Source organism: Panulirus ornatus, chromosome 30 (assembly GCF_036320965.1).
Source record: "Panulirus ornatus isolate Po-2019 chromosome 30, ASM3632096v1, whole genome shotgun sequence".
Lineage (NCBI taxonomy): Eukaryota > Metazoa > Arthropoda > Malacostraca > Decapoda > Palinuridae > Panulirus > Panulirus ornatus.
Window position 1 is genome coordinate 16,413,647 of NC_092253.1, and position 144,179 is coordinate 16,557,825.

The window sequence follows — 144,179 nt, forward strand, 5'->3', positions numbered from 1 at the left end:
TATTTACGTAAAAACTAAAGTTGATTTGAATCAGGTTTATCCTTGAAATTCAGATTTTGCCCATCTCAGAATAATATTTGTCCTGATCTCTCAGGAAGCAATAATTCTCTTGCCATAAGCCCTTACCTATCAAGCAGTCTATAGCTCTTTCCTAACATTGTTATTTCAGACCTAAATACTTGTGAATTTTATTCAAAGATGTGTATTGTCTGCTAAAGAGACACTGTCCACTCTCATAAATATTTGAAAAGGAAGATACACAGCTAAAGCTTATTGTGGGTACAAGCATTTGATGCTTTCAGGGTGAAATCATTGTACATCTCATCACTAAAACTAGTGTTTCTCGTGGTGCAAGCACCAGCAACCCACCTCAGTATACCTCAGGTTATTGTGAAATTAAAGTTCATTCGTTACTCTACCAGGCTATCTATCTAGCTATCTATTTATGTCTCAGATGCCCCTTACCTTTGGTAACTCCTATCAAGAGAGTGGCCACAACAAGAGTGTTTCCACTTATCCCTGTCCTTACAAGCCTACCTCACAAGCTCACAAATACCATCCCACATACTGTTCCCCAATATGTCTCCCTCCAATCTATTTTCTTATGTTACAGATGGTCTCCTTCTCACACCAACCCCTTTAATCATACTACCATACTCTCTTCTTGTAGTTTCCCCATTCCACATTCTCTCCACATGCCAAAACTACTATACTCTCTCCTTGTAAGATCTCCATCTTATATTCTTTCCCTATGCCTAGACTACCCGAAAAAGTATTGTTTCACCCACTCTACCACTCCACAATTTATTTTCTGCCATACCAAATCTCTCATACATTCTGTTAATTCCATCTAGTCTTACCGCCTACTCCTCTCAAATAACTCATTTCCACCATCTGGATTCTTGACGTGTGTGACTCATCTCAAGTCCATGTTTTGGCTGTATAGTACAGGGTCAGGAGAACTATGCTGTCCCTAAATCCTTTCTTCACTTCTATGCTTACATCTCTGCACTTCATTTTCTATATAGGGACCCAATGACTCTTCCACCTTGTACTACTTTCTCCCTTATCTTTCCTTCCATATCACCAAACTTGCAAAAGATAGCTACAAATACTTGAATTTTGTCACCTCTTCCAATCTTTCCCCCATTATCTATAAGACAGTCTAGTTCTCTCACTATAGAGGGCTTTGCAAAATCTATATTTTCACTCAGTTTCCTTTCAAACACTATTACTTTACTTTTACGTGCATTTACCTGCTATCACCTATGCTTACACACATCATAAAAAACACTTACAACCTTCTGTAACTCCTCTTCACTCAGCAAACAACACAGTATCGTTTGCAAATAGGCTTATCACTAGCTATGTTTATTTCCATCAAGGCATTGATAACATAAAGGCCATCCATCTTTCGCTTTTGTCCCATCCCCTTTGGGGTGAATTTCATCAGTTATGTTTTAGACCAAGTTTGGAGTCTGTTTTGGTCCTCTTGTAACAAGCTGATGCAAGTATCCTCACTTTTCACTACCCTCATGATATCTCCATTATTTGTAAACATACTCAGGTAAGATTCTACACCTTTAGACAAGTCCTTAATATAGATCAAGAAGAGTAATGGTCACATAACTGAACCCTGTGGCATTCTGCTGTTCACCCCAACCCATTTGGAAAAGGTTTTTCTTATTTGTCATTTGTTCCCTCCCACTGAGATAATCCTCTATCCCATGAAGGAGTTTACCCCTTATTCCTTCTTTGTAATTCATCTCCTCAATTAGGCTCATATGTGGTACAGTGTCACATGCTTTCCTATGGTCCAGAGACAGAAAGTCCACCTAGCCTTCCCCTTTGTTTGTGTCTGATCTCCCTCCCTCAAAACTCTGCAAGGGTAGTTATACATGACCTACTTTCCCTGTGTATGTGAGTGTGTGTGTGTGTGTGTGTGTGTGTACACACACAAGAGTAAAGACATGATACGCTAAAGATTTTAAGGTGGGGCACAAGAGTGTAAAACTCTCTCCCAAACACACACACACATCTGGTATTGTTGGAGTTCTTGAAACAAAGCTTACTAAAGAGATGAGATTTCACCTGTTCTGTCCAGAGGGTTACATAAGGATAGAATAGAAACAGGGAAGTACTTGTTAAGAAACAGAGTTGTCAATGATCATAATAAGTTGCAAAATATTAGCAGAGAGACACTGAGATGTTTCAAACACTGGTGACATACATAAGTAATGGCTACCTTGAATGAATTTAATGGTGTACTGCAATTTTCTCTCATTCGTATTTTCATATGAGTAATAACTTTATCATAAAGTGTGAAACACAAACAACCCACAGGAAAAGGGAAGATCTAATTCTATATAGCATTCTGAAATTTTTGATGGGAAAAATAAACAATGAAAGGTTTATAATTGAATTGGAACATTTATTGATGAACAAGAAAACCAACACTCAATACAAATACTGTCATATTGAACCAAATATAAAACTTGAGACATGTGAATCATTCCAAAGCATATCTTCATGGTAGAGCAGACAACAATTCGTCAATTTACTCTCAACCTTTGTTAGCACTAATAACATTTTACATTATGATTAACAGTAAATCACTTGTTGCCATCAAAAATAAACAGTACTAAGTAATCTTGGCTCTTTTATCTCTGATTTCACACTTAATAAGTTATTGCAAATATGTTATTAATTCATCTAAAGGAAGTGTGACAATCTTACCTTTTTTTCCAATGATGTCTTTCTGGCTTCTGACCAAAACTATCTCCATCACCTTTTGTCGTTCTTCCTTTCCCTCACTTTTTCCCTTTTAAAACTAACATAGCTGTTTATAATATGAATAAAGAAATTTTTTCAATTTCCTTTTCTCCTTTAACCCATTCTGAATGACTTCAACATTACTCCTATCCCTAGTGCACCTCTTACTAAGCCTATGCCACCTTATATACTCTCCCTTCATGAAGTATTAAGAGTACTACTGCTTTTGGTAAAAAATAAGCCTTTTGGACCAGATGGCATCCTTCCTCATGTTCTAAATTTATGTCTTAGCTTACATCAAAGCTTCCTCAACTGTATCTCTTTAAATCTATGGACATAACCTTTTTTCTTAAGATTATGCATCGATACAGCCTGACTTTTTCACTGTTTCCAAACCTTTTGAATCTCTCCTCAACTTTAATATCCTTAAGAATCTTGAATCACAGGCTCATCTTTCATCAGTCTTCTCAAAGAGACCCTGAGGAATACTGTGTTATAGCCCTTGATATCTTCAACTTTTAAGAAGGTATGGCATCACAGTGTGATCTCCAGACTTCCCTTTTGGCTTTCCTCCCATTTCCGTTCCCTTATTTCTAGTTTCCTCTCTGACCATCTGATATCCATACCAGGTAACAGATCACTATATCCTTTTCCTATCAACAGTGGTGGCCATAAGAAGTGGTTCTGTCATATTTCCTTAACTCTTCCTTGTTATATCAACCATATCCTTTCTTCATCAACAAAGTCACTTATACCTTGATGATTTAGTGATGCAAGCCTCAACATCTTTCTAATACACTTTATTTTTCCTTGCTCAATGAATGTCTTGTCTCATCATAGCTTCTTTCTTAAACTCATATTTGGACTTGGCAGACACAATTAAAACCCATCAAGATTTTCCCATCTCCTCTGATGATTTCATACTTCCAACACATAACACAGCAAACATGCTGTAACTGTAACATCTTTCCTATCTTGGAGACCTAACACACACATATAGATAAATCTGCCTCTAAAAGACTGGGAGTTCTATTCATATGGAAAAGATTTTAATATACTGATCAGCTCTTATGATTACAAGGGAATGATTTATCCAAGTACAGAGTGATATGATGGACTTCCATGGTGTAGTGCTTAGCATTCCTGACCATGAGGCATTCATGGGGTGCCCAGGGTTGAGCGCATAGGCTCAAATTCTGATTGTGGTAGTCAGTCCACAAGGGATTAGTGAATATATATATATATATATATATATATATATATATATATATATATATATATATATATATATATATATATATATATATTTATTTATTTATTTTGCTTTGTCGCTGTCTCCCACGTTTGCGAGGTAGCGCAAGGAAACAGACGAAAGAAATGGCCCAACCCACCCCCATACACATGTATATACACACACGTCCACACATGCAAATATACATACCTATACATCTCAATGTACGCATATATATACACACACAGACACATACATATATACCCATGCACACAATTCACACTGTCTGCCTTTATTCATTCCCATCGCCACCCTACCACACATGGAATACCATCCCCCTCCCCCCTCGTGTGTGGGGTAGCGCTAGGAAAAGACAACAAAGGCCTCATTCGTTCACACTCAGTCTCTAGCTGTCATGCAATAATGCCCGAAACCACAGCTCCCTTTCCACATCCAGGCCCCACACAGCTTTCCATGGTTTACCCCAGACGCTTCACATGCCCTGATTCAATCCACTGACAGCACGTCAACCCCAGTATACCACATCAATCCAATTCAATCTATTCCTTGCCCGCCTTTCACCCTCCTGCATGTTCAGGCCCCGATCACTCAAAATCTTTTTCACTCCATCTTTCCACCTCCAATTTGGTCTCCCACTTCTCGTTCCCTCCACCTCCGACACATATATCCTCTTGGTCAATCTTTCCTCACTCATTCTCTCCATGTGCCCAAACCATTTCAAAACACCCTCTTCTGCTCTCTCAACCACGCTCTTTTTATTTCCACACATCTCTCTTACCCTTACATCACTTACTCGATCAAACCACCTCACACCACACATTATCCTCAAACATCTCATTTCCAGCACATCCATCCTCCTGCGCACAACTCTATCCATAGCCCACACCTCGCAACCATACAACATTGTTGGAACCACTATTCCTTCAAACACACCCATTTTTGCTTTCAGAGATAATGTTCTCGACTTCCACACATTCTTCAAGGCTCCCAGGATTTTCGCCCCCTCCCCCACCCTATGATTCACTTCTGCTTCCATGGTTCCATCCGCTGCCAGATCCACTCCCAGATATCTAAAACACTTTACTTCCTCCAGTTTTTCTCCATTCAAACTTACCTCCCAATTGACTTGACCCTGAACCCTACTGTACCTAATAACCTTGCTCTTATTCACATTTACTCTTAACTTTCTTCTTTCACACACTTTACCAAACTCAGTCACCAGCTTCTGCAGTTTCTCACATGAAATATATATTTTTTTTTCTCTTTTTTTTTTGCTTTGTCGCTGTCTCCTATGTTTGCAAGGTAGCGCAAGGAAACAGACGAAAGAAATGGCCCAAACCACCCCCATACACATGTATATACATACATCCACACACGCAAATATACATACCTACACAGCTTTCCATGGTTTACCCCAGACGCTTCACATGCCCTGATTCAATCCACTGACAGCACGTCAACCCTGGTATACCACATCGATCCAATTCACTCTATTCCTTGCCCTCCTTTCACCCTCCTGCATGTTCAGGCCCCGATCACACAAAATCTTTTTCACTCCATCTTTCCACCTCCAATTTGGTCTCCCACTTCTCCTCGTTCCCTCCACCTCCGACACATATATCCTCTTGGTCAATCTTTCCTCACTCATTCTCTCCATGTGCCCAAACCATTTCAAAACACCCTCTTCTGCTCTCTCAACCATGCTCTTTTTATTTCCACACATCTCTCTTACCCTTACGTTACTTACTCGATCAAACCACCTCACACCACACATTGTCCTCAAACATCTCATTTCCAGCACATCCATCCTCCTGCGCACAACTCTATCCATAGCCCACGCCTCGCAACCATACAACATTGTTGGAACCACTATTCCTTCAAACACACCCATTTTTGCTTTCCGAGACAATGTTCTCGACATCCACACATTCTTCAAGGCTCCCAGAAATTTCACCCCCTCTCCCAACCTATGATCCACTTCCGCTTCCATGGTTCCATCCGCTGCCAGATCCACTCCCAGATATCTAAAACACTTTACTTCCCCCAGTTTTTCTCCATTCAAACTTACCTCCCAATTGACTTGACCCTCAACCCTACTGTACCTAATAACCTTGCTCTTATTCACATTTACTCTTAACTTTCTTCTTTCACAAACTTTACCAAACTCAGTCACCAGCTTCTGCAGTTTCTCACATGAATCAGCCACCAGCGCTGTATCATCAGCGAACAACAACTGACTCACTTCCCAAGCTCTCTCATCCCCAACAGACTTCATACTTGCCCCTCTTTCCAAAACTCTTGCATTTACCTCCCTAACAACCCCACCATAAACAAATTAAACAACCATGGAGACATCACACACCCCTGCCGCAAACCTACATTCACTGAGAACCAATCACTTTCCTCTCTTCCTACACGTACACATGCCTTACATCCTCGATAAAAACTTTTCACTGCTTCTAACAACTTGCCTCCCACACCATATATTCTTAATACCTTCCACAGAGCATCTCTATCAACTCTATTGTATGCCTTCTCCAGATCCATAAATGCTACATACAAATCCATTTGCTTTTCTAAGTATTTCTCACATACATTCTTCAAAGCAAACACCTGATCCACACATCCTCTACCACTTCTGAAACCACACTGCTCTTCCCCAATCTGATGCTCTGTACATGCCTTCACCCTCTCAATCAATACCCTCCCATATAATTTACCAGGAATACTCAACAAACTTATACCTCTGTAATTTGAGCACTCACTCTTATCCCCTTTGCCTTTGTACAATGGCACTATGCACGCATTCCGCCAATCCTCAGGCACCTCACCATGAGTCATACATACATTAAATAACCTTACCAACCAGTCAATAATACAGTCACCCCCTTTTTTAATTAATTCCACTGCAATACCATCCAAACCTGATCTATGGTGGTAGCATGAGATGTCTAAAGCTTCCATATACAACAATTACACAAGTTCTTCAATTATCCTTCAATCACATCATGGAAAGGATGTTAAAGTAGACTGTTGGGCGCACATTAAATCAGGTTGTATTATTTGCTCCACAGTGACAAGTCTAGTGATCCAGATAGTAATCTACCTGATGATAAAATGATATGAGCAGTGAATTGAGTCTTGTTCACATCAGTTTGTGTAGTGTTCTGGCTATCTCATAGATTTTTTTTTCAATCATTTTATTTACTTTATAAGATGTTCCTTTATTCTGTGAGACTTTTTTCCTATATGCGGGAATTTTTTTTCTGAAGCAAGATGTTTATGCTCCTGCTTTAGAAGATAATGCTATGAACATAAAGGGGACTTCTCTCCTAAATGAACTTTCATAGTCAACAGTAAATGACCCTTTTAACTGAAAAGCTTTTGGAATTATCATTTATTTTTCATAATTACATACCAAGTTCTGTGTAAGAGCTCTGGTGTTACTTAGGACCTCTTTTGGTTTCCTTCCTCACTTTGCTCCCTCATATCTAGCTTCCTCTTTAGCCACTCTATCTCTATGGATGTTGATGGGTCAGCCTCTCTTTTTTTTGCCATCAACAGTTGTGTCCCTCAAGCTTGTCTTGTCTCCTTCACTCTTTTTTTTTTTATCAATAATTCATTTTCCTCTGCAAATAACTAAATGCACTCATTTGCTAACAAGTCAATATTGCATTGCTCCATATCCTTCAAATCTGCTCCTTCTTCCTTTAATACTCAACCTGCATTTTGTCTCAACACAACTTCCTTAGTAATTTAGACATAGAGAGGATGTCTTAATGGAGTAGATGAAAACTAGTTAATTTCCATGCCTCCAAGACCCAGTTTCAGCCCATCTCTTAACTGAAAGTTTTCCTCAACTTTCCTTTCTCCTTTGGTGGAATTGTAATTCCACTGCTTGACATAGTTGAGTTGGAAGCAGTCTGACTTATCATTTCTCACAGGCTAACCTCAAGACTTGACCCTATTCTACAGGTATTATCTTGGATTTTGCTCCTGTGAGCTGGCTGCTTGTGTGCCCCCACCATTAGCTAAAACACACAATACTTGGCAAGCAACTGCATCGCAAGACTGTTGTGTGACCATTGGCAGCTCAAGGGTTTGCCATTTTGATAAGTTTCTTTCCCTAAACCTCGAAGCTTTGGAACTCTCCACCCCTCATGTCTTTCTTAATAACTATGACTTAGCACTATTTAAAAGACAGATTTTTCTATTCCTCATCTCTTCTTTCTTCCTTTCATCATCCTCTCTATATTTCAATTAAGGCCCATGACTGGAGCTTCCTATATAAAAAGAAAAAAGGTATATTCATATGGTTTCTTGTGCTTAACTACTGCACTTCTCTTGGAAAAAGTTTAGCATAGTCAACTTTCATGTGGCCTATTTTCTGCGTGAACTTTCTCGAATTCCTCCTGAAAATGTGAACATTCGTGTGGTTTCTTTCCATTACAATCTTTTGTCTGCATCACTGAAGTTCATGTCTGGGAGAAGCACTCATGACAAAATTAACATTAAAAAGGCTTCTCTCTGTATGGACTCTCACATGTCCAACCAAGTATCTGTAAGAGAAGGTCTTTTGGCAATGTAAACATTCATATGGCTTTTCTCCAGTATGAGTTTTCATGTTCCCATGCAAATTACTGATATGAAAGGTCATCTGACATTTATGAATATCAATATGGCTGAATTCTGATAGGTTTTCTTAAATTTCTAACAACATGAATCTTATCATGGTTTCTGTCCTTTTAGGTTCAACTTGCAGGGCAGAGCAAGATCTATTGTACAACCCTGTGTCCACATCTGTGTCTGCATATATGTTCTTGTCTACACCTTGGGTAAATTTTAAATACAATTTCAGTTTTCAGCCATTGTTTGATTTAGTCATGTAATTTCATATGCCAATGCAACTGATGAGTGCCTCACATCTGACCTATATGTTATGCCTTAAAGAGCCTGTTCAAATTTTCCATGTTTATTTCTCAGCTTCTACTTGATGTATGGCCACACAACTGCACTTAGAGGCACAACAATGAGCATTTCAGCATCCCAAGAAGGGTAAGCCATCCTGACCTACATTTCACACCTCAGAGAAGCTTGTTAAGCTTTAAGTCTGAGTTCAGTTTTTCTGAACCCCTATTTGATGACTGGTCATGTACTTTTGGATGCACATGCATGCTGAATAGTGCTTCACCATACAACCAAAAGTATGCCACCTTGACCACAATATTATACCTCAATAGCTAGATGCTTACATCCTAGTTCTAAGCACCACTCGACATATAGTCATGTAACTTTATATGTTGTTGCCCAATGATGACCAAAATCCCATCAAAAGAAGATTTCCCTAGACTAAACTTCATACCTTAATAACTCTGGTTAAGTTAGATTGCCAGATTCAGTTTTCAGTCATGGTCTCCTCTTTATGCATCTGCATAAGAAGTTACATAATCATATAACTTCATATGCAGATGCATAAAAATGAGCACTAAGTGTCCCAATTAAAGCAGGTTGTCTTGACTTACCTTTTATACCTCTGAGGCAAGCATCATAATCAAAGATAACCTATGTTTGAATATTCATTTGCTGCATGAAGAAATCTTCCTGAAGAATGCCTTTTGGTACTAGGCATTCATATGGTTTCTCTGTAATATGAATAGTCATGTGAAGCACTAAATCAGCCATCTGAGAGAAGGTCTCTGGACAATGTGAACATTCATATAACTTCTCCACTGTATGAACTTTCATGTGGTTTACTAAAGTAGCACTAAGGGAGAATGACTCATGGCAAAGTGAACATTCATATGGCTTCCTCCCAAATGAACTTTCACATGTGACTCTAAATTACTCCTCTGAGAGAATGTCTTTTGGCAATGTGAACATTCATAAGATTTCTCTCTCGTATGAACTTTCATGTGCTTCACTAGACTACCCCTCCGGCAAAATGTCTTTTGGCAATCTGTACATTTAAAAAGCTTCTCTCCAGTATGAACTCCTATGTGCCTAACTAGGTAACATCTTTCTGGGAAGGTTTTATTGCAATATGAGCATCCATATGGCTTCTCTCCTGTATGAACTTTAATGTGTGCTGCTAAATTTCTCTTCCGGGAGAAGGTCTTTTGGCAATGTGAACATTCATATGGCTTCTCTTTTGTATGAACTTTCATGTGCCCATATAGATTACTACTATGAGAGAAGGTCATTTGGCACTGAGAACATTCATATGGCTTCTCTCGTGTATGAACTCTCATGTGGTTTTCTAAATTACTCCTATACATAAAAGCCTTCTGGCAATATGAACACTCATATGGCTTTTCACCATTTTGAACAGTCATGTGATGCACTAAATAACTCCTCCTGGAGAAAGTCTTTTGGCACTGTGGACATTCATATGGTTTCTCTCCTGTATGGACAGTCATATGCTGCACTAAATTACCCTTCTGGGAGAATGTCTTTTGGCAAAGTGAACATTCATATGGCTTCTCTCCTGTATGAACTCTCATATGTGTGACTAAATTATACTTGTGGGAAAATGTCTTCTGGCAATGTGAACATTCATATGGCTTCTCTTCTGTATGAACTTTCATGTGCTTCATTAAATATGGCCTACGGGAAAAGGTTTTTTGGCACTTTGGACATTCATATGGCTCTTCTACTGCATGTATAGTCATGTGGTGCCCTAAAGTACTCATTCTGTATCACTGTGATGATTCACAGGCTTCTTTCCTGTATAGATGATGTGCTTCACTAAGTACTATTTCAAAAGAAAAGCATTTCAGAAATGTAAACATTTAATATGCTTTCTCTCCATATCTACTAAAGTAATGCATAGGGAAGTCTGGTAGTAATATGCATGTTTATATGATTACTCTCTTGCATTAATAGTCATGTATATTACTAAATTATGACTTTATAAGCAAGCCTTTTGACCATATGAACTTTCCTGTAAAAACAATCAAAAGCTTTGCTAAATAGCTCAAAAGACAAAGATTTCTGGCACTGTAAACATTCATATAGCTTTTCTTCTGAAAGAACAGTCATGTATTTCACTTAAGTACTGCTCAATGTGAAGATATTCTGATTACAAACATTCATTGGCTCCTCTCTTGTGTTATTAGTCTTATGCTACAAAAAGGTGCTCCTGATGAAGAAGTCTTTTGGCAATGTGAACATTCATGTGTCTTCTACCCCTTGTATATTTTCAGGAGCAGCAGTAAATGATTCCTCTAGATATTTTGGCATTATAAACATTCATGCTCTTTCTATCCTTCATGCATGAACCTTCCCTGTCCCTTCCAAAAGTATAATGTTGGTTAAGGAAAGGTTGCCTAACTGTGTACATAAAGATAGGAATTTTCATGCTAGAATCCTTTAAAGATGTCTGCTGCATAGTATAACACAGTCTTGTGAAATGCAATACTGCAGTCCAGAGATGTAGCCTGTGATAACCTAAAGTATTCAGTGAAGGAACAGCAGAAACGTACTGTAACTTCTGGCCTTCCCAGAAAGGTTAAGTGAATTGAGCAGATTTTTAAAGTTTACAATCTGTATTCTTTCCAACTTATTCATGCTTCCACTATTCTTATATTTACCATTTCAACAGTCCCTTTAGGTGCCAATTCCAGCAGCCTACTTGCTTTCTTAAGTCTTCTTTTGGTTATTCCACCTATGATTCTAAAATTCGTCAGATAATCCAAAAAACTGGAATGAACTGACCAGAAACAAATTCACCATCGCAATACTTCTATCAAAATGATTCTTTTTTAAATTATGCAATTGCTTTACAAATCTCAGTAAAATAACATACATTTCTGTTTATGCTTTGATCAGTTTGACTGTACAAAACATTATATATGATCCAAACATTAAAATATGTGGCTAATGACTTCAAACATTATCAGTACCATATTTTGACTATTAAATGTAAGCAGTGGCCTTTTTCAGAGAATAATGGCTATTGATAACTTAAGTTTTGTAAGTATTATAAACTGTTTGATGATACTAGATATTAACTATAGTTCTCATTATCAGTGAAACCTTTCCCTCAGACTGTCACTGATGTCCTCTTAATTGCTTCTATTCTTGTTTCTCCAGTAATTCCCATATTTTTCATTCCTACTGCCTGTTTTTATTGTATAGCTCTTCAAATTACTGCAACTGCTATTTTCATTCTTGTAACAGTATGTCAGTCAGGAGAGCTTGGAGGCACATATCAAATCCTTCTGCAAAACAAGACCTGCCAACAACAGGAGTGTAATATTAGCATTAAAGGTAATACATGAGACCCTCAATAAAAAGGGGCTCTTAAAAGGAAGAGAAAACTTTTTACGTGAAACAATGGCATAGTCCGAAGAAGAAATCTTCAACCTTACAAGCAAATGATACAGATAGCTCATACATTTAAAATATGGTGTTATTATAAAAAGCTGAGAACCTTAATATAATATATGAAGTGTCAGTACATATAGGTCAGATCCCAAACATCAAATACTGATGATATATAACCAAGAGGCCATAAAGGTTAAATTGTTAATAGACGTGAAAACCTAAACATTATGGGGTAATAGATATAGAGAGTAGACCTTTAACATCCAGGTTTAAGCAACATTAAGATAAGGCTTTCAATCTTAAGGGTATGATATGTATACAGTAATTGCTCACTTACTCGATGTTTAATTAACTCCAGGTGGTTTAGCCATCCATTATTAATTGTGCCTCTGTACACTTAACTGCCTAACCCCCTCCCTAATCTTACTGTACTTTTACAATAAATCTTCATTCTAATGGGCTAATATGGGAGGAAGGATGGTCCATTAGAAGTCAAATTCCATTGCATCCTGAATTAGCTCAAGGAATGCTAATGAATGAAAATTAATAAGTGTAATGGAAATCTACCTTATTACCTCAAGACTAAAGGTGTTCAGAGAGTACCGAAGAATACTTTGAATCAGAAGTAAATAGCTTTATGATCAGCTGGATCATGTGAATCAAATCCCGGTCAAAGTGAGGCACAGGTTACTTTCCCCACACTTGTTTTCCCACACTTCCCCAATAATTTTCAGCTTTTCAGAAATGCCAAGATGTTTCTTGGACCTCTCCACACATGGTATGGCACTCATCTACCATACTTTAGTACAATATGACAAGACTGCCATAGAAAACACTGTAGTTGCATGAGAGCATGGGCACAGCATTTATTTATGTGATGGGCACAGCATTTATCTGTGTGTTGATCAAGTAGCTGCTTATCTCAGAATGGCATGCATATAACCCAGCAATGTTTTGCTATACCATGAAATTTCTACTTATCTTTGTAGGTGTAAAGGTACAAAAGATCTTATTGCACCATCAAGTTATTGTAAATCAGTGCAAAACTGTATGTGTAAGCAGAGAGAACATTGTCTGTGTAAAGGCACAAAAGATATTATAGCACCAATAAATTACTGTAATTGTATAAAACCATGTGTATGTGTGAAGAAAGAACATTGCATGTTATTAGAACAATGAAAATGGACTCAGTTGATGCATAACATGCTGTCAAACGTCTTCCTGAAGCATAGCATCCTGGAGATATTTCAACAGCTATCAGGCTATCCTGTTATAGCACAAACTCAGTCAGATGGGCCCTTAAGGGTCCATTAAAAGCCAATTTTTGGCACAATAAAGTCTGTCAAAATGGAGGTATGCCATATAAAGCTTGCCAACTACACAGTGGTGCATGTTTGAGCCACAGCTCATTTGAAATCACCACATATGAGTCTACATGAGAAAGACAGATGACAGGAGGCCTGATTGGCCTATGATTGGGTTGTCTGGAAAACAAAAATTTAACCACAAGAAAATGTAATTCAGCTCTGCAGTTTTTTAAGCTATCACCGACTCCCTGCTCCTGCACATTAGCCTTCTTATGTTCCTATTAGCGCTTTTGTTTATAAGTTTATTTCTGGCATTTTTCTCAGAGTACACCCGAATCTACAAAATATTTGTCTAAATGACTTTTGAAGGTATTTATAGTCTTAGCATTCACTGTGTCTGATGGTAACTTATTCCAGTGCTCAACACACCTATAGGAAAAGAAGCTTCTTCCCACATTCATGCTACATCTTTTAGCTTTGAGTTTTATTCCATTTGTCCTGGTAACCATATTTTCTTGCATTTCCAAAAGATGTTCATGTTTAACTTTATTGAACTTGTTCAAAATTTTGAACACTTGGATTAAGTCACCACAAAGCCTACGTTTTTTTAAGGGAGGAGAGATCCAATCATTAAAACCTCTTCATATGCCAGATTTCTAAGGGATGGGATCAATTTTGTTGTGCATCTTTTTACTTGCTCTAATTTTTCCTCATCTTTTTTATAGTTTGAGGACCAAAACTGTGTGGCCTTACTAAAGAATTATAAAGTGTGAGAACTGTTTCTGGTGTCTTTTAATCTATGTTTCTAGCTATGAAACCTAACATATGGTTGCCTTTATTTACTTGCTGCTTGACAATGTTTAGTGTATTTCAGATTGTTGCTAATGACAACTCCAAGGTTCTCAATTTACTTTAGTTAAAGAGCTTCCAAGTAGTTTGTAGTTGTAACACATATTCTTGTCTCCAAAGTGCGTATCTTTACACTTGTCTACATTAATCTTCATTTGCCATCTGTCTGACCACCCTGCCAGTAAGTTAAGATCTCTCTGAATCGTTTTGCAGTCCCATCATTTGCAGCTCTACCTCCTAGTTTAGTAAACAAACTTGGAGATCTTAGATATGAGACTGAGTTCTAGGTCATTAATGTATATTATGAAAAGAAGTGGGCTTAGGAATGAACCCTGTGGTACACCACTTGTTACTTCTAGCCAATCTGAGGCTTTGCTGTTTAATACTACACTCTGCTTTCTTTTGGTAAGCCAGTCTCTTATCCATGTACAGAGTTCTTCACCAATTCCATGTGCTTTTAGTTTATTTAAGTCTCTTGTGGGGTACTTTATTGAAAGCCTCTTGGAAACTGAAATATACTGCATCAGACAGTAATTCTTTGCCGCAATTCTGATAACAGTAAAAAATTTCAGTAAATTCATCAGGCAGGATCTTTTATTTTGGAAACTGTTGGTTGTCTGACATGCTTTTGTGTTCTAGAAACATGAAAATTTGATCTTGTAATATTTCTTCCATCATTTTACCTATCACTGATGTAAGGCTAATTGGGAGGTAGTTCAAGGCATACTTTTTGTCTCTTTTTTCATATATAGAAGTAACATTTGTTAGTTTCTAGTCAGTTGGTACCAGACCATCTGACACAGATATGTTGAATAGTTTTGTTATGGGGCACATCAGCTGTCTCCTGACCACCTTCAAAGATCTTGGAGCTAAGTTACCTGGGCCGCTGGCTCTTTCACTCCATAGCACTGTTTTACCCATACATGATGGGTAACTTGCTAAACTATGATCACTATTTGGCCAAAAAAGGCCTCAAATTTTGTTTCTTTTTCATCATGGAATGAAAGAAATACATGTAAAACTAATGTATATGGAAAAAAGTAAGCTAACATACCATATATGGCCATGGTATAATGAAGTTAACATGTTGATCCTTGGGAATGGTGGACAGATGGAGGAAGGCTGAAAAGGATGTTTTCCTTCTAAAACAAATAATCATAAATGCAGAGATCAAGTACCAAAAGTGAGCCACATTATTTCTTGTGGAAATAGTACAGTGCCAAAGATGATGGTAGATTCCACAGGGGAGTGGTCCATGAAGGATTTTGGGAGTTATGTAAGTTGTTCGATTCCATAACTTCAATCAGTTCACCTCTCAGGTCACTCCTGAAAACTTTGGTAATGTGAAGTTTTACTGATAATGGTTGAGTTTCCAGGATTGCTTTTCATTCGGTGAGGTCATGTAAGTCAATTTCAAGCTCTCAGATACGAGAATAATTAACATCCATGCGAGATGTTTTGCATTTTCTTAAGAAGACAAAGCTTCAAAAATCTAGTCCTGGAGCAGAGTGCATGGGTATACTCTCAATGGCCTGCTCAAATTCCTGTGGTGGGGTGGTAATCTCCACATGTAACAGAGGAGGTTTACTGTTTTGAGAAAAGTCTGTTGGGTCATTTATCTTCAAGGCAATTTTTGGCTCTAATGCTAATTCATAATCTTTTTTTTTTTTATCTTACTCATCTCCAGGCAATCTTCTGAAAAGGTACCCTTTTCTGTTTATAGAGGGGCCAAATATTGTTTTTGGGTCTAGATTTGCATTTTGCAAGAGCAAAAGTATTTTGGGTGACACGTATTTCATATTTCATCAGAGGTTTTTTCTTCCTTTCCTTGTGTCTTAAATGATATTTTCAGTATGATATACATCATTTTCACTTAACTGGTTTTCTTTCCTTTGCTGGGTGAGCTATTTTTTTTTTTTAGAAGATCCATAATTCTTTTCCACATGCTGTATAATGTTCATCTTCCTGGTTCTACCTTAAACCTTTTGTGCTTTCTTCTTGCTGGTATGTGTCTATTGCATGTTGAAATAGCAGAGTGATCATGTCTTTAGCACATTCCTCCTCTGCTTTGGTATTCATCAGAATTTTCCATTGTGTTGCTATTTCTTTAATTTCATCTTCCCATTTCATGTTTCCTATCAAAACTGAAATTGCTGAATACACCTCCATGGTTATGTGTTTTGCCTCAGCAGTTCAGTATCCAAACTTGTGCTTACTTCAATCAGAGTATGATTAGAGTATAGGGTGCTTGAGACTGATGTCACACATTATGTCCACATTATCTGTGAAGGTTAAGGCTAGACTAATATTTCTTCTGCTTGTTTTGTTCTTTCCTGACCGAAGGAGAACCTGTCACACAATTTGAATAGCGCTCTTTCTTGTAGCTGTTCTTCCAAGGTCCTAGTGGTGTTGGTACTTTCAGTAACAATGTTGTTCTCAACCTGTCTCCATTTTATGTGTAGTAAGTTAAAGTTCCCTAAGATGAGTACATTTGGGACTGGGTTTCTGAGGAGTTCTAGCCATGATTCTATGTTCTTTATTTGTTCCATAAGTTCTTATTGTTTTGCATCTGGCAGTCTATAGATTACTGCAATGATTTTCTAGTCCTGTTGCATGTGTACATTGTAATTTAGGATCCAGGCCTCTATTCATATGGTCTTTATTGTGTGATTTCAATGAAAACCACAAATACTGCATATGACCCAAACACCATGCAAATTATAAAGGGTATTTTGTTTGTTCTGAATTATAGTTTCTGTATGTTGGCATATATATATGATGTTACATGACTTGTTTCTGTGTTGTTATGGGGATAAATATGTTCTGTTCTGTTGAACTCAGCAAAGTGCTTTCAGTTCCTCTTTCATTTTGTAGAGGGAGGCCAGTATCATTTCCTCTTCTGAATGTTCTCCCTGCCTATGTTTGGCCTCATGTTTGAGACTAAAAAAGGGCATGTATGGTGATTGGTACAAGGAATGTCTCATTGTCTCCCACATATGGCGTTCCTATTAGTCCTTTAAACTGAGGGTTTACTGTATATCTATCTGTCTATCTATATCTCTTATGCCCATTCCCTCCGGGAACTCCTATCAAGGGGTGGCCACAGCAAAAGAGTTTCCACATATCCCTGTCCCTCACATAAACTGTTCCATGCATTCTTCCTCTGTTTCTCTCCCTCCATTATTCATCCACCCTATTTGCCCATGTTACAGGTGGTCTTCCCCTCAAACCAACCCCCTTAATTGTACTATCATACACTCTCCTTTTAAACTCCCAGCCATGCAGTCTCTCTACATGCCCATACCACCTCAAAGTATTACATTTCACCCTTTCTACCACTCCACAATTCATTCCCTTTGCATTCCTTGCCGTACCACATCTCTCATACACCCTTTCATTTCTTACTTATTTCCATCTAGTCACGTCACATGCTCTCCTCAAATAATCCATTTCCACAGCCTGGATTCTTGACCTCTGTGCCTCATTCTACATCCATGTTTCAGCTGCATAGTTCAGGGTTGAGAGGACTATGCTGTCTCTTAATCCTCTTCTCTTCACTTCCATACTTAAACCTCTACCCTTCATTATTCTGTCATGGGATCTAATGACTCTTCTACCCTGTGCTGCCCTCTCCCTTATCTCTCCTTCCACATCACCACAGTTACCCAAGACAACTCCCAGATACCTCAGTTCCCTCACTTCTTCCAGTCATTTTCCTACATATCCACAACGCAATTTAGTACACTTTCTCCTTTCCTTTTATATGGTTTTCACTCCATTTCATATCAAACACCATTACTTTACTTTTACTTGCATTTACCTTCACTTTCCTCCACTTCCACAAGCTATAATATACACTTACAACCTTCTGCAACTCCCCTTTACTCTTCGCAGACAACACAGTATCATCCGCAAACAGGCTTGCCACTATCCACCATATCTCACCATCATACTCCATCTCTGCATTTCTTTTCTCTAGTTTTCCTTTCATTTCTCTTATCACTCCATCCACATGTACATTAAAAAACCATGGTGACATCACACAGCCCAGCCTCACACCTACATTTACTCCAGAACTTTCGGTCAGCTCTCCGTCCACTCTTACATACGGCTTTGCTCCTCTATAGAAGGCTTTTACACCATCCAACAGTTATTCCCCTATACCATATATCCTTAACACATCCCACAAAGCATTTCACTCAACTCTGTTATATTTTCTCCAGATCCATAAAAGCTGCATGCAACTTCTTACCTTTCGCTAAATGTTTTTGCACGGTAATCTTTATTACAGATTGAGCATCCCAAATCTGAAACTTTTTGAGCAGCAACATGACTCACAAGTGAAAAATTTCACATCTGACCTCACTTACCCATGCTGGGCTCTAATGCTTTGTTGGTGCAAGTTTATTACAAAGCACTGTCACTGCCAGACCTACGTCCATTACTCAGTGTTTTTTGCTTATTCACTGTTTTTTGCTTATTCACTGTTCTCTGTGAATAATGTAAGAAAATGACTGCTTATCAGTATCATATAAACTCAGAGTCAGGAATGAAGATGATTCCAAACAACCACAGACTGTCCATATGGTTGGCTAAAGCTGTGACACCTTAGCTTTCTGATGGTTCAGTGTCACACAAACTTTGTTTCATGCACAAAATTATTGAAAATGTTTTATTACCTTCAGGCTATAAGTTGTATATGAAACATAAATGTATTGTGTGTCTAGACTTGGGTCCCCATCCCCAAGATATCTCATTATCTATTATCCATCATAACAAACGTGGAAAATAGGATTGCGTTGAAAGAAACGAATTAGAACTGAGACATACCTCAACATTTTGATTGTTCAACCGTCTTCCTCAGGAGATACTGATTCCAGCATTTGCCGGGACCATATTCCCCAGCAAGTGATGGTCAGCTGGTTGGATGCCTTGGCATGTCGCTCTCTGATTGGATCGCTTGTCCTGCTGCTTCCACCCGTTCACAGTGATCTCCGCCCCCTGACGTGACCGGCAGATGAACCCAGACCTTGTGTTAACGTTGTTCTTAATCCCTTTCTCTAGGTAAGCTTTCACACTATCACTAAATGGTTGACGCCAAGACAATTACAGGCAAGTGACAAATGGTTCGGTGATGGTGTGAAAGCTTACCTAAAGGAAGGGATATAGAACAACATTAATACAAAGTCAGGGTTCATCCACTGGTCACATCAGGAAGTGGATATCGCTGTGAACGGGTGAAAGCAGCAGCAGAACAAGTGATCCTATTAGAGAGCAACACACCAAGGCATCTGACCAGGTAACTATCACTTGCTGGGGAACACAATCCCACCAAATACTGGAATCAGTACCTCCTGAGGTAGACCGTTGAATGGTCGAAATGTTGAGGTATGTCTCAACTCTAACCCGATTGTTTCCACATCATCATGTTTTCCACATATCTCATTATGTATATGCAAATATCCCAAATTCCGAAACACTTCTGGTCCCAGGCATTTTGGATAAGGGATACTCAACCTGTACAAAAATCTGATCCACACATTCCCTACCTTTCCAAAAACCCCCTTGCTCTTCACTCATTCTGCATTTCAGTCACTTTCATCACTCTGTCAATTAAAATTCTTGCATACATTATTCCTGGTATACTGAACAGACTTATTCCCCTATAATTGTTACATGCATCCTTCACACATTTCCTTTGAATAAAAGAACAATAATAGCTTTCACACAATCCTCAGGCACAACCTTCTGTTTCCATGCTGAATTATGTATAAGATGCATCCACTCTATCACACTTTCTCCTCCATACTTCAGCATTTCAGCTGTGATCCCATCCACTCTGGGTGCCCTTCCTACCTTCAGCCTCATCATTGCCCTTCTTACTTCTCTCTTTGCTATAGACCCTGCACTTGTATCCTCTTCCTTCCATCTTCCATACCCATGCATGTAACAACCGCTGCCTCCCCTTCTTCCACATTCATCAGTTCTTCAAAATACTCTTTCCCACTTCCTTTCACTTCCTCCTTTTGATTCAGCAATTCCTCTTCCTTACTTCTCACATCAATACCTCCACTCTTACAACCACCTTTTCCTTTCTCGTTCCTTCCAGTATAGTTTCTTATTATCCCGAAACTTTTCGCTAAAATTTCTTCCAAAATCTTCATCTACTCTTTCTTTGCTCTCCTCTATCAGCTTCTTAATATTCACTTTACATATTTTTTATTCTTCCCTCCTCTGCAGAACTTCCACAGGTACATTCCTACTGAACAATCTACCATATGCCTTTTTCTTCTCTCCAACAGCTTTTCTAATCTCTTCTGTCCACCATGTATTGCCCATTTCATTCCTGTACCTCACTAACTTGTATCCAACTCCAGATTCTACAACTTTTACTAGTATTTTTTTAAATATTTTAAACACCATTCACACATGATTGCATTCCGACATTCACTGCACTTCCATCTAAGCTTTCAGTCACCTTCCTTTCATACTCCTCCCTGTATTATTTCTGATTCGGTGCATTACACATGACAGCAGGAGACAGTGTGAATAAATGGGGCCTTTTTGTCTGTGCTGCTGTGTGCTACCTCACTGGAGCAGGGGACAGCAATGCTGTTTTCCTGTGTATGTATATGTGCATATGTGGGCATTTATGTGCATATATGTGTATATGAGTGGATGGGCCTTTCTTCGTCTGTTTCCTGGCAATGCTCTGCTGATGCGGGAAATGTATTTATCATAAAGAAAAAGAAAGGAAAAGAAAAGAAAAAGTATATATAAGAGAGAGAGAGGGAGAGAGAGAAAGAGAGTTGTGTGGAAGAGGATGGGTGTGTTGGAAATGAGATGTTTGAGGACAATATGTGGTGTGAGGTGGTTTGATCAAGTAAGTTGTGAAAAGGTAAGAGAGATGTGTGGTAATAAAAAGAGTGTGGTTGAGAGAGCAGAAGAAGGTGTTTTGAAATGGTTTGGTCACATGGAGAGAAAAGATTGACAAAGAGGTTATATGTGTCAGAGGTAGAGGGAACGAGATGTGGGAGACCAAATTGGAGGTGGAAAGATGGAGTGAAAAACATTCTGAGTGATCGGGGCCTGAACACAGAGGAGGGTGAAAGGCGTAAGGAAATAGAGTGAATTGAAACGATGTGGTATGCTGGGTCGATGTGCTGTCAATGGATTGAACCAGGGCATGTAGGGCCTGGATGCGGAAAGGGAGCTGTGGTTTTGGTACATTATACATGACAGCTAGAGACTGAGTGTAAACGAATGTGACCTTTGTTGTCTTTTCCTAGCACTACCTCGCGCACATGCGGGGTGGGTTGTCATTTCATGTATGGCAGGCTGGCGACGGGAATGAATAAGGGCAGACGGTATGAATTATGTACATGTGTATATATGTATATGTCTGTGTGTGTATATATATATGTATACGTTGAGATGTACAGGTATATACATGTGTGTGTGTGGACGTGTATGTATATACATGTGTATGTGGGGGGTTGGGCCATTCTTTCGTCTGTTTCCTTGCACTGCCTCGCTAACGTGGGAGACAGCGACAAAGTATAATAAATAAATAAATAATGTATATATATGTATACGTTGAAATGTATAGGTATGTATATGTGCGTGTGTGGATGTGTATCTATTTATATGTATATGTGGGTGGGTTGGGCCATTCTTTCGTCTGTTTCCTTGTGCTACCTTGCTAACGCGGGAGACAGTGACAAAGTATAATAATAAAAACAAAATAATTATCCCTGGGATAGGGAAGAAAGAATACTTCCCATGTGTTCCTCATGTGTCGTAGAAGGCAACTAAAGGGGATGGGAGCGGGGGGCTAGAAACCCTCCCCTCCTTGTATTTTAACTTTCTAAAAGGAGAAACAGAAGAAGGAGTCACGCGGGGAGTGCTCATCCTCCTCAAAGGCTCAGATTGAGGTGTCTAAATGTGTGTGGACGTAACCAAGATGAGAAAAAAGGAGAGATAGGTAGTATGTTTGAGGAAAGGATCCTGGATGTTTTGGCTCTGAGTGAAACGAAGCTCAAGGGTAAAGGGGAAGAGTGGTTGGGGAATGTCTTGGGAGTAGTCAGGGGTTAGTGAGAGGACAAGAGCAAGGGAAGGAGTAGCGCTACTCCTGAAACAGGAGTGGTGGGAGTATGTGATAAAGTGTAAGAAAGTAAACTCTAGATTGATATAGGTAAAACTGAAAGTGGATGGAGAAAGATGGGTGATTATTGGTGCATATGCACCTGGGCATGAGAAGAAAGATCATGAGAGGCAAGTGTTTTGGGAGCAGCTGAATGAGTGTGTTAGTGGTTTTGATGCACGAGACCAGGTTATAGTGATGGGTAATTTGAATGCAAAGGTGAGTAATGTGGCAGTTGAGGGAATATTCGGTATACATGGGGTGTTCAGTGTTGTAAATGAAAATGGTGAAGAGCTTGTAGATCTAGGTGCTGAAAAAGGACTGGTGATTGGGAATACCTGGTTTAAAAAGAGAGATACACATAAGTATATGTATGTAAGTAGGAGAGAGGCCAGAGAGCGTTATTGGATTATGTGTTAATTGATAGGCGCGCGAAAGAGAGACTTTTGGATGTTAATGTGCTCAGAGGTGCAACTGGAGGGATGTCTGAATCACTATCTTGTGGAGGCGAAGGTGAAGATTTGTAGAGGTTTTCAGAAAAGAAAAGAGAATGTTGGGGTGAAGAGAGTGGTGAGAGTAAGTGAGCTTGGGAAGGAGACTTGTGTAAGAAAGTACCAGGAAAGACTGAGTACAGAATGGAAAAAAGGTGAGAACAAAGGAGGTAAGGGGAGTGGGGGAGGAATGGGATGTATTTAGGGAAGCAGTGATGGCTTGCGCAAAAGATGCTTGTGGCACGAGAAGCGTGGGAGGTGGGCAGATTCGAAAGAGTAGTGAGTGGTGGGATGAAGAAGTAAGATTATTAGTGAAAGAGAAGAGAGAGGCATTTGGACGATTTTTGCAGGGAAATGATGCAAATGAGTGGGAGATGTATAAAAGAAAAAGGCAGGAGGTCAAGAGAAAGGTGCAAGAGGTGAAAAAGAGGGCAAATGAGAGTTGGGGTGGGTGAGAGAGTATCATTAAGTTTTAGGGAGAATAAAAAGATGTTTTGGAAGGAGGTAAATAAAGTGAGTAAGACAAGGGAACAAATGGGAACTTCAGTGAAGGGGGCTAATGGGGAGGTGATAACAAGTAGTGGTGATGTGAGAAGAAGATGGAGTGAGTATTTTGAAGGTTTGTTGAATGTGTTTGATGATAAGAGTGGCAGATATAGGGTGTTTTGGTCGAGGTGGTGTGCAAAGTGAGAGGGTTAGGGAGAATGATTTGGTAAACAGAGAAGTAGTAAAAGCTTTACAGAAGATGAAAGCCGGCAAGGCAGCAGGTTTGGGTGGTATTGCAGTGGAATTTATTAAAAAATGGGGTGACTGTATTGTTGACTGGTTGGTAAGGTTATCTAATGTATGTATGATTCATGGTGAGGTGCCTGAGGATTGGCGGAATGAGTGCATAGTGCCATTGTACAAAGGCAAAGGGGATGAAAGTGAGTGCTCAAATTACAGAGGTATAAGTTTGTTGAGTATTCCAGGTAAATTATATGGGAGGGTATTGATTGAGAGGGTGAAGGCATGTACAGAGCATCAGATTGGGGAAGAGCAGTGTGGTTTCAGAAGTGGTAGAGGATGTGTGGATCAGGTGTTTGCTTTGAAGAATGTATGAGAGAAATACATAGAAAAGCAAATGGATTTGTATGTAGCATTTATGGATCTGGAGAAGGCATATGATAGAGTTGATAGAAATGCTCTGTGGAAGGTATTAAGAATATATGGTGTGGGAGGCAAGTTGTTAGAAGCAGTGAAAAGTTTTTATCGAGGATGTAAGGCATGTGTACGTGTAGGAAGAGAGGAAAGTGATTGGTTCTCAGTGAATGTAGGTTTGAGGCAGGGGAGTGTGATATCTCCATGGTTGTTTAATTTGTTTATGGATGCGGTTGTCAGGGAGGTAAATGCAAGAGTTTTGGAAAGAGGGGCAAGTATGCAGTCTGTTGTGGATGAGAGAGCTTGGGAAGTGAGTCAGTTGTTGTTAGCTGATGATACAGTGCTGGTGGCTGATTCATGTGAGAAACTGCAGAAGCTGGTGACTGAGTTTGGTAAAGTGTGTGAAAAAAGAAAGCTGAGAGTAAATGTGAATAAGAGCAAGGTTATTAGGTACAGTAGGGATGAGGGTCAAGTCAATTGGGAGGTAAGTTTGAATGGAGAAAAACTGGAGGAAGTGAAGTGTTTTAGATATCTGGGAGTGGATTTGGCAGCAGATGGAACCATGGAAGCGGAAGTGAATCATAGGGTGGGGGAGGTAGCGATAATTCTGGGAGCCTTGAAGAATGTGTGGAAGTCGAGAACATTATCTCGGAAAGCAAAAATGGGTAAGTTTGAAGGAATAGTGGCTCCAACAATGTTGTATGGTTGCGAGGCGTGGGCTATGGATAGAGTTGTGCGCAGGAGGGTGGATGTGCTGGAAATGAGATGTTTGAGGATAATATGTGGTGTGAGGTGGTTTGATCAAGTAAGTAATACTAGGGTAAGAGAGATGTGTGGTAATGAAAAGAGTGTGGTTGAGAGAGCAGAAGAGGGTGTTTTGATATGGTTTGGTCACATAAAGAGAATGAATGAGGAAAGATTGACCAAGAGGATGTATGTGTCAGAGGTGGAGGGAATGAGGAGAAGTGGTAGACCAAATTGGAGGTGGAAAGATGAAGTGAAAAAGATTTTGAGCGATCGGGGCCTGAACATTCAGGAGGGTGAAAGGCGTGCAAGGAATAGAGTGAACTGGAACGAGGTGGTATACCGGGGTCGACGTGCTGTCAATGGATTGAACCAGGGCATGTGAAGCATCTGGGGTAAACCATGGAAAGTTCTGTGGGGCCTGGATGTGGAAAGGGAGCTGTGGTTTTGGTGCATTATTACATGACAGCTAGAGACTGAGTGTGAACGAATGGGGCCTTTGTTGTTTTTTCCTAGTGCTACCTCACACACATGAGGGGGGAAGGGGTTGTTATTCCACGTATGGCAAGGTGGCGATGGGAATGAATAAAAGTAGACAGTATGAATTATGTACATGTGTATATATTTATATGTCTGTGTGTGTATATATATATATGTATATATTGAGATGTATAGGTATGTATAATTGCGTGTGTGGACATGTATGTATATGCATGTGTATGTGGGTGGGTTGGGCCATTCTTTCGTCAGTTTCCTTGCGCTACCTTGCTAACATAGGAGACAGCAACAAAAAAAAAAACCTAAGGATAGAGGAAAAAGAATTCTTCCCATGCACTCCCTACATGTCGTAGAAGGCGACTAAAAGGGATGGGAGCAGGGGGGTAGAAACCCTCTCCTCCTTGTATTATAACTTTCTAAAAGGGGAAACAGAAGAAGTTATGCGGGAAGTGCTCATCCTCCTCGAAGGCTCAGATTGGGGTGTCTAAATGTGTGTGTAACCAAGATGAGAAAAAGGGAGAGACAGGTAGTATATTTGAGGAAAGGAACCTGGATGTATTGGCTCTGAGCTAAACAAAGCTCAAGGGTAAAGGGGAAGAGTGGTTTGGGAATGTCTTGGGAGTAAAGTCAGGCGTTGGTGAGAGGACAAGAGCAAAGGAAGGAGTAGCACTACTAAAACAGGAGTTGTGGAAGTATGTGATAGAGTGTCTGGTCATGAGAAGAAAAATCATAAGAGGCAAGTATTTTGGGAGCAGCAGAGTGAGTGGTTAGTAGCGTTGATGCACAAGAGATGGCCAGAGAGGAGCGTTATTGGATTATGTATTAATTGATAGGCACATGAAAGAGAGGCTTTTGGATGTTAATGTGCTGAGGGGGGCAACTGGAGGGATGTCAGATCATTATCTTCTGGAGGCGAAGGTGAAGATATGTAGAGGTTTTCAGAAAAGAAGGGAGAATGTTGGGTAAAGAGAGTGATGAGAGTAAGTGAACTTGGAAAGGATATTTGTGTGAGGAAGTACCTGGAGAGATTGAGTGCAGAATGGAAAAAGGTGAAAGTAAGTGACATAAGGAGACTGGGGGATGAATGGGATGTATTTAAGGATTGAGTGATGGCTTGTACAAAAGATGCCTGTGATATAAGGAAGGTGGAAGGTGGGCAGAGGAAGGTGGAAGGTGGGCAGATCAGAAAGGACATTGAGAGGTGGGATGAAGAAGTAAGATTGTTAACGAAAGAGAAGAGAGAGAGGCTTTTGGACAATTTTTGCAGGGAAATAGTGCAAATGATTGGGAGATGTACAAAAGAAAGAGGCAAGAGGTCAAGAGAAAGGTGCGACAGGTGAAAAATAGGGAAGTTGGGGAGAGAGAGTATCATTAAATTCTAGGGAGAATAAAAAGATGTTTTGGAAGGTGATAATTAAAGTGTGTAAGACAAGAGAACAAATGGGAACATCAGTGAAGGAGGCAAATGGGGAGGTAATAACAAGCAGTGGTGAAGTGAGAGGGAGAAGGAGTGACTATTTTGAAGGTTTGTTGAATGTGTTTCATGATAGAGTGGCAGATATAGGGTGTTTTGGTCAAGGTGGTGTGCAAAGTGAAAGGGTCAGGGAGAATGATTTGGTAAACAGTGAAGAGGTATTGAAAGCTTTGCAGAAGATGAAAGCTGGCAAGGAGGTGGGTTTGGATGGATCTGCTGTGGAATTTATTAAAAAAGGGGGAGACTGAGTTGTTGACTGGTTGGTGAGGATATTCAATGTATGTATGGTTCATGGTGAAGTGGCTAAGGACTGGCGGAATGTATGCATAGTGCCATTGTACAAAGGCAAAGGGGATAAAGGAGAGTGTTCAAAGTACAGAGGTATAAGTCTGTTGAGTATTCCTGGGATATTATATGGGAGGGTATTGATTGAAAGGATGAAGGCATGTACCGAGCATCATATTGGGGAAGAGCAGTGTGGTTTCAGAAGTGGTAGAGAGTGTGTGGATCAGGTGTTTGCTTTGAAGAATGTATTTGAGAAATACTTAGAAAAGCAGATGGATTTGTATGAAGCATTTCTGGACCTGGAGCAGGCATATAATAGAGTTGATAGAGATGCTCTGTGGAAGGTGTTAAGAGTATATGGTGTGGGAGGTAAGTTGCTAGGAGCAGTGAAAAGTTTTTTATCGAGGATGTAAGGCATGTATATGAGTAGGAAGAAAGGAAAGTGATTGGTTCTCAGTGAATGTCGGTTTGTGGCAGGGGTGTGTGATGTCGCCATGGTTGTTTAATTTGTTTATGGATGGGGTTGTTAGGGAGGTAAACACAAGAGTTTTGGAGAAAGGGGCAAGTATGCAGTCTATTGGGGATGAGAAGGTTTGGAAAGTCAGTCAGTTGTTCGTTGATGATACAGCACTGGTGGCAGATTCGGGTGAGAAACAGCAGAAGTTGATGACTGAGTTTGGTAAAGTGTGTGAAAGAAAGCTGCGAGTAAATGTGAATAAGAGCAAGGTTATTAGGTACAGTAGGGTTGAGGGACAAGTCAAATGGAAGCTAAGTTTGAATGGAGAAAAACTGGAGGAAGTGAAGTGTTTTAGATATCTGGGAGTGGATTTGGCAGCGGATGGAACCATGGAAGCAGAAGTGAGTCACAGGGTGGGGAAGGGGGTGAAGGTTCTGGGAGCATTGAAGAATGTGTGGAAGGCGAGAACATTATCTCAGAGAGCAAAAGTGGGTATGTTTGAAAGAAAAGTGGTTCCAACAATGTTATATGGTTGCAAGGCGTGGGCTACAGATAGGGTTGTGCGGAGAAGGGTGGATGTGTTGGAAATGAGATGTTTGAGGATAGTATGTGGTGTGAGGTGGTTTGATTGAGTAAGTGATGAAAGGGTAAGAGAGATATGTGGTAATAAAAACAGTGTGGTTGAGAGAGCAGAAGAGGGTGTATCAAAATGGTTTGGCCACATGAAGAGAATGAGTGAGGAAAGATTGACAAAGAGGATATATGTGTCAGAGGTGGAGGGAACGAGGAGAAGCAGGAGACCAAATTGGAGGTGGAAGGATGGAGTGAAAAAGATTTTGAATGATTTGGGCCTGAACATCCTGGAGGTTGAAAGTCGTGCAAGGAATAGAGTGAACTGGAACGATGTGGTATACCGGGGTGGATGTGCTGTCAATGGATTGAACCAGGGGATGTGAAGTGTCTGGGGTAAACCATGGAAAGTTTTGTGAGGCCTAGATGTGGAAAGGGAGCTATGGTTTCATTGCATTACACATGACAGCTTGTGACTGAGTGTGAATGAATGTGGCCTTTGTTGTCTTTTCCTAGCACTACCTCATGCACATGCGGGGGGAGAGGGGTGCCGTTTCATGTGTGGCAGGGTGGCGACGGGAATAGCTGAGGGCAGCATGTATGAATATTTACATGTATATATATATGTACATGCTTGTGTAGGTATATGTATGTATACACTGAAATGTATAGGTATGTATATGTGCGTGTGTGGGCATGTATGTATATACATGTGTATATGGATGGGTTGGGACATTCTTTCATCTGTTTCCTTGTGCTATCTCTCTGCCATGGGAGACAGCAACAAAGTATAATAAATATATAAATTATCGATTTATTTATTTTGCTTTGTCGCTGTCTCCCGTGTTAGCGAGGAAGTGCAAGGAAAAAGACGAAAGAATGGACCAACCCTCCGACATACACATGTATATACATACATGTCCACACACACAAATATACATACCTATACATCTCAACATATACATATATATACACACACAGACATATACATATATACACATGTACATAATTCATACTGTCTGCCTTTATTCATTCCCATCGCCACCTTGCCTGACATGAAATAACAACCCCCTGCCCCCTCATGTGTGCGAGGTAGCGCTAGGAAAAGACAACAAAGGCCATGTCTGTTCACACTCAGTCTCCAGCTGTCATGTAATAATGCACAGAAACCACAGCTCCCTTTCCACATCCAGGCCCCACAGAACTTTCCATGGTTTATCCCAGACGCTTCACATGCCCTGGTTCAATCTATTGACAGCACGTCGACCCCAGTATACCACATCGTTCCAATTCACTCTATTCCCTGCAAGCCTTTCACCCTCCTGCATGTTTAGGCCCCAATCACTCAAAATCTTTTTCATTTCATCTTTCCACCTCCAATTTGGTCTCCCACTTTTTGTTCCCTCCACCTCTGACACATATATCCTCCTTGTCAATCTTTCCTCACACATTCTCTCCATGTGACCAAACCATTTCAAAACACCCTCTTCTGCTCTCTCAACCACACTCTTTTTATTACCACACATCTCTCTTCTCTATTATTACTTACTCGATCAAACCACCTCACACCACATATTGTCCTCAAACATCTCATTTCCAGCACATCCACCCTCTTGCGCACAACTCTATCCATGGCCCACGCCTCGCAACCATACAACATTGTTGGAACCACTATTCCTTCAAACATACCCATTTTTGCTTTCAGAGATAATGTTCTCGACTTCCACACATTCTTCAAGGCTCCCAGAATTTTCGCCCCCTCCCCCACCCTATGATTCACTTCCACTTCCATGGTTCCATCCGCTGCCAAATCCACTCCCAGATATCTAAAACACTTCACTTCCTCCAGTTTTTCTCCATTTAAACTTACCACCCAATTGGCTTGACCCTCAACCCTACTGTACCTAATAACCTTGCTCTTATTCACATTTACTCTCAAATTTCTTCTTTCACACACTTTACCAAACTCAGTCACCAGCTTCTGCAGTTTCTCACATGAATCAGCCACCAGCGCTGTATCATCAGCGAACAACAACTTACTCACTTCCCAAGCTCTCTCATCCCCAACAGACTGCATACTTGCCCCTCTTTCCAAAACTCTTGCATTTACTTCCCTGACAACTGCATCCATAAACAAATTAAACAACCATGGAGATATCACACTCCCCTGCTGCAAACCTACATTCACTGAGAACCAATCACTTTCCTCTCTTCCTACACGTACACATGCCTTACATCCTCGATAAAAACTTTTCACTGCTTCTAACAACTAGCCTCCCACACCATATATTCTTAATACCTTCCACAGAGCATCTCTGACAACTCTTTCATATGCCTTCTCCAGATAAATAAATGCTACATACAAATCCATTTGCTTTTCTAAGTATTTCTCACATACATTCTTCAAAGCAAACACCTGATCCACACATCCTCTACCACTTCTGAAATCACACTGCTCTTCCCCAGTCTGATGCTCTGTACATGGCTTGACCCTCTCAATCAAAACCCTTCCATGTAATTTCCCAGGAATACTCAACAAACTTATACCTCTGTAATTTGAGCACTCACATTTATCCACTTTGCCTTTGTACATTGGCACTATGCAAGCATTCCGCCAGTCCTCAGGCACCTCAACATGAATCATACATACATTAAATAACCTTACCAACCAGTCAACAATACAGTCACCCCCGTTTTTAATAAATTCCACTGCAATACCATCCAAACCCGTTGCCTTGCCGGCTTTCATCTTCAGCAAAGCTTTTACTACCTCTTCTCTGTTTACCAAATCATTTTCCCTAACTCTCTCACTGTGCACACCACCTCAACCAAAACACCCTATATCTGCCACTCTATCATCAAACACATTCAACAAACCTTCAAAATACTCACTCCATCTCCTTCTCACATCACCTCCCCATTAGCCCTCTTCACTGATGTTCCCATTTGTTCCCTTGTCTTACTCACTTTATTTACCTCCTTCCAAAACATCTTTTTATTCTCCCTAAAATTTAATGATACTCTCTCACCCCAACTCTCATTTGTCCTTTTTTTTCACCTCTTGCACCTTTCTCTTGACCTCCTGCCTCTTTCTTTTATGCATCTCCCACTCATTTGCATTATTTCCCTGCTAAAATTGTCCAAATGCCTCTCTCTTCTCTTTCACTAATAATCTTACTTCTTCATCCCACGACTCTCTACCCTTTCTAATCTGCCCATCTCCCACGCTTCTCATGCCACAAGCATCTTTTGCACAAGCCATCACTGCTTCCCTAAATACATCCCATTCCTCCCCCACTTCCCTTACCTCCTTTGTTCTCACCCTTTTCCATTCTGTACTCAGTCTCTCCTGGTAACTTCCTCACACAAGTCTACTTCCCAAGCTCACTTACTCTCACCACTCTCTTCACCCCAACATTCTCTTTTCTTTTCTGAAAACCTCTACAAATCTTCACCTTCGCCTCCACAAGATAATGATCAGACATCCCTCCAGTTGCACCTCTCAGCACATTAACATCCAAAAGTCTCTCTTTCGCGCTCCTATCAATTAAGACATAGTCCAATAACACTCTCTGGCCATCTCTCCTACTTACATACATTTTTTATTTATTTATTTATTATACTTTGTCGCTGTCTCCCGCGTTTGCGAGGTAGCGCAAGGAAACAGACGAAAGAAATGGCCCAACCCCCCCCCATACACATGTATATACATACGTCCACACACGCAAATATACATACCTACACAGCTTCCATGCCTTGATTCAGTCCACTGACAGCACGTCAACCCCGGTATACCACATCGCTCCAATTCACTCTATTCCTTGCCCTCCTTTCACCCTCCTGCATGTTCAGGCCCCGATCACACAAAATCTTTTTCACTCCATCTTTCCACCTCCAATTTGGTCTCCCTCTTCTCCTTGTTCCCTCCACCTCCGACACATATATCCTCTTGGTCAATCTTTCCTCACTCATCCTCTCCATGTGCCCAAACCACTTCAAAACACCCTCTTCTGCTCTCTCAACCACGCTCTTTTTATTTCCACACATCTCTCTTACCCTTACGTTACTCACTCGATCAAACCACCTCACACCACACATTGTCCTCAAACATCTCATTTCCAGCACATCCATCCTCCTGCGCACAACTCTATCCATAGCCCACGCCTCGCAACCATACAACATTGTTGGAACCACTATTCCTTCAAACATACCCATTTTTGCTTTCCGAGATAATGTTCTCGACTTCCACACATTCTTCAAGGCCCCCAGAATTTTCGCCCCCTCCCCCACCCTATGATCCACTTCCGCTTCCATGGTTCCATCCGCTGCCAGATCCACTCCCAGATAACTAAAACACTTCACTTCCTCCAGTTTTTCTCCATTCAAACTCACCTCCCAATTGACTTGACCCTCAACCCTACTGTACCTAATAACCTTGCTCTTATTCACATTTACTCTTAACTTTCTTCTTCCACACACTTTACCAAACTCAGTCACCAGCTTCTGCAGTTTCTCACATGAATCAGCCACCAGCGCTGTATCATCAGCGAACAACAACTGACTCACTTCCCAAGCTCTCTCATCCCCAACAGACTTCATACTTGCCCCTCTTTCCAAAACTCTTGCATTTACCTCCCTAACAACCCCATCCATAAACAAATTAAACAACCATGGAGACATCACACACCCCTGCCGCAAACCTACATTCACTGAGAACCAATCACTTTCCTCTCTTCCTACACGTACACATGCCTTACATCCTCGATAAAAACTTTTCACTGCTTCTAACAACTTTCCTCCCACACCATATATTCTTAATACCTTCCACAGAGAATCTCTATCAACTCTATCATATGCCTTCTCCAGATCCATAAATGCTACATACAAATCCATTTGCTTTTCTAAGTATTTCTCACATACATTCTTCAAAGCAAACACCTGATCCACACATCCTCTACCACTTCTGAAACCACACTGCTCTTCCCCAATCTGATGCTCTGTACATGCCTTCACCCTCTCAATCAATACCCTCCCATATAATTTACCAGGAATACTCAACAAACTTATACCTCTGTAATTTGAGCACTCACTCTTATCCCCTTTGCCTTTGTACAATGGCACTATGCACGCATTCCGCCAATCCTCAGGCACCTCACCATGAGTCATACATACATTAAATAACCTTACCAACCAGTCAACAATACAGTCACCCCCTTTTTTAATAAATTCCACTGCAATAACATCCAAACCTGCTGCCTTGCCGGCTTTCATCTTCCGCAAAGCTTTCACTACCTCTTCTCTGTTTACCAAATCATTTTCCCTAACCCTCTCACTTTGCACACCACCTCGACCAAAACACCCTATATCTGCTACTCTATCATCAAACACATTCAACAAACATTCAAAATACTCACTCCATCTCCTTCTCACATCACCACTACTTGTTATCACCTCCCCATTTGCGCCCTTCACTGAAGTTCCCATTTGCTCCCTTGTCTTACGCACTTTATTTACCTCCTTCCAGAACATCTTTTTATTCTCCCTAAAATTTAATGATATTCTCTCACCCCAACTCTCATTTGCCCTTTTTTTCACCTCTTGCACCTTTCTCTTGACCTCCTGTCTCTTTAATTTTATACATCTCCCACTCAATTGCATTTTTTCCCTGCAAAAATCGTCCAAATGCCTCTCTCTTCTCTTTCACTAATACTCTTACTTCTTCATCCCACCACTCACTACCCTTTCTAATCAACCCACCTCCCACTCTTCTCATGCCACAAGCATCTTTTGCGCAATCCATCACTGATTCCCTAAATACATCCCATTCCTCCCCCACTCCCCTTACTTCCATTGTTCTCACCTTTTTCCATTCTGTACTCAGTCTCTCCTGGTACTTACATACATATACTTATGTATATCTCTTTTTTCAAACCAGGTATTCCCAATCATCAGTCCTTTTTCAGCACATAAATCTACAAGCTCTTCACCATTTCCATTTACAACACTGAACACCCCATGTATACCAATTATTCCATCAACTGCCACATTTCTCACCTTTGCATTCAAATCACCCATCACTATATCCCGGTCTCGTGCATCGAAACCACTAACACACTCATTCAGCTGCTCCCAAAGCACTTGCCTCTCATGATTTTTCTTCTCATGCCCAGGTGCATATGCACCAATAATCACCCATCTTTCTCCATCCACTTTCAGTTTTACCCATATCAATCTAGAGTTTACTTTCTTACACTCTATCACATACCCCCACCACTCCTGTTTCAGGAGTAGTGCTACTCTTTGCCTTGCTCTTGTCCTCTCACTAACCCCTGACTTTACTCCCAAGACATTCCCAAACCACTCTTCCCCTTTACGCTTGAGCTTCGTTTCACTCAGCCAAAACATCTAGGTTCCTTTCCTCAAACATACTACCTATCTCTCCTTTTTTCTCATCTTGGTTACATCCACACACATTTAGACACCGCAATCTGAGCCTTAGAGGAGGATGAGCACTCCCCACGTGACTCCTTCTGTTTCCCCTTTTAGAAAGTTAAAATACAAGGAGGGGAGGGTTTCTAGCCCCCCGCTCCCGTTCCCTTTAGTCGCCTTCTACGACACGTGAGGAATGCGTGGGATGTATTCTTTCTCCCCTATCCCCAGGGATAAGGGAGATATATATATATTCTTATGAATCCACGGGGAAAATGAAACACGATTCATAGGAACATCTTGATCATGCAAAATTCTGATCCTTTCCAATATACATATACATATATATATATATATATATATATATATATATATATATATATATATATATATATCCCTGGGGATAGGGGATTAAGAATACTTCCCACGTATCCCCTGCGTGTCGTAGAAGGCGACTAAAAGGGGAGGGAGCAGGGGGCTGGAAATCCTCCCCTCTCGTTTTTTTTTTTTTTTTTTTTTCAATTTTCCAAAAGAAGGAACAGAGAATTGGGCCAGGTGAGGGTATTCCCTCAAAGGCCCCAGTCCTCTGTTCTTAACGCTACCTTGCTAATGTGGGAAATGGCGAATAGTTTGAAAGAAAGAATATATATATATATATTTAAAAAGTGAGATATACATAAGTATACTTATGTAAGTAGGAGAGATGGCCAGAGAGCGTTATTGGATTACGTGTTAATTGACAGGCGTGCGAAAGAGAGACTTTTGGATGTTAATGTGCTGAGAGGTGCAACTGGAGGGATGTCTGATCATTATCTTGTGGAGGCTAAGGTGAAGATTTGTATGGGTTTTCAGAAAAGAAGAGTGAATGTTGGGGTGAAGAGGGTGGTGAGAGTAAGTGAGCTTGAGAAGGAGACCTGTGTGAGGAAGTACCAGGAGAGACTGAGTACAGAATGGAAAAAGGTGAGAACAATGGAAGCAAGGGGAGTGGGGGAGGAATGGGATGTATTTAGGGAATCAGTGATGGATTGCGCAAAAGTTGCTTGTGGCATGAGAAGAGTGGGAGGTGGGTTGATTAGAAAGGGTAGTGAGTGGTGGGATGAAGAAGTAAGAGTATAAGTGAAAGAGAAGAGAGAGGCATTTGGATGATTTTTGCAGGGAAAAAATGTAATTGAGTGGGAGATGTATAAAAGAAAGAGACAGGAGGTCAAGAGAAAGGTGCGACAGGTGAAAAATAGGGAAGTTGGGGAGAGAGAGTATCATTAAATTCTAGGGAGAATAAAAAGATGTTTTGGAAGGTGATAATTAAAGTGTGTAAGACAAGAGAACAAATGGGAACATCAGTGAAGGAGGCAAATGGGGAGGTAATAACAAGCAGTGGTGAAGTGAGAGGGAGAAGGAGTGACTATTTTGAAGGTTTGTTGAATGTGTTTCATGATAGAGTGGCAGATATAGGGTGTTTTGGTCAAGGTGGTGTGCAAAGTGAAAGGGTCAGGGAGAATGATTTGGTAAACAGTGAAGAGGTATTGAAAGCTTTGCAGAAGATGAAAGCTGGCAAGGAGGTGGGTTTGGATGGATCTGCTGTGGAATTTATTAAAAAAGGGGGAGACTGAGTTGTTGACTGGTTGGTGAGGATATTCAATGTATGTATGGTTCATGGTGAAGTGGCTAAGGACTGGCGGAATGTATGCATAGTGCCATTGTACAAAGGCAAAGGGGATAAAGGAGAGTGTTCAAAGTACAGAGGTATAAGTCTGTTGAGTATTCCTGGGATATTATATGGGAGGGTATTGATTGAAAGGATGAAGGCATGTACCGAGCATCATATTGGGGAAGAGCAGTGTGGTTTCAGAAGTGGTAGAGAGTGTGTGGATCAGGTGTTTGCTTTGAAGAATGTATTTGAGAAATACTTAGAAAAGCAGATGGATTTGTATGAAGCATTTCTGGACCTGGAGCAGGCATATAATAGAGTTGATAGAGATGCTCTGTGGAAGGTGTTAAGAGTATATGGTGTGGGAGGTAAGTTGCTAGGAGCAGTGAAAAGTTTTTTATCGAGGATGTAAGGCATGTATATGAGTAGGAAGAAAGGAAAGTGATTGGTTCTCAGTGAATGTCGGTTTGTGGCAGGGGTGTGTGATGTCGCCATGGTTGTTTAATTTGTTTATGGATGGGGTTGTTAGGGAGGTAAACACAAGAGTTTTGGAGAAAGGGGCAAGTATGCAGTCTATTGGGGATGAGAAGGTTTGGAAAGTCAGTCAGTTGTTCGTTGATGATACAGCACTGGTGGCAGATTCGGGTGAGAAACAGCAGAAGTTGATGACTGAGTTTGGTAAAGTGTGTGAAAGAAAGCTGCGAGTAAATGTGAATAAGAGCAAGGTTATTAGGTACAGTAGGGTTGAGGGACAAGTCAAATGGAAGCTAAGTTTGAATGGAGAAAAACTGGAGGAAGTGAAGTGTTTTAGATATCTGGGAGTGGATTTGGCAGCGGATGGAACCATGGAAGCAGAAGTGAGTCACAGGGTGGGGAAGGGGGTGAAGGTTCTGGGAGCATTGAAGAATGTGTGGAAGGCGAGAACATTATCTCAGAGAGCAAAAGTGGGTATGTTTGAAAGAAAAGTGGTTCCAACAATGTTATATGGTTGCAAGGCGTGGGCTACAGATAGGGTTGTGCGGAGAAGGGTGGATGTGTTGGAAATGAGATGTTTGAGGATAGTATGTGGTGTGAGGTGGTTTGATTGAGTAAGTGATGAAAGGGTAAGAGAGATATGTGGTAATAAAAACAGTGTGGTTGAGAGAGCAGAAGAGGGTGTATCAAAATGGTTTGGCCACATGAAGAGAATGAGTGAGGAAAGATTGACAAAGAGGATATATGTGTCAGAGGTGGAGGGAACGAGGAGAAGCAGGAGACCAAATTGGAGGTGGAAGGATGGAGTGAAAAAGATTTTGAATGATTTGGGCCTGAACATCCTGGAGGTTGAAAGTCGTGCAAGGAATAGAGTGAACTGGAACGATGTGGTATACCGGGGTGGATGTGCTGTCAATGGATTGAACCAGGGGATGTGAAGTGTCTGGGGTAAACCATGGAAAGTTTTGTGAGGCCTAGATGTGGAAAGGGAGCTATGGTTTCATTGCATTACACATGACAGCTTGTGACTGAGTGTGAATGAATGTGGCCTTTGTTGTCTTTTCCTAGCACTACCTCATGCACATGCGGGGGGAGAGGGGTGCCGTTTCATGTGTGGCAGGGTGGCGACGGGAATAGCTGAGGGCAGCATGTATGAATATTTACATGTATATATATATGTACATGCTTGTGTAGGTATATGTATGTATACACTGAAATGTATAGGTATGTATATGTGCGTGTGTGGGCATGTATGTATATACATGTGTATATGGATGGGTTGGGACATTCTTTCATCTGTTTCCTTGTGCTATCTCTCTGCCATGGGAGACAGCAACAAAGTATAATAAATATATAAATTATCGATTTATTTATTTTGCTTTGTCGCTGTCTCCCGTGTTAGCGAGGAAGTGCAAGGAAAAAGACGAAAGAATGGACCAACCCTCCGACATACACATGTATATACATACATGTCCACACACACAAATATACATACCTATACATCTCAACATATACATATATATACACACACAGACATATACATATATACACATGTACATAATTCATACTGTCTGCCTTTATTCATTCCCATCGCCACCTTGCCTGACATGAAATAACAACCCCCTGCCCCCTCATGTGTGCGAGGTAGCGCTAGGAAAAGACAACAAAGGCCATGTCTGTTCACACTCAGTCTCCAGCTGTCATGTAATAATGCACAGAAACCACAGCTCCCTTTCCACATCCAGGCCCCACAGAACTTTCCATGGTTTATCCCAGACGCTTCACATGCCCTGGTTCAATCTATTGACAGCACGTCGACCCCAGTATACCACATCGTTCCAATTCACTCTATTCCCTGCAAGCCTTTCACCCTCCTGCATGTTTAGGCCCCAATCACTCAAAATCTTTTTCATTTCATCTTTCCACCTCCAATTTGGTCTCCCACTTTTTGTTCCCTCCACCTCTGACACATATATCCTCCTTGTCAATCTTTCCTCACACATTCTCTCCATGTGACCAAACCATTTCAAAACACCCTCTTCTGCTCTCTCAACCACACTCTTTTTATTACCACACATCTCTCTTCTCTATTATTACTTACTCGATCAAACCACCTCACACCACATATTGTCCTCAAACATCTCATTTCCAGCACATCCACCCTCTTGCGCACAACTCTATCCATGGCCCACGCCTCGCAACCATACAACATTGTTGGAACCACTATTCCTTCAAACATACCCATTTTTGCTTTCAGAGATAATGTTCTCGACTTCCACACATTCTTCAAGGCTCCCAGAATTTTCGCCCCCTCCCCCACCCTATGATTCACTTCCACTTCCATGGTTCCATCCGCTGCCAAATCCACTCCCAGATATCTAAAACACTTCACTTCCTCCAGTTTTTCTCCATTTAAACTTACCACCCAATTGGCTTGACCCTCAATCCTACTGTACCTAATAACCTTGCTCTTATTCACATTTACTCTCAAATTTCTTCTTTCACACACTTTACCAAACTCAGTCACCAGCTTCTGCAGTTTCTCACATGAATCAGCCACCAGCGCTGTATCATCAGCGAACAACAACTTACTCACTTCCCAAGCTCTCTCATCCCCAACAGACTGCATACTTGCCCCTCTTTCCAAAACTCTTGCATTTACTTCCCTGACAACTGCATCCATAAACAAATTAAACAACCATGGAGATATCACACTCCCCTGCTGCAAACCTACATTCACTGAGAACCAATCACTTTCCTCTCTTCCTACACGTACACATGCCTTACATCCTCGATAAAAACTTTTCACTGCTTCTAACAACTAGCCTCCCACACCATATATTCTTAATACCTTCCACAGAGCATCTCTGACAACTCTTTCATATGCCTTCTCCAGATAAATAAATGCTACATACAAATCCATTTGCTTTTCTAAGTATTTCTCACATACATTCTTCAAAGCAAACACCTGATCCACACATCCTCTACCACTTCTGAAATCACACTGCTCTTCCCCAGTCTGATGCTCTGTACATGGCTTGACCCTCTCAATCAAAACCCTTCCATGTAATTTCCCAGGAATACTCAACAAACTTATACCTCTGTAATTTGAGCACTCACATTTATCCACTTTGCCTTTGTACATTGGCACTATGCAAGCATTCCGCCAGTCCTCAGGCACCTCAACATGAATCATACATACATTAAATAACCTTACCAACCAGTCAACAATACAGTCACCCCCGTTTTTAATAAATTCCACTGCAATACCATCCAAACCCGTTGCCTTGCCGGCTTTCATCTTCAGCAAAGCTTTTACTACCTCTTCTCTGTTTACCAAATCATTTTCCCTAACTCTCTCACTGTGCACACCACCTCAACCAAAACACCCTATATCTGCCACTCTATCATCAAACACATTCAACAAACCTTCAAAATACTCACTCCATCTCCTTCTCACATCACCTCCCCATTAGCCCTCTTCACTGATGTTCCCATTTGTTCCCTTGTCTTACTCACTTTATTTACCTCCTTCCAAAACATCTTTTTATTCTCCCTAAAATTTAATGATACTCTCTCACCCACCCCAACTCTCATTTGTCCTTTTTTTTCACCTCTTGCACCTTTCTCTTGACCTCCTGCCTCTTTCTTTTATGCATCTCCCACTCATTTGCATTATTTCCCTGCTAAAATTGTCCAAATGCCTCTCTCTTCTCTTTCACTAATAATCTTACTTCTTCATCCCACGACTCTCTACCCTTTCTAATCTGCCCATCTCCCACGCTTCTCATGCCACAAGCATCTTTTGCACAAGCCATCACTGCTTCCCTAAATACATCCCATTCCTCCCCCACTTCCCTTACCTCCTTTGTTCTCACCCTTTTCCATTCTGTACTCAGTCTCTCCTGGTAACTTCCTCACACAAGTCTACTTCCCAAGCTCACTTACTCTCACCACTCTCTTCACCCCAACATTCTCTTTTCTTTTCTGAAAACCTCTACAAATCTTCACCTTTGCCTCCACAAGATAATGATCAGACATCCCTCCAGTTGCACCTCTCAGCACATTAACATCCAAAAGTCTCTCTTTCGCGCTCCTATCAATTAAGACATAGTCCAATAACACTCTCTGGCCATCTCTCCTACTTACATACATTTTTTATTTATTTATTTATTATACTTTGTCGCTGTCTCCCGCGTTTGCGAGGTAGCGCAAGGAAACAGACGAAAGAAATGGCCCAACCCCCCCCCATACACATGTATATACATACGTCCACACACGCAAATATACATACCTACACAGCTTCCATGCCTTGATTCAGTCCACTGACAGCACGTCAACCCCGGTATACCACATCGCTCCAATTCACTCTATTCCTTGCCCTCCTTTCACCCTCCTGCATGTTCAGGCCCCGATCACACAAAATCTTTTTCACTCCATCTTTCCACCTCCAATTTGGTCTCCCTCTTCTCCTTGTTCCCTCCACCTCCGACACATATATCCTCTTGGTCAATCTTTCCTCACTCATCCTCTCCATGTGCCCAAACCACTTCAAAACACCCTCTTCTGCTCTCTCAACCACGCTCTTTTTATTTCCACACATCTCTCTTACCCTTACGTTACTCACTCGATCAAACCACCTCACACCACACATTGTCCTCAAACATCTCATTTCCAGCACATCCATCCTCCTGCGCACAACTCTATCCATAGCCCACGCCTCGCAACCATACAACATTGTTGGAACCACTATTCCTTCAAACATACCCATTTTTGCTTTCCGAGATAATGTTCTCGACTTCCACACATTCTTCAAGGCCCCCAGAATTTTCGCCCCCTCCCCCACCCTATGATCCACTTCCGCTTCCATGGTTCCATCCGCTGCCAGATCCACTCCCAGATAACTAAAACACTTCACTTCCTCCAGTTTTTCTCCATTCAAACTCACCTCCCAATTGACTTGACCCTCAACCCTACTGTACCTAATAACCTTGCTCTTATTCACATTTACTCTTAACTTTCTTCTTCCACACACTTTACCAAACTCAGTCACCAGCTTCTGCAGTTTCTCACATGAATCAGCCACCAGCGCTGTATCATCAGCGAACAACAACTGACTCACTTCCCAAGCTCTCTCATCCCCAACAGACTTCATACTTGCCCCTCTTTCCAAAACTCTTGCATTTACCTCCCTAACAACCCCATCCATAAACAAATTAAACAACCATGGAGACATCACACACCCCTGCCGCAAACCTACATTCACTGAGAACCAATCACTTTCCTCTCTTCCTACACGTACACATGCCTTACATCCTCGATAAAAACTTTTCACTGCTTCTAACAACTTTCCTCCCACACCATATATTCTTAATACCTTCCACAGAGAATCTCTATCAACTCTATCATATGCCTTCTCCAGATCCATAAATGCTACATACAAATCCATTTGCTTTTCTAAGTATTTCTCACATACATTCTTCAAAGCAAACACCTGATCCACACATCCTCTACCACTTCTGAAACCACACTGCTCTTCCCCAATCTGATGCTCTGTACATGCCTTCACCCTCTCAATCAATACCCTCCCATATAATTTACCAGGAATACTCAACAAACTTATACCTCTGTAATTTGAGCACTCACTCTTATCCCCTTTGCCTTTGTACAATGGCACTATGCACGCATTCCGCCAATCCTCAGGCACCTCACCATGAGTCATACATACATTAAATAACCTTACCAACCAGTCAACAATACAGTCACCCCCTTTTTTAATAAATTCCACTGCAATAACATCCAAACCTGCTGCCTTGCCGGCTTTCATCTTCCGCAAAGCTTTCACTACCTCTTCTCTGTTTACCAAATCATTTTCCCTAACCCTCTCACTTTGCACACCACCTCGACCAAAACACCCTATATCTGCTACTCTATCATCAAACACATTCAACAAACATTCAAAATACTCACTCCATCTCCTTCTCACATCACCACTACTTGTTATCACCTCCCCATTTGCGCCCTTCACTGAAGTTCCCATTTGCTCCCTTGTCTTACGCACTTTATTTACCTCCTTCCAGAACATCTTTTTATTCTCCCTAAAATTTAATGATATTCTCTCACCCCAACTCTCATTTGCCCTTTTTTTCACCTCTTGCACCTTTCTCTTGACCTCCTGTCTCTTTAATTTTATACATCTCCCACTCAATTGCATTTTTTCCCTGCAAAAATCGTCCAAATGCCTCTCTCTTCTCTTTCACTAATACTCTTACTTCTTCATCCCACCACTCACTACCCTTTCTAATCAACCCACCTCCCACTCTTCTCATGCCACAAGCATCTTTTGCGCAATCCATCACTGATTCCCTAAATACATCCCATTCCTCCCCCACTCCCCTTACTTCCATTGTTCTCACCTTTTTCCATTCTGTACTCAGTCTCTCCTGGTACTTACATACATATACTTATGTATATCTCTTTTTTCAAACCAGGTATTCCCAATCATCAGTCCTTTTTCAGCACATAAATCTACAAGCTCTTCACCATTTCCATTTACAACACTGAACACCCCATGTATACCAATTATTCCATCAACTGCCACATTTCTCACCTTTGCATTCAAATCACCCATCACTATATCCCGGTCTCGTGCATCGAAACCACTAACACACTCATTCAGCTGCTCCCAAAGCACTTGCCTCTCATGATTTTTCTTCTCATGCCCAGGTGCATATGCACCAATAATCACCCATCTTTCTCCATCCACTTTCAGTTTTACCCATATCAATCTAGAGTTTACTTTCTTACACTCTATCACATACCCCCACCACTCCTGTTTCAGGAGTAGTGCTACTCTTTGCCTTGCTCTTGTCCTCTCACTAACCCCTGACTTTACTCCCAAGACATTCCCAAACCACTCTTCCCCTTTACGCTTGAGCTTCGTTTCACTCAGCCAAAACATCTAGGTTCCTTTCCTCAAACATACTACCTATCTCTCCTTTTTTCTCATCTTGGTTACATCCACACACATTTAGACACCGCAATCTGAGCCTTAGAGGAGGATGAGCACTCCCCACGTGACTCCTTCTGTTTCCCCTTTTAGAAAGTTAAAATACAAGGAGGGGAGGGTTTCTAGCCCCCCGCTCCCGTTCCCTTTAGTCGCCTTCTACGACACGTGAGGAATGCGTGGGATGTATTCTTTCTCCCCTATCCCCAGGGATAAGGGAGATATATATATATTCTTATGAATCCACGGGGAAAATGAAACACGATTCATAGGAACATCTTGATCATGCAAAATTCTGATCCTTTCCAATATACATATACATATATATATATATATATATATATATATATATATATATATATATATATATATATATCCCTGGGGATAGGGGATTAAGAATACTTCCCACGTATCCCCTGCGTGTCGTAGAAGGCGACTAAAAGGGGAGGGAGCAGGGGGCTGGAAATCCTCCCCTCTCGTTTTTTTTTTTTTTTTTTTCAATTTTCCAAAAGAAGGAACAGAGAATTGGGCCAGGTGAGGGTATTCCCTCAAAGGCCCAGTCCTCTGTTCTTAACGCTACCTTGCTAATGTGGGAAATGGCGAATAGTTTGAAAGAAAGAATATATATATATATATTTAAAAAGTGAGATATACATAAGTATACTTATGTAAGTAGGAGAGATGGCCAGAGAGCGTTATTGGATTACGTGTTAATTGACAGGCGTGCGAAAGAGAGACTTTTGGATGTTAATGTGCTGAGAGGTGCAACTGGAGGGATGTCTGATCATTATCTTGTGGAGGCTAAGGTGAAGATTTGTATGGGTTTTCAGAAAAGAAGAGTGAATGTTGGGGTGAAGAGGGTGGTGAGAGTAAGTGAGCTTGAGAAGGAGACCTGTGTGAGGAAGTACCAGGAGAGACTGAGTACAGAATGGAAAAAGGTGAGAACAATGGAAGCAAGGGGAGTGGGGGAGGAATGGGATGTATTTAGGGAATCAGTGATGGATTGCGCAAAAGTTGCTTGTGGCATGAGAAGAGTGGGAGGTGGGTTGATTAGAAAGGGTAGTGAGTGGTGGGATGAAGAAGTAAGAGTATAAGTGAAAGAGAAGAGAGAGGCATTTGGATGATTTTTGCAGGGAAAAAATGTAATTGAGTGGGAGATGTATAAAAGAAAGAGACAGGAGGTCAAGAGAAAGGTGCAAGAGGTGAAAAAAAGGGCAAATGAGAGTTGGGGTGAGAGAGTATCATTAAATTTTAGGGAGAATAAAAAGATGTTCTGGAAGGAGGTAAATAAAGTGCGTAAGACAAAGGAGCAAATGGGAACTTCAGTGAAGGGCGCAAATGGGGAGGTGATAACAAGTAGTGGTGATGTGAGAAGGAGATGGAGTGAGTATTTTGAAGGTTTGTTGAATGTGTTTGATGATAGAGTGGCAGATATAGGGTGTTTTGGTCGAGGTGGTGTGCAAAGTGAGAGGGTTAGGGAAAATGATTTGGTAAACAGAGAAGAGGTAGTGAAAGCTTTGCGGAAGATGAAAGCCGGCAAGGCAGCAGGTTTGGATGGTATTGCAGTGGAATTTATTAAAAAAGGGGGTGACTGTATTGCTGACTGGTTGGTAAGGTTATTCAATGTATGTATGACTCATGGTGAGGTGCCTGAGGATTGGCGGAATGCGCGCATAGTGCCATTGTACAAAGGCAAAGGGGATAAGAGTGAGTGCTCAAATTACAGAGGTATAAGTTAGTTGAGTATTCCTGGTAAATCATATGGGAGGGTATTGATTGAGAGGGTGAAGGCATGTACAGAGCATCAGATTGGGGAAGAGCAGTGTGGTTTCAGAAGTGGTAGAGGATGTGTGGATCAGGTGTTTGCTTTGAAGAATGTATGTGAGAAATACTTAGAAAAGCAAATGGATTTGTATGTAGCATTTATGGATCTGGAGAAGGCATATGATAAGAGTTGATAGAGATGCTCTGTAGAAGGTATTAAGAATATATGGTGTGGGAGGCAAGTTGTTAGAAGCAGTGAAAAGTTTTTATCGAGGATGTAAGGCATGTGTACGTGTAGGAAGAGAGGAAAGTGATTGGTTCTCAGTGAATGTAGGTTTGCGGCAGGGGTGTGTGATGTCTCCATGGTTGTTTAATTTGTTTATGGATGGGGTTGTTAGGGAGGTAAATGCAAGAGTTTTGGAAAGAGGGGCAAGTATGAAGTCTGTTGGGGATGAGAGAGCTTGGGAAGTGAGTCAGTTGTTGTTCGCTGATGATACAGCGCTGGTGGCTGATTCATGTGAGAAACTGCAGAAGCTGGTGACTGAGTTTGGTAAAGTGTGTGGAAGAAGAAAGTTAAGAGTAAATGTGAATAAGAGCAAGGTTATTAGGTACAGTAGGGTTGAGGGTCAAGTCAATTGGGAGGTGAGTTTGAATGGAGAAAAACTGGAGGAAGTGAAGTGTTTTAGTTATCTGGGAGTGGATCTGGCAGCGGATGGAACCATGGAAGCGGAAGTGGATCATAGGGTGGGGGAGGGGGCGAAAATTCTGGGGGCCTTGAAGAATGTGTGGAAGTCGAGAACATTATCTCGGAAAGCAAAAATGGGTATGTTTGAAGGAATAGTGGTTCCAACAATGTTGTATGGTTGCGAGGCGTGGGCTATGGATAGAGTTGTGCGCAGGAGGATGGATGTGCTGGAAATGAGATGTTTGAGGACAATGTGTGGTGTGAGGTGGTTTGATCGAGTGAGTAACGTAAGGGTAAGAGAGATGTGTGGAAATAAAAAGAGCGTGGTTGAGAGAGCAGAAGAGGGTGTTTTGAAGTGGTTTGGGCACATGGAGAGAATGAGTGAGGAAAGATTGACCAAGAGGATATATGTGTCGGAGGTGGAGGGAACGAGGAGAAGAGGGAGACCAAATTGGAGGTGGAAAGATGGAGTGAAAAAGATTTTGTGTGATCGGGGCCTGAGCATGCAGGAGGGTGAAAGGAGGGCAAGGAATAGAGTGAATTGGAGCGATGTGGTATACCGGGGTTGACGTGCTGTCAGTGGATTGAATCAAGGCATGTGAAGCGTCTGGGGTAAACCATGGAAAGCTGTGTAGGTATGTATATTTGCGTGTGTGGACGTATGTATATACATGTGTATGGGGGGGGTTGGGCCATTTCTTTCGTCTGTTTCCTTGCGCTACCTCGCAAACGCGGGAGACAGCGACAAAGTATAAAAAAAAAAAAAATATATATATATATATATATATATATATATATATATATATATATATATATATATATAGGGTGGGGGAGGGGGCGAAAATTCTGGGGGCCTTGAAGAATGTGTGGAAGTCGAGAACTTTATCTCGGAAAGCAAAAATGGGTATGTTTGAAGGAATAGTGGTTCCAACAATGTTGTATGGTTGCGAGGCGTGGGCTATGGATAGAGTTGTGCGCAGGAGGATGGATGTGCTGGAAATGAGATGTTTGAGGACAATGTGTGGTGTGAGGTGGTTTGATCGAGTGAGTAACGTAAGGGTAAGAGAGATGTGTGGAAATAAAAAGAGCGTGGTTGAGAGAGCAGAAGAGTGTGTTTTGAAGTGGTTTGGGCACATGGAGAGAATGAGTGAGGAAAGATTGACCAAGAGGATATATGTGTCAGAGGTGGAGGGAACAAGGAGAAGAGGGAGACCAAATTGGAGGTGGAAAGATGGAGTGAAAAAGATTTTGTGTGATCGGGGCCTGAACATGCAGAAGGGTGAAAGGAGGGCAAGGAATAGAGTGAATTGGAGCGATGTGGTATACCGGGGTTGACGTGCTGTCAGTGGATTGAATCAAGGCATGTGAAGCGTCTGGGGTAAACCATGGAAAGCTGTGTAGGTATGTATATTTGCGTGTGTGGACGTATGTATATACATTGTGTATGGGAGGGGTTGGGCCATTTCTTTCGTCTGTTTCCTTGCGCTACCTCGCAAATGCGGGAGACAGCGACAAAGTATAAAAATATATATATATATATATATATATATATATATATATATATATATATATATATATATGTATATATATATATATATATATATATATATATATATATATATATATATATATATATATATATATATATATATATATTATCCCTGGGGATAGGGGATTAAGAATACTTCCCACGTATTCCCTGCGTGTCGTAGAAGGCGACTAAAAGGGGAGGGAGCGGGAGGCTGGAAATCCTCCCCTCTCGTTTTTTTTAATTTTCCAAAAGAAGGAACAGAGGGGGGCCAGGTGAGGATATTCCACAAAGTCCCAGTCCTCTGTTCTTAACGCTACCTCGCTAACGCGGGAAATGGCGAATAGTTTAAAAGAAAAAGAAAAGATATATATATATATATATATATATATATATATATATATATATATATATATATATATATATATATATACACATTTTTTTTTTTTTTTTTTTAATACTATTCGCCATTTCCCGCATTAGCAAGGTAGCGTTGAGAACAGAGGACTGGGCCTTTGAGGGAATATCCTCACCTGGCCCCCTTCTCTGTTCCCTCTTTTGGAAAATTAAAAAAAAAGCGAGAGGGGAGGATTTCCAGCCACCCGCTCCCTCCCCTTTTAGTCGCCTTCTATGACATGCAGGGAATACATGGGAAGTATTCTTTCTCCCCTATCCCCAGGGAGGATATACATACATATATATTTTTTTTTTTTCTTTTTTTTTATACTTTGTCGCTGTCTCCCGCGTTTGCGAGGTAGCGCAAGGAAACAGACGAAAGAAATGGCCCAACCCACCCCCATACACATGTATATACATACGTCCACACACGCAAATATACATACCTACACAGCTTTCCATGGTTTACCCCAGACGCTTCACATGCCTTGATTCAATCCACTGACAGCACGTCAACCCCGGTATACCACATCGCTCCAATTCACTCTATTCCTTGCCCTCCTTTCACCCTCCTGCATGTTCAGGCCCCGATCACACAAAATCTTTTTCACTCCATCTTTCCACCTCCAATTTGGTCTCCCTCTTCTCCTCGTTCCCTCCACCTCCGACACATATATCCTCTCGGTCAATCTTTCCTCACTCATTCTCTCCATGTGCCCAAACCATTTCAAAACACCCTCTTCTGCTCTCTCAACCACGCTCTTTTTATTTCCACACATCTCTCTTACCCTTACGTTACTTACTCGATCAAACCACCTCACACCACACATTGTCCTCAAACATCTCATTTCCAGCACATCCATCCTCCTGCGCACAACTCTATCCATAGCCCACGCCTCGCAACCATACAACATTGTTGGAACCACTATTCCTTCAAACATACCCATTTTTGCTTTCCGAGATAATGTTCTCGACTTCCACACATTCTTCAAGGCCCCCAGAATTTTCGCCCCCTCCCCCACCCTATGATCCACTTCCGCTTCCATGGTTCCATCCGCTGCCAGATCCACTCCCAGATATCTAAAACACTTCACTTCCTCCAGTTTTTCTCCATTCAAACTCACCTCCCAATTGACTTGACCCTCAACCCTACTGTACCTAATAACCTAGCTCTTATTCACATTTACTCTTAACTTTCTTCTTTCACACACTTTAACAAACTCAGTCACCAGCTTCTGCAGTTTCTCACATGAATCAGCCACCAGCGCTGTATCATCAGCGAACAACAACTGACTCACTTCCCATATATATATATATATATATATATATATATATATATATATATATATATATATATATATATATATATATCTATATATATATATATATATATATATGTGTGTGTGTGTGTGTGTGTGTTTCTCCATTCAAACATACCTCCTAATTTACTAGCCCGTCAACCCTACTGAACCTAAAAACCTTGCTCTTTTTCACATTTACTCTCAGCTTTCTTCTTTCACACTCTTTACCAAACTCAGTCATCAACTTCTGCAGTTTCTCACCTGAATCAGCCACCAGTGCTGTATCATCAGTGAACAACAAGAGACTCACTTCCTAAGCCCTCTCATCCACAACAGCCTGCATACTTGCCCCTCTCTCCAAAACTCTTGCATTCACCTCCCTAACAACCCCATCCATAAACAAACAACCATAGAGACATCACGCACCCCTGCCACAAACCGACATTCACTGGGAACCAATCACTTTCCTCTCTTCCTACTCATACACATGCTTTACATCCTTGGTAAAAAATTTTCACCGCTTCTAGCAACTTACCTTGGGAGGTAAGTATGAAAGGTGAAAAACTGGAAGAAGTGAAGTGTTTTAGATATCTAGGAGTAGATTTGGCAGTGGATGGAACTATGTAAGTGGAAGTGAGTCATAGGGTGGGGGAGGGGGTAAAGGTTCTGGGAGCTTAGAACAATGTGTGGAAGGCGAGAATGTTATCTTGGAGAGCAAAAATGGGTATGTTTGAAGGAATATTGGTTCCAACAATGTCATATGGTTGTGAGGCATGGGTGATAGATACGCTTTTGGGGAGGCAGGAGGATGTGTTGGAAATGAGATGCTTGAGGACAATATGTGGTGTGAGTTGGTTTGATCGAGCAAGTTAAGAAAGAGTAAGAGAGATGCGTGGTAACAAACAGTGTGGTTGAGAGAGCAGAAAGGGGGGTATTGAAATGGCTTGGTCACATGGATAGAATTAGTGAGGAAAGACTAACAAAGAGGATATATGTGTCAGAGGTGGAGGGAACGAGAAGTGGGAGACCAAATTGGAGGTAGAAGGATGGAGTGAAAAGGATTTTGAGCAATTGGGGCCTGAATATACAGGAGGGTAACAGGCGTGCAAGGAGTAGAGTAAATTGGAACGATGTTGTATACCAGGGTCGACGTGCTGTCAATGGATTGAACCAGGGCATGTGAAGCATCTGGGGTAAACCATAGAAAGTTTTGTGGGGCCTGAATGTGGAAAGGGAGCTGTGGTTTTGGTGCATTACACATGACAGCTAGAGACTGAGTATGAAAGAATTTGGCCTTAGTTGTCTTTTCCTAGTGCTATCTCATGCGCATTCGGGGGAGGAGGGTGTCATTTCATGTGTGGCACGGTGGCAGCTGGATGGATGAGGGAAGTATGTATGAATATGTACATGTGTATATGTCTGTGTATGTACATGTATTTATAAATTGAAATGTATAGGTATGTATATGTGCGTGTGTGGGCATTTATGTATATACATGTGTATGTGGGTAAGTTGGGCCATTCTTTCATCTGCCTCCTTGCGCTACCTCACTAACGCAGGAGACAGTGACAAAGTATAATAAATGAAATACAATATGAATATGTGTGGGTGTGTGTGTGTGTGTGTGTGTGTGTGTGTGGATGTAATCAAGATGAGAAGAAAAGAGAGATAAGTAGTATGTTTGAGGAAAGAAACCTGGATGTTCTGGTTATGAGTGAAACAAAGCTCAAGGGTAAAGGGGATGAGTAGTTTAGGAAAGTCTTGGGAGTAAAGTCAGGGGTTGGTGTGAGGACATGGGCTAAGGAAGGAGTAGCACTACTCCTAAAGCAGGAGTTGTGGGAGTATGTGATAGTGTGTAAGAAAGTATATTTTAGATTGATGTGGGTAAAACTGAAAGTGGATTGAGAGAGATGGGTGATTATTGGTGCCTATGCACCTGGTAATGAGAAGAAAGATCATGAGAGGCAAGTGTTTTGGGAGCAGCAGAGTGAGTGTATTAGCAGCTTTGATGCACAAGACAAGGTTATAGTGATATGTGATTAAAATGTGAAGGTGAATAATGAGGCAGTTGAGGGTATAATTGGTGTACATCGGGTGTTCAGTACTGTAAATGGAAATGGTGAAGAGCCTTTGAATTTGTGTGCTGCAAAAAGAATGGTGATTGGGAATACCTGGTTTAAAAAGAGAGATACATAAGTATACATACATATATGAGTAGGAAAGATGGTCAAAGGGTATTATTGGATTACATGTTAACTGATAGGCATGTAAAAGAGAGACTTTTGGATGTTAATGTACTGAGAGGGGCAGATGGAGGGATATCTTATTACTATCTTGTGGAGGTGAAGGTGAAGATTTGTAGACGTTTTCAAAAAAGAAGAGAAAATGTTGGGAGAAGAGAGTGGTGACAGTAAGTGAGCTTGCAAAGGAGACTTAGATGAGGAAGTAACAGGAGAGACTGAGTGTAGAATGGCAAAAGGTGAGAGCAAATGATGTGAGGGGAGTGGGTCAGGAATGGGATGTACTAAGGGAAGCAGTGGTGGCTTGCGCAAAAGAAGCATGTAGCATGAGAATGGTGGGAGGTGGGCAGATTAGAAAAGGTAGAGTGGTGGGAAGAAGTAAGGTTGTTAGTGAAAGAGAAACGAGAAGTGTTTGGACGATTTTTGCAGAGTAGTGCAAATGACTGAGAGATGTATTAAAGAAAGTGGGAGGAAATTAAGAGAAAGGTGCAAGGGATGAAGAAGAGGGCAAATGAGAGTAGGGGTGAGAGAGTATCATTAAATTTTAGGGAGAATAAAAAGATGTCTTGGAAGGGGGTAAAAAGGGTGTGTGAAATATGAGATCAAGTGGGAACATCGGTGAAGGGGGCAAGTGGGGAGGTAATAACAGGTAGTGATAAAGAGAAGGAAATGGAGTAAGTATTTTGAAGGTTTGCTAAATGTGTTAGATGATAGAGTGGCAGATATAAGGTGTTTTGGTTGGGGTGGTGTGCGAAGTGAGAGGGTCAGGGAGAATGGTTTGGTAAACAGAGAATAGGTAATGAAAGCTTTGTGGAAGAAGAAAGTCCATAAGGCAGCGGGTTTGGATGGTATTGCAGTGGAATTTATCAAAAAATGGAGGTGCCTGTGTTGTTGACTGGCTGGTAAGGATATTCAATGTATGTATGGACCATGGTGAAGTGCCTGAGGATTGGTGGATTGCATGCATAGTGCCATTCTACAAAGGCAAAGGGGATAAAGGTGAGTATTCAACCCAAAGAGGCATAAATTTGTTGAGTATTCCTGGGAAATTTTATGGGAGAGTATTATTGAGAGGGTGAAGGCATGTACAGATTGGGGAAGAGCAGTGTGGTTTCAGAAGTGGTAGAGTATATGTGGATCAGGTGTTTGCTTTGAAGAATATGTGTGAGAAATACTTAGAAAAACATGTATTTGTATGTAGCATTTATGGATCTGGGAAGGCATATGACAGGGTTTATAGAGATGCTTTGTAGAAGGTTTTGAGGATATATGGTGTGGGTGGTAAGTTGCCAGAAGCAGTGAAAAGGTTTTACCAAGGCTGTAATGCATGTGTACATGTAGGAAGAGAGGAGAGTGTTTGGTCCCCAGTGATTGTGAGTTGGAGGCAGGTGTATGTGATGTCCCCATGGTTGTAAGGCATGTGTACATGTAGGAAGAGAGGAGAGTGTTTGGTCTCCAGTGATTGTGAGTTTGAGGCAGGTGTACGTGATGTCCCCATGGTTTTTCAATTTGTTAATGGATGAGGTCATTAGGGAGGTGAATGCACGAGTGTAGGAGAGAGGGAAGAAATGCAGTATGTTGGGGATGAAAGGGCCTGGAAAGTGAGTCAGTGTTGTTTGCAGATGATACAGCCCTAGTGGCTGATTCATGTGAGAAACTGCGGAAGCTGGTGACTGAGTTTGGAAAAGTGTGTGAAAGGAGAAAATTGACAGTAAATGTGAATAAGAGCAAGGCTATTAGGTTCAATAGGGTTGAGGGCCAAGTTAAATGGAATGCAAGTTTGAATGGAGAAAAATTGGAGGAGATGAAGTGTTTTAGATATCTGGGAGTGGACTTAGCAGTGGATAGAACCATAGAAGCAGAAGTGAGTCACAGGGTGGGGGAGGAAGCGAAGGTTCTGAGAGCAATGAAGAATGTGTGGAAGGAGAGAACATTATCTTGGAGAGCAAAAATGGGTATGTTTGAAGGAATTGTAGTTTTAAAAATGCTATATGGTTGTGAGGCATGGGCTATAGATAGGGTTGTACAGAGAAAGGTGGATGTGTTGGAAATTAAATGTCTGAGGACAATATGTGGTGTGCGATGGTTTGATTGAGTAAGTAATGAAAGGGTAAGAGAGATGTGTGGAAATCAAAAGAGTCTGGTTGAGAGAGCAGAAGAGGATGTGTTGAAATGGTTTGGACACATGGAGAGAATGAGTGAGGAAAGATTGACAAAGATGATCTATGTGTCAGAGGTGGAGAGAACAAGGTGAGGTAGATCAAATTGGAGGAGGAGGAATGGAGTGAAAACAATTTTGAGCAATCGGGGCCAGAAAATACAAGAGGGAGAGAGGCGTGCAAGGAATAGAGTGAATTAGAATGGTGTGGTATATCGGAGTCGATGTGCTGTCAATGGACTGACTGAACCAGGGCATGTGAAGCATCTGGGGTAAACCATGGAAAGGTCTGTGGGGCCTGGATATGGATAGGGACCTATGCAATTCAAGACCATCCATACATACAACCAGAAAAAAAAAGAGTAATAATAAAATATGAAGTATAGAATCTTAAATAAAAGTTAAAAAGAAATTACACACTCATATAATTAAGCTGGCTAATAAATACGAGATAATCATGATAAAAATGAGTAGGATAAAAGAATGCCGTACAGGTATACAAATTCTACATGCAATGCTGATATGCGACTGACTTACATCCATTTCGAGATCTGACCAGCCGGTCAGAACAGAACTTGGACATATATTGGGGAGGGGAACGTGAAGTTATAAGACAATACTTCAAGAATAGAAAAGCCATATGACCCAGTCAGGTGTAAGCAGTGGTTCACATTAAATGAATCAGTTTATTATTGTGCATAGGTTTTTAAGCTTAATTTTTTTCAGTGACACTTTATAAGTGAAAAGCCAAATGGCCATGCAACAAATAGGGTGATTAGGTGTACTCTTACTGGTTACTCTAATGGACTGTAATCAGCACTGAGACAGAGGCAAGTGGGGCATCACTGAGCATGGTGTATCAGGCTGAGGGTGTTAACTTGTTAACCATTACAACACATGGATAGAAAACACTATTATCTTTAACATTTACCTGTTATACTGATATGAGAAGGCTACATCAGGAGTTTGTTTTCTGGTGAATATAGTATACCAAGTACAGGATAACAGGCTGACTTTTTACTGCTAGTACAGAATTGCACCTCATATTCTGTATATATAATATCTACATATCTGAGTGATGTAAATAGAACAATAACACAATGCCACTGGGCTGTAAATCATATTGTGAAGGAAGGAGGCAGGGTGGCTGTTTAGGAGTTTAAAAGTGGGGGTAGTGATGCTGGAAATGTAATCCTAATCTAATCACCATTCAGTGTTATGCTTCTACACCACTGTTAGAATGGTTAAGTAAGTGATTACTGTATAGACCACAGTAGTGAAAAATACGAATGATATAAAGATATAAGACCACCAACATCAAATGTTCATAGATATACAATTCAAAATATAAACATCAAGTTTTAATGGCATATACACACTAGAATTGTAACACGATGAGTTAACAGCACACAGAGACCATATTCTTTAGTTTCTTCATTAATGTTACACAGAGATCTAAACTTCAACTGGTCCCTGCTACCCATTGACCCTCTACCAGGTGATCCATTTACTTGGTGCTCATGATAGAATAAATCAAATAATGTAGATAAAAAACAAATATTAAAGATACCATGAGAAATAGTAGCCAATTGTTCAGCCAAGTGATATTCTGTCACAGTGATCATTTGCTTGTAAGTGGTGGTGCCATTAAGGCATATATGGTATATTATACAATAAGATGTCCATAAATAAATGAAATAAAGTACATAAAACACACACAAAAAAGGCTCATAAATGTACACCTTGAGACATCTGCGACCAATCCCTCAGAGGAGTGATTGTTCACATGCAAGAAGTAACATCCCCATGTCAGCCAGTCAAGTATACACGAGTTACAGTGGACATATAACCTTCATTCTTATGATGTAATAAAGTGTATAGCCTCACAAGTCTTTATGATCTAATAAAGTGTATAATCTCACAAGTTTACAATATGCTGTGAGTGGAAAGTACCCAAGAAAGGCTTGTCCTTCTGGAAAGAAGAGGAGCAGGAAAAGTATCGGAAGTAGTTAAAAGTTTTGAAAGATTCTGACACTGGACAACATGGTGCTGATATTAGCAGTTCCCTTGACTTGCTTGCTAAGTTGGTAAGAAAGATTTTTGAACAGCAGAGAAAATTAGACACAATGGTCATCTTTAAGTGAAACATAGATCACCTAAATCAGTGGTGAAATTATGGAGAATGGTGAGCAAGCATTCTCTAGATCCAGAGCAACTTCATGCATTGTATTACAAGTATATTTTTTTTCAATACTCACTGTAAGTGTACCTGCATTGTGCTGTGTGCTTCTATACATTTCATTGATTATTTCTATGCAAATTTGGTCAAGAAATTGATCTAAAAATGTAATTCCCCTTCATCCCAATGAATCTGAAGGAAAGATGTAATTCATCAATTAGTACCTCCAATAAGGAGTGTTTTCCAAGAATGTATCCCCAACATTAAGCATGTACCAGATATGTAATGATCACAACCTTAATATAGAAGGATGAGAATGTAAAAATATCAAACCTTTTGCCCTTAAGTAGTGGAGGTTATCATAAGGAGGCTTCCTCTGCAGGTGGCAGGAGTCACATCAAGTGTTATCTACACAAGCTCATTTTGAGCCTCTACCAATATTCTGATAATTGCATGGCTGGTAAGGGTCACCTTGGTCACTCTATACGTGCTTACTTCAGACTACAACTTTCTGGAAGCAATATCGAAGAGCAAATATATAAATAAACATGGAATATGTCAAAATATGTAAATATGTCGGTAACCATGCACACTGGTCTCATTATGAGTTTGAGTCATAAGGGTTACTCCCCCACTGTCCCTCCCACCCTTCAACACCCCTCATTACCTTCTAGGAGCAAATGTGGTTCTTTCTCCAACACTCTTCAATCTCTTTCTACAAAACGTCCCATTACCTTAAGCAAACCTCAACATGAAGTCCTTTTGTATTCAGATCTCACAATCACATCACAATGCCCTAATACCATTGGAGCAACATCAAACATGAATAACTGCATTCCACAAATGGAACAGTGGAAATTTATAAACATATGAATTATGTAAATATATGTAAATGTGTATATAACCATACACACTGATCTCATTATGAGTTTGTCATGAGGGTTACTCCCCCACTGTCCCCACCACCCTCCTCCCTTCCTCCAACACCCATCATCACCTTCTAGGAGCACTTACTTCTACAACACCCTTCAATCTCTTTCTACAAGACATCCCATTACTTTAGGCAAACCTTAAGTATGCAGCTCTCACAATCACATCACAATGCCCTAATACCACAGGAGCAACATCAAACATGCAACACTTCATTCCACAATTGGAATAATGGCCCATCCAGACCAGAATGTTCCACAGGATGGAGTAAACTCAGTCTCAAAGTCCAACCCATTAGACATACGTCCATCACAAACCACACTCCCCAGACAATCACGAGTCACACTCTCTCACTTACACTCTGGACATCAACCATCACTACAACACTACAAACATCGACTTCAATATATCCCAAGGCACTTCAGGCCCACAAGGCAATTATCATAAATAAGACACCAAGCAACCTATTACTCAACTTCCCTGCACTCTGCACATAAATGCACAAGCAACATCACAACACTTTATGACCTGTGGTCCTGTCTAATGGATGTGGCCACCTTCCTGAGTCCTGCAGGGGCCTTTTAAGGAGAGAAGGAACTCCTGGGGCAAGAAGAAAGTAAACATCCTTATAATATGAATATTTTTTGCTTTTTTCATACTTGAACACTGTTTTCAACTTTAGTGAGATAGCGCTGGAACACACAAAGAAAGCCCACATCTGCTCGCATCCATTCTCTCGCTGTCATGTGTAATGCATCAAAACCACAGCTCCCTACCAACAACCAGACCCCACAGACCTTTCCATGGTTTACCCCAGATACTTCACTTGCCCTGACTCAGCACTGACAGTACATTGAACCCTGAATACCACACTAATCCAGTCCACTCTATCATGCACACACTTTTCACCCTCCTGCATGTTCAGGCCCTGATCAATCAACATCATTTTTCACTCCATCTTTCCATTTCCAATTTGGTCTTCCTGTTCTCCTTGTTCCCTGCATTTCTGACACAAATATCCTCCTTGTCAACTTTTCCTCAATCATTCTCTCTATTTGTCCAAACCATTTCAGCACAACCTCTTCTGCTCACACAACCATACTCTTTTTATTACCATACACTGTCACCCTTTTCTCAGTCATTCTTTCCATATGTCCAAACCATTTCAGCACACCCTCTTCTCCTCTCTCAAAAATATTTTTTTCATTACCACACTTCTCTCTTACCCTTTCATTACTTACTTGATCACTCACCTTCCTCTGCCTGTTCATGTAATATTGTTGGGACTACTATTCCTTCAAATATATACATATACACACACAGATATATATTTATTTATTTATTCATTTTGCTTTGTCACTGTCTCCCGCATTAGCGAGGTAGCGCAAGGAAACAGACAAAAGAATGGCCCAACCCACCCACATACACATGTATATACATACACGTCCACACACGCAAATATACATACATATACATACATACAGACATATACATACATACACATGTACATAATTCATACTGTCTGCCTTTATTATTCCCCATCGCCACCCCACCACACATGAAATAAAAACCCCCTCCCCCCTCATGTGTGCGAGGTAGCACTAGGAAAAGACAATAAAGGCCACATTTGTTCACACTAACTCTCTAGCTGTCATGTAATAATGTACCAAAACCACAGCTCCCTTTCCACATCCAGGCCCCACAGAGTTTTCCATGGTTTACCCCAGACGCTTCACATGCCCTGGTTCAATCCACTGACATCACGTCAACCCTGGTATACCGCATCGTTCCAATTCACTCTATTCCTTGCATGCCTTTCACCCTCCTGCATGTTCAGGCCTCGATAACTCAAAATCTTTCTCACTCCCATCTTTCCACCTCCAATTTGGTCTACCACTTCTCGTTCAATCCACCTCTGACACATACATTCTCTTTGTCAATCTTTCCTCACTCATTCTCTCCATGTGACCAAACCATTTCAAAACACCCTCTTCTGCATTCTCAACCACACTCTTTTTATTACCACACGTCTCTTACCCTATTATTACTTACTCAATTAAACCACCTCACACCACATATTGTCCTCAAACATCTCATTTCCAACACATCCACCCTCTTCCGCACAACTCTATCTACAACCCATGCACCGCAACCATATAACATTGTTGGAACCACTATTCCTTCAAACATACCCATTTTTGCTTTCTGAGTAAATGTTCTCGACTTCCACACATTCTTCAATGCTCCCAGAACTTTCGCCCCCTCCCCCACCCTATGATTCACTTCCGCTTCCATGGTTCCATCCGCTGCCAGATCCACTCCCAGATATCTAAAACACTTTACTTCCTCCAGTTTTTTTTCATTCAAACTTACCTCCCAATTGACTTGACCTTCAACCTTACTGTACCTAATAACCTTGCTCTTATTCACATTTACTCTTACCTTTCTTCTTTCACACACTTTACCAGACTCAGTCACCAGCTTCTGCAGTTTCTCACATGAATCAGCCACCAGCGCTGTATCATCAGCGAACAACAACTGACTCACTTCCCAAGCTCTCTCATCCACAACAGACTGCATACTTCCCCCTCTTTCCAAAACTCTTGCATTCACCTCCCTAACAATCCAATCCATAAACAAATCAAACAACCATGGAGACATCACACACCCTTGCTGCAAACCTACATTCACTGAGAACCAATCACTTTCCTCTCTTCCTACATGTACACATGCCTTACATCCTTGAAAAAAAATTTTCACTGCTTCTAACAACTTGCCTCCCACACCATATATTCTTAATACCTTCCACAGAGCATCTCTATCAACTCTATCATATGCCTTCTCCAGATCCATAAATACTACATACAAATCCATTTGCTTTTCTAAGTATTTCTCACATACATTCTTCAAAGCAAACACCTGATCCACACATCCTCTACCACTTCTGAAACCACAATGCTCTTCCCCAATCTGATGCTCTGTACATGCCTTCACCCTCTCAATCAATACCCTCCCATATTATTTACCAGGAATACTCAACAAACTTATACCTCTGTAATTTGAGCACTCACTCTTATCCCCTTTGCTTTTGTACAATGGCACTATGCAAGCATTACGCCAATCCTCAGGCACCTCACCATGAATCATACATACATTAAATAACCTTACCAACCAATCAACAATACAGTCACCCCCGTTTTTAATAAATTCCACTGCAATACCATCCAAACCTGCTGCCTTGCTGGCTTTCATCTTCCATAAAGCTTTTACTACCTCTTCTCTGTTTACTAAATCATTTTCCCTAACCCTCTCACTTTGCACACCACCTCGACCAAAACACCCTATATCTGCCTCTCTATCATCAAACACATTCAACAAACCTTCAAAATACTCACTCCATCTCCTCACATCACCACTACTTGTTATCACCTCCTCATTAGCCCCCTTCACTGAAGTTCCCATTTGCTCCCTTGTCTTACGCACTTTATTTACCTCCTTCCAAAACATCTTTTTATTCTCCCTAAAATTTAATGATACTCTCTCACCCCAACTCTCATTTGCCCTCTTTTTCACCTCTTGCACATTTCTCTTGACCTCCTGCCTTTTTCTTTTATACATCTACCACTCATTTGCATTTTTTCCCTGCAAAAACTGTCCAAATGCCTCTCTCTTCTCTTTCACTAATAATCTTACTTCTTCATCCCACCACTCACTACCCTTTATAGTCACCCCACTTCCCACGCTTTTCATGCCACAAGCATCTTTTGCGCAAGCCATCACTGCTTCACTAAATACATCCCATTCCTCCCCCACTCCCCTTACATCCTTTTTTCTTACCTTTTTCCATTCTGTACTCAGTCTTCTCTCCTGGTACTTCATCACACAAGTCTCCTTCCCAAGCTCACTTACTCTCACCACTCTCTTCACCCCAACATTCTCTCTTCTTTTCTGAAAACCCCTACAAATCTTCACCTTCGCCTCTACAAGATAATGATGAGCCCTCCCTCCAGTTGCACCTCTCAGCACATTAACATGCAAAAGTCTCTCTTTCGTGCGCCTATCAGTTAACACGTAATCCAATAATGCTCTCTGGCCATCTCTCCTACTTACATACGTATACTTATGTATATCTCTCTTTTTAAACCAGGTATTCCCAATCACCAGTCCTTTTTCAGCACATAAATCTACAAGCTGTTCACCATATATATATATATATATATATATATATATATATATATATATATATGATACAGTGCTTGTGGCTGATTCATGTGAGAAACTGCAGAAGCTGGTGACTGAGTTTGGTAAAGTGTGTGAAAGAAGAGAGTTAAGAGTAAATGTGAATAAGAGCAAGGTAATTAGGTACAGTAGGGTTGAGGTTCAGGTCAATTGGGAGGTAAGTTTGAATGGAGAAAAACTGGAGGAAGTAAAGTGTTTTAGATATCTGGGAGTGGATCTGGCAGTGGATGGAACCATGGAAGCAGAAGTGGATCATAGGGTGGGGGAGGGGGCGAAAATCCTGGGAGCCTTGAAGAATGTGTGGAAGTCGAGAACATTATCTCGGAAAGCAAAAATGGGTATCTTTGAAGGAATAGTTCTTCCAACAATGTTGTATGATTGCGAGGTGTGGGCTATGGATAGAGTTGTGCGCAGGAGGATGGATGTGCTGGAAATGAGATGTTTGAGGACAATGTGTGGTGTGAGGTGGTTTGATCGAGTAAGTAACGTAAGGGTAAGAGAGATGTGTGAAAATAAAAAGAGCGTGGTTGAGAGAGCAGAAGAGGGTGTTTTGAAATGGTTTGGGCACATGGAGAGGATGAGTGAGGAAAGATTGACCAAGAGGATATATGTGTCGGAGGTGGAGGGAACGAGGAGAAGAGGGAGACCAAATTGGAGGTGGAAAGATGGAGTGAAAAAGATTTTGTGTGATCGGGGCCTGAACATGCAGGAGGGTGAAAGGAGGGCAAGGAATAGAGTGAATTGGAGCGATGTGGTATACCGGGGTTGACGTGCTGTCAGTGGATTGAATCAAGGCATGTGAAGCGTCTGGGGTAAACCATGGAAAGCTGTGTAGGTATGTATATTTGCGTGTGTGGACGTATGTATATACATGTGCATGGGGGGGGGGGGTTGGGCCATTTCTTTCGTCTGTTTCCTTGCGCTACCTCGCAAACGCGGGAGACAGCGACAAAGTATAATAAATAAATAAATAAATATATATATATGGATGGTATTGCAGTGGAATTTATTAAAAAAGGGGGTGACTGTATTATTGACTGGTTAGTAAGGTTATTTAATGTATGTATGACTCATGGGAAGGTGCCTGACGATTGGCGGAATGCGTGCATAGTGCCATTGTACAAAGGCAAAGGGGATAAGAGTGAGTGCTCAAATTACAGAGGTATAAGTTTGTTGAGTATTCCTGGTAAATTATATGGGAGGGTATTGATTGAGAGGGTGAAGGCATGTACAGAGCATCAGATTGGGGAAGAGCAGTGTGGTTTCAGAAGTGGTAGAGGATGTGTGGATCAGGTGTTTGCTTTGAAGAATGTATGTGAGAAATACTTAGAAAAGCAAATGGATTTGTATGTAGCATTTATGGATCTGGAGAAGGCATATGATAGAGTTGATAGAGATGCTCTGTGGAAGGTATTAAGAATATATGGTGTGGGAGGCAAGTTGTTAGAAGCGGTGAAAAGTTTTTATCGAGGATGTAAGGCATGTGTACGTGTAGGAAGAGAGGAAAGTGATTGGTTCTCAGTGAATGTAGGTTTGCGGCAGGGGTGTGTGATGTCTCCATGGTTGTTTAATTTGTTTATGGATGGGGTTGTTAGGGAGGTGAATGCAAGAGTTTTGGAAAGAGGGGCAAGTATGAAGTCTGTTGGGGATGAGAGAGCTTGGGAAGTGAGTCAGTTGTTGTTCGCTGATTATACAGCGCTGGTGGCTGATTCATGTGAGAAACTGCAGAAGCTGGTGACTGAGTTTGGTAAAGTGTGTGGAAGAAGAGAGTTAAGAGTAAATGTGAATAAGAGCAAGGTTATTAGGTACAGTAGGGTTGAGGGTCAAGTCAATTGGGAGGTGAGTTTGAATGGAGAAAAACTGGAGGAAGTGAAGTGTTTTAGATATCTGGGAGTGGATCTGGCAGCGGATGGAACCATGGAAGCGGAAGTGGATCATAGGGTGGGGGAGGGGGCGAAAATTCTGGGAGCCTTGAAGAATGTGTGGAAGTCGAGAACATTATCTCGGAAAGCAAAAATGGGTATCTTTTAAGGAATAGTGGTTCCAACAATGTTGTATGGTTGCGAAGCGTGGGCTATGGATAGAGTTGTGCGCAGGAGGATGGATGTGCTGGAAATGAGATGTTTGAGGACAATGTGTGGTGTGAGGTGGCTTGATCGAGTAAGTAACGTAAGGGTAAGAGAGATGTGTGGAAATAAAAAGAGCGTGGTTGAGAGAGCAGAAGAGGGTGTTTTGAAGTGGTTTGGGAACATGGAGAGAATGAGTGAGGAAAGATTGACCAAGAGGATATATGTGTCGGAGGTGGAGGGAACGAGGAAAAGAGGGAGACCAAATTGGAGGTGGAAAGATGGAGTGAAAAAGATTTTGTGTGATCGGGGCCTGAACATGCAGGAGGGTGAAAGGAGGGCAAGGAATAGAGTGAATTGGAGCAATGTGGTATACCGGGGTTGACGTGCTGTCAGTGGATTGAATCAAGGCATGTGAAGCGACTGGGGTAAACCATGGAAAGCTGTGTAGGTATGTATATTTGCGTGTGTGGACGTATGTATATACATGTGTATGGGGGGGGTTGGGCCATTTCTTTCGTCTGTTTCCTTGCGCTACCTCGCAAACGCGGGAGACAGCGACAAAGTATAATAAATATAAATAAATAAAATATATTTTATTTTTGTCGCTGTCTCCCGCGTTTGCGAGTTAGCGCAAGGAAACAGATGAAAGAAATGGCCCAACCCACCCCCATACACATGTATATACATACGTCCACACACGCAAATGTACATACCTACACAGCTTTCCATGGTTTACCCCAGACGCTTCACATGCCTTGATTCAATCCACTGACAGCACGTCAACCCCGGTATACCACATTGCTCCAATTCACTCTATTCCTTGCCCTCCTTTCACCCTCCTGCATGTTCAGGCCCCGATCACACAAAATCTTTTTCACTCCATCTTTCCACCTCCAATTTGGTCTCCCTCTTTTCCTCGTTCCCTCCACCTCCGACACATATATCCTCTTGGTCAATCTTTCCTCACTCATTCTCTCCATGTTCCCAAACCACTTCAAAACACCCTCTTCTGCTCTCTCAACCACGCTCTTTTTATTTCCACATATCTCTCTTACCCTTACGTTACTTACTCAATCAAACCACCTCACACCACACATTGTCCTCAAACATCTCATTTCCAGCACATCCATCCTCCTGCGCACAACTCTATCCATAGCCCACGCCTCGCAACCATACAACATTGTTGGGACCACTATTCCTTCAAACATACCCATTTTTGCTTTCCGAGATAATGTTCTCGACTTCCACACATTCTTCAAGGCTCCCAGAATTTTTGCCCCCTCCCCCACCCTATGATTCACTTCCGCTTCCATGGTTCCATCCGCTGCCAAATCCACTCCCAGATATCTAAAACACTTCACTTCCTCCAGTTTTTCTCCATTCAAACTTACCTCCCAATTGACTTGACCCTCAACCCTACTGTACCTAATAACCTTGCTCTTATTCACATTTACTCTTAACTTTCTTCTTTCACACACTTTACCAAACTCAGTCACAAGCTTCTGCAGTTTCTCACATGAATCAGCCACCAGCGCTGTATCATCAGCGAACAACAACTGACTCACTTCCCAAGCTCTCTCATCCACAACAGACTTCATACTTGCCCCTCTTTCCAAAACTCTTGCATTCACCTCCCTAACAACCCCATCCATAAACAAATTAAACAACCATGGAGACATCACACACCCCTGCCGCAAATCTACATTCACTGAGAACCAATCACTTTCCTCTCTTCCTACACGTACACATGCCTTACATCCTCGATAAAAACTTTTCACTGCTTCTAAGAACTTGCCTCACACACCATATAGTCTTAATACCTTCCACAGAGCATCTCTATCAACTCTATCGTGACTGTATTATTGACTGGTTGGTAAGGTTATTTAATGTATGTATGACTCATGGTGAGGTGCCTGAGGATTGGCGGAATGCGTGCATAGTGCCATTGTACAAAGTCAAAGGGAATAAGAGTGAGTGCTCAAATTTCAGAGGTATAAGTTTGTTGAGTATTCCTGGAAAATTATATGGGAGGGTATTGATTGAGAGGGTGAAGGCATGTACAGAGCATCAGATTGGGGAAGAGCAGTGTGGTTTCAGAAGTGGTAGAAGATGTGTGGATCAGGTGTTTGCTTTGAAGAATGTATGTGAGAAATACTTAGAAATGCAAATGGATTTGTATGTAGCATTTATGGATCTGGATATATATATATATATATATATATATATATATATATATATATATATATATATATATATATATATATATATATGAGAAGCGTGGGAGGTGGGTAGATTAGAAAGGGTAGTGAGTGTTGGGATGAAGAAGTAAGATTATTAGTGAAAGAGAAGAGGGAAGCATTTGGACAATTTTTGCAGGGAAATAATGCAAATGAGTGGGAGATGTATAAAAGAAAGAGGCAGGAGGTCAAGAGAAAAGAGGGCAAATGAGAGTTGGGGTGAGAGAGTATCATTAAATTTTAGAGAATAAAAAGATGTTTTGGAAGGAGGTAAATAAAGTTCGTAAGACAAGGGAAGAAATGGGAACTTCAGTGAAGGGGGCTAATGGGGAGGTGATAACAAGTAGTGGTGATGTGAGGAGATGGAGTGAGTATTTTGAAGGTTTGTTGAATGTGTTTGATGACAGAGAGGCAGATATAGGGTGTTTTGGTCGAGGTGGTGTGCAAAGTGAGAGGGTTAGGGAAAATGATTTGGTAAACAGAGAAGAGGTAGTAAAAGCTTTGCAGAAGATGAAAGCCAGCAAGGCAGCGGGTTTGGATGGTATTGCAGTGGAATTTATTAAAAAAGGGGGTGACTGTATTGTTGACTGGTTGGTAAAGTTATTTAATATATGCATGATTCATGGTGAGGTGCCTGAGGATTGGCAGAATGCTTGCATAGTGTTATTGTGAGTGCTCAAATTACAGAGGTATAAGTTTGTTGAGTATTCCTGGAAAATTATATGGGAGGGTATTGATCGAGAGGGTGATAGCATGCACAGAGCATCAGATTGGGGAAGAGGAGTGTGGTTTCAGAAGTGGTAGAGGATGTGTGGATCAGATGTTTGCTTTGAAGAATGTATGTGAGAAATACTTAGAAAAGCAAATGGATTTGTATGTAGAATTTATGGATCTTTAGAAGGCATATGATAGAGTTGATAAGAGATACTCTGTGGAAGGTATTAAGAATATATGGTATGGGAGGCAATTTCTTAGAAGCAGTGAAAACTTTTTATCGAAGATGTAAGATATGTGTACATGTAGTTAGAGAGGAAAGTGATTGGTTCTCAGTGAATGTAGGTTTGCGGCAGGGGTGTGTGATGTCTCCATGGTTGTTTAATTTGTTTATGGATACGGTTGTTAGGGACGTGAATGCAAGAGTTTTGGAATAAGGGGCAAGTATGCAGTCTGTTGTGGATGAGAGAGCTTGGGAAGTGAGTCAGTTGTTGTTTGCTGATGATACAGCGCTGGTGGCTGATTCATTTGAGAAACTGCAGAAGCTGGTGACTGAGTTTAGTAAAGTGTGTGAAAGAAGAAAGTTGAGAGTAAATGTGAATAAGAGCAAGGTTATTAGGTACAGTAGGGTTGAGGGTCAAGTCAATTGGGAGGTAAGTTTGAATGGAGAAAAACTGGAGGAAGTGAAGTGTTTTAGATATCTGGGAGTGGATTTGGCAGCGGATGGAAGCATGGAAGCGGAAGTGAATCATAGGGTGGGGGAGGGGGCGAAAATTCTGGGAGCCTTGAAGAATGTGTGGAAGTCAAGAACATTATCTCGGAAAGCAAAAATGGGTATGTTTGAAGGAATAGTGGTTCCAACAATGTTGTATGGTTGCACGGCATGGGCTATGGATAGAGTTGTGCGCAGGAGGGTGGATGTGCTGGAAATGAGATCTTTGAGGACAATATGTGGTGTGAGGTGGTTTGATCGAGTAAGTAATAATAGGGTAAGAGAGAAGTATGGTAATAAGAAGAGTGTGGTTGAGAGAGCAGAAGAGGGTGTTTTGAAATGGTTTGGTCACATGGAGAGAATGAGTGAGGAAAGATTGACCAAGAGGATATATGTGTCAGAGGTGGAGGGAATGAGGAGAAGTGTGAGACCAAATTGGAGGTGGAAAGATGGAGTGAAAAAGATTTTGAGTCATCGGGGCCTGAACATGCAGGAGGTTGAAAGGTGCGCATGGAACAGTGAATTGGAACGATGTGGTACACCAGGGTCGACGTGCTGTCAATGGATTGAACCAGGGCATGGGAAGCATCTGGGGTAAACCATGGAAAGTTCTGTGGGGCCTGGATGTGGAAAGGGAGCTGTGGTTTCGGTGCATTATTACATGACAGCTAGAGAGTTAGTGTGAACGAATGGTGCCTTTGTTCTCTTTTCCTAGCGCTACCTCGCACACATGAGCGGGGGAGGGGGTTGTTGTTTCATGTGTGGCAAGATGGTGATAGGAATGAATAAAGGCAGACAGTATGAATTATGTACAACTGTATATATGTATATGTTTGTGTGTGTATATATATGTATACGTTGAGATGTATAGGTATGTATATTTGCGTGTGTAGATGTGTATGTATATACATGTGTATGTGGGTGGGTTGGGCCATTCTTTCATCTGTTTCCTTGCGCTATCTTGCTAATGCTGGAGACAGCGACAAAGCAAAAGAGAAAAAAAAAAAGAGGGCAAATGAGAGTTGGGGTGAGAGAGTATCAATGAATTTTAGGGAGAATAAAAAGATGTTCTGGAAGGAGGTAAATAAAGTGCGTAAGACAAGGGATCAAATGGGAACTTCAATGAAGGGGGCTAATAGGGAGGTGATAACAAGTAGTGGTGATGTGAGGAGATGGAGTGAGTATTTTGAAGGTTTGTTGAATGTGTTTGATGATAGAGTGGCAGATATGGGGTGTTTGGTCGAGGTGGTGTGCAAAGTGAGAGGGTTAGGGAAAATGATTTGGTAAACAGAGAAGAGGTAGTAAAAGCTTTGCGGAAGATGAAAGCCGGCAAGGCAGCAGGTTTGGATGGTATTGCAGTGGAATTTATCAAAAAAGGGGGTGACTGTATTATTGACTGGTTGGTAAGCTTATTTCATGCATGTATGATTCATGGTGAGGTGCCTGAGGATTGGCAGAATGCGTGCATAGTGCCATTGTACAAAGGCAAAGGGGATAAGAGTGAGTGCTCAAATTACAGAGGTATAAGTTTGTTGAGTATTCCTGGTAAAGTATATGGGAGGGTATTGACTGAGAGGGTGAAGGCAAGTACAGAGCATCAGATTGGGCAAGAGCAGTGTGGTTTCAGAAGTGGTAGAGGATGTGCATATCAGGTGTTTGTATTGAAGAATGTATGTGAGAAATACTTAGAAAAGCAAATGGATTTGTATGTAGCATTTATGGATCTGGAGAAGGCATATGATAGAGTTGATAGAGATGCTCTGTGGAAGGTATTAAGAATATATGGTGTGGGAGGCAAGTTCTTTGAAGCAGTGAAAAGTTTTTATCGAGGATGTAAGGCATGTGTACGTGTAGGAAGAGAGGAAAGTGATTGGTTCTCAGTGAATGTAGGTTTGCGGCAGGGGTGTGTGATGTCTCCATGGTTATTCAATTGTTTATGGATGGGGTTGTTAGGGAGCTGAATGCAAGAGGTTTGGAAAGAGGGGCAAGTATGAAGCCTATTGGGGATGAGAGAGCTTGGGAAGTGAGTCAGTTGTTGTTTGCTGATGATACAGCACTGGTGGCTGATTCATGTGAGAAACTGCAGAAGCTGGTGACTGAGTTTGGTAAAGTGTGTGAAAGAAGAAAGTTAAGAGTAAATGTGAAAAAGAGCAAGGTTATTAGGTACAGTAGGGTTGAGGGTCAAGTCAACTGGGAGGTTAGTTTGAATGGAGAAAAACTGGAGGAAGTAAAGTGTTTTAGATATCTGGGAGTGGATCTGGCAGCGGAAGTGAATCATTGGGTGGGGGAGGGGGCAAAAATCCTGGGAGCCTTGAAGAATGTGTGGAAGTCTCTGAAAGCAAAAATGGGTATGTTTGAAGGAATAGTGGTTCCAACAATGTTGTATGGTTGCGAGGCGTAGGCTATGGATAGAGTTGTGCGCAGGAGGGTGGATGTGCTGGAAATGGGATGTTTGAGGACAATATGTGGTGTGAGGTGGTTTGAGCGAGTAAGTAATAATAGGGTAAGAGAGATGTGTGGAAATAAAAAGAGCGTGGTTGAGAGAGCAGAAGAGGGTGTTTTGAAATGGTTTGGGCACATGGAGAGAATGAGTGAGGAAAGATTGACCAAGAGGATATATGTGTCAGAGGTGGAGGGAACGAGAAGTGGGAGACCAAATTGGAGGTGGAAAGATGGAGTGAAAAAGATTTTGAGTGATCGGGGCATGAACATTCAGGAGGGTGAAAGGTGTGCAAGGAATAGAGTGAATTGGATCAATGTGGTATACCGGGGTTGACGTGCTGTCAATGGATTGAATCAGGGCATGTGAAGCGTCTGGGGCAAACCATGGAAAGTTCTGTGGGGCCTGGATGTGGAAAGGGAGCTGTGGTTTCGGGCATTATTGCATGACAGCCAGAGATTGAGTGTGAACGAATGGGGCCTTTGTTGTCTTTTCCTAGCGCTACCTCGCACACATGAGGGGGGAGGGGGATGTTATTCCATGTGTGGCGAGGTGGCGATGGGAATGAATAAAGGCAGACAGTGTGAATTGTGTGCATGTGTATATATGTATGTGTGTGTGTGTGTATATATATGTGTACATTGAGATGTATGGGTATGTATATTTGCGTGTGTGGAAGTGTATGTATATACATGTGTATGGGGGTGGGTTGAGCCATTTCTTTCGTCTGTTCCCTTGTGCTACCTCACAACACGGGAGACAGCGACAAAGTAAAATAATAATAATATATATATATATATATATATATATATATATGTTATCCCTGGGGATAGGGGAGAAAGAATACTTCCCACGTATTCCCTGCGTGTCGTAGAAGGCGACTAAAAGGGGAGGGAGCGGGGGGCTGGAAATCCTCCCCTCTCAATTTTTTTTTAATTTTCCAAAAGAAGGAACAGAGAAGGGGGCCAGGTGAGGATATTCCCTCAGTGACCCAGTTCTCTGTTCTTAACGCTACCTCGCTAATGCGGGAAATGGCGAATAGTTTGAAAAAAAAAAAAAAAAAAAAAATATATATATATATATATATATATATATATATATATATTTATATATATATATATATATATATATATATATATATATATATATATATATATATATATATATATATTCTTTACACTAAGTCACTCTCCTACATTAGTGAGGTAGTGCAAGGAAACAGACAAAACAATGGCCGAACCCACCCACATACACATGTATATACATAAATGCCCACACACACACATATGCACACCTATACATTTCAACATATACATACATATACATACATATGTGCTGCCTTCATCCGTTCCTGTTGCTACCCAGCCACACACGAAAATGGCACCCCCCTCCCCGCATGCACATGAAGCAGTGCTAGGAAAAGACAACAAAGGCCACATTCTTTCACACTCAGTCTCTAGCTGTCATGTGTAATGCACCAAAACCACAGCTCCCTTTCCACATCCAGGCCCCACAAAACTTTCCATGGTTTATCCCAGACACTTCACATACCCTGGTTCAATCCACTGACAACATGTTGACCCCGGTATAACACATCATTCCAGTTCACTTTATTTCTTGCACCCCATTCACCCTCCTGTACGTTCAGGCCCTGATCACTCAAAATCCTTTTCACTCCATCCTTCCACCTCCAATTTGGTCTCCCACTTCATTATTCTTTATATTTGATCACCATATCCCACTTCAGCGAGGTAGCACCAGGAAACAAATGAAGAAAGACCCATCCACTCATATACACATATATACATACATACTTATACATGCACATATACATATACACATATGCATACACACACAACCATATACATATACACATATACATACACACATAGCCATCTACATATATACCCATGTACACATTCTTACTTGCTTGCTTTCATCCATTCCTGCACCACCCAACCCCACAGGAAACAACATTGCCACCTCTTGCATCAGCAGGGTAGAGCCAGGAAAAGACAAAAAAGGCCACATTCGTTTACACTCAGTCTCTAATTGTCATGTGTATTGCAATGAAACCACAACTCCCTTCCTCACCACCCCAAGGATAAACAAATTAAACAACCATGGTGATATCACACACCCCTACCTCAGAACAACCCTCACTGGGAACCAATCGCTCTCCTCTCTTCCTAATTGTACAAATGCCTTGATAAAAACTTCTTACTGCTTCTAGCAGCTTACCTCCCACACCGCATATTCTTAAGATCTCCCAAAATGCATCTCTATCAACCCTATCATAAGACCTCTCCAGAACCATAAATGCCACATACAAATTCATCAAAGCAAACACCTGATCCATCCATCCTCTACCGCTTCTAAAACAACACTGATCTTCCCCAATCTGATGCTCTGTACATGCCTTCACCCTCTAAATCAATACCATCCCATACATTTTACCAGATATGCTCAATAAACTTATGCCTCTGTGGTTTGAACACTCATCTTTATCCCCTTAGCCTTTATAAAATGGTACTATACATGCATTCTGCCAATTCTCAGGCACTTCACCATGATCCAAATATATTAAGCAATTGGGGTCTGAAAATACAGGAGGGTGAGAGGCGTGCAAGGAAGGAATAAAGTGAATGGGAACGACGTGGTATACCAGGGTTGACATTCTGTCACTGGACTGAACCAGGGCATGTGAAACATCTGGGGTAAACCATGGAAAGGCTGTGGGGCCTGGATGTGGATAGGGAGCTGTGGTTTCAGTGCATTTCACATGACAGCAAGAGACTGAGCGTGTACGAAGTGGCCTTTTCTGTCTGTTCTCCTGGTGCTACCTTGTTGAAGCAGAGGGTTGCGATGTTATTTCCTGTGGGGCTGGGTAGCAACAGGAATGGATGAAGGCAAGCAAGTATGAATATGTATATGTGTATATATGAATATGTCTGTGCATGTGTATGTATGTATATATTGATAAGTAAATGTCTGTACATGAGCATGGATGGGCTATTCTTTGTCTGTTTCCTGGCTCTACCTTGCTGACAAGGGAAACGACGATTAACTAATATATATATATATATATATATTTTTTTTTTTTTTTTTTTTTTTTTTATACTTTGTCGCTGTCTCCCGCGCCTGCGAGGTAGCGCAAGGAAACAGACGAAAGAAATGGCCCAACCCCCCCATACACATGTATATACACACGTCCACACACGCAAATATACATACCTACACAGCTTTCCATGGCTTACCCCAGACACTTCACATGCCTTGATTCAATCCACTGACAGCACGTCAACCCCGGTATACCACATCGCTCCAATTCACTCTATTCCTTGCCCTCCTTTCACCCTCCTGCATGTTCAGGCCCCGATCACACAAAATCTTTTTCACTCCATCTTTCCACCTCCAATTTGGTCTCCCTCTTCTCCTTGTTCCCTCCACCTCCGACACATATATCCTCTTGGTCAATCTCTCCTCACTCATTCTCTCCATGTGCCCAAACCACTTCAAAACACCCTCTTCTGCTCTCTCAACCACGCTCTTTTTATTTCCACACATCTCTCTTACCCTTACGTTACTCACTCGATCAAACCACCTCACACCACACATTGTCCTCAAACATCTCATTTCCAGCACATCCATCCTCCTGCGCACAACTCTATCCATAGCCCACGCCTCGCAACCATACAACATTGTTGGAACCACTATTCCTTCAAACATACCCATTTTTGCTTTCCGAGATAATGTTCTCGACTTCCACACATTCTTCAAGGCCCCCAGGATTTTCGCCCCCTCCCCCACCCTATGATCCACTTCCGCTTCCATGGTTCCATCCGCTGCCAGATCCACTCCCAGATATCTAAAACACTTCACTTCCTCCAGTTTTTCTCCATTCAAACTCACCTCCCAATTGACTTGACCCTCAACCCTACTGTACCTAATGACCTTGCTCTTATTCACATTTACTCTTAACTTTCTTCTTCCACACACTTTACCAAACTCAGTCACCAGCTTCTGCAGTTTCTCACATGAATCAGCCACCAGCGCTGTATCATCAGCGAACAACAACTGACTCACTTCCCAAGCTCTCTCATCCCCAACAGACTTCATACTTGCCCCTCTTTCCAAAACTCTTGCATTTACCTCCCTAACAACCCCATCCATAAACAAATTAAACAACCATGGAGACATCACACACCCCTGCCGCAAACCTACATTCACTGAGAACCAATCACTTTCCTCTCTTCCTACACGTACACATGACTTACATCCTCGATAAAAACTTTTCACTGCTTCTAACAACTTTCCTCCCACACCATATATTCTTAATACCTTCCACAGAGCATCTCTATCAACTCTATCATATGCCTTCTCCAGATCCATAAATGCTACATACAAATCCATTTGCTTTTCTAAGTATTTCTCACATACATTCTTCAAAGCAAACACCTGATCCACACATCCTCTACCACTTGTGAAACCACACTGCTCTTCCCCAATCTGATGCTCTGTACATGCCTTCACCCTCTCAATCAATACCCTCCCATATAATTTACCAGGAATACTCAACAAACTTATACCTCTGTAATTTGAGCACTCACTCTTATCCCCTTTGCCTTTGTACAATGGCACTATGCACGCATTCCGCCAATCCTCAGGCACCTCACCATGAGTCATACATACATTAAATAACCTTACCAACCAGTCAACAATACAGTCACCCCCTTTTCTAATAAATTCCACTGCAATACCATCCAAACCTGCTGCCTTGCCGGCTTTCATCTTCCGCAAAGCTTTCACTACCTCTTCTCTGTTTACCAAATCATTTTCCCTAACCCTCTCACTTTGCACACCACCTCGACCAAAACACCCTATATCTGCCACTCTATCATCAAACACATTCAACAAACCTTCAAAATACTCACTCCATCTCCTTCTCACATCACCACTACTTGTTATCACCTCCCCATTTGCGCCCTTCACTGAAGTTCCCATTTGCTCCCTTGTCTTACGCACTTTATTTACCTCCTTCCAGAACATCTTTTTATTCTCCCTAAAATTTAATATATATATATATATATATATATATATATATATATATATATATATATATATATATATATATTTTTTTTTTTTTTTTTTTTTGCCGCTGTCTCCCGCGTTTGCGAGGTAGCGCAAGGAAACAGACGAAAGAAATGGCCCAACCCACCCCCATACACATGTATATACACACGTCCCCACACGCAAATACACATACCTACACAGCTTTCCATGGTTTACCCCAGACGCTTCACATGCCCTGATTCAATACACTGACAGCACGTCAACCCCGGTATACCACATTGCTCCAATTCACTCTATTCCTTGCCCTCCTTTCACCCTCCTGCATGTTCAGGCCCCGATCACACAAAATCTTTTTCACTCCATCTTTCCACCTCCAATTTGGTCTCCCTCTTCTCCTCGTTCCCTCCACCTCCGTCACATATATTCTCTTGGTCAATCTTTCCTCACTCATTCTCTCCATGTGCCTGAACCATTTCAAAACACCCTCTTCTGCTCTCTCAACCACGCTCTTTTTATTTCCACATATCTCTCTTACCCTTACGTTACTTACTCAATCAAACCACCTCACACCACACATTGTCCTCAAACATCTCATTTCCAGCACATCCATCCTCCTGCGCACAACTCTATCCATAGCCCACGCCTCGCAACCATACAACATTGTTGGAACCACTATTCCTTCAAACATACCCATTTTTGCTTTCCGAGATAATTTTCTCGACTTCCACACATTCTTCAAGGCCCCCAGAATTTTCGCCCCCTCCCCCACCCTATGATCCACTTCAGCTTTCATGGTTCCATCTGCTGTCAGATCCACTCCCAGATATCTAAAACACTTCACTTCCTCCAGTTTTTCTCCATTCAAACTCACCTCCCAATTGACTTGACCCTCAACCCTACTGTACCTAATAACCTTGCTCTTATTCACATTTACTCTTAACTTTCTTCTTCCACACACTTTACCAAACTCAGTCACCAGCTTCTGCAGTTTCTCACATGAATCAGCCACCAGCGCTGTATCATCAGCGAACAACAACTGACTCACTTCCCAAGCTCTCTCATCCCCAACAGACTTCATACTTGCCCCTCTTTCCAAAACTCTTGCATTCACCTCCCTAACAACCCCATCCATAAACAAATTAAACAACCATGGAGACATCACACACCCCTGCCGCAAACCTACATTCACTGACAACCAATCACTTTCCTCTCTTCCTACACGTACACATGCCTTACATCATCGATAAAAACTTTTCACTGCTTCTAACAACTTTCCTCCCACACCATATATTCTTAATACCTTCCACAGAGCATCTCTATCAACTCTATGATATGCCTTCTCCAGATCCATAAATGCTACATACAAATCCATTTGCTTTTCTAAGTATTTCTCACATACATTCTTCAAAGCAAACACCTGATCCACACATCCTCTACCACTTCTGAAACCACACTGCTCTTCCCCAATCTGATGCTCTGTACATGCCTTCACCCTCTCAATCAATACCCTCCCATATAATTTACCAGGAATACTCAACAAACTTATACCTCTGTAATTTGAGCACTCACTCTTATCCCCTTTGCCTTTGTACAATGGCACTATGCACGCATTCCGCCAATCCTCAGGCACCTCACCATGAGTCATACATACATTAAATAACCTTACCAACCAGTCAACAATACAGTCACCCCCTTTTTTAATAAATTCCACTGCAATACCATCCAAACCTGCTGCCTTGCCGGCTTTCATCTTCCGCAAAGCTTTCACTACCTCTTCTCTGTTTACCAAATCATTTTCCCTAACCCTCTCACTTTGCACACCACCTCGACCAAAACACCCTACATCTGCCACTCCATCATCAAACACATTCAACAAACCTTCAAAATACTCACTCCATCTCCTTCTCACATCACCACTACTTGTTATCACCTCCCCATTTGCGCCCTTCACTGAAGTTCCCATTTGCTCCCTTGTCTTACGCACTTTATTTACCTCCTTCCAGAACATCTTTTTATTCTCCCTAAAATTTAATGATACTCTCTCACCCCAACTCTCATTTGCCCTTTTTTTCACCTCTTGCACCTTTCTCTTGACCTCCTGTCTCTTTCTTTTATACATCTCCCACTCAATTGCATTTTTTCCCTGCAAAAATCGTCCAAATGCCTCTCTCTTCTCTTTCACTAATACTCTTACTTCTTCATCCCACCACTCACTACCCTTTCTAATCAACCCACCTCCCACTCTTCTCATGCCACAAGCATCTTTTGTGCAATCCATCCCTGATTCCCTAAATACATCCCATTCCTCCCCCACTCCCCTTACTTCCATTGTTCTCACCTTTTTCCATTCTGTACTCAGTCTCTCCTGGTACTTCCTCACACAGGTCTCCTTCCCAAGCTCACTTACTCTCACCACCCTCTTCACCCCAACATTCACTCTTCTTTTCTGAAAACCCATACAAATCTTCACCTTAGCCTCCACAAGATAATGATCAGACATCCCTCCAGTTGCACCTCTCAGCACATTAACATCCAAAAGTCTCTCTTTTGCACGCCTGTCAATTAACACGTAGTCCAATAACGCTCTCTGGCCATCTCTCCTACTTACATAAGTATACTTATGTATATCTCGCTTTTTAAACCAGGTATTCCCAATCATCAGTCCTTTTTCAGCACATAAATCTACAAGCTCTTCACCATTTCCATTTACAACACTGAACACCCCATGTATACCAATTATTCCATCAACTGCCACATTACTCACCTTTGCATTCAAATCACCCATCACTATAACCCGGTCTCGTGCATCAAAACCACTAACACACTCATTCAGCTGCTCCCAAAACACTTGCCTCTCATAATCTTTCTTCTCATGCCCAGGTGCATATGCACCAATAATCACCCACCTCTCTCCATCAACTTTCAGTTTTACCCATATTAATTGACAATTTACTTTCTTACATTCTATCACATACTCCCACAACTCCTGTTTCAGGAGTATTGCTCCTCCTTCCCTTGCTCTTGTCCTCTCACTAACCCCTGACTTTACTCCCCAGACATTCCCAAACCACTCTTCCCCTTTACCCTTGAGCTTCGTTTCACTCAGAGCCAAAACATCCAGGTTCCTTTCCTCAAACATACTACCTATCTCTCCTTTTTTCACATCTTGGTTACATCCACACACATTTAGACACCCTACTCTGAGCCTGCGAGGAGGATGAGCACTCATCGCGTGACTCCGTCTTCTGTTTCCCATTTTAGAAAGTTAATACAATATATAATATATATAATATATATATATATAATATACATATAATATATATATATATAATACATATATAATATATGAGAGTTGGGGTGAGAGAGTATCATTAAATTTTAGGGAGAATAAAAAGATGTTTTGGAAGGAGGTAAATAAAGTGCGTAAGACAAGGGAGCAAATGGGAACTTCAGTGAAGGACGCAAATGGGGAGGTGATAACAAGTAGTGGTGATGTGAGAAGGAGATGGAGTGAGTATTTTGAAGGTTTGTTGAATGTGTTTGATGATAGAGTGGCAGATGTAGGGTGTTTTGGTCGAGGTGGTGTGCAAAGTGAGAGGGTTAGGGAAAATGATTTTGTAAACAGAGAAGAGGTAGTAAAAGCTTTGCGGAAGATGAAAGCCGGCAAGGCAGCAGGTTTGCATGATATTGCAGTGGAATTTATTAAAAAAGGGGGTGACTGTATTGTTGACTGGTTGGTAAGGTTATTTAATGTATGTATGACTCATGGTGAGGTGCCTGAGGATTGGCGGAATGCGTGCACAGTGCCATTGTACAAAGGCAAAGGGGATAAGAGTGAGTGCTCAAATTACAGAGTTATAAGTTTGTTGAGTATTCCTGGTAAATTATATGGGAGGGTATTGATTGAGAGGGTGAAGGCATGTACAGAGCATCAGATTGGGCAAGAACAGTGTGGTTTCAGAAGTGGTAGAGGATGTGTGGATCAGGTGTTGGCTTTGAAGAATGTATGTGAGAAATACTTAGAAAAGCAAATGGATTTGTATGTAGCATTTATGGATCTGGAGAAGGCATATGATAGAGTTGATAGAGATGCTCTGTGGAAGGTATCAAGAATATATGGTGTGGGAGGCAAGTTGTTAGAAGCAGTGAAAAGTTTTTATCAAGGATGTATGGCATGTGTATGTGTAGGAAGAGAAGAAAGTGATTGGTTCTCAGTGAATGTAGGTTTGCGGCAGGGGTGTGTGATGTCTCCATGGTTGTTTAATTTGTTTATGGATGGGGTTGTTAGGGAGGTGAATGCAAGAGTTTTGGAAAGAGGGGCAAGTATGAAGTCTGTTGTGGATGAGAGAGCTTGGGAAGTGAGTCAGTTGTTGTTCGCTGATGATACAGTGCTGGTGGCTGATTCATGTGAGAAACTGCAGAAGCTGGTGACTGAGTTTGGTAAAGTATGTGAAAGAAGAAAGTTAAGAGTAAATGTGAATAAGAGCAAGGTTATTAGGTACAGTAGGGTTGAGGGTCAAGTCAATTGGGAGGTAAGTTTGAATGGAGAAAAACTGGAGGAAGTAAAGTGTTTTAAATATCTGGGAGTGGATCTGGCAGCGGATGGAACAATGGAAGCGGAAGTGAATCATAGGGTGGGAGAGGGGGGCGAAAATCCTGGGAGCCTTGAAGAATGTGTGGAAGTCGAGAAAATTATCTCCGAAAGCAAAAATGGGTATGTTTGAAGGAATAGTGGTTCCAACAATGTTGTATGGTTGCGAGGCATGGGCTATGGATAGAGTTGTGCGCAGGAGGGTGGATGTGCTGGAAATGAGATGTTTGAGGACAATGTGTGGTGTGAGGTGGTTTGATCGAGTAAGTAATGTAAGGGTAAGAGAGATGTGTGGAAATAAAAAGAGCGTGGTTGAGAGAGCAGAAGAGGGTGTTTTGAAATGGTTTGGGCACATGGAGAGAATGAGTGAGGAAAGATTGACCAAGAGGATATATGTGTCGGAGGTGGAGGGAACGAGGAGAAGTGGGAGACGAAATTGTAGGTGGAAAGATGGAGTGAAAAAGATTTTGTGTGATCGGGGCCTGAACATGCAGGAGGGTGAAAGGCGGGCAAGGAATAGAGTGAATTGGATGGATGTGGTAAACTGGGGTTGACGTGCTGTCAGTGGATTGAATCAGGGCATGTGAAGCGTCTGGGGTAAACCATGGAAAGTTGGGTGGGGCCTGGATGTGGAAAGGGAGCTGTGCTTTCGGGCATTATTGCATGACAGCTAGAGACTGAGTGTGAACAAATGGGGGCTTTATTGTCTTTTCCTAGTGCTACCTCACACACATGAGGGGGGAGGGGTATGGTATTCCATGTGTGGCGAGGTGGCAATAGGAATGAATAAAGGCAGACAGTGTGAATTGTGTGCATGGGTATATATGTATGTGTCTCTGTGTGTATATATATGAGAACATTGAGATGTATAGGTATGTATATTTGCGTGTGTGGACGTGTATGTATATACATTGTGCATGGGGGTGGGTTGGGCCATTTCATTCGTCTGTTTCCTTGCGCTACCTCGCAAGCACGGGAGACAGCGACAAAGCAAAATAAAATATAATAAAAAAAAATATATATATATATATATATATATATATATATATATATATATATATATATATATATATATATATATTATTATTTTTTTATCTATTTTTATTTTGCTTTGTTGCTGTCTCCCGCGTTTACGAGGTAGCGCAAGGAAACAGACGAAAGAAATGGCCCAACCCACCCCCATACACATGTATATACATACACGTCCACACACGCAAATATACATACCTATACATCTCAATGTACACATATACATACACACACAGACACATACATATATACCCATGCACACAATTCACACTGTCTGCCTTTATTCATTCGCATCGCCACCTCGCCACACATGGAATACCATCCCCCTCCCCCCTCATGTGTGCGAGGTAGCGCTAGGAAAAGACAACAAAGGCCCCATTCGTTCACACTCAGTCTCTAGCTGTCATCCAATAATGCCCGAAACCACAGCTCCCTTTCCACATCCAGGCCCCACACAACTTTCCATGGTTTACCCCAGACGCTTCACATGCCCTGATTCAATCCACTGACAGCACGTCAACCCCAGTTTACCACATCCATCCAATTCACTCTATTCCTTGCCCACCTTTCACCCTCCTGCATGTTCAGGCCCCGATCACACAAAATCTTTTTCACTCCATCTTTCCACCTCCAATTTCGTCTCCCACTTCTCCTCGTTCCCTCCACCTCCGACACATATATCCTCTTGGTCAATCTTTCCTCACTCATTCCCTCCATGTGCCCAAACCATTTCAAAACACCCTCTTCTGCTCTCTCAACCACGCTCTTTTTATTTCCACACATCTCTCTTACCCTTACATTACTTAGTCGATCAAACCACCTCACACCACACATTGTCCTCAAACATCTCATTTCCAGCACATCCACCCTCCTGCGCACAACTCTATCTATAGCCCATGCCTCACAACCATACAACATTGTTGGAAAAACTATTCCTTCAAACATACCCATTTTTGCTTTCCGAGATAATGTTCTCGACTTCCACACATTCTTCAAGGCTCCCGGGATTTTCGCCCCCTCCCCCACCCTATGATTCACTTCCGCTTCCATGGTTCCATCCGCTGCCAGATCCACTCCCAGATATCTAAAACCCTTCACTTCCTCCAATTTTTCTCCATTCAAACCTACCTCCCAATTGACTTGACCCTCAACCCTACTGTACCTAATAACCTTGCTCTTATTCACATTTACTCTTAACTTTCTTCTTTCATACACTTTACCAAACTCAGTCACCAGCTTCTGCAGTTTCTCACATGAATCAGCCACCAGAGCTGTATCATCAGCGAACAACAACTGACTCACTTCCCAAGCTCTCTCATCCACAACAGCCTTCATACTTGCCCCTCTTTCCAAAACTCTTGCATTCACCTCCCTAACAACCCCATCCATAAACAAATTAAACAACCATGGAGACATCACACACCCCTGCCACAAACCTACATATATATATATATATATATATATATATATATATATATATATATATATATATATATATATATATATATATATATATATATATATGTATGTATTTAGGGAAGCAGTGATGGCTTGTGCAAAAGATGCTTGAGGCATAAGAAGCGTGGGAGATAGGTTGATTAGAAAGGGTAGTGAGTGGTGGGATGAAGAAGTAAGATTATTAGTGAATGAGAAGAGAGAGGCATTTGGACGATTTTTGCAGGAAAAAATACAAATGAGTGGGAGATGTATAAAAGAAAGAGACAGGAGGTCAAGAGAAAGGTGCAAGAGGTGAAAAAGAGGGCAAATGAGAGTTGGGGTGAGAGAGTATCATTAAATTTTAGGGAGAATAAAAAGATGTTTTTTTTAAAGGGGAAGTAAATGTTTATAGTTGTGTTACTGGAGTGATAGTTTTCATACATGGTGTTGTGACAAGAAAATAGTGAAATTTGAGAAAAATGTAGCTTAGACATTGAAGGTAATTGATACAGTGGTTAGATTGATGAGAACTGCTATTGATGTTTGTGTAAATAAATTATACATTTCCTTTTTCCATAGCCAGAGGTTGAACCATTATGTGACATTCATTTTTTCATTCATTTCAAGCTAGAAGTTTCAGTTTTCTAAAGTGTTTCTTACATTTTTCATATGTATATATATGTATGTGTGTGTGTGTGTATATGTGCGTATGTATGTGTATGTGTGTGTATGTGTATATGTATATATATATGTATATTATCCCTGGGGATAGGGGTGAAAGAATACTTCCCACGTATTCCTCGCGTGTCGTAGAAAGCGACTAGAGGGGACGGGAGCGGGGGGCCAGAAATCCTCCCCTCCTTGTATTAACTTTCTAAAATGGGAAACAGAAGAAGGAGTCACGCGGGGAGTGCTCATCCTCCTCGAAGGCTCAGAGTGGGGTGCCTAAATGTGTGTGGATGTAACCAAGATGTGAAGAAAAGAGAGATAGGTAGTATGTTTGAGGAAAGGAACCTGGATGTTTTGGCTCTGAGTGAAACGAAGCTCAAGGGTAAAGGGGAAGAGTGGTTTGGGAATGTCTGGGGAGTAAAGTCAGGGGTTAGTGAGAGGACAAGAGCAAGGGAAGGAGTAGCAATACTCCTGAAACAGGAGTTGTGGGAGTATGTGATAGAATGTAAGAAAGTAAATTCTCAATTAATATGGGTAAAACTGAAAGTTGATGGAGAGAGGTGGGTGATTATTGGTGCATATGCACACGGGTATGAGAAGAAAGATCATGAGAGGCAAGTGTTTTGGGAGCAGCTGAATGAGTGTGTTAGTGGTTTTGATGCACGAGACCGGGTTATAGTGATGGGTGATTTGAATGCAAAGGTGAGTAATGTGGCAGTTGAGGGAATAATTGGTATACATGGGGTGTTCAGTGTTGTAAATGGAAATGGTGAAGAGCTTGTAGATTTATGTGCTGAAAAAGGACTGATGATTGGGAATACCTGGTTTAAAAAGCGAGATATACATAAGTATACTTATGTAAGTAGGAGAGATGGCCAGAGAGCGTTATTGGATTACATGTTAATTGACAGGCGTGCGAAAGAGAGACTTTTGGATGTTAATGTGCTGAGAGGTGCAACTGGAGGGATGTCTGATCATTATCTTGTGGAGGCTAAGGTGAAGATTTGTATGGGTTTTCAGAAAAGAAGAGTGAATGTTGGGGTGAAGAGGGTGGTGAGAGTAAGTGAGCTTCAGAAGGAGACCTGTGTGAGGAAGTACCAGGAGAGACTGAGTACTGAATGGAAAAAGGTGAGAACAATGGAAGTAAGGGGAGTGGGGGAGGAATGGGATGTATTTAGGGAATCAGTGATGGATTGCGCAAAAGATGCTTGTGGCATGAGAAGAGTGGGAGGTGGGTTGATTAGAAAGGGTAGTGAGTGGTGGGATGAAGAAGTAAGAGTATTAGTGAAAGAGAAGAGAGAGGCATTTGGACGATTTTTGCAGGGAAAAAATGCAATTGAGTGGGAGATGTATAAAAGAAAGAGACAGGAGGTCAAGAGAAAGGTGCAAGAGGTGAAAAAAAGGGCAAATGAGAGTTGGGGTGAGAGAGTATCATTAAATTTTAGGGAGAATAAAAAGATGTTCTGGAAGGAGGTAAATAAAGTGCGTAAGACAAGGGAGCAAATGGGAACTTCAGTGAAGAGCGCAAATGGGGAGGTGATAACAAGTAGTGGTGATGTGAGAAGGATATGGAGTGAGTATTTTGAAGGTTTGTTGAATGTGTTTGATGATAGAGTGGCAGATATAGGGTGTTTTGGTCGAGGTGGTGTGCAAAGTGAGAGGGTTAGGGAAAATGATTTGGTAAACAGAGAAGAGGTAGTGAAAGCTTTGCGGAAGATGAAAGCTGGCAAGGCAGCAGGTTTGGATAGTATTGCAGTGGAATTTATTAAAAAAGGGGGTGACTGTATTGTTGACTGGTTGGTAAGGTTATTTAATGTATGTATGACTCATGGTGAGGTGCCTGAGGATTGGCGGAATGCGTGCATAGTGCCATTGTACAAAGGCAAAGGGGATAAGAGTGAGTGCTCAAATTACAGAGGTATAAGTTTGTTGAGTATTCCTGGTAAATTATATGGGAGGGTATTGATTGAGAGGGTGAAGGCATGTACAGAGCATCAGATTGGGGAAGAGCAGTGTGGTTTCAGAAGTGGTAGAGGATGTGTGGATCAGGTGTTTGCTTTGAAGAATGTATGTGAGAAATACTTAGAAAAGCAAATGGATTTGTATGTAGCATTTATGGATCTGGAGAAGGCATATCATAGAGTTGATAGAGATGCTCTGTGGAAGGTATTAAGAATATATGGTGTGGGAGGAAAGTTGTTAGAAGCAGTGAAAAGTTTTTATCGAGGATGTAAGGCATGTGTACGTGTAGGAAGAGAGGAAAGTGATTGGTTCTCAGTGAATGTAGGTTTGCGGCAGGGGTGTGTGATGTCTCCATGGTTGTTTAATTTGTTTATGGATGGGGTTGTTAGGGAGGTAAATGCAAGAGCTTTGGAAAGAGGGGCAAGTATGAAGTCTGTTGGGGATGAGAGAGCTTGGGAAGTGAGTCAGTTGTTGTTCGCTGATGATACAGCGCTGGTGGCTGATTCATGTGAGAAACTGCAGAAGCTGGTGACTGAGTTTGGTAAAGTGTGTGGAAGAAGAAAGTTAAGAGTAAATGTGAATAAGAGCAAGGTTATTAGGAACAGTAGGGTTGAGGGTCAAGTCAATTGGGAGGTGAGTTTGAATGGAGAAAAACTGGAGGAAGTGAAGTGTTTTAGATATCTGGGAAAGGATCTGGCAGCGGATGGAACCATGGAAGCGGAAGTGGATCATAGGGTGGGGGAGGGGGCGAAAATTCTGGGGGCCTTGAAGAATGTGTGGAAGTCAGGAACATTATCTCGGAAAGCAAAAATGGGTATGTTTGAAGGAATAGTGGTTCCAACAATGTTGTATGGTTGCGAGGCGTGGGCTATGGATAGAGTTGTGCGCAGGAGGATGGATGTGCTGGAAATGAGATGTTTGAGGACAATGTGTGGTGTGAGGTGGTTTGATCGAGTGAGTAACGTAAGGGTAAGAGAGATGTGTGGAAATAAAAAGAGCGTGGTTGAGAGAGCAGAAGAGGGTGTTTTGAAGTGGTTTGGGCACATGGAGAGAATGAGTGAGGAAAGATTGACCAAGAGGATATATGTGTCGGAGGTGGAGGGAACGAGGAGAAGAGGGAGACCAAATTGGAGGTGGAAAGATGGAGTGAAAAAGATTTTGTGTGATCAGGGCCTGAACATGCAGGAGGGTGAAAGGAGGGCAAGGAATAGAGTGAATTGGAGCGATGTGGTATACCGGGGTTGACGTGCTGTCAGTGGATTGAATCAAGGCATGTGAAGCGTCTGGGGTAAACCATGGAAAGTTGTGTAGGTATGTATATTTGCGTGTGTGGACGTATGTATATACATGTGTAAGGGGGGGGTTGGGCCATTTCTTTCGTCTGTTTCCTTGCGCTACCTCGCAAACGCGGGAGACAGCGACAAAGTATAATAAAAAAAAAAAAAAGATGTTCTGGAAGGAGGTAAATAAAGTGCGTAAGACAAGGGAGCAAAGGGGAACTTCAGTGAAGGGGCTAATAGGGAGGTTATAACAAGTAGTGGTGATGTGAGAAGGAGATGGAGCGAGTATTTTGAAGGTTTGTTGAATGTGTTTGATGATAGAGTGGCAGATATAAAGTGTTTTGGTCGAGGTGGTGTGCAAAGTGAGAGGGTTAGGGAAAATGATTTGGTAAACAGAGAAGAGGTAGTAAAAGCTTTGCAGAAGATGAAAACTGGCAAGGCAGCCAGTTTGGATGGTATTGCAGTGGAATTTATTAAAAAAAGGGGGTGACTGTATTGTTGACTGGTTGGTAAGGTATTCAATGTATGTATGATTCATGGTGAGGTGCCTGAGGATTGGCGGAATGCATGCATAGTGTCATTGTACAAAGGCAAAGGGGATAAGAGTGAGTGCTCAGATTACAGAGGTATAAGTTTGTTGAGTATTCCTGGTAAATTATATGGGAGGGTATTGATTGAGAGGGTGAAGGCATGTACAGAGCATCAGATTGGAGAAGAGCAGAGTGGTTTAAGAAGTGGTAGAGGATGTGTGGATCAGGTGTTTGCTTTAAAGAGTGTATGTGAGAAATACTTAGAAAAGCAAATGGATTTGTATGTAGCATTTATGGATCTGGAGAAGGCATATGACAGAGTTGATAGAGATGCTCTGTGGAAGGTACTAAGAATATATGGTGTGGGAGGCAAGTTGTTAGGAGCAGTGAAAAGTTTATCGAGGATGTAAGGCACGTGTACATGTAGGAAGAGAGCAAAGTGATTGGTTCTCAGTGAATGTAGGTTTGCGGCAGGGGTGTGTGATGTCTCCATGGTTGTTTAATTTGTTTATGGATGGGGTTGTTTGGGAGGTGAATGCAAGAGTTTTGGAAAGAGGGGCAAGTATGCAGTCTGTTGTAGATGAGAGAGCTTGGGAAGTGAGTCAGTTGTTGTTCGCTGATGATACAGTGCTGGTGGCTGATTCATGTGAGAAACTGCAGAAGCTGGTGACTGAGTTTGGTAAAGTGTGTGAAAGAAGAAAGTTATGAGTAAATGTGAATAAGAGCAAGGTTATTAAGTACAGTAGGGTTGAGGGTCAAGTCAATTGGGAGGTAAGTTTGAATGGAGAAAAACTGGAGGAAGTAAAGTGTTTTAGATATCTGGGAGTGGATCTGGCAGCGGATGGAACCATGGAAGCGGAAGTGGATCATAGGGTGGCGGAGGGGGCGAAAATTCTGGGAGCCTTGAAGAATGTGTGGAAGTCGAGAACATTATCTCAGAAAGCAAAAATGGGTATGTTTGAAGGAATAGTGGTTCCAACAATGTTGTATGGTTTCGAGGCGTGGGCTATGGATAGAGTTGTGCGCAGGAGGATGGATGTGCTGGAAATGAGATGTTTGAGGACAATGTGTGGTGTGAGGTGGTTTGATCGAGTAAGTAACGTAAGGGTAAGAGAGATGTGTGGAAATAAAAAGAGCGTGGTTGAGAGAGCAGAAGAGGGTGTTTTGAAATGGTTTGGGCACATGGAGAGAATGAGTGAGGAAAGATTGACCAAGAGGATATATGTGTCGGAGGTGGAGGGAACGAGGAGAAGAGGGAGACCAAATTGGAGGTGGAAAGATGGAGTGAAAAAGATTTTGTGTGATCGGGGCCTGAACATGCAGGAGGGTGAAAGGAGGGCAAGGAATAGAGTGAATTGGAGCGATGTGGTATACCGGGGTTGACGTGCTGTCAGTGGATTGAATCAAGGCATGTGTATGGGGGTGGGCTGGGCCATTTCTTTCGTCTGTTTCCTTCCTATATATATATATATATATATATATATATATATATATATATATATATATATTTTCCTTGTGCTACCTCGCAAATGCGGGAGACAGCGACAAAGCAAAAAAAAAAAAAAAATATTTTCCATACTATTCGCCATTTCCCGCAGTAGCGAGGTAGCGTATCACAGGGGCAACACAGAGATGTGCCAACAATGGGTGGCGGGTGAGGAGGAAGAAGAACTTTGCTGTGATTATATATATATATATATATATATATATATATATATATATATATATATATATATATATATATGAATATGTTGAGGTGTATAGGTATGTACATGTGCGTGTTTAGACTCGTATGTGGGTTGGTTGGGCCATTGTTTCATGTACTTCCTTGCGCTACCTCACTAACGCGGGAGACAGTGACAAAGTATAATAAAATATAAATAAATAAGTTTGTTGAGTATTCCTGGGAAATTATATGGGAGGATATTGATTGAGAGAGTGAAGGCATGTACAGAGCATCAGATTGGGGAATAGCAGTGGGTTTCAGAGGTGGTAGAGGATGTGTGTATCTGGTGTTTGTTTTGAAGAATGTATGTGAGAAATATTTAGAAAAAAAAAAAAAAAGGATTTGCATGTACCATTTATGGATCTGGAGAAGGCATATGATAGAGTTGAAAGAGATGCTCTTTGGAAGATATTAAGAGTGTATGATTTGGGAGGTGAGTTGCTAGAACCAGTGAAAAGTTTTTATCGAGGATGTAAGGCATGTGTACGTGTAGGAAGAGAGGAAAGTGATTGGTTCTCAGTGAATGTCGGTCTGCGGCAGGAGTGCATATGTGTACATGGCTGTTTAATTTTCTCTGGATGGGTTTGTTAGGGAGGTGAATGCACGAGTTTTGGAGAAAGGGGCAAGTATCCAGTCTTTTGTAGATGAGAGGGCTTGGAAAGTGAGTCAGTTGTTGTTCGCTGATGATACAGCACTGGTGGCTGAGAAACTGCAGAAGCCGGTGACTGAGTTTGGTAGAAAAGAAGAAAGCTGAAAGTAAATGTGAATAAGAGTAAGGTTATTAGGTTCAATTGGGTTGAGGGGCAAGTCAATTGGGAGGTAAGTCTGAATGGAGAAAAACTGCAGGAAGTAATGTGTTTTACATATCCGGGAGTGGATTAAGCAGTGGACGCAAGCATGGAAGCAGAAGTGAGTCACATGGTGGGGGAGGGGGCAAAGGTTCTGGGAGCACTGAAGAATGTGTGGAAGGTGAGAACATGATCTTGGAAAGCAAAAATGGGTATGTTTGAAGGAATAGTGGTTCCATCAATGTTATATGGTTGCAAGGCGTTGGCTATAGGTATGGTTGTGCGGAGGAGGGTGGATGTGTTGGAAATGAGATGTTTGAGGACAATATGTGGTGTGAGGTGGTTTGATTAAGTAATGAAAAGGTAAGAGAGATGTTGGAAATAAAAAGAGTGTGGTTGAGAGAGCAGAAGAGGGTGTATTGAAATGGTTTGGTCACATGAAGAAAATGAGTGAGGAAAGATTGACAAAGAGGATATATGTGTCAGAGGTGGAGGGAACGAGAAGTGGGAGACCAAATTGGAGGTGGAAGGTTGAAGTGAAAAAGATTTTGAGTGATCGGGGCCTGAACATACGGAGGGGTGAAAGGCGTGCAAGAAATAGAGTGAATTGTAATGATGTGGTAAACCGGGATCAACGTGCTGTTGATGGATTGAACCAGGGGATGTGAAGCATGTAGGGTAAACCATGGAAAATTTTGTGGTGCCTAGATGTGGAAAGGGAGCTGTGGTTTCAGTGCATTACACGACAGCTAGAGACTGAGAGTGAACAAATGTCGCCTTTGTTGTCTTTCCTAGTGCTACCTTGCATGCGCAAACAGGGGAAGAGGGGTGCCATTTCATGTGTGGCGGGGTGGCAACGGGAATGAAAGAAGGCAGCAAGTAAGAATATGTACTTGTGTATATAAGTATATGTCTTTGTATGTATATGTATGTATATGTTGAAATGTATAGGTACATATATGTATGTGTGTGGACGTGTATGTATATACATGTGTATGTGGGTGGGTTGGGCCATTCTTTCATCTATTTCCTTGCACTATCTCGCTAACACGGGAGACAGTGACAAAGTATAATAAATAGATGATATTAATAATAATATATATGAAATATATATCCCTGGGGATAGGGGATGAAGAATACTTCCCACGTATTCCCTGCGTGTCGTAGAAGGCAACTAAAAGGGGAGGGAGCAGGAGGCTGGAAATCCTCCCCTCTCGTTTTTTTTTTCTTTTTTTTAATTTTCCAAAAGAAGGAACAGAGGGGGGGCCAGGTGAGGATATTCCACAAAGGCCCAGTCCTCTGTTCTTAACGCTACCTCGCTAATGCAGGAAATGGCGGATAGTTTAAAAGAAAAGAAAGAAAAGATATATGAAATATATATGGAGGAAGTAAAGAGTTTTAGATATCTGGGAGTGGATCTGGCAGCGGATGGAACCATGGAAGCGGAAGTGGATCATACGGTGGGGGAGGGGGCGAAAATCCTGGGAGCCTTGAAGAATGTGTGGAAGTCGAGAACATTATCTCGGAAAGCAAAAATGGGTATGTTTGAAGGAATAGTGGTTCCAACAATGTTGTATGGTTGCGAGGCGTGGGCTATGGATAGAGTTGTGCGCAGGAGGATGGATGTGCTGGAAATGAGATGTTTGAGGACAATGTGTGGTGTGAGGTGGTTTGATCGAGTAAGTAACGTAAGGGTAAGAGAGATGTGTGGAAATAAAAAGAGCGTGGTTGAGAGAGCAGAAGAGGGTGTTTTGAAATGGTTTGGGCACATGGAGAGAATGAGTGAGGAAAGATTGACCAAGAGGATATATGTGTCGGAGGTGGAGGGAACGAGGAGAAGTGGGAGACCAAATTGGAGGTGGAAAGATGGAGTGAAAAAGATTTTGTGTGATCGGGGCCTGAACATGCAGGAGGGTGAAAGGAGGGCAAGGAATAGAGTGAATTGGATTGATGTGGTATACTGGGGTTGACGTGCTGTCAGTGGATTGAATCAGGGCATGTGAAGCGTCTGGGGTAAACCATGGAAAGCTGTGTAGGTATGTATATTTGCGTGTGTGGACGTATGTATATACATGTGTATGGGGGTGGGTTGGGCCATTTCTTTCGTCTGTTTCCTTGCACTACCTCGCAAATGCGGGAGACCGGCAAAAAAAAAAAAAAATGAAATATATAATTTACCTACTTTCCTGCCTCTAGAGTCCCTTCTATCCTTATGAGGTTCCTGAAGCACTTAGGGAGCTGGCCACATCCATGAAGTGTTGCTTTGTGTATATGCCAATGTGCAGACAATACAGAGCAAGAGAGTACCAAGTTCTCGGTGTCATCGTTATGGCAGTTGCACTGTGGGCATAATAGGTCTATGGATATGTGGAGACAGTGACTGAAGTTTTTTAGAGATGGGTGATGCCCAGAGAGTAAGTGGGAGAATATGACTTGCGGTCATCTAGGAGTGTTGTTTCTGATGGGTGTACATCTAGCGGACTGGAGTTTAAGACTAAGTTGGGAGCTCGATCACTTAGTGCTAGTTGGTTATTTCTGTATGTATGAATTTGTCAATGTGACATTAGTTGTGTGTGTGTGTGTGTGTGTGTAAGGAGGGCTTTGTTCATAAGGTTACTTAAGTGGCTGGTTGTTAGTTATGGAGAGCTCTTGCAAAGAAATGAATGTAAAGCATGTTGAGGTAAGACTGTATAGGGAGGATTTCTCTTTCACTGTGAATGTCTGTGGTTGCTAGACAGCTAGGGATTGTTCTAAGTGTGTTATTTTGTGAGGTTTGCAGCTTTGTTTTATTTGCTCTTGAGATGGTGATAGACCGGGCAAGTGAGACATAGTTTGAAGTGGAGCAGATGAATTGTTTGTATAGGATGTTGTGAGATTCTTTTTCTTGTTCAAACTGGTAGTAATTAAGTGTTCTGAGGGCATCTATGTGATGCTTTCGTATCGACATTATTGGTGTGGGGAGTGAATATCATGTATCTGTCATTTGTCATACCTAGAATGGTTGGTATGTTGTTCAGTGTAACAGAATATCTGTAAGCTAGATTCATATTTGTCTGGGGTTATAAAAGAGAGTGAAGACTTCTGTAGAGATGCAGACATTCTGTTCTAGGTGAGGTATTGTTCCAGTTGTGTAATGTAGTGCTACATATTTAACGTTGCTACTGTGGTGTCTGGGTGTTGTGATGTGACTGAGGTCATCTGTTAAGTCATGTTGGCAGAGACTGAAGAGAGCCGGAGAAAGAAATAGTACCTAGAAATGATCTAATGAATATGAGGACACCAGTATCAGCAAGGAATTATTGTGAACTAATCAGATATTGGCACATTCCAATATCTAACACAGGTTATTTTCAGTTATTGTTAAGTCATACCTCTTCAGTTCTGCACATAATCACCTCCTTATATCAAAAACTATATCTTAACTTGATAAAACAGTTTTGAAATGATCAGTAGCTGTGTCAAGTAACATTAAGCTTGATGAAAGCAAATTAACTTTACAGAAAAGGGGTCACCAGCCAAGCAGAAGACATAAAAATTTTTTTCTTATTCTTGGAAGTCTCCAGTTACAAAATCCAGGTTAAATAAATTTTTCACATGGTGAAAAATAAATATCTATACTATAGATAAATATCTATACTATTTTTTCTTGATATTTGGCAATTTCTTTTCCTAAGAATTGCTTTCAGTTGAGGTAGCTTTACTAAACCTCTTGGTAAGATTTCCAATAACATTTTGAGAAGCCTATACCAAACAGGGAAACATGTTCAACTAACATGGTTCATCTCTGGGAGGCACTGGGTTCAGTATTCCCTATGACATCTTGGGGAGGGCCTATATAACAAAAAAGACTTTAGTAATCAATTCTGGCATATCTGCATCAGAAAGGCATTGGATTGGTTGTCCCACAAGTTTACTCTATCCACAATAGCTACAGCTGCAAAATACTATCTCTATAGCTGAGAATCTAGAAGTGCACGAGTTCTTATTTCATTTTAGACTACGGGTTCTCAACCTATTCTCATTAATGAGCTCTGCAATAACTTAAGACTTATTCAGGAAAATAAAAATCATAGATATAATTGTTTTCATATATAATTATTTTAATATGACAAATATAGATACAATCACTAGTTGCAAATTATGCATGTCTTTTCATCTAGTGTATTACTCAAAGGGCTAAATGTGTTCAAAACATAAATTTGATAAGGCATTGCTAAAAGAAATATCTAACTTGCTTAAAATTTTTAGTGATCCTTGGACTCTGAATGGTATTTATTACTTTCTAAATAATTATTTATCCCTTATGAAGAGCTACTCAAAATCATTCTTCCAAATACTCAGTCTTGCCTATTTCTTATTTCTGCTATTTATTAATGAAATGCACTTTCATATGTACTGTTGTTCCTAAGGCTGAAAGAACTTTCAATGTCTCACACTTTACCAAAGAACACAATTACAGTCTTAAGGGTGTGAAAAATACTTTCTAGCTAATACAGGTGTTTCAGGGCTGGGATGATTGTAACTCTCTAGTCTAATTCTGTGATATCTTTCAGTTGAAAAAGTGTTGAGAGATCATCTACTGGTAAATACTGTGTCATCAGCAGATATTTGGGCATGTGACCTACTAGGCAAACATAATTAGGAGATTCTGTCCTCTTGTGCCATGCAAAATATCCTAGTACTACTCCAGGCAAAAATCTTCATTAAGACATGTCTTTAGGTAAATAGCTCTTAATCTGGTGCTAATGCTCATTTTTTTTTTTGGTCATGTTGAGAAGTATTCTATAAAATCATGAGCTCCACTTTTGGAGTGAGGACAAGGTTTAAGTATCCATCATAAACGAGTGGCTACTTTAATTTTGAAAATGACAAAATCACAGCAGTGGATTCATTATGAGACAACTCTAGGTAATGTTCAAGTTTGGTACCAATATCTTATCAACAGAAGAAATTAAAAGAATTTCACATGGTATGGTATGATTTCTTGAGGAAAAGGAATCAAAATTTGGGGACTGGGAATATAATTCTATGGCAATAAAAAATGGAAAAATATGGGATTACTGATATACTTAAAACAAATCAACAGAACTTATGAAAACTTCACACAGGAACCAAGATTTACAATAGAAACACCATATACCAGTGTTAATATGGTGACCACCTGGGAACCACAGGGGTAGAGTGGGCAGTGACTCACAACACTCAGTGTTTCATCTGGTTAAAGCTTTGGGATGTTGGCATGACAACAAATTCATGGTGTGTGTGGGATAATTCAAATATAACACTAAAAACTAAAATGACTCTCAGATGATCAAGGAAGTTTGGTGAGATCCTACTAATTTTCACAAAAGTTTCACCTACTTTTATGAGAATGAACCTCTGATTTTCCTTACCATTCCTTGTTCTCTAATACAACTTAAATACTGTTTCACCATGAAAATGATTAATACCTTTAAATTTAATATACCATCGTCACTCAATGATACCAATGATACTTCTGTGATTCATGTGATGCCCTTAAACTTCACAATTACCTATCTATTCAAACAGGTGAATTGACAATGGGGAGGGATATAAATCTTAAGGAAGATGTGGGCTTTATTTCTGTCTGGGGTTAAAAGTGACTGAAGACTTCTTTAGAGAGGCAGACATTCTTTTCTGGGTGAGTTATTGTTTGTGTAAAGTAATGCTGCATATTCAATGCTGCTACTGTGGCATCTGGGTACTGCAATATGATTGAGGTCATCTGTTGAGGGTGTAATGGTAAGGCATGTTGGAAAAGACCGAGGAGAGTTGGAGAAAGATACAGTTCCTGGTTATGATCTCAAGAACACCCAAAAATCTGTATCTACAAGGTTATATTGTGAACCAAGTGATCTTGGTGCATTCCAGTTTCTCACACACAGGTTATTTTCACTTGCTCAAATGTTAAGTCATACCTCTTGAAGTTATACACCTCCTTGCATAGGAAACTATGTTCTAAGTTCATAAAACAGCTGATCAGTGGATGTGTCAAGCAAAACTACTCTCTTATGCTTGATCGCCGTTTCCTGCATTATCCAGGCAGAGCCAGGAAAAAGATGAATATTGACACATCCACTCTCACATACATACATATATATGCACATAGATGTGCATATACATACATGTATATATTCAAATACACATACAGATACATACATATACATATACATATAAATACGTACATATTCATACTTGCTCTCCTTTATCCATTCCCGGGGCCACCCCACCCAACAGGAAACAGTATTGCCACCTCCTGCAGCAGCCAGGAAGTGCCAGGAAACAAACGAAGAAAGGCCACATCCACTTACATCCATACATGAGCAGTCATGTGTAATGCACCAAAACCACAGCTCCCCTGTTCACATCTAGGCCCAACAAAGTCCATGTTCCATAAATTTTCTACATGTCTCTACCAGCTGCATATAAGTATCATCATACTATTTTTTTTCTTGATGTCTGGCATTTTATTTTCAGATGAAGTGCTTTGGATGGAGGTAGCTTACTAAACCTCTTGGTGTGATTTCCAACAACAATATGAGAAGGCCCATATCAAACATGGCAACATGTTCAACTAATTGGTTCATTTCTGGCAGGCACTGGGTTCATTTTCCCTTGTGACATATTGGGCAAGGCATATTAGTATCAGAAAGGCACTAGACTAATCCTCTCATAAGTTTACTTTATCCACAGTGGTTATAGCTGCAGGATACTATCTCTATAGCTGGTAAGTTTGGGGTACAAATGTTCTTATCTTAATTTAGCCCAGTGGTTCTCAACCTTTTTTTATTAATGAGCTCTGCAATAACTTAAGACTTATTCATGAAAATGAAAGTCATAGATGCAATTGTTTTCATTAAGCTTTTAATTTGGCAAATATAGATATAATAAAAAGTCATGAATAATGTAATTCATCTTATGTACTGTATTAATCAAAGTGGTATATATGTTAAAAACATACGTTTGAGTAGACATGAGGCTAAAAGAGTGACTTACCTTGCTTACAATTCTAAGTGATCCTTGTCTCTGAATGGCATTCATTACTTTTGTATCAATTACCTGTCCCATATGAAAAGCTATTCAAAAACATTCTTCGAAATGATTTATTGTCAGTCTTACACATTTTGTACCTTTGATATTCATTAATGAAACGATCTTGCAAATGTATTGCTGTTCCTAACATTGTAAACACTCTTACAAAAAGACATTCACTTTTACAATTCTAAGTGTGTAAAAAAATAGTTTCCTGATAAAATGACTTTCAGAGCTTGGGATTCTTGCAACCCTTTAAAGTCTTATTCTGTTGTTGCCATATCTTTGGTCTGAAAAAGTCTCAAGAGACCATCTATTAGTAAACTTAATGTTTCATCGACTGTTATTTGAGCACGTGATTTGTTAAGCGAACATAACTTTGAAATTCTGTCCTCCTGTCCCAGGCAAAATAACTTCAGCAAAAATCTTCACTGAGACTCATGTCTTTAGGTCAGGGGTTCTTAATTTGGTGCTTATGAGCACTGATTTTGGTAATGTTGAAAAGTATTTCATAAAACCACAAGAGCACAACGGTGACTGCAAGCACAAGGTTAAGAACCCCTGCAATAAATGTGCGATTACTGCAATTTTGAAACTAACAAAAATCATATCAGTGCATTCATTACGGAACAACTCCAGGTAATATTCAAGTTTAGTCCAACCATCTTTTCAATATAAGAAAATATGAGAATTTCACATGGAATGATAATAACTCTTGATGCAAATGGATAAAAAGTAGGGAAGTATGACTGGGAACAAAATCTAATGACTATAAGAAAGCTTTTGATCTGGGAAAAAGTTAGATAATTAAGTATGATAGTGGATATACTTAAAGAAATCAATAGACCTTATGAAAATTTCACCTAGGAACCAAAGACGTATATTGAAAATAATGCATACCAGTGTTAAAGTGGTGAGCTGCTGGGAACCACATACAATAGCTGCTTCTGGGAAGGGTTAACAGTGACAACCCCACACTCTGTTTCATCTGCTGACAGCATAAACATGGCAAGTGTGGGATACTTCAAATATAACATTAAAAATTAAGATAAATGTCAGATGAAAATGGAAGATTGGTAAGATTATGTTGATTTTAAAAAAAGTTGCACTTCCTTTTATGAAAATGAACCCATAATTATCCTTAATATTCCTTGCCCTCCCCAGTATAATCTAAATGATGTTGTACCATAAAAACGAATTATCCAAAGCACATTACTCTAAATTCAATATACTGTACCATCTTCAATGAGTGACATCAATGACATTTCTGTGAATCACATGGTGCCCTTAAACTTCATAATTACCTATTTTCTAATAATTACCTATTTTCTATCTAAATTGATGAATTTACAGCAATTGAACCTTCTGAAAGACAAGTTTTATTTGTGCCTGTCTGGGATTAAAAAGAGTGATTGGAGACTTCTGTACAGATGCAGATATTCTGTTCTAGGTCAGCCACTGTTCCAGTTGTGTATGTAGTGCTATATGTTTAGTGTTGCTGCTCTGACATCAGGGTACTGTGATGTGACTGAGGTCATCTGTTGAGGTTGCAATGATAAGTCATGCTGGAAGAGACTGAAGAGAGGTGCAGAAAGAAACAGCTCCGACAAATGACCTCATGAACTAATGAACACCCAGACATCTGTATCTGCAGGGAATTAATGGAGAACCAACCAGATACTGGTACATTCAGATACGCTTATATTCTAATCTCTCTCAAATAGGTTGTTTTCAGTTATTTCAAGGTTAATTCATATCTCTTTTTGTGCACATAACCACCTTCTTACATTCAAAACTATATTTCAACTTGATAAGGCAGTTCTTGAAATGATCAGTTGATGTATCAAGCAACAGGATGGGTGCTAAAAGCAAATTAACTTTTCAGGAAAGGAGCCACCAGCTGAGCAGGCTGACTAAAGCAGATTCAATGAAGATATCAAAATAATTTTTGTCACTGGAAGTTTCCAATCACAAATTCCATGACTAATAATTTTTTCAAAAGTTACTGTCAGTTGCAGATAATTAACATTATACTATTCTTTTTCTTGATATTTGGCATGTTACTTTCTTATGAACTGCTTTAAGTTGAGATGGTTTACTAAACCTGTGGGTGTGATTTCCAACAGCATTTTGACAAGGCCCATACGAAACATGGCAACATATTCAACTTATTGGTCATTTTCAAAAGGCACAGGGTTCAATCTCCCCTTTGACATCTTGGGCAAGGCCTTAAAAAAAAGTAATCCATTCTGGCATATTTGCATCAGAAAAGCATTGGACTGTTCTTCCCTCAAGTTTACTTCATCTAGAGTGCCTACAGCTGATACTATTGCTACAGTTGGGAAGCTGGAAGTACAAGAGCTCTTATTTAATGTTTGACCACGGATTCAGTACCTTTTCTAATTAATGAGCCCTGCAATTACTGAAGACATACTATTATTATACTTTGTCGCGGTCTCCCGTGTTAGCGAGGTAGCACAAGGAAACAGACGAAAGAATGGCCCAACCCACCCACATACACATGTATATACATACACGTCCACACACGCACATATACATACCTATACACCTTAACGTATACATATATATACACACACACAGACATATACATATATACACATGCACATAATTCATACCGTCTGCCCTTATTCATTCCCGTCGCCACCTCGCCACACATGAAATGACAACCCACTCCTCCCCCATGTGCGCGAGATACCGCTAGGAAAAGACAACAAAGGCCACATTCGTTCACACTCAGTCTCTAGCTGTCACGTATAATGCACCGAAGTCACAGCTCCCTTTCCACATCCAGGCCCCACACAACTTTCCATGGTTTACCCCAGACGCTTCACATGCCCTGGTTCAATCCATTGACAGTAAGTCGACCCCAGTATACCACATCGTGCCAATTCACTCTATTCCTTGCACGCCTTTCACCCTCCTGCATGTGCAGGCCCCGATCACTCAAAATCTTTTTCACTCCATCCTTCCACCTCCAATTTGGTCTCCCACTTCTCGTTCCCTCCACCTCTGACACATATAACCTCTTAAGTCAATCTTTCCTCACTCATTCTCTCCATGTGACCAAACCATTACAAAACACCCTCTTCTGCTCTCTCACCCACACTCTTTTTATTACCACACACCTCTCTTCCCCTTTCATTACTTACTCGATCAAACAACCTCACACCACATATTGTCCTCAAACATCTCATTTCCAGCACTTCCACCCTCCTCCACACAACTCTATCTATAGCCCATGCCTCGCAACCATATAACATTGTTGGAACCACTATTCCTTCAAACATACCCATTTTTGCATTCCAAGATAATGTTCTCAACTTCCACACATTTTTCAACGCTCCCAAAACTTTCGCCCCCACCCCCACCCTATGATTCACTTCCACTTCCATGGTTCCATCCACTGCCAAATCCACTCCCAGATATCTAAAAGACTTCACTTCCTCCAGTTTTTCTCCATTCAAACTTAACTCCCAACTGACTTGTATCCCAACCCTACTGTACCTAATAACCTTGCTCTTATTTACATTTACTCTCAGCTTTCTTCTTTAACACACTTCACCAAACTCAGTCACTAGCATCTGCAGTTTCTCACACAAATCAGCCACCAGTGCTGTATCATCAGCGAACAACAACTGATTCACTTTTCAAGCTCTCTCATCCACAACAGACTGCATACTTGCCCCTCTTTCCAAAACTCTTGCATTTACCACCTTAACAACCCCATCCATAAACAAATTAAACAACCATAGGGATATCACGCACCCCTGCCGCAAACCAACATTCACTGAGAACCAATCACTTTCCCGTCTTCCTACTCGTACACATGCCTTACATCTTCGATAAAAACTTTTCACTGCTTCTAACAACTTACCTCCCACACCATATATCCTTAATACCTTCCACAGAGCCTCTCTATCAACTCTATCATATGCCTTCTCCAGATCCATAAATGCTACATACAAATCCATTTGCTTTTCTAAGTATTTCTCACATACATACTTCAAAGCAAACAGCTAATCCACACATCCTCTACCACTTCTGAAACCACACTCCTCTTCCCCAATCTGATGCTCTGTATATGCCTTCACCCTCTCAATCAGTACAGTCCCACATAATTTCCCAGGAATACTCAACAAACTTTTTTTTTTTTTTTTTTTTTTTTTAATACTTTGTCGCTGTCTCCCGCGTTTGCAAGGTAGCGCAAGGAAACAGACGAAAGAAATGGCCCAACCCCCCCCCCATACACATGTATATACATACGTCCACACACGCAAATATACATACCTACACAGCTTTCCATGGTTTACCCCAGACGCTTCACATGCCTTGATTCAATCCACTGACAGCACGTCAGCCCCGGTATACCACATCGCTCCAATTCACTCTGTTCCTTGCCCTCCTTTCACCCTCCTGCATGTTCAGGCCCCGATCACACAAAATCTTTTTCACTCCATCTTTCCACCTCCAATTTGGTCTCCCTCTTCTCCTTGTTCCCTCCATCTCCGACACATATATCCTCTTGGTCAATCTTTCCTCACTCATCCTCTCCATGTGCCCAAACCACTTCAAAACACCCTCTTCTGCTCTCTCAACCACGCTCTTTTTATTTCCACACATCTCTCTTACCCTTACGTTACTCACTTGATCAAACCACCTCACACCACACATTGTCCTCAAACATCTCATTTCCCGCACATCCATCCTCCTGCGCACAACCCTATCCATAGCCCACGCCTCGCAACCATACAACATTGTTGGAACCACTATTCCTTCAAACATACCCATTTTTGCTTTCCGAGATAATGTTCTCGACTTCCACACATTCTTCAAGGCCCCCAGAATTTTCGCCCCCTCCCCCACCCTATGATCCACTTCCGCTTCCATGGTTCCATCCGCTGCCAGATCCACTCCCAGATATCTAAAACACTTCACTTCCTCCAGTTTTTCTCCATTCAAACTCACCTCCCAATTGACTTGACCCTCAACCCTACTGTACCTAATAACCTTGCTCTTATTCACATTTACTCTTAACTTTCTTCTTCCACACACTTTACCAAACTCAGTCACCAGCTTCTGCAGTTTCACACAAGAATCAGCCACCAGCGCTGTGTCATCAGCGAACAACAACTGACTCACTTCCCAAGCTCTCTCATCCCCAACAGACTTCATACTTGCCCCTCTTTCCAAAACTCTTGCATTTACCTCCCTAACAACCCCATCCATAAACAAATTAAACAACCATGGAGACATCACACACCCCTGCCGCAAACCTACATTCACTAAGAACCAATCACTTTCCTCTCTTCCTACACGTACACATGCCTTACATCCTCGATAAAAACTGCCAAAATGCCAATGCCAAAATAAATATTTCCCTTGCTTACAATTTTTGGTGATCCTTGGCTCTGAATGGAATTCATTACTTACTTACCAATTACTTTTCCCTCACGCAAAGCTACTCATAAACATTCTTCTGATCATTTTATGGTCAATCTTGCACATGTCTTTTCTTTGGTATTCATTAATGGAAAGCATTTTCAAATGTAATACTATTCCCAACATTGCAAGAGATTTTAGTGCCTCACACTTTAGCAAAGGGCATTCATTCTTACACTCCTGTGAGTATGAAATATAATTTCTTGCTAAAACAGGTGTTTCTGGGACAGAAATTACTACAACTCTCTAAAGTCAACTTATGCTGTTTATGAATCTTTGGGTTAAATAAAAGATGAAAGATATCTACTTGTAAACTTAACGTCTGTGTCTTCAGCTGAAATTTGGGCACATCACCTGTAAAGCAAACTATGAAATTATGTCCTCTTGTCCAAGGAAAAATAATATAGTTCTAACACACACATTGAATCTTCACTAGTATAAAGTATAAGTACTTTATACTATTATGAAAGCACTACTGAGGGTGTGAGCACAAGGTTTAGAACTCCTGCATAGTTATTATAATTTTGAAATCGACAAAAGCTACATCACTGGATTCGTTATGGAACAACTCTGATATTGTTAAAGTTTAATCCTACTATCTTATCAAAAGAAGAAAATAAGAGAATTTCACATAGAATGGTATGATTTCTTGAGATAAATGGATTAAAACCAAGTTGAAGGAATATTATCAATGGCAATAATAAAGTTTTTGATCTAGGAAATGTGAAATTATTTAGTACAACAGGGAATAACTTACAGAAATCGTTATAAATGAAAACTTCCCCTACAAACCAAAATTTACATTAAAAATACTGTATATTAGTGTTAATGTGGTGAGCTGCTGGGGACCACATGCAGCAGTTGCTTCTGGGGAGGGTGAACACTGACTGCACCAGACACTTAAGTGTTTCATCTGTTTGCCACCACACAGTCAAGTGTTTCATCTGTTCACACCTCTGGGTAATTGGCTTGACAGCAAAATCATGGCATATATGGGATATTTCAAATACGACATTAAAATGTATGAAAAATCTCAAACGATAAAGGAGGTTGGGAGTATTGTGTTGATTTTCACAAACGTTTCACCTACTTTTTAAGAGAATGAACACCACATTTCCTTAATATTTCCTGCCCTCACCAGTGCAACTTAAATACAATTGTACCTTACAAGATCATAATCCAGATCACATTAATCTGAATCGAATAATCACCATTACAAAGTGATACCAATGATATTTCCCTGACTCAGGTGGTGCCCTTAAACTTCATGATTACTACCAATTTTCTTCTCAAATAGATGAATTGACAGTGGGGAGGGCTATTAACACTGGCGTACATCAAATAATCTTAGCTAGTATGGCAAGTTGGTGAGGTTTCCATAACTTCTGTAGACTTCTATAAATATTTGACCCTACATTTTACCTAATCTTCATACCTTCACAGCTTCTAACTTATCCAACAACACAGAATACAAATTACAAATTTCAATCATGTTTCCAAAGACTTAACTTGTTCTCTATAATAAATCCAACCATTTCTTATAAAATTCTTCTATAAAGTCGGTGGGATTATATGGAAACATTATTGGCTATATTAGTACTTTACAGCGTTAACAGCTTGGGGTAATGAATGACTCTGTTCTACAGGGTTACTGTAGTGTTAAAAGATCAAAATAATTGTGATATTCACCCCCCCCCCCCTCCCCTTAGCATTCTACTGTGTTGTACCTTAAGGTTCATCTCTAATAACACAACACAGAATTTCATACCCTACGTTCAGCTAGGTAAGATATAGGTTACCTAGTCAAGGTTTATGTTGGGTTTTGTTTCTTACATTGGAATTGCCTTACTTTTTATATATTGGTGGTCAACCCTTAAGTAAACCCACCAGTATTTATAATATCGTTACATAATAACGAATCCATTGATTCCATGTGCATGTCTACTGGCGTTTGATTTACCCCGTCCCTAGAGTAATATAAGGACTTACCGGGCCATAAGCCTAGCTTGCCAGCTACCTGATAAGATTCAGGACCCGAGCCCACTTGGTAACCCCTGTGCCATGAGTCTCCTCTCCAGGAAAGCAACAATTAATCTTTGACAATCATCAGTAAGATCAACAAATGAAATTACATTCACGTTCGACTTTGTCGGCATTCTGGCAGCTCTAAACAGGTTCTCTGTAATTTGAAAAAAATATATCCTCACCTACATGTTCATATGAGATTTATCTTATTTGTTATCTTCACAAACTTATTATGTGTAACATCTGTGCGCAGAATTCCAGGAAAATTACAATTATATTCACCAAATGTCAAAAGCTAAGAGTCAATAAGATAGTGCCGGCTACTGACGCCAGAGGGCAGGATCTATATCATCCTGCCAATGTGTATATAACTTTACTCATTCAAGCACCTGAGTTGCGTGTCACATGTATTACACATAAACATTCACTCATTTCCTTCATCATTCGCTCTGATCCCTCACAAAATAACATAGGTAAGACATTATTCCACATAGGAAGAGTTTTTTCAAAACAATCCCTATGGAAGGTGTATGGTGGGTAGACTGGTAGTGTGTTCCTCCTGCGTCTATTTCAGATGGCTGTTGTGGTTAGTATCTCTACATAACGACCATAGCTCAAAAAGTCACAAAACTGGCTGGTGCTCTCAAAATTGATCAGGTTGCGTTCTTGAGTATTCACTCATGAAGTTTGAACAATTTCATCTGGCAGAGTAAAACTATCCACAACCCTTTGCGTGAAAGTGTATTTTCTGATATCCATTGTGCACCCATCCTTATGTAGTTTCAAAGTATGCTCTCTTGTCATTCAACGATGCTCCTTTTATCTATTTTACAATTCTACATTATTTATTCCATTCATAATCTTAAGCAACTCCATTTTATTGTCCCCTGTTATATCTGTATGGTAAAGTCGGCAGAGTCACCTTCTATATTGTCCTTCAGTATGAGTGTGAGGGTCAAGTGGCGTGGTGACCCTCTTCTGGACATTTCCAATTATTATGAGTGTGAGGGTCAAGTGGCGTGGTGACCCTCTTCTGGACATTTCCAATTATGTCTTCTAACGTATCGGATGCTGAACAATGTTACAAAATGCCAAACTTGGTCTGCATGGTGTCAGTCATGGTCGCTAGGTACCTAGATGACAACGCCGCATAAAGAAGCTACGACGAGTGATCTCATCTGAACTTCTAATACCCAAGGAAGACAAGGATAATGTCCTTGGCGGCCCACACTCTACCATTTGGCAGACTTTATCTGGCTTCTACAGTTACCCATGACAATAAGAAGTGAGGTCAGAGCCAGCCACTTCCGAGCTTAATGACTGAGGTTCCATCTCCTTTGGGTCTTCGCTTACAACACCGCCAACAGTTCTGAATAGGCCATCCTCATTTATGGGATCGGCCTTCATTCCTTCTTGCCTGGCTGCAAATGAATATGGCAGCAATTGTCACCGAGTGAATCGAATGCCCCAGGCAACAGGTACATTGCTCTGGTGCCTAAAGCCTTGGCCAGGTAACTCCAGACGCTGGAAGCTTATCGGGCACCTTGTACGTGTGGCTGTCCACCATGTGACACTTGACTCTCCACCTCTTTGTATGTTCCAGTGGTGCCATATCTCCCACGGCCTCCTTCAATAGGGCTGACATGAGACTTCACCTCTGCTCGTCACGAAAAGTAGCTGAAAGTACGGGACCTACAGCCTCAGCCGAGGCGTCTGTAGGACAAGCACAAACAGCGATCACCACTTACTCAGGACTACAGCATGCGCCATATCTCCCTCCTTCAGAAGCTCCATGAAGACCTGGCATCACTCATCTCTCCCATGGGTTCCTGCCTCACCTCTTGCGTCTTCTCTATCGCTGCGGGTGTCCTACCATACCTTACCTCAAACAACCCTCTTCTCCATCTCACCACAACTGTGCAACTCCAGCAGCACCTTGCCCTGGATTATATCACCTCTGTTCATTCCCCAATATAACACTGCATTGCTGTTGATGTTACTTGTATTTCAGTCCACCAGGAAACAAAAATGAAGTATATAACTCAGAAGAACATTCCTTAAATTGATGAACCCTAGAGTTGACAGACAGACATTCGAACACATCCTTACTGTGCTCCATGAAGACCTGGCATCACTCATCTCTCCCATGGGTTCCTGCCTCACCTCTTGCGTCTTCTCTATCACTGCGGGTGTCCTACCATACCTTACCTCAAACAACCCTCTTCTCCATCTCACCACAACTGTGCAACTCCAGCAGCACCTTGCCCTGGATTATATCACCTCTGTTCATTCCCCAATATAACACTGCATTGCTGTTGATGTTACTTGTATTTCAGTCCACCAGGAAACAAAAATGAAGTATATAACTCAGAAGAACATTCCTTAAATTGATGAACCCTAGAGTTGACAGACAGACATTCGAACACATCCTTACTGTGCTGTGTTAACCTTCCTTGACCAATACTGTCATAATCTTGCTCCTACTGTACGCCAAGCAGCACCCGACACTTACCCCTCTACCCTCCTGGTTTTTTTTTTGCCAGGTCCAGCCCGCCACTCCAGCAGCTCCCGGGTGACTTTGACCCCTTCCTCTACCGTCAAGAGCCCTGTGGTACGTCTTCAACGCCGGCTTCTACCTCAGTTTCCACAGGATCTCGTCTACGTTTCTACCCTATGAAGAAACCTGTCTGACTCATCAGTCGCACTTCGTTGTCGGCGGGTGATGGAAAAAGAACTATGACGGGACAGGGGTACCTAGTAATAGCTCTAGGATCTCGTTCGTCTATCAAGGAATAAAGTATTGAAACTGAATTGAAATTGACATTTGGTGTCAAGGAAGGGCAGAGGGTAGCACTGTAAAGACGTGTCCGAAAGTCTTTCAGTCAATACCAAAGGTCACCAGTTTATTGGGTGTTCTTGGTTGGTTATTGGAGCTCTATGACTGAAAGGGACACAAAAACACTTTTCACAACAACAACAACACTTTATTGTATGAGATATTTGAAGTGAGGTAACAGAGGTCTATGAGCTACGGAAGATGCAGGTTTATGGTGTGAAGGTAATGAGTCTAGACTACAAGAAGGTCTGCTACCACCGAAGAAAACACCACATAATGTGGCTTCTCTGAGTTAGCGTCCTCGAAAGAGACGTCAAGGCGCAAGTTAGTGAGCTTGTATGTCTAAAGTGACATGTTACAGCTTGGATGACTTCCACCTGTGATGTTCGGGCATATAAGTGGCGAAGTCAGGTCTGGGAGGGGTAACTATTCCCAAAGGGAATTAGAGACGTCATAGCCGAATGTCGCGCGAGAAGCCCTGACTTGTCTCTCCATGCTGCTGGAATGATGTCAAGTCAGTGAGAGCGGCGCCTCTCATGGAAATAGTCTGGTCATCTGTTTAACTGAATACTCACAAAGGCAGCTTTCGATCTACCACCGCCGAACACCCAGTACGGGTGTCAGGGATTAACATTACATGTGCAGCAGCAGGTTGGGCCAACAAAACAAATTTTCTGGGGATTATTAGGCCAGATGAAGTCACACGCTGTCATCTGCCACCCAGAAAAGACGTCTTCAGTAAGGTGACACTTTGTGTGGCGACCATGGACCGCTACAACCTAAGAACTTTGCTTTTATTAACACATACTCTCAACTTCCTCCTGTCACACACACTTCCAAACTCACACACCAACGTTTGCAGCGCCGTGCCATCAACACACAACTAACCTTCCAGGCCCCATCCCAAGAGACTGCATACCTATCCCTTTCTCCCAAACCCTTATCTCCCTCGCCATTCCATCCCTGCGGTAGATCAGTCTTCAACTGGAACAATTAATCCTCTTTATCAACCCGCAGATACGCCTTACTGTCTTGACAAAAAAAAAAAAAACTCGTTACTTATTCTAGCAGCTTTCCTCCCATACCATTCATCCGTAACTCTTTCCACGAAAAATCTATATCAACCCTATCATATGCTTTCTTCAGAATGCATACGACGGAATTTATCACACATTCTTTAAAGCAAACACCTGATCTAGACATCCTCTACCACTCTTGAAACCACATTGTTCCCTCCAAGTCTGATGCTTTGTGCATGCCACCACTCTCTCAATCACCATTCTTGTGCATCTTACAAGGTACACTCAACATACTTGTACCTCAGTAATTTGAATACCCACCTTTGTCCTCAGGCACTTACTACGAAAAAATCCTGTCACCTTTATATAGAAATTCAACTGTAATCCCATCTACTGCAGCCGCCTTGCTATATTCTGTTGCACTTGAGTCTTTCGCCACCTCTTCTCTTTTCACCAAAGCACTAGCTATGGATTTGTTACTCTGCATACCTGCCTAGTCCAAACATCCAACATCTGCCACGCTATTATCAAATACATTTAACAATCCTTTGAAGTACTCACTCCATCTCGTCTTCACCTCATCACTCCCTGTTTCCACATCCCCATGTGTTGCCCTTACTGAAGGTCCAATTTGTTTCCTTGTTTTTCTCATACTATCAACCTCCTTAAAACATTTAATTCTTATTTTCAGAGAATTTTGCGGATACTCTCTCGCCCTAATTCTCAGTTGTCCACTTTTCCATTCCTTGTACCTTCTCTTGACTTCTTGCCACTTTCTCTGGTACAATGCCCAGTCACCCGCATTCCTTCCCTGTAAGTAACGCTCATACACTTTTTTTTCTCTCTCTTCAATTAGCATCTCGATTTCGTCCTCCCGCCACTCACTACCCTTTCTCACCAGCACACCTCCCACCTTCCACATGCCACATACTTCTCTCGCACATACCAGCACTGCTTCCCTTATAACATTCTATTCTTCACTCACTCCCCAGCTTCGTTTAGCCTCACCTTTTATAGTTCTGAACACAACCTCTCTGGCATTTTTTTCTCCACAAATGACTTTTCTAAGCTCACCTACCATCTCCATCCTCTTTTCACCCATATCGTTTCCTCTTTTCCGAAAGTCTACAATTCTTCACCCCTGTCTTCACCAGGTAATAATCAGACATCCCACCAGCTGTTTCTTTCAGCATATTCACATCGAAGAGTCTCTGTTTTGCAGGCTGTGAATTAGTACGTAATCCAATAATGTCTCCTTATCCTCTTTCCTACTCCACGTATTCCCAGTCACCAGTTCATTTTCGGCACACAACACCTTAAGCTGTTCACCATTCTTATTCATGACAGTGAACCCAAAGTCACATCCTCAGTTGCCACTTAACCCACTTTCGCATTCAAATGACCCATCACTACGTAATATCCAATCAAAACTGCTGACACACATAGCTGCCCCTACAAAACACTCGTCTATCTTTTATCATTCTTCTCGTGGCCAGGTGCATTAGGATCACCTATCTCTCGGTATCCACTTGTATCTTTACCCACATCAATCTTGTGCTCACTTCCTTGCACTCCTTCACAGTTTCTCAAAACCTCCTTCCTTAGCTTTCGCCCTCACATTAACCCCTAACTCTACCCCTAAGACATTCCCAAACCATTCTTCCCTCTAAACAATGAGCTGTGTTTAACTACAGAAGGATATGTATTTAATCTCCAATAAAATCCTCATCAAATACGGAAAAGTAGAACTTTCTGTGCTGATGTTTCTCAGTTAATGCTAGACAGACTTTCTGTCGATCTGAAGCTGTGTTGGAGGGGCGTCAGTGCCAAGCCAAAAAGTCTCTCTTTCGATACAGTTGATCGGAAAAAGTTCTTCCTCCTTCTGAACCCGCTGACAGACTATGCAAACACATCTCCTGGAGGCCAGTGTCCAGCCTAATTTATCAACATTTTTATATTTGAGAATTGGTCCTCATCTGTATCCTTAAGGCATTTCGAAGAGTTACTATTGGACTGATGGTCGTTACTAATACAAATGAAAATATTAAGATAAGGGATCTGCTTGACAATGATACATTAATGAAATAATACTGTTTGGCGGAACTTTGTCATATTGCTTAATTCTGATATATCCTAAAACATGGATATGATAAACGTTCATGAAGGAAGAATCTGTTTTCTTCCTTCGGAAATTATATATTTTAGACTTTGCATGATATTCATGACTGAGATCATATGACTAAATCTTACCTCCTTATATGCAATCCATTACTTTAGTTTTGCTGTAATAAAATGGGACGTAGGGTGATCAGCCGCCCAGAACTTCAGTCCATCTGAAATCCTTGGATGACAACTGGGAGACTATTGCCAGGTTTGGTCTGGTGTCATGAACTCTAAACTTGGTTCTTGTCTCTGAGAGCTTGTGTGTTGCAGGAATAGAATTGCTGCGAATCTATTGTAGTGCTCTTTATATGTGGCTCAGTCGGCAGTTGGTGTGCGTAGTTGCCTGCCAGTGGCCTTTTCCATAATGGCCTCACTGCCCACATCCTCACCTACTGCTTCACATGGAGCCTACCATAAGGAGGATTCCGTCAGTGTGGCATCTCATGTCTTCCACTTTTAGTGGCCACACCATCAGTCACTATCTAGACCTGCTGGATATCTTGAAGTTATTGAAATTTTGTGGCTCAGTGGTGACATTATCTCCTGTGTGTGTGGCGTAATCTATGACGAGACTTTGGCACTCGGCCCTTACTGTTGACACTTGGCCCTTACTGTTGACACTAGGCCCTTACTGTTGCCCTGTTGGAACTGAAATTATCAGCTTCTCTTGTATACATATCAATATTGGCTCGTTACCCTTACAGAAGGGCGACCCTTGCACACTTGATAAGAGACATCCTGTGTAACAGAGCGAGGTATGGCTTACCAGGATTCCTTGTTGGTGTTAGTGCTATATAACTCCCTCCCTCCCCCCCTACCCCATCCAGCTGGGCAAACTGTGTACAAGGTGGTTAGATGTTCACTGACCCTCGTCTCTCTTCTACGTATTGTAGGATGCCATGTTTCCTGGGTGAATCATTCCACTAATTCACTTTTCCACCTTCGATACATTTTCGTTGTCACACTAATTGTCTCTTTCATTATGCTCATAATCTTAAGTTTTATCCACTACTAACTCGATATTTTTACAAGAATATCCTTAATCAGTAATCTCTCGCCGCGTGAGTGAGGCGTGTGAACACATGATCTGATGGTTCCTAACCCTGGCCACAAAGAACTCACCGGGGTCGGCCTAATGTTTACACACATACACACACAAATGGGAATAAGAGTAAATGTGAATAAGAGCAAGGTTATTAGGTACAGTAAGGTTGAGGGACAAGTCAATTGGGAGGTAAATTTGAATGGAGAAAAACTGGAGGAAGTAAAGTGTTTTAGATATCTGGGAGTGGATCTGGCAGCGGATGGAACCATGGAAGCGGAAGTGAGTCACAGGGTGGGGGAGGGGGCGAAGGTTCTGGGAGTGTTGAAAAATGTGTGGAAGTCGAGAACGTTATCTCCGAAAGCAAAAATGGGTATGTTTGAAGGAATAGTGGTTCTAATGTTATATGGTTGCGAGGTGTGGGCTATAGATACGGTTGTGCGGAGGAGGGTAGATGTGTTGGAAATGAGATGTTTGAGGACAATGTGTGGTGTGAGGTGGTTTGATCGAGTAAGTAATGAAAGGATAAGAGAGATGTGTGGTAATAAAAAGAGTGTGGTTGAGAGAGCAGAAGAGGGTGTTTTGAAATGGATTGGTCGCATGGAGCGAATGAGTGAGGAAAGATTGACAAAGAGGATATATGTGACAGAGATGGAGGGAACGAGGAGAAGTGGGAGACCAAATTGGCGTTGGAAGGATAAAGTGAAAAAGATTTTGAGCGATCGGTGCCTGAACATGCAGGAGGGTGAAAGGCGCGCAAGGAATAGAGTGAATTGGAGCGATGTGGTATACCGGGGTCGACGTGCTGTCAATGGATTGAACCAGGGCATGTGAAGTGTCTGGGGTAAACCATGGAAAGTTGTGTGGGGCCTGGATGTGGAAAGGAAGCTGTGGTTTCGGTGCATTATACATGACAGCTAGAGACTGAGTGTGAACGAATGGGGCCGATGTTGTCCTTTCCTTGCGCTACCTCGCGCACGAGTGGGGATGGGGGGGGGGGGTGGGGGGGGAGGTGTCATTTCAGGTGTGGCGGTGTGGCGACGAGAAGGAATAAAGGCAGCAAGTATGAAGTATATACATGTGTATATAAGTATATGTCTGTGTACGTATATATATGTATACGTTGAAATGTATAGGTATGTATATGTGCGTGTGTGGACGTGTATGTATATACAAGTGTATGTGGGTGGGTTGGGCCATTCTTTCGTCTGTTTCCTTGCGCTACCTCGCTAACGCGGGAGACAAAGTATAATAAATAAATGAAATGAGTAAATATTCTTTTTACATACTATTCGCCATTTCCCGCGTCAGCGAGGTAGCGCTAAGAACAGAGGATTGAGCCTTTGAGGGATTAACCTCACCTGGCCCACTTCCTATTCTATCTTTTGGAAAATTAAATACGAGAGGGGAGGATTTCCAATCCCCCGCTCCCTCCCCTTTAAGTCGCCTTCTGCGACACGCAGGGAATACGGGGAAGTACTCTTTCTCCCCTATCCACAGGAATATATATATATATATATATATATATATATATATATATATATATATATATATATATATATATATATATATATATTATATATATATATATATATATTTGTGTGTGTGTGTGCGTAAACATTTGGCCGACCCCAGTGAGGTCTCTATCGCCAGGGTTAGGAACCATCAGAGCACGTGTTCACACGCTTCACTCATGCGGTGTGTGTGTGTGTATATATATATATATATATATATATATATATATATATATATATATATATATATATATGGCGACGAGAATGGATTAGGGCACACAGTATAAATTATGTACATGTGTATATATGTATATGTCTGAGTGTATATACGTATACGTAGAGATGTATAGGTATGTATATGTGCGTGTGTGGACGTGTATGTATATACAATGTGTATGTGGGTGGGTTGGGCCATTCTTTCGTCTGTTTCCTTGCGCTACCTTGCTAACGCGGGAGACAGCGAAAAAGTATGATAAATAATTTACATATATATATATATATATATATATATATATATATATATATATATATATATATATATATATATATATATATATTATCCCTGGGGATAGGGGAGAAAGAATACTTCCCACGTATTCCCTGCGTGTCGTAGAAGGCGACTAAAAGGGAAGGGAGCGGGGGGCTGGAAATCCTCCCCTCTCATTTTTTTATTTTAATTTTCCAAAAGAAGGAACAGAGAAGGGGGCCAGGTGAGGATATTCCCTCAAAGGCCCAGTCCACTGTTCTTAACGCTACCTCGCTAATGCTGGAAATGGCGAATAGTTTGAAAGAAATATATATATGTATATATGTATATATATATATATATATATATATATATATATATATATATATATATATATATATATATATATATATATATATATATATATATATTATCCCTGGGGATAGGGGAGAAAGAATACTTCCCACGTATTCCCTGCGTGTCGTAGAAGGCGACTAAAAGGGGAGGGAGCGGGGGGCTGGAAATCCTCCCCTCTCACTTTTTTTTTTAATTTTCCAAAAGAGGGAACAGAGAAGGGGCCCAGGTGAGGATATTCCCTCAAGGGCCCAGTCCTCTGTTCTCAACGCTACCTCGCTAATGCGGGAAATGGCGAATAGTATGAAAGAAAGAAAGATATATATATATATATATATATATATATATATATATATATATATATATATATATATATATATATATATATATATATATGTATATATATCCCTGGGGATGGGGGAGAAAGAATACTTCCCACGCATTGCTCACGTGTCGTAGAAGGCGACTAAATGGGACGGGAGCGGGGGGGTGGGGGGGGTGGGGGGGTGGGGGGGGGGCAGAAACCCTCCCCTCCTTGTATTTTAACTTTCTAAAAGGGGAAACAGAAGGAGTCACGCGAGGAGTGCTCATCCTCCTCGAAGATCAGATTGGGGTGTCTAAATGTGTGTGGATGTAACCACGATGAGAAAAAAGGAGAGATAGGTAGTATGTTTGAGGAAAGGAACCTGGATGTTTTGGCTCTGAGTGAAACGAAGCTCAAGGGTATAGAGGAAGAGTGGTTTGGGAATGTCTTGGGAGTAAAGTCAGGGGTTAGTGAAAGGACAAGAGCAAGGGAAGGAGTAGCGCTACTCCTGAATCATGAGTTGTGGGAGTATGTAACAGAGTGTAAGAAAGTAAATTCTAGATTGATATGGGTAAAACTGAAAGTTGATGGAGAGAGATGGGTGATTATTGGTGCATATGCACCTGGGCATGAGAAGAAAGATCATGAGAGGCAAGTGTTTTGGGAGCAGCTGAATGAGTGTGTTAGTGGTTTTGATGCACAAGACCGGGTTATAGTGATGGGTGATTTGAATGCAAAGATGAGTAATGTGGCAGTTGAGGGAATAATTGGTATACATGGAGTGCTCAGTGTTGAAAATGGAAATGGTGAAGAGCTTGTAGATTTATGTGCTGAAAAAGGACTGGTGATTGGGAATACCTGGTTTAAAAAGAGAGATATACATAAGTATACGTATGTAAGAAGGAGAGATGGCCAGAGAGCGTTACTGGATTACGTGTTAATTGATAGACGGATGAAAGAGAGACTTTTGGATATTAATGTGCTAAGAGGTGCAACTGGAGGGATGTCTGATCATTATCTTGTGGAGGCGAAGGTGAAGATTTGTGGGGGTTTTCAGAAAAGAAGAGAGAATGTTGGGGTGAGAGAATGGTGAGAGTAAGTGAGCTTGGGAAGGAGACTTGTGTGAAGAAGTACCAGGAGAGACTGAGTACAGAATGGAAAAAGGTGAGAACAAAGGAGGTAAGGGGAGTGGGGGAGGAATGGGATGTATTTAGGGAAGCAGTGATGGCTTGCGCAAAAGATGCTTGTGACATCAGAAGCGTGGGAGGTGGGTTTATTAGAAAAGGTAGTGAGTGGTGGGATGAAGAAGTAAGATTATTAGTGAAAGAGAAGAGAGAGGCATTTGGACGATTTTTGCAGGGAAAAAATGCAAATGAGTGGGAGAGGTATAAAAGAAAGAGGCAGGAGGTCAAGAGAAAGGTGCAAGAGGTGAAAAAGAGGGCAAATGAGAGTTGGGGTGAGAGAGTATCATCAAATTTCAGGGAGAATAAAAAGATGTTTTGGAAGGAGGTAAATAAAGTGCGTAAGACAAGGGAGCAAATGGGAACTTCAGTGAAGGGGGCTAATGGGGAGGTGATAACAAGTAGTGGTGATGGGAGAAGGAGATGGAGTGAGTATTTTGAAGGTTTGTTGAATGTGTTTGATGATAGAGTGGCAGATATAGGGTGTTTTGGTCGAGGTGGTGTGCAAAGTGAGAGGGTTAGGGAAAATGATTTGGTAAATAGAGAAGAGGTAGTAAAAGCTTTGCGGAAAGATGAATGATGAAATGATGAATGATGAAATGATGAAAGATGAAAGCCGGCAAAGCAGCAGGTTTGGATGGTATTGCAGTGGAATTTATTAAAAAAGGGGGTGACTGTATTGTTGACTGGTTGGTAAGGTTATTTAATGTATGTATGATTCATGGTGAGGTGCCTGAGGATTGGCGGAATGCTTGCATAGTGCCATTGTACAAAGGCAAAGGGGATAAGAGTGAGTGCTCAAATTACAGAGGTATAAGTTTGTTGAGTATTCCTGGTAAATTATATGGGAGGGTATTGATTGAGAGGGTGAAGGCATGTACAGAGCATCAGATTGGGGAAGAGCAGTGTGGTTTCAGAAGTGGTACTAGAGGATGTGTGGATCGGGTGTTTGCTCTGAAGAATGTATGTGAGAAATACTTAGAAAAACAAATGGATTTGTATGTAGCATTTATGGATCTGGAGAAGGCATATGATAGAGTTGATAGAGATGCTCTGTGGAAGGTATTAAGAATATATGGTGTGGGAGGCAAGTTGTGAGAAGCAGTGAAAAGTTTTTATCGAGGATGTAAGGCATGTGTAAGTGTAGGAAGAGAAGAAAGTGATTGGTTCTCAGTGAATGTAGGTTTGCGGCAGGGGTGTGTGATGTCTCCATGGTTGTTTAATTTGTTTATGAATGGGGTTGTTAGGGAGGTGAATGCAAGAGTTTTGGAAAGAGGGGCAAGTATGAAGTCTGTTGTGGATGAGAGAGCTTGGGAAGTGAGTCAGTTGTTGTTCGCTGATGATACAGCGCTGGTGGCTGATTCATGTAAGAAACTGCACAAGCTGGAGACTGAGTTTGGTAAAGTGTGTGAAAGAAGAAAGTTAAGAGTAAATGTGAATAAGAGCAAGGTTATTAGGTACAGTAGGGTTGAGGGTCAAGTCAATTGGGAGGTATGTTTGAATGGAGAAAAACTGGAGGAAGTGAAGTGTTTTAGATATCTGGGAGTGGATCTGGCTGCGGATGGAAGCATGGAAGCGGAAGTGAATCATAGGGTGGGGGAGGGGGCGAAAATTCTGGGAGCCTTGAAGAATGTTTGGAAGTCGAGTACATTATCTCGGAAAGCAAAAATGGGTATGCTTGAAGGAATAGTAGTTCCAACAATGTTGTATGGTTGCGAGGCGTGGGCTATGGATAGAGTTGTGCGCAGGAGGGTGGATGTGCTGGAAATGAGATGCTTGAGGACAATATGTGGTGTGAGGTGGTTTGATCGAGTAAGTAATGTAAGGGTAAGAGAGATGTGTGGAAATAAAAAGAGTGTGGTTGAGAGAGCAGAAGAGGGTGTTTTGAAATGGTTTGGTCACATGGAGAGAATGAGTGAGGAAAGATTGACAAAGAGGATATATGTGTCGGAGGTGGAGGGAACGAGGAGAAGTGGGAGACCAAATTTTAGATGGAAAGATGGAGTGAAAAAGATTTTGAGTGATCGGGGCCTGAACATGCAGGAGGGTGAAAGGCGTGCAAGGAATAGAGTGAATTGGAACGATGTGGTATATCGAGGTCGACGTGCTGTCAATGGATTGAACCAGGGTATGTGAAGCGTCTGGGGTAAACCATGGAAAGTTGTGTGGGGCCTGGATGTGGAAAGGGAGCTGTGGTTTCGGTGCATTATTACATGACAGCTAGAGACTGAGTGTGAACGAATGGGGCCTCTGGTGTCTTTTCCTAGCGCTACCTCGCACACATGAGGGGGGAGGGGATTGATATTCCATGTGTGGCGAGGTGGCGATGGGAACAAATGAAGGCAGACAGTATGAATTATGTACATGTGTATATATGTATATGTCTGTGTGTGTATATATATGTGTACAATGAGATGTATAGGTATGTATATTTGCGTGTGTGGACGTGTATGTATATTTGTAACATGTGTATGTGGGCGGGTTGGGCCATTCTTTCGTCTGTTTCCTTGTGCTACCTCGCTAACGCGGGAGACAGCGACAAAGCAAAATGAGTAAATAAATAATATATATCTTTTCTTTCTTTCAAACTATTCGCCATTTTCCGCGTTAGGGAGGTTAGGGAGGGAATATCCTCATCTGGCCCCCTTCTCTGTTCCTTCTTTTGGAAAATTAAAAAAATAATGAGAGGGGAGGATTTCCAGCCCACCGCTCCCTACCCTTTTAGTCGCCTTCTACGACACGCAGGGAATACGTGGGAAGTATTCTTTCTCCCCTATCCCCAGCGATAATATATATATATATATATATATATATATATATATATATATATATATATATATATATATATATATATATATATATATATATATATATATATATATATATATATATATATTATCGCTGGGGATAGGGGAGAAAGAATACTTCCCACGTATTCCCTGCGTGTCGTAGAAGGCGACTAAAAGGGAAGGGTGCAGGGGGCTGGAAATCCTCCCCTCTCTCTCTCTTTTTTTTTTTTATCAATTTTCCAAAGGAAGGAAGAGAGAAGGGGGCCGGGTGAGGATGTTTCCTCAGAGGCCCAGTCCTCTGTTCTTAACGCTACCTCGCTGACGCGGGAAATGGCAAATAGTATAAAAGAAAGAATATATTATGTACACACACACACACACCGACTTCAGTCACATAATGAAGTTTTCCAATATGTATATCACTGTTCGTGTCAATTGTGGGCTGTGTTATATGTCCACGCCCGCTGTGATGGGTCCCGTCTGGAAAGATGACATTATGAGGTCCATCAAGCTAAGAATTCACCTTCCCATCACCTTACCTGCGGTGAGTATGTGGGCAGAGATCGAATGATGCATTTAGCCATCTGACGCAGAAATGCCTCCCTGCGTCTCAAGACGTCCATCAAGGTTTCTACGAGACGCTCTGCCACACTACTCGTTGTTAGATGATACAATTCTCGTGTGGTGGCTTGTGTTGTGACTATGTCTGGCTACTTTGTAAGTTCATCCACAACTTGGAGATACGACTGACCAAGGTAGGGGCTGGTATAATCTAATGCATGTGTTGCTAAGATTATTATGTGCACAACTATGGAATTCAACGTTTGAGCTGTGCTTTATTCTGGTGTGAGGAGCAGTTGTGACAAACTGTTTTATCTCGCCCGTCCAACCCTGGCCACACCAGGCGTAGGATCCGGGTACTGACTAGGAGCGAAGACTCACTCGATTGCTGCGGATCTCCTGGAAATCCCGCTCTCCCAAGGAGGCTGGAATCACTAGGGGAGCACCAGGCGTTATGAACTCTCTTCACTTAATAGTTCTGACCACATGGTGAGGAATGGTGTACACTCTTTCTAGCTGGTGAGTAAATGTTATCCAGACACCAGTCGTTTGAACACCCTAGACCCTGGAACACCTCTGACAACATCGGATCTTCCTGCTGAACTGTAGCTCTCGTTGTCAGATGAGTGTTGGTCAGTCGCGGTAAACCATCACGCGCGGTATCGTCACAAGCTCCAGAGTAAATTGGCATGAAAGATAAAGCAACTGAATCCCCCAGCTTATGGGTGGAGTGATATTCCAAGTTAAAAACAAGCAGAGAGTATGATGGTTCAGTTGTGCAGCCCTCCAGCTATCAACGAAGGAATGACTTGGGATCTAGTAAGGCCAATAATGGTTGATGATTTGTGACCAAATTGGATCTTGATCGACACATACATTTATATGTATTTTTCTTTTCACTTTATAAATGAGTGTGACAAAACAGCACCCACACTCACGGATGATATTTCATACAAGGCCCGGCCTTGATGTGGACTTTTGTCCGTGACTGAAGCCTTCAACTTAAAAAAAAAAAAAAAAAAAAGACGAGTCTTAACAAACAGCTTTGACCTGCTGTAAGTAACCTGGGTTAAATCTTTCGCGTTCATGGATGTTCTTATATGTCTTCTGCTTCTTTTGTGTTTGGTGATGGACTGAGCAACAACAACAACAACAACGATGCAGCGCTCTATTGCTCAATTTACAAAGAGGATTTGAACCAAGGCTAGGGGTGCAGGATTGTGGTAATGTGGAGAGGACAAGTGAGGTAAGGCGAGTTGTTGGATGAAAGATTGGAAGCATACGAGACAGGCGTCCTGTAGAAGATCGTGGCTGTCATGTCTCGTGGAGCTTCTGCAGGAGGGGATATGGTGCGTGCCGTGGTGCTGTGGGTCCTGCACTTTGTTATTCTCGAGACAAGCGACGGTGATGTTACACGTGAGTTCTAGTGAAGGTGGACGTAGGAGATAAGACACCAAAGAGACCTGGCAGAAAGATGAGACTTGAGAAGTGGTATAGTAGACCGATAATGATGGAAGAAGTGGCTCAAGGACTATTCGAGTCTGGAGTCACTGAACAAGACGTCAGATACTTGAGCAGTGCACTTGTCTAGGGTAAGTCGACTGCTTGACTGATTTGCCCTTGGTGATGACCGGATATACGAGGGTGACCAGACCCAGGTCATGAGGGCGGTCCCTACATGAAGATGGAGTTTTTAGGAATTGTAAAAACTTTTACTTGCAGTAAAGACTGGCTACGGCGAGTACACGACTAGCTGGTGATGAGGAAGGCGTTGTTAATAAGCGGACACCTGTAGGACATGGAGCTTCTGTCAGGTGAGGTCAGCAAAGCCATGGGGCGACCACTGTCCCCCCCCCCCCCAAGAGTAAGGTCGATTTAATCGCTTAATGTGATGATCACATAGGCCAGGTGCGGCTGCACCAGCGTGAGTAACATGTCAAAGAAACAAATGAGTAGAAGGGGAGGTGTGGGATGCCGCCGAGTTGGGATAGGCACAGGATTATGACAACAGAAACTGAGGAAGTTTGACAATTAGCATTGTATGAGCGTGTCCAAATGTGTTTTTCAGTCAGCTCTGAACGCCACCAATTTAATGTATTTTCTTTTATGTCTTCCGCTTCATTTGTATTTAGTGTTGGACTGAGAGAAGGGTATTGACAAATGAGTAAGGAAAACAACACAGTGCTTTATTGGGTAGTATATCAAGATGATGTAGCCAAAGATAAGGTTCTAGTGGAGATTGAGGATTGTAGTTAGAAAGTAAGGTCAAGTGTGGTAAGGTGAGATTCTGGAAGAAGGTTTGGCAAGAGTCCTGCGGTACTGATGAAGGTGTTGGAGGTGAGGCAGGCCTCCCGTAGGAAAGCACCGCCGCAGAGTCTCGTGGAGCTTCTTTAGGTTGGAAATCTGGCGCGTTCCGCAATCCTTTGAGTTGTGTAGGACGCTGCGGCCCCCTGGTTCAAGTTGTTTCTCGAGACGGGAGGTGGCGATATTCCACAGTAGTCCTGCTGAAGGTACGTAGGTGTCGAAGAAGCACTACAGAAACCTGCCAGGATGAGGAAACGTCAGGAGTCACATGGTGGACTGCTACTTATGGAGGTGCGCCAAGGGCTTCTTGAGTGTTGTAAGGCCACATGCCAAACATCGTCAAACGCTTTAACAACACCTCTTAGTACCTGCACTACGTTGACTTGGTGTAGTAACCCCTGGTACTACTGTGAACGTAACTCTTACCTTTCGAAAACCGAGTTGTCTTGCATTCCCTTTTGTTTCTTAGCTTCAGGTTCGTCGAAAGTTTATAATTCGCTTTTTCAAGCAGTTTTTTTTCTTCGCGTGGCTCTACATCCCTATTATGTGTGTGTGTGTGTGTGTGTGTGTGTGTGTGTGTGTGTGTGTGTGTGTGTGTGTGTGTGTGTGTGCTTGTGCCTCTGAGAGCTGTTGAAATCAAAGTGTGCTTGAGGGGTAGGAGGAGGGTGGAAAATGATCTATACTGGATACATTTATCATCGGAAGCGAGAGAGGGAATGAACGTTGGTCTAACGATCTGTACTTGTGTTAGAGGAGACGGTAATATGCAGGTTGGTTGCCCAGGTACAAATGGAAAATGATCTGTGCGTGGAGGAGGATAAGAGGCATTAATTGTACTTGAATATTGCCGTAGATGTCGGGGATGATTGGATACTAGATACATATTCATCATAGTAAAATGCCAACTGCCGGTGATGTAAGCCTGATGGGATTTGACCGGTGTAGACCTCGTTGCTCATGGATGTGAGATTATGGGTATCCGATTACATGTAAATGAATAGTTATCTCCCTATTAGGTGCGATCATAGCCTAGAGGTTAACGTTCCCGACTAACAAGCAGAAGGTCCTTGGTTCGAATCCTGGCTGTTGGAGGGTATTATGTGATAACTATTATACTTGATCGCCGTTTCCCGCTTTAGCGAGGCAGTGCCAGGAAACAGACGAAGAAAGACACCCACAAACAGACATACACACATACCGATTTATTTATTATACTTTGTCGCTGTCTCCCGCGTTAGCGAGGCAGCGTCAGGAAACACGAAAGAATGGCCCAACCCACCCACATACACACGTCCACACAAGCACATATACATACCTATACATTTCAACGTATACATAAATATAATACACAGACATACACATTTATACACATATACATAATTCATACGTGCTGCCTTTATTCATTCCCGTCGCCACTTCCCCACACATGAAATGGCAACCCCCTCCCCCGCTCGCGTGCGAGGTAGCGCGAGGAAAAGACACACTCAGTCTCTAGCTGTCATGTATAATGCATCGAAACCACAGCTCCCTTTCCACATCCAGGCCTCACAAAACTTTTCCATGGTTTACCCCAGACGCTTCACATGCCCTGGTTCAATCCATTGACAGCATGTCGACCACGGCATATATCATCCTTCCAATTCACTCTATTCCTTGCATGCCTTTCACCCTCCTTCATGTTCAGGCCCCGATCGCTCAAAATCTTTTTCACTCCATCCTTCCACCTCCAATTTGGTCTCCCACTTCTCCTCGTTCTCTCCACCTCTGACACATATCCTCTTTGTCAATCTTTCCTTACTCATTCTCTCCATATATATATATATATATATATATATATATATATATATATATATATATTCTTTTTTTTTTTTTTTTTGCTTTGTCGCTGTCTCCCGCGTTTGCGAGGTAGCGCAAGGAAACAGACGAAAGAAATGGCCCAACCCACCCCCATACACATGTATATACATACGTCCACACACGCAAATATACATACCTACACAGCTTTCCATGGTTTACCCCAGACGCTTCACATGCCTTGATTCAATCCACTGACAGCACGTCAACCCCGGTATACCACATCGCTCCAATTCACTCTATTCCTTGCCCTCCTTTCACCCTCCTGCATGTTCAGGCCCCGATCACACAAAATCTTTTTCACTCCATCTTTCCACCTCCAATTTGGTCGCCCTCTTCTCCTCGTTCCCTCCACCTCCGACACATATATCCTCTTGGTCAATCTTTCCTCACTCATTCTCTCCATGTGCCCAAACCATTTCAAAACACCCTCTTCTGCTCTCTCAACCACGCTCTTTTTATTTCCACACATCTCTCTTACCCTTACGTTACTTACTCGATCAAACCACCTCACACCACACATTGTCCTCAAACATCTCATTTCCAGCACATCCATCCTCCTCCGCACAACTCTATCCATAGCCCACGCCTCGCAACCATACAACATTGTTGGAACCACTATTCCTTCAAACATGCCCATTTTTGCTTTCCGAGATAATGTTCTCGACTTCCGCACATTCTTCAAGGCTCCTAGAATTTTCGCCCCCTCCCCCACCCTATGATTCACTTCCGCTTCCATGGTTCCATCCGCTGCCAGATCCACTCCCAGATATCTAAAACACTTCACTTCCTCCAGTTTTTCTCCATTCAAACTCACCTCCCGATTGACTTGACCCTCAACCCTACTGTACCTAATAACCTTGCCCTTATTCACATTTACTCTTAACTTTCTTCTTTCACACACTTTACCAACCTCAGTCACCAGCTTCTGCAGTTTCTCACATGAATCAGCCACCAGCGCTGTATCATCAGCGAACAGCAACTGACTCACTTCCCAAGCTCTCTCATCCCCAACAGACTTCATACTTGCCCCTCTTTCCAAAACTCTTGCATTCACCTCCCTAACAACCCCATCCATAAACAAATTAAACAACCATGGAGACATCACACACCCCTGCCGCAAACCTACATTCACTGAGAACCAATCACTTTCCTCTCTTCCTACACGTACACATGCCTTACATCCTCGATAAAAACTTTTCACTGCTTCCAACAACTTGCCTCCCACACCATATATTCTCAATACCTTCCACAGAGCCTCTCTATCAACTCTATCATATGCCTTCTCCAGATCCATAAATGCTACATACAAATCCATTTGCTTTTCTAAGTATTTCTCACATACATTCTTCAAAGCAAACACCTGATCCACACATCCTCTACCACTTCTGAAACCACACTGCTCTTCCCCAATCTGATGCTCTGTACATGCCTTCACCCTCTCAATCAATACCCTCCCATATAATTTACCAGGAATACTCAACAAACTTATACCTCTGTAATTTGAGCACTCACTCTTATCCCCTTTGCCTTTGTACAATGGCACTTTGCACGCATTCCGCCAATCCTCAGGCACCTCACCATGAGTCATACATACATTAAATAACCTTACCAACTAGTCAACAACAAAGTCACCCCCTTTTTTAATAAATTCCACTGCAATACCATCCAAACCCGCTGCCTTGCCGGCTTTCATCTTCCGCAAAGCTTCCAGTACCTCTTCTCTGTTTACCAAATCATTTTCCCTAACCCTCTCACTTTGCACACCACCCCGACCAAAACACCCTATATCTGCCACTCTATCATCAAACACATTCAACAAACCTTCAAAATACTCACTCCATCTCCTTCTCACATCACCACTACTTGTTATCACCTCCCCATTTGCGCCCTTCACTGAAGTTCCCATTTGCTCCCTTGTCTTACGCACTTTATTTACCTCCCTCCAGAACATCTTTTTATTCTCCCTAAAATTTAATGATACTCTCTCACCCCAACTCTCATTATATATATATATATATATATATATATATATATATATATATATATATATATATATATATATATATATATATATATATATATATATATATATATATATATATATATATATATTATCCCTGGGGATAGGGGAGAAAGAATACTTCCCACGTATTCCTTGCGTGTCGTAGAAGGCGACTAAAAGGGAAGGGAGCGGGGGGCTGGAAATCCTCCCCTCTCATTTTTTTTTTTTTTTAATTTTCCAAAAGAAGGAACAGAGAAGGGGGCCAGGTGAGGATATTTCCTCAAAGGCCCAGTCCTCTGTTCTTAACGCTACCTCGCTAATGCGGGAAATGGCGAATAGTACGAAAGAAAAAAAAGAATAGAATATATATATATATATATATATATATATATATATATATATATATATATATATATATATATATATATATATATATTCCCTGCGTGTCGTAGAAGGCGACTAAAAGGGGAGGGAGCGGGGGGCTGGAAATCCTCTCCTCTTGTTTTTTTTTTTTCCAAAAGAAGGAACAGAGAAGGGGGCCAGGTGAGGATAGTCCCTCAGAGGCCCAGTCCTCTGTTCTAAACGCTACCTTGCTAACGCGGGAAATGACGAATAGTTTGAAAGAAAGAAAAGAAGATATATATATCTTTCTTTCTTTCATACTATTCGCCATTTCCCGCATTAGCGAGGTAGCGTTAAGAACAGAGGACTGGGCCTTTGAGGGATTATCCTCACTTGGCCCCCTTCTCTGTTCCTTCTTTTGGAAAATTAAAAAAAAAAAAAAAAAAAATGAGAGGGGAGGATTTCCAGCCACCCGCTCCCTTCCCTTTTAGTCGCCTTCTACGACACGCAGGGAATACGTGGGAAGTATTCTTTCTCCCCTATCCCCAGGGATAGGGGAGAATTACTCGACTAATTGGTGTAATGTTAGGCTTGGACCACAGATTCTTATTCAGCACGCTTGATAGCATCTATGCAGAAATTTCCAATAAAATCCATGATTTTAAAAAAATCTAGAAAATTGCATTTTGCTCAGATTTTCAAGGTCATTGATTACTTAACTACCATAAGGATTAATATATAAACAGAAATTTTCATTCAAATCCGAAGAACTTGAAAATCTGAGCACTGCACTTTGCTGAAATTTTCAAGTTTCTCAGACTTTAACTGCCATATTACCAACACTTGCATTCAAATTATCCATTACTATTACCCGATCTCTTGCATAAAAACTACCTTATTGTACAGAATATATTTTTGGGGGGTGGCATATTTTTTTCTCTTAGATATAATGGGATTACATTATTGCTATGCTTTGTTGCTTTTGGTAATATGTGGAGAACCTTTACCTGTTGTTACAATGGGAGGTATGTAACTTATAGAAGGGTGATGATCAAGTACTCTGTTCTGTCGATCAATTTACCAAAATTATGAACTATGTCAATACTCAGAGAGAATCTAATATCTGTTTTGGCTTTCTTTCCAAATAGCCACTGGGCATTATTATTACATTGGTATTACTGATATTTAGGGTCTTAATTCAACATTTTATTTTTTCTTCGCATAGACATTATGAACACCCGTATTTGTTTGCCTAGGTACTATGAAAGGAATGTTTGTCTCAAGATATGGATTGCAGGGCAGGCTAGCTTTGAGTTGATTCAGCAACTCAATGGAATTTACAAGCCACACATTGATGTGTGATTGTGTAAGCCTACTATGCAATGCTCAGCCCTTTAATCTTTTTTGTTAAAAATAAATATATTTTTTTAAAAAAGATACATGAGAAAGCATTATTTCCACATTAAGATCAACAGTGTGGAAAAAGTATAAAGCTTACTAATAGGTTTCAACTCTTTAACAGCTTTATACTTCTAAAACTTGAAAAACATACTTTAAGACAGCAGAGCATGGAATGATTTAAAAAGTTTCTTGTGTGATGTAAATATGCTAGTGCCTCAATAATCCATGATTTTGTTAAATTTATAGTGATAATGATATTTATATCTTGCATGCATTAATCACATTCCAAAATATTAACCTTCTTATTTGTTCGGATAGTCATAAACTTGATTAATCACGGATAATTATGGCGTATGCCACTCAATTCCTTAATCATCCATGATTCTATAGTTTCAAATTGCATTACCGACATATTAAAAAATAATTCAGAAGCTACTATCCTGAATGCTCAGGATCTAAGATTATCATGGATAATTCAGGTACACTTCATATCTTTAGTATAAAACATAATTAAGATGATGAAGTATTGAAAAGAAAGAATTCTGCTAAACTTACTTTTCAAATAACCATGGAACTGCAGGAAGGTTATTAGGCTGCCACTTGTCCTAATTCTATATATACACACAAATTCTGCACAAACATAAAAGCAAAATTAGAAAAAAAAACTTCCTACAAACATAAATAATGAATACAGGTTGGACGTCACAAGAGGGAGTCTGTGTCGTTCACAGCTTCTTAGGAGACTGCTGTACATGGAAGATGCAGTAATACTCTGTGAAATAGCACCATTCAAAGGGAACTTTAAAGGTTTACAGGGCAATGCCTATCTAAATATCACAATTATTCAATGTAAATGAGGTAAATTGATCACTTATATCTATTATCAATAAATCTCACTCTGTGCCATAAAATGGGTTGTGTCGTGACCCTGATGCAAAGACTTGGTCAGACTCTGGATCATTGTTGATTCTATGGCAGTGTTCGGATTCTGTGTCAGATAGCAAAGTAGAGTTCACATCCATCTGGTACTCACCCTCGGACCCGAGAAACCAAGGCTTTGTCTCATTCTCTTGCTGTAATTCCAAACGTCTGCCAACCATTTCTATCCCTCCATCAACACCCATGTCATCGTCGTCTTTCGTCATATCAAAGATCTCAGTATGAATTATATATATATATATATATATATATATATATATATATATATATATATATATATATATATATATATATATATATACACGAACAAAGTGCATATGACCGCGCACCTTCATAGAACATACAAACCCCCAACAGCCAGGATCGAACCCGGGACCCCAGTGCAACAGGCGGGAGCACTACCGCTAGGCTAGGATGGCCCTTGATAGGAAATAACTATTCGAAAACTATATTCATTTATCTATTATTATACTTTGTCGCTGTCTCCCGCGTTAGCGAGGAAGCGCAAAGAAACACGAAAGAATGGCCCAACCCACCCACATACACTTGTATATACATACACGTCCACACACAGCACATATACATACCTATACATCTCAACGTATACATATATATACACACACAGACATATACATATATACACATGTACATAATTCATACTGTTTGCCCTTATTCATACCCCACCACGCCACACATGAAATGACAACCCCTTTCCCCCGCAAGTCCGCGAGGTAGCGCTAGGAAAAGACAACACAGGCCACATTCGTTCACACTCAGTCTCTAGCTGTCATGTATAATGCACCGAAACCACAGCTTCCTTTCCACACCCAGGCCTCACAAAACTTTCCATGGTTTACCTCAGACGCTTCACATGCCCTGGTTCAATACATTGACAGCACGTCGGCCCCGGTTTACCACATTGTTCCAATTCACACTATTACTTGCACGACTTTCACCCTCCTGCATGTTCAGGCCCCGATCACTCAAAATCTTTTTCACACCATCTTTCTACCTCCAATTTGGTCTCCCACTTCTTGTTCCCTCCACCTCTGACACATATATACTCTTTGTCAATCCTTCCTCACTCATTCTCTCCATGTGATCACACCATTTCAAAACACCCTCTTCTGCTTCTGCCTCCCACGCCATATATTCTAAATACCTTCCACACAGAGCATCTCTAATAACTCTATCATATGCCTTCTCCAGATCCATAAATGCTACATACAAATCCATTTGCTTTTCTAAGTATTTCTCACATACATTCTTAAAAGTAAACACCTGATCCACACATCCTTTAACACTTCTGAAACCACACTGTTCTTCCCCAATCTGATGTTCTGTACATGCCTTCACCCTCTCAATCAATACCCTCCCAAATAATTTCCCAGGAATACTTAACAAACTTATACCTCTGTAATTTGAGCACTCACCTTTATTCCCTTTGCCTTTGTACAATGGCACTATGCATGCATTCCGCCAATCCTCAGGCACTTCACCATGAGTCATACATACAATGAATAACCTTATCAACCAGTCAACAACACAGTCACCCGCTTTTTTAATAAATTTCACTGCAATACCATCCAGACCCGCTGCCTTGCCGGCTTTCATCTTCCGCAAATATTTCACTGCCTCTTCTCTGTTTACCAATTCATTCTCTCTAACCCTCTCACTTTGCACACCACCTCGACCAAAAGACCCTATGTCTGCCACTCTATCATCTATCACATTCAACAAACCTTCAAAATACTCATTCCTCTTCTTACATCACCACTACTTATCACCTATCCACTAGCCCCCTTCACCGATGTACCCATTTGTTCTCCTGTCTTACGCACTTTATTTACCTCCTTTCAAAACATCTTTTTATTCTCCCTAAAATTTAATGATACTCTCTCACCCCAACTCTCATTCGCCCTCTTTTTCGCCTCTTGCCCCTTTCTCTTGAACTCCTGCCTCTTTCTTTTATACATCTCCCACTCATTTGCATTATTTCCCTTCAAAAATCGTCCAAATGCCTCTCTCTTCTCTTTCACTAATAATCTTACTTCTTCACTACCCTTTCTAATCTGCCCACCTCCCACGCTTCTCATGCCATGCCACAAGCATCTTTTGCACAAGTCATCACTGCTTCCCTAAATACATCCCATTCCTCCCCCAAATGCCTCTCTCTTCTCTTTCACTAATAATCTTACTTCTTCACTACCCTTTCTACTCTGCCCACCTCCTACGCTTCTTATGCCACAAGCATCTTTTGCACAAGCCATCACTGCTTCCCTAAATACATCCCATTCCTCCCCCACTCCCCTTACCTCCTTTGTTCTCACCTTTTTCCAATCTGTACTCAGTCTCTCCCGGTACTTCCTCACACAAGTCTTCTTCCAAGCTCACTTACTCTCACCACTCTCTTCATTCCAACATCCTCTCTTCTTTTCTGAAAACCTCTACAAAACTTCACCTTCGCCTCCACAAGATAATGATCAGACCTCCCTCCAGTTGCACCTCTCAGCACATTAACATCCAAAAGTCTACACCGGTCATTTCCCAACAGGCTCACATAGCCAGCAGATAGCATTTTACCGAACCTAATTGTATAATGTGGAGGTTTGTATGTTCTATGAAGGTGCGCGTTGATATGCACTTTGTTCGTACAGGGGAGAAAGAATACTTCCCACGCATTCCTCACGTGTCGTAGAAGGCGACTAAAGGGGACGGGAGCAGGGGGTTAGAAAACCTACCCTCTTTTTATTTTAACTTTCTAAACGGGGAAACATAAGGAGTCACACGAGGAGTGCTCATCCTCCTCGAAGGCTCAGATTGGGGTGTCTAAATGTGTGTGGATGTAACCAAGATAAGATAGGAGAGATAGGTAGTATGTTTGAGAAGAGGAACCTGGATGTTTTGGCTCTGAGTGAAACGAAGCTTAAGGGTAAAGGGGAAGAGTGATTTGGGAATGTTTTGGGAGTAAAGTCAGGGGTTGGTGAGAGGACAAGAGCAAGGGAAGGAGTAGCACTACTACTGAAACAGGAATGGTGGGAGTATGTGATAAAGTGTAAGATAGTAAACTCTAGATTGATAAGGGTAAAACTGAAAGTGGATGGAAAGAGATGGGTGATTACTGGTGCATATGCACCTGGGCATGAGAAGAAAGATCATGAGAGGCAAGTATTTTGGGAGCAGATGAGTGAGTGTGTTAGTAGTTTTGATCCACGAGACCGGGTTATAGAGTGATTTGAATGCAAAGGTGAGTAATGTGGCAGTTAAGGGAATAATTGGTGTACATGGGATGTTCAGTGTTGAAAATGGAAATGGTGAAGAGCTTGTAGATTTGTGTGCCGAAAATGAACAGGTGATTGGGAATACCTTGTTTAAAAAGAGATATATACATAACTATACGTATGTAAATAGGAAAGATGGCCAGAGAGCGTTATTGGATTACGTGTTAATTGATAGGCGCGTCGAAAGATATACTTTTGGATGTTAATGTGCTAAGAGGTGCAACTGGAGGGATGTCTGATTATTATCTTGTGAAGGCGAAGGTGAAGATTTGTAGAGGTTTTCAGAAAAGAAGAGAGAATGTTGGGGTGAAGAGAGTGGTGAGAGTAAGTGAGCTTGGGAAGGAGACTTGGGTGAGGAAGTACCAAAAGAGACTGAGTGCAGAATGGAGAAAGGTGAGAGCAAAGGACGTATGGGGAGTGGAGGAAGAATGGGATGTATTTAGGGAAGCAGTGATGGCTTGCGCAAAAGATGCTTGTGGCATAAGAAGCGTGGGAGGTGGGCAGATTAGAAAGGGTAGTGAGTGGTGGGATGAAGAAGTAAGATTATTAGTGAAAGAGAAGAGAGAGGCATTTGGACAATTTTTGCAGGGAAATAGTGTACATGACTGGGAGATGTATAAAAGAAAGAGACAGGAGGACATCCAGCGGATAGAACCATGGAAGCGGAAGTGAGTCACAGGGTGGGGGAGGGGGCGAAAGTTCTCGAAGCATTGAAAAACGTGTGGAGGACGAGAACATTACCTTGGAAAGCAAATAGGGTATGTTTGAAGGAACGGTGGTTCCAACAATGTTACGTGGATGCGAGGTGTGGGTTATAGATAGAGTTGTGCGGAGGAGGGTGGATGTGTTGGAAATGAGATGTTTGAGGACAATATATGGTGTGAGGTGGTTTGATCGAGTAAGTACTGAAAGGGTAAGAGAGATGTGTGGAAATAAAAAGAGCGTGGTTGAGAGAGCAGAAGAGGGTGTTTTGAAATGGTTTGGTCACATGGAAAATATAAGTGAGGAGAGATTGACCAAGAGGATATATGTGTCAGAGGTGGAGGGAACGAGGAGAAGTGGGAGACCAAATTGGAGGTGGAAGGATGGAGTAAAAAGGATTTTGAGCTGATCGGGGCCTGAACATGCAGGAGGGTGAAAGGCGTGCAAGGAATGGAGTGAACTGGAACGATGTGGTATACCGGGGTCGACGTGCTGTCAATGGATTGAACCAGGGTATGTGAAGCGTCTGGGGTAAACCATGGAAAGTTGTGTGGGGCCTGGATGTGGAAGGGAGGTGTGGTTTCGGTGCATTATTACATGACAGCTAGAGACTGAGTGTGAACGAATGTGTACTTTGTTGTCTTTTACTAGTGCTGCCTCGCGCGCATGCGGGGAAAGGGGGTTGTCATTTCATGTGTGGCGGGGTAGCAACGAGAATGAATAAAGGAAGCAGGTATGAATTATGTACATGTGTATATATGTATATGTCTGTGTATGTATGTATATGTTGAAATGTATAGGTATGTATATGTGCGTGTGTTGACGTGTATGTATGTATATACATGTGTATGTGGGTGACTTGGGCCATTCTTTCGTCTGTTTCCTTGCGCTACCTCGCTGACGCGGGATACAGCGACAAAGTATAATGAGTATATAAATATATATATATATATATATATATATATATATATATATATATATATATATATATATATATATATATATATATATATATATATATATATCTTTCATACTATTCGCCACTTCCCGCGATAACGAGGAAGCGTTAAGAACAAAGGACTGGGCCCCCGAGGGAACATCCTCACCTGGCCGCCTTCTCTGTTCCTTCTTTTGGAAAATTAGAAAAAAAAGAACGAGAAAAACGAGAGGGGAGGATTTCCAGGCCCCGCTCCCTCCCCTTTTAGTCGTCTTCTACGACACGCAGAGTATATGTGGGAAGTATTCTTTCTCCCCTATCCCCAGGGATAGGATATATATATATATATATATATATATATATATATATATATATATATATATATATATATATATATATATTTTTTTTTTTTTTTTTTTTTCCAAACTATTCGCCATTTCCCGCGTTAGCGAGGTAGCGTTAAGAACAGAGGACTGGGCCTTTTTTGGAATATCCTCACCTGGCCCCCTCTGTTCCTTCTTTTGGAAAATTAAAAAAAAAAGAAACGAGAGGTGAGGATTTCCAGCCCCCCGCTCCCTCCCCTTTTAGTCGCCTTCTACGACACGCAGGGAATACGTGGGAAGTATTCTTAATCCCCTATCCCCAGGGATAATATATATATATATATATATATATATATATATATATATATATATATATATATATATATATATATATATATATATATATATATATATATATATATATATATATATAATATACTTGCTCGCCTTTATCCATTCCCGGCGCCACAACGCCCTACAGGAAACAGCATCGCCACCCCCTCTGACAGCGAGGTAGCATAAGGAATCATACAAAGTATACACCCGCTCACATCCATTCTCTATCTGTCATGTGTAATACGCCGAAACCACAGCTCCCTATCCACATGCAGGCCCCACACACCTTTCGTAGGTTCACCCCAGATGCTTCACTTGCCCTGGTTCAGTCATTGACGGCATGTCGATCCCAGTATACCACATCGAATAGATTGACTATTCCGAGAAAGCCTTTCACACTCCTGCATGTTCAGGCCAGATCGCTCAAAATCTTTTTCATTCCATCCTTCCACCTTCAGTTTGGCCTCCCTGTTCATTTTTTTCCTTCCACTTCTGACACATATATCTTCTTTGCCAACCTTTCCTCACTCATTCTCTATATGTCCAAACCATTTCAACACACCCTTTTCTGCTCTCTCAACCACACTCTTTCTATCATCACACATCTCTCTTGCAATTTCATTGCTTACCCGATCAAACCACCTCACACCACATATTGTCCTCAAACATTTCATTTGTAACACATCCTCCCTCCTCCGCATAACCCTATCAGTAGACTATGTCTTGCAACCGTACAACATAGTTGGAACTACTATTCCTTAAAACATACTCATTTTTGTTCTCCAAGATAACGTTCTCTCTTTCCACACATTCTTCAGCGCTAACAGAACCTTCGCCCCCTCCTCCACCCTATGACTTACTTCCGCTTCCATGGTTCCATTTGCTGTCTGGTCCACTCCCAGGTATTTAAAACACTTCACTTCCTCCAATTTTTCTCCATTCAAACTTACATCCCAACTAAATTGTCCCTCAATCCTGCAGAACCTAACAACTCTGCTTTGATTCAATCCACTCTCAACTTTCTCCTTTCATACATTCTTCCAAACTCAGTCACCAACTCCAGCAGCTTCTCACTCGAATCAGCCACCACTGCTGTATCATCGGCGAGCAAGTGACTCACTTCCCAGGCCCTCTCATCTCCAACAGGCTGCATACATATATATATATATATATATATATATATATATATTTTTTTTTTTTTATACTTTGTCGCTGTCTCCCGCGTTTGCGAGGTAGCGCAAGGAAACAGACGAAAGAAATGGCCCAACCCCCCCCATACACATGTATATACATACGTCCACACACGCAAATATACATACCTACACAGCGTGTATTCCTCGCGTGTCGTAGAAAGCGACTAGAGGGGACGGGAGCGGGGGGCCAGAAATCCTCCCCTCCTTGTATTAACTTTCTAAAATGGGAAACAGAAGAATATATATATATATATATATATATATATATATATATATATATATATATATATATATATATATATATATATATATATAATATTATTTATTATTTTGCTTTCTCGCTGTCTCCCGCGTTAGCGAGGTAGCGCAAGGAAACAGACGAAAGAATGGCCCAACCCGCCCACATACACATGTATATACATACACGTCCACACACGCAAATATACATACCTATACATCTCAATGTACACATATATATACACACGCAGACATATACATATATACACATGTACATAATTCATACTGTCTGCCTTTATTTGTTCCCATCGCCACCTCGCCACACATGGAATAACAATCCCCTCCCCCTCATGTGTGCGAGGTAGCGCTAGGAAAGACACCAAAGGCCCCATTCGTTCACACTCAGTCTCTAGCTGTCATGTAATAATGCACCGAAACCACAGCTCCCTTTCCACATCCAGGCCCCACACACTTTCCATGGTTTACCCCAGACGCTTCACATTCCCTGGTTCAATCCATTGACAGCACGTCGACCCCGGTATACCACATCGCTCCAATTCACTCTATTCCTTGCACGCCTTTCACCCTCCTGCATGTTCAGGCCCCGATCACTCAAAATCTTTTTCACTCCATCTTTCCACCTCCAATTTGGTCTCCCACTTCTCCTCGTTCCCTCCACCTCCGACACAATCTTTCCCCACACATTCTCTCCATGTGACCAAACCATTTCAAAACACCCTCTTCTGCTCTCTCAACCACACTCTTTTTATTTCCACACATCTCTCTCACCCTTACATTACTTACTCGATCAAACCACCTCACACCACATATTGTCCTCAAACATCTCATTTCCAGCACATCCACCCTCCTGCGCACAACTCTATCCATAGCCCACGCCTCGCAACCATACAACCATACAACATACAACCCTCTCAATCAATACCCTCCCATATAATTTACCAGGAATACTCAACAAACTTATACCTCTGTAATTTGAGCACTCACTCTTATCCCCTCTGCCTTTGTATAATGGCACTATGCAAGCATTCCGCCAATCCTCAGGCACCTCACCATGAATCATACATACATCAACTAACCTTACCAACCAGTCAACAATACAGTCACCCCCTTATTTAATAAATTCCACTGCAATACCATCCAAACCTGCTGCTTTGCCGGCTTTCATCTTCCGTAAAGCTTTTACTACCTCTTCCCTATTTACCAAATCATTTTCCCTAACCCTCTCACTTTGCACACCACCTCGACCAAAACACTCTATATCTGCCACTCTATCATCAAACACATTCAACAAACCTTCAAAATACTCACTCCATCTCCTTCTCACATCATCACTACTTGTTATCACCTCCCCATTAGCCCCCTTCACCGACGTTCCCATTTGCTCCCTTGTCTTACGCACTTTATTTACCTCCTTCCAAAACATCTTTTTATTCTCCCTGAAATTTAATGATGCTCTCTCACCCCAACTCTCATTTGCCCTGTTTTTCACCTCTTGCACCTTTCTCTTGACCTCCTGCCTCTTTCTTTTATACCTCTCCCACTCATTTGCATTTTTTCCCTGCAAAAATCGTTCAAATGCTTCTCTCTTCTCTTTCACTGATAATCTTACTTCTTCATTCCACCACTCACTACCTTTTCTAATCAACCCACCTCCCACGCTTCTCTTGCCACAAGCATCTTTTGCGCAAGCCATCACTGATTCCCTAAATACATCCCATTCCTCCCCCACTCCCCTTACCTCCTTTGTTCTCACCTTTTTCCATTCTGTACTCAGTCTCTCCTGGTACTTCCTCACACAAGTCTCCTTCCCAAGCTCACTTACTCTCACCACTCTCTTCACCCCAACATTCTCTCTTCTTTTCTGAAAACCCCCACAAATCTTCACCTTCGCCTCCACAAGATAATGATCAGACATCCCTCCAGTTGCACCACTCAGCACATTAACATCCAAAAGTCTCTCTTTCGTGCGTATATCAATTAACACGTAATCCAATAACGCTCTCTGGCCATCTCTCCTACTTACAGACGTATACTTATGTATATCTCGCTTTTTAAACCAGGTATTCCCAATCTCCAGTCCTTTTTCAGCACATAAATCTACAAGCTCTTCACCATTTCCATTTACAACACTGAACACTCCATGTATACCAATTATTCCCTCAACTGCCACATTACTCACCTTTGCATTCAAATCACCCATCACTATAACCCGGTCTTGTGCATCAAAACTACTAACACACTCATTCAGCTGCTCCAAAAATACTTGCCTCTCATGATCTTTCTTTTCATGCCCAGGTGCATGTGCACCAATAATCACCCATCTCTCTCCATCAACTTTCAGTTTTACCCATATCAATCTAGAGTTTACTTTCTTACACTCTATCACATACTCCCACAACTCCTGATTCAGGAGTAGTGCTACTCCTTCCCTTGCTCTTGTCCTCTCACTAACCCCTGACTTTACTCCCAAGACATTCCCAAACCACTCTTCCCCTTTACCCTTTAGCTTCGTTTCACTCAGAGCCAAAACATCCAGGTTCCTTTCCTCAAACATACTACCTATCTCTCCTTTTTTCTCATCTTGGTTACATCCACACACATTTAGACACCCCAATCTGAGCCTTCGAGGAGGATGAGCACTCCTCGCGTGACTCCTTCTTCTGTTTCCCCTTTTAGAAAGTTAAAATACAAGGAGGGGAGGGTTTCTGGCCCCCCGCTCCCGTCCCCTTTAGTCGCCTTCTACGACACGTAGACACAGGACATTAAATGTTGTGAAAGCGGTGGCTGGAAACGACCCTCCTTTCTTGTATTTCAATATCGAAAAGATGGAACAGAAGAAGGAACCAAGCGGGGAATGCTCCTCCTCGAAGGCTCAGGCTCGGGTGTCTGAAATGTGTGTGGATGTAACCAAGATGAGAGGTAAGACAGGTAGTATGTTTGAGGAAAGGAACCTGGATGTTCTGGGTGTGAGTGAAATATAGCTCAAGGATAAAAGGGAATAAATGTATGGAAATATTTTATGAAAGAAGTCAGGGGTTGGTGTGAAGGCAAAAGCTAAGGAAGGGATAGCACTACTGCTAAAGTTGTGGGAGTGTGTGAAAGAGTGCAATTAAGTGAGCTCTAGAATGATGCTGGTATATATGAAAGTGGATTGCGAGAGATGGGTCATTACTATTGCTTATATACCTGACCAAGGGAAGAAAGATCATGAGAAGTTTATGTTTCGGGAGTGAGTGTGTCAGCAGCTTTGATGAAAATGACTAGGTATTAGTGACGGGTGATTATAATGCTATCTTGAACAATGTGGCAGTTGAAGGTATTACTGGGAAGCCTGACGTATTCAGTAATGCGAAAGGAAACGGTGAAAAGTTTGTTTAGTTGTGTGATGAAAAACTACTGGAGATCGGGTATGTCAGGTTTAAAAACAGGGACATATTCAATAATACGTACGTGAGTTGGACTGATGGTCAGCGTGTATTACTGGATTACATACTAGTTGATAGACGTGCAAAAGAGAGATTTTTGGATGTGAATGTGCTGAGAAGGGCAGCTAGTGAGATGTCTGATCATTATCTTACGCAGGCGAGGTTGAAGATTTGCACGGGTTTTCGGAAAGGGTGAGGAGAGAGTGGTGAAAGTAAGTAAACTTGGAAAAGAGATTTGTGTGAAGATAAACCATAAGAGACTGAGTGTAGAATGATGAAAGGTGAGAGCGATCAAAGCTAAGGAAGTAGATGAGGAATGGAAGTTGTTTAGGAAAGCAGTTTTGGCATGTACAGGAGATGCGTGTGGCATGCATCAGGCAGAAGGTGGGCACGTAGAGAGGGTAGTGAGTGGTGGATGAGGAAATAAAGTTCCTAGTGATGAAGAAAAGAGAGGTATATGGGTAGTACTCACAGGAACATAATGCAGATGACCGGGAGATGTATAACAAAAAGCGGCAAGAGGTCAGGAGGAAGGGCAGGAGCTGAAAAAGGGAAAATGAAAGACGGGGCAAATAAGTATCAGTAAACTTCAGGGTGGATAAGATGCTTAGAAGGAGGTTATTAGTGTGCGAGAAACAAGAGAACAAATGAAAACATCGGTGAAAGGGCCACATTGGAAAGTGGTGTAAGGTAGTGATGAAGTGAAGAGGATATGGAGGATATTATGAAGGTAATGAATGTGTTTGGGTAAGAGAGGTGTGCAAAGTGAAAAAGTCTTGGAGAGAGAAGAGGTGGTGAAAGCCTTGAGGTGGATTAAATGTGTCAAGGCGGCTGGAGTGGATGGTATTGCAGTTGAATTTCTTTTAGAAAGAGGGTGACTATGTTGTTGATTGGTTTGGTAAGATTTTCAATGTATGTTTAGATCATGGTGGCATGCCTGAGGACTGACGGAATTAATGTATAATGCCATAGTATTAAGGCAAGGAAGACAAGGTGAGTGTTCATACTACAGAGGTATAAGTTTGTTGAGTGTACCTGGTGATTTGTATAAAATTGTAGTAACTGAAAGGATGACGACATGTACAGAGCATCAGACTGGGGAAGAACGATGTGGTTTCGGGAGTGGTTAAGGATGTGTGGATCAGGTGTTTGCTTTGAATGATATGTGTGAGAAATACTTGGAGAAACAGATCGATCTGTATGTGGAATTTTTGGATATGGAGAGAGCACAGGGTTGGGTTGATAGAAATGCAATGTGGAAGGTCTTAAGAATATATGGTATGGGAGGAAAGCTGCTAGAAGCGTGTAAAATTTTTATCAAGGGTATAAGGAGTGTATACGAGTAGGATGAGAGGAGAATGAGTGGTTACAAGCGAAGGTTAGTCTGTGGTAAGGGTGTGTAATATCACCATTTCTGTTTAATCTGTTTTCGGGTGCGATGGTAAGGGAGAAAGATACAAGAATCTTGGAGAGAGAGGCGATTATGCAGTCTGATGGGCTGAGGGTGCCAGGCAGTCTGAAGGGGATGAGGGTGCCGGGAAGTGAGCTAAATGTTGTTTGCTGATGATACAGCACTGACAGCAGAGTCAAGTGGGAAACTGCAGGAGTTGGGGACTGAGTTTGGAAGAGTGTGTGAAAAAAGGAAGTTGACTTTAATGTGAATAAAAGCAAGGTTACTAGATAAAGCGGGATAGATGTTACATGTGGCGTGAGCCTGAATGGAGATAATTTGGAGGGAGTGAAGTGTTTTAGATATCGAGGTGTGATATGGTAGCCAAGTGAGTCATAGAGTGTGTGAAGAGGCTTGAAAACAGAATTTTCCCTGGGAAATGGGTATGTTTGAAGGTATAGTCGTCCCAACATTGTTCTATGGATGCGAGGCATGGGCTATAGGTGAGAATGTGTGAAGGAGGATGGATGAGTTGCAAAAGAAATGTTTGAGGACAATGTGTGGTGTGAGGTGGTTTGATCGAGGAAGTAATGAAAGTGTAAGAGAGATGTGTGGTAATAAAAAGAGTGTGGTTGAGAGAGCTGAGGGTGTGTTGAAATGGTTTGGACGTAAGATGAAATATTATGCATTCCTGTCCAGGTGAAGCAGCTAACTTAAAATATTTGAGCAGCTTGTCCTTCTGCACAGAGTTACAAGATGCTGATGCAATTGCCTGTCCTTGCTCTCTGGTTTACCCACTGTGGATGAACTGGTCTCATTATCCTTCACGAGGTATTAGAACAAATATAAAATCTCGAAGTATTTTCCTGAGTCTTTCCTGCGAGATGTAAGAATATTTCCTCCACGGCACCAGCGTGGATACATTCTTTCGTCTGTTTCCTTGCGCTACCTCGCTGACACGGAAGACAGCGATCAAGTATAATAATAATGAATATATGTATATATATATATATATATATATATATATATATATATATATATATATATATATATATATATATATATATATATATATATATTTATTTATTATACTTTGTCGCTGTCTCCCGCGTTTGCGAGGTAGCGCAAGGAAACAGACGAAAGAAATGGCCCAACCCCCCCCCCCCCATACACATGTATATACATACGTCCACACACGCAAATATACATACCTACACAGCTTTCCATGGTTTACCCCAGACGCTTCACATGCCTTGATTCAATCCACTGACAGCACGTCAACCCCGGTATACCACATCGCTCCAATTCACTCTATTCCTACCCCTCCTTTCACCCTCCTGCATGTTCAGGCCCCGATCACACAAAATCTTTTTCACTCCATCTTTCCACCTCCAATTTGGTCTCCCTCTTCTCCTCGTTCCCTCCACCTCCGACACATATATCCTCTTTGTCAATCTTTCCTCACTCATTCTCTCCATGTGCCCAAACCACTTCAAAACACCCTCTTCTGCTCTCTCAACCACGCTCTTTTTATTTCCACACATCTCTCTTACCCTTACGTTACTCACTCGATCAAACCACCTCACACCACACATTGTCCTCAAACATCTCATTTCCAGCACATCCATCCTCCTGCGCACAACTCTATCCATAGCCCACACCTCGCAACCATACAACATTGTTGGAACCACTATTCCTTCAAACATACCCATTTTTGCTTTCCGAGATAATGTTCTCGACTTCCGCACATTCTTCAAGGCCCCCAGAATTTTCGCCCCCTCCCCCACTCTATGATCCACTTCCGCTTCCATGGTTCCATCCGCTGCCAGTTCCACTCCCAGATATCTAAAACACTTCACTTCCTCCAGTTTTTCTCCATTCAAACTCACCTCCCAATTGACCTGACCCTCAACCCTACTGTACCTAAAAACCTTGCTCTTATTCACATTTACTCTTAACTTTCTTCTTCCACACACTTTACCAAACTCAGTCACCAGCTTCTGCAGTTTCTCACATGAATCAGCCACCAGCGCTGTATCATCAGCGAACAACAACTGACTCACTTTCCAAGCTCTCTCATCCCCAACAGACTTCATACTTGCCCCTCTTTCCAAAACTCTTGCATTTACCTCCCTAACAACCCCATCCATAAACAAATTAAACAACCATGGAGACATCACACACCCCTGCCGCAAACCTACATTCACTGAGAACCAATCACTTTCCTCTCTTCCTACACGTACACATGCCTTACATCCTCGATAAAAACTTTTCACTGTTTCTAACAACTTTCCTCCCACACCATATATTCTTAATACCTTCCACAGAGCATCTCTATCAACTCTATCATATGCGTTCTCCAGATCCATAAATGCTACATACAAATCCATTTGCTTTTCTAAGTATTTCTCACATACATTCTTCAAAGAAAACACCTGATCCACACATCCTCAACCACTTCTGAAACCACACTGCTCTTCCCCAATCTGATGCTCTGTACATGCCTTCACCCTCTCAATCAATACCCTCCCATATAATTTACCAGGAATACTCAACAAACTTATACCTCTGTAATTTGAGCACTCACTCTTATCCCCTTTGCCTTTGTACAATGGCACTATGCACGCATTCCGCCAATCCTCAGGCACCTCACCATGAGTCATACATACATTAAATAACCTTACCAACCAGTCAACAATACAGTCACCCCCTTTTTTAATAAATTCCACTGCAATACCATCCAAACCTGCTGCCTTGCCGGCTTTCATCTTCCGCAAAGCTTTCACTACCTCTTCTCTGTTTACCAAATCATTTTCCCTAACCCTCTCACTTTGCACGCCACCTCGACCAAAACACCCTATATCTGCCACTCTATCATCAAACACATTCAACAAACCTTCAAAATACTCACTCCATCTCCTTCTCACATCACCACTACTTGTTATCACCTCCCCATTTGCGCCCTTCACTGAAGTTCCCATTTGCTCCCTTGTCTTACGCACTTTATTTACCTCCTTCCAGAACATCTTTTTATTCTCCCTAAAATTTAATGATACTCTCTCACCCCAACTCTCATTTGCCCTTTTTTTCACCTCTTGCACCTTTCTCTTGACCTCCTGTCTCTTTCTTTTATACTCACTTGCATTTTTTCCCTGCAAAAATCGTCCAAATGCCTCTCTCTTCTCTTTCACTAATACTCTTACTTCTTCATCCCACCACTCACTACCCTTTCTAATCAACCCACCTCCCACTCTTCTCATGCCACAAGCATCTTTTGCGCAATCCAACACTGATTCCCTAAATACATCCCATCCCTCCCCCACTCCCCTTACTTCCATTGTTCTCACCTTTTTCCATTCTGTACTCAGTCTCTCCTGGTACTTCCTCACACAGGTCTCCTTCCCAAGCTCACTTACTCTCACCACCCTCTTCACCCCAACATTCACTCTTCTTTTCTGAAAACCCATACAAATCTTCACCTTAGCCTCCACAAGATAATGATCAGACATCCCTCCAGTTGCACCTCTCAGCACATTAACATCCAAAAGTCTCTCTTTCGCACGCCTGTCAATTAACACATAATCCAATAACGCTCTCTGGCCATCTCTCCTACTTACATAAGTATACTTATGTATATCTCGCTTTTTAAACCAGGTATTCCCAATCATCAGTCCTTTTTCAGCACATAAATCTACAAGCTCTTCACCATTTCCATTTACAACACTGAACACCCCATGGATACCAATTGTTCCCTCAACTGACACATTACTCACCTTTGCATTCAAATCACCCATCACTATAACCCGGTCTCGTGCATCAAAACCACTAACACACTCATTCAGCTGCTCCCAAAACACTTGCCTCTCATATATATATATATATATATATATATATATATATATATATATATATATATATATATATATATATATATATATATATATTAAAAAAGGGGGTGACTGTATTGTTGACTGGTTGGTAAGGTTATTTAATGTATGTATGATTCATGGTGAGGTGCCTGAGGATTGGCGGATTGCTTGCATAGTGCCACTGTACAAAGGCAAAGGGGACAAAGGTGAGTGCTCAAATTACAAAGGTATAAGTTTGTTGAGTATTCCTGGTAAATTATATGGGAGGGTATTGATTGAGAGGGTGAAGGCATGTACAAAGCATCAGATTGGGGAAGAGCAGTGTGGTTTCATAAGTGGTAGAGAATGTGTGGATCAGGCGTTTGCTTTGAAGAATGTATGTGAGAAATACTTAGAAAAGCAAATGGATTTGTATGTGGCATTTATGGAACTGGGAAAAGCAAATGTATTTGTATGTAGCATTAATGGATCTGGAGAAGGCATATGACAGAGTTGACAGAGATGCTCTGTGGAAGGTATTAAGAATATATGGTGTGGGAGGCAAGTTGTTAGAAGCAGTGAAAGGTTTTTATCGAGGATGTAAGGCATGTGTACGTGTAGGAAGAGAGGAAAGTGATTGGTTCTCAGTGAATGTAGGTTTGCGGTAGGGGTGAGTGATGTCTCCATGGTTGTTTAATTTGTTTATGGATGGGGTTCTTAAGGAGGTGAATGCAAGAGTTTTGGAAAGAGGGGCAAGTATGCAGTCTGTTGGGGATGAGAGAGCTTGGGAAGTGAATCAGTTGTTGTTCGCTGCTGATACAGCGCTGGTGGCTGATTCATGTGAGAAACTGAGAAAGCTGGTGACTGAGTTTGGTAAAGTGTGTGAAAGAAGAAAGTTGAGAGTAAATGTGAATAAGAGGAAGGTTATTAGGTACAGTAGGGTTGAGGGTCAAGTCAATTGGGAGATAAGTTTGAATGGAGAAAAACTGGAGGAAGTGAAGTGTTTTAGATATCTGGGAGTGGATCTGGCAGCGGATGGAACCATAGAAGCGGAAGTGAATCATGGGGTGGGGGAGGGGGCGAAAATTCTGGGAGCCTTGAAGAATGTGTGGAAGTCGAGAACATTATCTCGGAAAGCAAACTTGGGTATGTTTGAAGGATTAGTGGTTCCAACAATGTTGTATGGTTGCGAGGCGTGGGCTATGGATAGAGTTGTGCGCAGGAGGGTGGATGTGCTGGAAATGAGATGTTTGAGGACAATATGTGGTGTGAAGTGGTTTGATCGAGTAAGTAATAATAGGATAAGAGAGATGCGTGGTAGTAGAAAGAGTGTGGTTGATATAGCAGAAGAGGGTGTTTTGAAAAGGTTTGGTCACATAGAGAGAATGAATGAGGAAAGATTGACAAAGAGGATATATGTGTCAGAGGTGGAAGTGGGGGACCAAATTGGAGGTGGAGAGATGGAGTGTAAAGATTTTGAGTGATCGGGGCCTGAACATGCAGGAGGGTGAAAGGCGTGCAAGGAATAGAGTGAATTGGAACGATGTGGTATACCGGGGTCGACGTGCTGTCAATGGATTGAGCCAGGGCATGTGAAGCGTCTGGTGTAAACCATGGAAAGTTCTGTGAAGCCTGGATGTGGAAAGGGAGCTGTGGTTTCGGTGCATTATTACATGACAGCTAGAGACTGAGTGTGAACGAATGGGGCCTTTGTTGTCTTTTTCTAACGCTACCTCGCACACATAAGGGGGGAGGGGGCTGTTATTTCATGTGTGGCGAGGTGGCGATGGGAATGAATAAAAGCAGACAGTATGAATTATGTACATGTGTATATATGTATATGTCTGTGTGTGTATATATATGTATACGTTGAGATGTATAGGTATGAATATATGCGTGTGTGGACGTGTATGTATATAAATATGTATGTGGGTGGGTTGGGCCATTCTTTCGTCTGTTTCCTTGCACTAACTCGCTAATGATTCTCTCCATGTGACCAAACCATTTCAAAACAACCTCTTCTGCTCTCTCAACCACACTCTTTTTATTTCCACACATCTCTCTTACCTTTACATTACTTACTCGATCAAACCACCTCACACCACATATTGTCCTCAAACATCTTATTTCCAGCACATCCACCCTACTGCGCACAACCCTATCCATAGCCCACGCCTCGCAACCATACAACATTGTTGGAACCACTATTCCTTCAAACATACCCATTTTTGCTTTCCGAGATAATGTTCTCGACTTCCAAACATTCTTCAAGGCTCCCAGAATTTTCGCCCCCTCCCCCACCCTATGATTCACTTCCGCTTCCATGGCTCCAT

General features: G+C 41.5%; 2 protein-coding genes across 6 annotated transcripts in view; both read right to left on the reverse strand.

The window, feature by feature from the left end:
• Window positions 1-6,767: 6,767 nt before the first annotated feature.
• On the reverse strand, window positions 6,768-103,483 carry LOC139758426 (uncharacterized). 5 transcript variants are annotated; one of them, XM_071679816.1, is made up of 4 exons: window positions 103,044-103,483; window positions 96,495-96,582; window positions 56,449-56,626; window positions 6,768-12,257 (listed from the first exon to the last, which is right to left on the reverse strand). In XM_071679816.1, the coding sequence occupies exon 4, from the start codon at window positions 10,711-10,713 to the stop codon at window positions 9,778-9,780; it is 936 nt and encodes a 311-aa protein (XP_071535917.1). In that variant the 5' UTR covers window positions 10,714-12,257; window positions 56,449-56,626; window positions 96,495-96,582; window positions 103,044-103,483; the 3' UTR covers window positions 6,768-9,777. The 5 variants fall into 5 exon arrangements, with proteins under 5 accessions (XP_071535917.1, XP_071535923.1, XP_071535919.1 ...); XM_071679822.1 differs by having other exon boundaries at window positions 103,266-103,482; XM_071679818.1 differs by having other exon boundaries at window positions 103,262-103,482.
• Window positions 103,484-119,483: 16,000 nt separating this feature from the next.
• The window catches only part of LOC139758586 (probable methyltransferase-like protein 24), a 112,181-nt gene continuing 87,485 nt past the window's right edge, over window positions 119,484-144,179 (reverse strand). Inside the window, exon 9 of the mRNA XM_071680104.1 lies at window positions 119,484-119,850. The gene's annotated coding sequence lies outside the window, so the exon portion shown is untranslated. The remainder of the gene's footprint in view (window positions 119,851-144,179) is intronic.

Excerpts from the sequence above, each read along its gene's own strand:
- LOC139758426 (XM_071679817.1), bottom strand. The coding sequence starts at position 10,713 with ATGAGTACTTTAGGGCACCACATGACTATACATGCAGTAGAAGAGCCA.